Source organism: Vanessa atalanta, chromosome 16 (assembly GCF_905147765.1).
Source record: "Vanessa atalanta chromosome 16, ilVanAtal1.2, whole genome shotgun sequence".
Taxonomy (NCBI): domain Eukaryota; kingdom Metazoa; phylum Arthropoda; class Insecta; order Lepidoptera; family Nymphalidae; genus Vanessa; species Vanessa atalanta.
Genome location: NC_061886.1, coordinates 2851744 through 2995922, shown reverse-complemented (window position 1 = coordinate 2995922; position 144179 = coordinate 2851744). Strand labels below are relative to the sequence as shown.

The window sequence follows — 144179 nt, the reverse complement described above, 5'->3', positions numbered from 1 at the left end:
GTTCATTGTTAAGTAATTATCTTACGTATAACCTTCTAGACGCGATCGGAGTAAGAGCTTTGACTCACGGATGTTATAATTTAATATTTAATGCAATCGAAGAACAAATCGATCGTCATATCATTCTTAGAATCATGTAACGTACTGAAATGTGATTGGTTGGAATAATATATTCCCATCAACAGAAATTCAATTTAATAAATTTAAATCCGTGTTCCGCACTAAGCTATCGATGGTATGACTTATCGGTTTTTATAGAACACAGTTACATTTTAGATCCGTATTTTCGACCGAAGTGCCCACTGTCGTATTTTTTGTGGATGAAATTATGTCATCGTTCGGAATATTTGGTATTGTTTATGAGAAATACGATAACTTATATTGAATTTAAAGTTTCCTTCATTTAGCTCCGGTCTTCAATACATTGACGTGAAAACTTACTGGTGAAATGTGCGCAAAAATGTTACCATCAATATTTGTGAGTTGTTTTCTTATAAATCTTGTTACGGGTATGTATTGACTTTCTTAATAACATTATTTATCTCTTTGCTTTTTGGAAATAAAATCAATGATGGCGAATGACAATTATCGTTTACAAAACGTACCTTAGGATTCAGTGTTAATGTTTTGCAAAGCGAAAACGTTTGAATTAATGTGAAGTTCCGAAGTAATCACAAATATAACGAATTTTTCATGCAATATTTTCTTTCCTTCGAGTTTTTTCGTTATCAATCAAAAGCTAGCTATTCGACTAAATTAAAATATGATATGCTTCCTACAATATTTCGGCCCTTAATTTCTCCTATAGAGATAAAAAGATTCCTCATCGTTCAATCCTGTTTATTTAATCATGGTTTTCATATTCAATAGTCACGTCATTATCTATATATTAAAATAATTATTTAATTTTTAATGCATAATATTTTATTATTATTAGTTTACGTGTATAATTATTTTCTGTAAGATAATAGTTTTATTTATTTATTTACATGAAATCAGTTTTTATCCGCTTATAATAAGAATTATGTCTATTTTAGGTACATACGTATCCAACTTGAACGATTCTTGCTTAAGATGCCTCTGTCACGTGTCCGGTTGTGATCTATCCCATGGTTGTTCAGACGGTTATTGTGGACCGTATTACATATCCAGAGTGTACTGGGTCGACGCTGGAAAACCTACTCTACCAGATGACAGCCCTGAGAGGAAAGAAGGTACAATGATTAAGTTTTCCCACTTACTTTAATACTTCGAAGATCGACTACCATAAACGACTAAGTGAAGTGCACGTGATGATGATGATGGAGTGAGAGAAGCAGTGTTGGTGAACACTTTGTAAAGCAGCCTCCAAAATAAACGACTTTTACCAAGGGATTTCGAAAACATTTGGTCGAAGATGTTGCTGTGGGCTCCCAAACATTTCGTATCTATTTAAGATTAATATACTTCGATACCGACGCCGTTTAACTGACTATCTTGATTAAGCATGGTGAATATTTTTATACTACCCAGTGTGTTGTAACTGACCGATAGATGGCGTTGTGGCTCATCAACTTCTATAGTCTATTCCAATAGAAGAAGGAATTAAGATATAAACCTTATATTTATGTATTTCATGTGATTTGTTAATAGCTCAACTACATTGTGCACTATTGACAGTTCTAGATTCATATGAATTTATATACAACCCAATTTCATCAAATTGAATATCACTATCACTTTAATTTTACTTCCAAAGTTGCGACGACTTTAAAACCAATTTTTTTTAATCTTATATATTAATAGCGTAAGCCCAAGTGATTATGGGACGATAGCTACTAAATCTAAATCTAAATCTAACTACAGCTAAATCGGTTATAATCGGTATAGCATTTTGAAGACCTCCAGCCGTAGATGTGCATAAAATTAAAATAAGTTTCTGACCGGCTAGCGAGCGGTACTACGGCTGTGTAAGAAAAAAAAATGAATACGTAAACATTCGAACTGAACTATTGTATACTATTTGATATTAAATTTTTCATTTAAATGAAGTTTCGTAATTTTGGCGCCAAATGTGACTTAGTGCAGTTACAGTGAAATTAAATCAAAACAAAACTTGTCATACAACATAACCTGGTTTCGAAATCCCAAAAAAAATATTTTAAATAAACGCGAAGTTTCGCGGGAAACCCACTAGTTTATAATGAACATTATAGATTATTCAAGCTGCAAATTTTGTCCTTTTGTTTTTGGAGTAGACTATTTAACGTATTAAATATCAATATCTTTACAATAACCATAATAATTTAAATATTAAACATATATGATGGTTTTCTTCTTTAACAGCTTATGAAGATTGCGCAAGAGACTATTACTGTTCCCAGAGAATCGTACAAGGCTACATGGCGAAGTTTGGAAAGGTATTTGTAGCATCTTTTTCTTTTCAAACAGATGATTAAGATTTAAGTTATACAAATTTAAACTGAAAAAAGGTTGTCTATATTTGTACCTATATTCAAAGTTTTTGTTTTGATGTTATAAGTATACCTGATAAAAATAAATTCCTCTTATTAAAAAAATAAGTTTTTGGCTTAGCATTAGATTGACTATGTTTTCTTTAACGATTTCGGTCACACTGACAGTGAAGACTGGCAAAATTTGCAGCATACTATAGTCCACAGTACTCAGCTTAGTCCATACCCTCACCTCCACATTCATCCAATGGGACGTGATTCAATCATGGCCGACTTTACTGTGCTTTCTGAGATTCGGAAGTGCAAATACTCACTATTACCATAATCCATGCACCTGCTGAATTAATAGAAAACTTCAATACTTTTTTGCTCCATAACCCAAATTTAATCCGCGAGATCGGAATCTACAGCCTTACAAGCTAGCCGTTAGACCAATGAGGCAGGCAACTTTTTAAGAAAGCTATTTTGGGTTGATGGTACTGTGACTACCAAAAATAATATTTTTGATTCGAAACTTGCGTGAGTCATTGCTTTGTGGTTTTGAGCACAAGGGATATAACATAGGTACCAAGGTTGAAGGTCAAAGGAATAGTTAATATGCCTTAATGCCAATGTCTCTGTCTGGTGGCGAACATTAGCCATCGGGTGCTAAATTTGTCAAAATAAAAAATAAAAAGAGTAATAACATTTATTTTAATTTTTATAAAGAAAAATATTGTGATAATTATAGATTTATTTATTAGTGTATTTTTATTTTTCAGGACTGCAATGGAGATGGTGTAACAAACTGCTTCGACTACATGATGATAAACCACCACGGACCGTCATGTTCGGCACCACTACATACCACGCAGTTGGGGCGTCGTCGACTGCAGCTCTTCAACCAGTGTCGTTTTAATCAATGACAATAATCTTTAACGCGATAATTAGTCAACTTATTAAATGATTTTTGTAACGAATGCTATTACTTATTTATTCATGGCTTAAAAACTCTCGGCAAAACATCGAGGAACCTTTGGAAAATATGTATTTTCACGCGTTCTTGTGGCTTTAAACATAGTTGAAATTTTCATATCAACTGGAAAACATCTTTGAGGAAATAAATAAGTAATATAATAATAATAATCATAATTTATATAAAATTATACGTATATTCCGAATGATAATCAATTAAAACTGTAATTATTGTTTACTATTTTATTAATACATTAAAAGTCCAAATATAACAAAGTACAATACATTTATAATACAATAATCTTTATTATTCATATAAAAGAGAAAAATTATGTGTATATGTAATGTAGCATAAAATTAATACATTCCCCATCGACGGTTCTCGTATTTTATGCAAAGATCGTCGTTTTATGCTTCATCGATAAGTAAGTTGTTTTAATGAAACCTTATTTTAGAGAGAAAGAACAGTTATTTTTTAATAATTATTTTTTTCTTAAAAGATCTTAAAATTGATTTTCAGAAATTATAGCTAATATAAATATATAGTAATATTTTTCCTTAAATATAAAAGTATTTATATATATAGTAGCCCAGCCTTCATTTTGTTTTAAAGCTATTTAACTTCGATGCTGATGTTTATAAAAAATATATAAAACCAACTTATCAATTATTATCATATCGAATAATAGTAACTAATTCTACAAATACGTTTATAAGTATACTTTTTTTTAAATATCTAAATATGTTCTTAAATAGGCTTAGGCGAAAGTCACAAGCGGAGCGGGAGAGTTCCATTGTTCGCCGTCGCTTTCTTCCTCAGATTCATCGGGAAAGTGCACCTGTCATAAATAAACTAAATCATACAAAATATTACGATACCAAGTCAAATATTATATTCCAAAAAGTTTTTACTCTGGCTGAATTCGTAATACTAACGCATGTCATGTCTAGCTTGTTCACAAGACTTTTTTAAATTAATGAAAAGGAACTTCAGTTTAGATGATAAATTTATTTTTAATTTACCCATGGAGTAACTAGTCGTTTACCACCCGATTTCAAGGAAGCAGCTTGATTTGCTTGCCATGCCTGCAAATAAAATAAGGAAACATTCAAATCAAATCAAATCAAAATATACTTTATTCAATAAAGCTTTTACAAGCACTTTTGAATCGTCATTTAAAGTAAAGCTACCACCGGTTCGGAATGTAGATTCTACCGAGAAGAACCGGCAAGAAACTCAGTAGTTACTCTTTTTTAAAATCTAAAAATACAGTCTTGTGAGTTGCTTGCCGGTACAGTTAACAATACTTGCTTATTAAAAAAAAAAAATTAAAAAATATGCGCTTTAATTGCAACTTGCGATGCATATGCACGCACATGATTATCACGTGTGATCCTTCCATTAACACGGGAAGTATATTATCCCATATAAAATTGATCACATGTTGGTTTTGATCAATCCATCAATCAACGTCATTATTTTCAGCAGCAGTTATTAAATTGAATGAATGAATGGAAGAATGAAATATACTTTATTGTACACCACAAACAAAACGAAACACACAGAAATAAAAGTAAAACAAAATTAGTAAAATAAAAAATAAAAACGTAAAAACTAAAAAGTGTTGTAAAATGGGCGGACTTATGGCTAATTAGCCATCTCTTCCAGACAACCCAATCTGAAAGAGAATTTTTAAAACCATCGTCGTAGGCGGTGCAGTCTTAATTCTATTTAAGAATATATTATATCTTTTTAAGAATATATATTTAAGAATTTTGTTATTAAACATATTAACGACACTAAAGTACAGTACAGCCTATAATTTTAGTAAACATAATTAAAAATCGTAAAAAAAAACTTAAACGTCTTCGTCGATAACTTTAAAATGAAACGATGCCAATATTTTACTTAAAATACTAATTTAAATGTCATAATTATCATCATTATTAGGGGATATTTTTTTTTATTTATTTAATTTTAATACCATACTGTTTATCAGTTTTACTAAGCGTGTGTTGATATAATGAGAGTAAAGGTTAATTAGGTAACGTTCAATTGAAAATTAAATTCAAAGTTCCTACTTTAATCGCATAAGGAAGGCAAAAAATAATATTATAATTTAATTAGTTTCATTCCAACACTAGTTTTCAATTTTTAGCTACTAAGATAAAAAAATGTAGTACCTCTAGATATATCCAAGGGAATCATCAAATTTGAATGGAAAGTTAAAATGAATAGTAAATTCTATTTGCCTTCAAAATTTTCCTTTAATTCGTTTTCCGTTCTCTTAAATTGTACGGACTGTCAAAAATATTTTTGTAAACGTCCAAGAAACGTTTTATATTAAAAGTAATGATTAATTTTACAAATTTTTTTAGAGTTTACAAAAATAAATAATCTGGACTTGCGACTCTCATAGAAAAGGTGATAATTTATTCCTAAGTCAATAAAAAGTCTAAACTTACTTAAAAAAAAACTAACATTATAGATATTTACTTTACTACTTAATGAGTGAATACAAACTTACTACTTAAATACTGAATTATTAGTAGGTAATATTGTTGTCTGATTTGTGAGAACACCATATTTAACCACAGAGACGTCACCAGCTTTTACGCAGGTCGTCAATATCTTAGAGCAATAGCCAGTAGTTACCTGGTACGCGTCGTTGAAAGCGTGCGCCAGCGACAAAGCGAGCGCCCGCGCTTGCCTGCGCCGCGCGCACACGAACACGTGCACGACGTGCGAGTCGTCGCCGCCCACGCACTTGCCTTCCACCACAGCGAACACGCGCGCGTTCGCCGCGTCCGCCGAGCAGTATGAGATCCTGAAGGTATTTACACAATGTATACACAATATATACAAAGAGCCCCTTTTTTTCTAATAAAAAGTAAATCTTACCTACAATACAATCCATTTTAGTGAATAAAATTATAATTACAAAATTTATGTAATCGAGGACCAATGCCTAACTTTCTGAAAGCTCATAGATGGTCCTATCAAAATCAAAATGTACTTTATTCAAGTAGGCTTTTATTTAACAAACTATATTAAGTAATGCTTCCATCGTTTCGGAATATAGATTCTACCGAGAAGAACCGGCAAGAAACTCTTTTTCAATATCTAAAAATACAGTCATGTTAGTTAAATACAACTATATATGTATGTACTTAATATATCCTACCTGATAGTCAACAAGCATTAACTCCACGCTTTTTTATCATCTATATAATCTTGAATCGAATTGCCTTCTTTACCAATGAATTTTGTACAAATGATTTGAATTTATGAAACGGCAAAGTAAAAAAATGTCCTATGCACTTTCCTCTAAATTAAATTAACAACTTTATAATATTCAGAACTATCCGTCGCCTAAAAACAGTTGTCCAATATCAGTAAAAAATTAAATAATCCTGCCTGTCTGTTACTTAATTTCATTCTCTCGATATTTAACAAAAGAATACAGCTATAAGAGACATTCTTAAGTAATAAGAGCAAATTTGAAATTAGCAACAGAAAAAATGTAAATTTTGCAAAGAGAGTGCTGGGTGTAAATGGTTTTAAAGAAATATCAATGAGAACAATATGGATGGAACGTACGAGGATTCAAGAAAAACAACAGAGACAACAATAAATATATACGAAAAATAAGCTGTATAATATCGAAAAAACAAGGAAATAAGATAAGGTCAAATAAATAATCATTAAAAATCTAAGTTTTAATTTGCGATAAGCACAAACCTTCCTCTAGCAACACACGTGGTCACTAACAAAACGACACCTACAATTTATACTACGCTAACTCGAATTTTAGTGATAATCGTTTTTTTTGTGCCAAGTTGCTTAACAAATGTTATTTTATATGTATTAATAAAATCGTGAAGAAATATACAAAATTAACGAAGTTACAAATTTGTACAACGCTAACTAAAGGCAATTTTTGAAATCAATCTAAACTCAACTATTAGCGGAGCGTGCGCACACTTTCGAGTTAGCGTAATATAAATTGTTGGTGTCGAAGAGATTTTGATGTCTTCAAATCCATTTATTTAGACCCAGTGTAATTTATGCAGAAAATGTAATTATGGTCCTATACGTTTTAGATATTATAAACATGTCGTAATAAAAACGCTTTGATTAATATCTTACAAAAGTAATTACTATCTGACAAACATAATATATTTAATTATATATTACTCCAAGTTATATTATTGACACATTTTTTTTTATCAAAAGTACAATGTTCTCGCGACGAGACAGGTCATACGATAAATGAGTCAATGAATTTTCTTATGTTACATAAATAATAATTAATATATATGCATGTTAATGTTCATTAATAATAAATAGATTTATATTAATTGTTAGTAACCTTTAGAACTTTAAAAACTTATCATAAAAATACCCTTAAAATGCGGAATTAGAGAGAGCTCAATGATCACGTAGGTCCTAAGTGTTATTTGAACCCTAGACCCTGACTATATTTCAGTAAGGAGGATACTTTAACTCCTTTTACTTGTCAAAACTGCTTGATACAGTAAAAACCAAAATTCCGTGAACATAATTAAATAAATAGTACTAACATCAGTAACATTAGCATTCACAACACTTATACACGATCCGCGATAAACGATCTTATTTAATAAAAACAACATACGTACATTTTGTAGTTAGACAGATTAGTGGTGTGGAAGAGATGGGGTACCTTTTATTTTTCAGAAATATTTTATCACTTAGCTGAGTAGGCATTCTGAGTTATATGGAATTCTTAAGAACGAACAACTGCTAAAGATTGTGGAATCATCTAGATCTAACGCATCCGTGTCACGTCCCTAAAGTCCGGGGACTCTTAGCAAAGGTCGACTGTATATATTGGTTGTGTTATATGCGTTTACGTATCGTAAATCGTTGAACCAGTTGAATCGAATTAAGTTTTAATTTGTTTTTATTTATAGCAGAATTGCTAGCATATATATTTTAAAACGTTATTATAGATATGCAACCTTACTTAATAATATGTTTTCACACCAATAAATTAATAAATTGTACCTGTAAATTGAGACACTGAGCACGTTTTCTTGTGAGTCTGCGTCGGTCACTAGAATGCCCTTGGAACTGATGTCCAGATTCACTCGCTGTAGCTTCTTATTTACAGCTGAAATTAAAAAAATAAAAAGCATTTTAGAAGGATCTTCTACTGATCTTTCTCCGACCGGGTCGGAGATAGCTGTTTGTCTTCCCATCAGCTGATAAGAAACTGCGCAGTTAGCTAAAGATATTCGGCTATGACTGAAAATCGGCCCAGAAGACATTATTTGAGTTCTAACATTAATTATAAGAATTTCTATTTGGCTCTTTCCTTTAATTAATTAATCATATTGTGCTTGTGTGGGAATAACAACCACATCAGCAGTAGTAGCTTATACAGTTAAATTATAGTGAATTCAGGAGGTGATTAAATTAACACAGATCATAAATAAAAATAGCTTCTAATCCAAACTATACATGTAGTAGTATGACTGTGTAGACTAATTATAGAGTTATTTCAATATGGAATATAAAACAATTTCTTATTAAAAATGACTACCCATTGTTTTTTTTTTTGCACGAGTAATAGTGCAAGGTATTAGCTATTGCGTCTTCTTACCAAATCTTTTATTCAGTAAGAAGACGCAATAAAGAAAAAATATTATAGGTAATATAAGAAAAAATAAAAAGTAATCTTAAACATTATTCTAAGTTTATTATGTTTGTTTATTCCGGTGATGATGAAAACTGTGATAATTGACATCTACAAAGGATCACCGACGTGACGCACAGAGACAAAGATAATTCAATATGCATCGTTTTAATTATAATAACAAACACTCAGACCAATAAAATATTATACCAATATTATATGTTTAAATATTTTATTTTTCAAATGGATTTCCGTGCGAGAAGAAAACACTTTACATAAGATAAACATTTGTCTTGATTAAAACGTATTTAATTTTATTAATGTGATTTGTAATTATGTATAAATAAAAAAGAACTGAGTCGAGATGGCCCAGTGGTTAGAACGCGTGCATCTTAACCGATGATTTCGGGTTCAAACCCAGGCAGGCACCACTGAAATTTCATGTGCTTAATTTGTGTTTATAATTCATCTCGTGCTCGGCGGTGAAGGAAAACATCGTGAGGAAACCTGCATGTGTCTAATTTCAACGAAATTCTGCCACATGTGTATTCCGCCAACCCGCATTGGAGCAGCGTGGTGGAATATGCTCCAAAACCTTCTCCTCAAAAGGAGAGGATGCCTCTATCCCAGCAGTGGGACATTTACGGGCTGCTAATGTAATGTAAATAAAACTACTTACTCTTGGCCGTGTGTAAGGCTGACCTTACAGCGAGGGCAGTTGCGGGTGCCGAAGCAGCCCGTTCTACCGGAGCCATACCCGCGTAGCGGACTTCGGAATTGCCTCTCCCGTCACGAGCTTCCCTCCACCAGCCCTCTCCCTCGCATTCCGCTAGGGCCCATTCCTCGCATAATTCTTTAAAAAAAATAAGAAACAATGGAATTATTTTTTTTATTCCGCCTCAAAATACCTATAAAAGTCAATTTATAAAGTCATTACCAGCATGTTCAGCAGCAGAGCCCTGCCACGCTATTCAAAAGTTTCAATTAAATATCAATTAATAGAATGGAATTATTTAAAAACAATAATAATAAATATAACTTTTGTTTTAGTTTTCGATGCTGCGGACAAAACCTAATAAACGTTAAAAATAAGTATATGAAATACTTAAAAAATAATCAAATAAAATTAAAACCAAACAACTTTTGCTAATAAAAAAAAAATACATATTTCTTTCTCAGTTGAAAAAAAGAATACCTAGACATAAAGTAGAAAGTATATAATATCATAGTGAACGACCGCGATAAGCTAATCGCGGCTACCATGATTTCCTTACTGGGCGTAATAACATCATTATTAGCTATAAATTACCATTTATATGAAACGTAATTGTGTGATCAGTCATTCTGTATTCTTTATAAAAAAAAAAAAACAATTATAATACATTATACTAACATGCCTATTATATGATTATAGACTTTTTTTAAAGCAAATTAACGACGTAATTTTGATACAAATAAAAGTAATAACGTAATTAGGGATAAAGAGATCTGAAATATTTTTCACTCGGATAAACGCAAGATTGCGATTTTATGAGAATATTTAATAGTATTCTGCCACTATTTCACGTGGTCATAGTTCTGTTCGTCCATCACTTAAGTACCTACAAAACAAGAGTGGGTGACCAGTTTCTCTTTTTATACATACATATATCGAGAATTTCATGTTAATTGTATCCTAAAGTTTAATAATGAAATATAATTAAACGCATCCCTTATCTATTACACTACACAATAATTAGTTACAAATATATTTGTGTTTTGTGTAGAAAAACTAAAAAAAAATAATAAGCTGTCAATAAAAAATCCGACGTCATAATTTGGATGAGGTTAATGACTCTTTCAACGTTACCAAAAATAAAACTAATACCCACTTAATTTTCTTTCGGAATAGGTACACTATCTGGCCCATCGGAATTACTTCAGGAAAAATTGTAATCCGACTTATCCGTTAATTTTGCTTTAGACAAGTTTAACTTGCTTATAAATCTAAAACTTCAAATTATGGATATATTAAAATTGGTATTATAAAACAGAGTCGGCAGCCGACCGGGTATTAGTTGGAAAATAATTTGCCTGCGTAACTGAATAACAATTTATTGCAAACCCAACGTAAATACAGGTTTAGCGTAAACTGTGTCTAATATTTTGTAACGGGGAACGTATCAAACGCATAAAATTAACACTAAAAACGTAGATTTTTCATTTAAGATAATTAAAGTTAGGTAAAACAAGCAATTACTGTTGTCTGTGCCGTTGTTGAAACCTATAAAATTAGTTATGTCTAATTATTATCTGTGTGATTGCTGGTACTCGTAAGTTGAAGGCTTACGTTTGAAGCATAGAATTATAAAAAAACAAAATTCATAGTTAACATAACCAATGCACCACGTTAGGTATCAGTAACTATTTAATTTAAGGTGTAATTAACGTAAAACGATTTATATATTTAGCGCCATCTCTTGACCAAAATTCTAACTAAGATATAATTTCCTTTTAAAATATATTTATAACAGAAGCGAATTCAAAAACTATTAAGCATTGAAAAGATATAAAGTAATAATTGAAACACGCGACTTCACTCGCGTTTTAGAAAAAATATATGTCCTTTCTTGGAGAGCTTGAACTGCTTCTTACCAAAATTTCATCAAATTCGGTTCAGTGGCTTCTCCGTGTAAAAGCAACAAGCAGACAGACAGAGTTACTTTCGCGTTTATAATATTAGTATAGATTATACGTCTAAAAATAGTTTCGTTTTTAAAAATATTTACTTGATATCAGACCTTGTATTTGGGTTAATATTGTTATTAACGTCTTATTTTATCTGTATATTATTATATTTAAATAAAAATACCGACTACGTATTATTCACATTGTTGTTTTGTCAACGAATAAAGATCATCTTTCTTATGAAACGACTAGATTGATATAAAAAAAAGTTTAGACAAAGTTCTTTTTTCAATTATAAATTTAGTTTAAAGTTTTTTTTTATCTTGATTACACAAAATTATATTACAAATATTCAAATTGGAATTATATAATCTGGTTCCAAAGCAAAGTCAAATTAAAAAATCTTTGTTCAACATAGAAGCATTACACTTGCTTATTTATAGTCCAAAAATCTACCACCGATTCGGAAATAAGCTTCACAGACCCGAGAAGAAGTGCCATAAGAAACTTAAATTAGGTAACGTATATTACAATCATTGTTTTCATTCTATACAAAAAAATATATATTTTCGTTATTTGAAATAGATTGGATGCGATCAGATCTAGCATATTTGAAATATTTTAAAAACAGTTAAATTACTTATATTCATTTTTATAAGCATAAAAATGTTGAAAACTACATTCCTTTTTTATATTATCAAAACACATTTAGGGTTTAATTCTAGTTAATAAATAATGTTTTGATTATAATAATATTTATCGTCACTATCTAGGCCAGACGGATGATAACGGAAATAGGCCATAGGTCAGTATATTAGGCGCAATAACACTATCGAAAGACCATAATAGCCATTCATAATCTAATCTTAATTTAATAAGCTTTGTATACTAAACACGTGGTTCCTTTTTAGTAAACACTTCAGAATATAATCAATTTTTATGTTTTTATACTTATATGTAAAGCTGATGCGAGATATGCTAGATCGATTTGAAAAAATATTTGCTGACTAATATTTTATTGATAAATGGAACAGGCTGTATTAAAAAAACATCACGATCAGACTACAGCCCACGGGCGAATGAAACTGCATTATATTATGTGTCCTGCGGGAAACTAAAGATTAATAAAATAAATTATTATCCATTATAAAATATGGATAAATGTAGATGTCAAAGACAAAACAGTTCAGTGCCTTTTTTTCTCTGTTTGTCAATTCTTCATGATACACTGACGTTCAGTATGACCACGTAAAAAAAAATAATAAAACAAAATGTTAGAATCATACAACGTATATAACGTTTTGATGAATTATACAATAATAATTATGGCCGAAATTCTTGGCAAATATGTTATATTTTATAAGGTACCAATTTACAAATATATCTTCATGAAGATAATCTTGTTTGACTAACGGCCCAATTAAAGTACTATTACAATTTGCATGTTCATGTGACTGGATGGGGGGAACGAATACTTTAAATGGAACATATGAACAGAGTCTAAGCCTAAGACCATATATTTTATTAAGAGTAATATGAATAAATGGCTCTACATTTCAGTGAACCAGAACTAAATATCGGTCGAATCATAGTAAAATTATTAAAAACAGACTTTTACATTTATTAATGTCTTATAGGATTTATTGCTCTGGTAGTGGTTGGTTTTTTTTATTGAAGTTTGAGTAAATAACTTTTTTTTTCTATATTTTAATAAAGGACTCAAAATAGCTATTAAATTTTCGCAAAAGATACCTCTGGGGTTCATATTTCTGCAATGACAATATAAAGCTCGACTGTGAGAACCCAAAGTAAATTTCTAGAATTGTACGGCTCTTGAAAATTCATAATAAAATTGCGCATACATTTTGGCACCATAATATAACATAATAATAAAAAAAAAATTATTATGTTTCAAGAAAACACAAAAACTTCAACACATAACTGTTTTGAAAGTATTAGTAGACGTAGTTGAATTTCAAAACACAAAAGTCAATAATCCACAATCACGGACACAATTATGTCAACTTTCATCCAGATGTGGTTCGACGAACTAAGAATAAATAAATGTTAACGGATGAGATGTGAGCAGTTATAATTACGGCGTTCATAAACCCTAGATAAACGGCTATTGACTCTAGAAAGTGGACATGAAGCAGGTTTTTTTCTTGTATCGTAGAAAGCTATGGATAAATATGTCAAAGCCTATATTAATTTTTTCCTCGCGTCTATTAAAGCAGGTGGACTAACGGTGGACCTTCATGGCGATAGCGGTGGACTACGTCCTATTCGAGTGGGTATTTAAACTAATAACCCACTGTTAGATGACCAGTGCAATGACAATATAAGGAAGGTAAGCTGTCGTCTCTTAAACCTAATATCTATGGTCAAAAGTAGCAACTTCCCTTTAAAAGTCAATCAAATTTTAGTATGTTACAAAAAAATTTGCGACAGGAATATTTTTGAATACCTAGGTAAATGTTGAAAACTAGCTGGTATACGAACTTTTACTCGCGTTCAACATAAACACTCGGCCCCCATTGGTCGTAGTGATCTTATGGAATACGTCTACGTCCGCGAAACAATTCCGATCTAACTTCGACTATTCCTGACAAAAATTAACCTCAGCTTAATGGTAACAGAGGACCAAATTTACTATATTATATCGTTCAACTGAGATCGAACCGCAACTCGATCGTTGCTTTTATAGAATAGGTACATGGCTGAACGGTAACAGTTACGTTTTGATTCGATTACAATAAACTGTCAATTTATTAGTACAACTGATTAAGCGTGTTCAAGCCTCTCCTAAAAAAAAACCTAATAAATCAGAATTTTCTATATTTTTTTCGACGTAAAGACTGGACAACACATCTATAGGCATTGAAATACGTATGTCAAATATAACATGCATATATGTTTATAAGTAAAGAAAAAACAGAACAGAAAATTAATTATTCGAATAAGTGAAATAATTAATAATTTTGCTAGTTTCAAGAAAGTCACCTTCGAATTGATTAGGTTTTATGTAATACTGTACAATTATTTCTTCATGTAGCGTATGTATTTATCTCAACATTCACCGACAAGTATTCTATTCATATTGTATATATTTGAATATAATGTATAAACTCACTTCAATTCACATCCGTTTTGAAGTTCAATGGTGATTCCCTATTTGGATACGTTTAATATTTGACGTTATGACAATTTCACGATGATTTAAATATGGTGAATTTTGAGTTAGTTCTTACATAATAATTCTACGATTCACAATCGCAAAGTGGTGCGCATTTTATAACTTAGAATATACACATATAGGCTACTACGTACGGATGTTCGTCATCAATTAATTAGATTTATAACAGCTGTTCTTTTAAAGATTTGTGAAAGTGTGTCAAATGTTTTTTATAACAAAATAAATCTCTCTCTCAACCCTATCGCAACCCTTCAATCTTTAACTTCGCTAAATGATTCGATATTTTTATTTTAAGCACAACAAGAAAAATAAATAAAGTCAAACTTATTAAAAAAAATTATGTCAGAAGCATTCCAAAGCATGCTCTTTATCTAGTGTTTAAAAAAAAGTTTTTTTTTTTAATCTGTCATGTTAATGTCTGTTTAAAATGTTTACAAACAAAACTGAATGAATGCTATTACGCAATTCACAAGTGTTATCAATGTAGGACTCTCTAGCCTTGGAAAGGATGTTGTATCGTCAGTTTGAACTGGAATTCTGCGAAAATACAATTTCGCCTCATTCACGATATACATATACACGTGATGAATAATTACGCAGTTATTCGAACGTGTAATCAGTCAAAATAAAAAAAAATACATAATTGAAAAGATAGGTACGTTCTATTTTCAAAATAGTTAAAAAAATATATTTCTTAAAGAATACCTTTTCGTTATCTATATTATGTCAAACGGTTTTAAACAAAATACAAATCATTTTATATCAATACCAGCAAATATTATTTTACAGCAATTGAGCTCTCTGGTCCAAATTAGCAGTACGAACGAGTTTTTGTTCAAAAATACTTAATTTATTACGTTGTAAGTACATCAAAAACTGCTAAGAGACCGCGCATGATTTACAGTTAAACGATTTTTTTGTTGTTTAACAACTTTGTATGAAATTCTTATAAGAATAAAATATCTTATCAATATTACGGCGGGAATCTAAATATTACTATTATTATTATATTAACTAATCGTATTTAGATATTAATGTTTAAAAAAGGCCTCTTCATTCTAAATTAAAATTTGCTATACGCTATTCCAACCATAAGAGGAGAAAAGTCAATTAAACAATATTTGGCAGCAACTTGACGCGATATCATTGGTCGAGAACTTGATTAATCTATGATATTCACTATGGATTTGCGAAAAAATGGTGTTTTGAACGTCAACGAAATAGTTATCGGAATTTTGGAAGTAAAATTAAATTAGATAAAAATAGTTATGTGTAATAGTGTTGTATTAATAATCATGAACTCTTAGTAATGCACGATATAACTGAGTTATTAACAAATCGGATGAAATACGTAAATCAGAGGTGATTTTATCTTTTTTCCTACTTCTATTGGAATAGGCTATACGTCTTCATAATTTATAATAATAAAAATATGAAAAGCGTCAAAAGACCAAATGCGTACAAAGATTTAAGTTTAAATAAAATACATCTTTAGATAATAATAATAATAAAAAAACAATACATATAAAAATCAAACAGATATGAAAATGTGTTAAGGACACAATTATCATTCGCTTCTTTTAATTTTTTTTCAAGATAGATCTTAACAAAAAATCATGTAAAATAAATATAAAAAAAAAAATATATATATGAACGTATGTTTTTAACTAACTTTGTTATTTCCATATAATTGTGCATGTATGGCCTTAACCGAAGAGTACCTTAGGACATGAATATTAAATCACAGCTTTACACGCATTACCCTTAGAAGGCAGCATGGGCTAACTTGCTTCCGACGACCACAAAAACTGGCTCATACTTAGGTGTGGTCAATCTAAAGACACTCTTTCATAAACCGAAATATCTATAATAATTCCTAACCAATTTGTCTTCTGTTCATTTGTAATAACCTACTAATTTCAGGAGCTACCAGCTGGATATGAAAAAATATTTTATGTTTAGATAGTAATGTAATAAAATTTATACACTATTATATAACATCACACTAGGGGACCGAAGAAGTAGTATTTGACGCTGATGAAACCGCGTGGAACAGCCAGTAATATACTATAAATATTGACTCAAAATATATGAATGAATCAACATCCATGCCTAGTTTCATTAATCGAGTATTATTTACATCGATGGATGCTTAGGAAAACCTTATCAATGCATATAAGTTGCATCGTAATACATAAAAATTGAAAATTTTACATTTCTAAAATAAGTAAATAATAATAATAAGTAACAACAATACCAAGTGTATTAAACACTTGGTATTGTTGTTATGAACTCGTTATTACAAATATTATTTCTAAATTGGCATTGGCTGAATTATTTTAGGCTAAAACCATAGTACCAATAAATAGCCACCAAGAAAAAAAAAACAACGTCAATGAAAGATTAATTAAGTATTATAAGTTACCTAGTTTCACTTGAACTTTCAACTGTTATTTTTTATAAGGAAATTACGAAAAAATATCATATGAGTTTTACAAACATGATATTTAAATAAATTCAATTATTTTGATTGAACTTAATTAATTTACTAATAATTATTTATTTTATATAATACCTACTTACGAATCTAAAATGCAAGGAACGCAAATGAAATGCAAAGGGCATTATTTTTCACTTCAAATACTGAGTAATGCCTATCATAATGTCCCCACTACACTAGTATCTAGATGGGTGACAACTGATTTTTTTACTGACTATCCAATGTACAATTCAACAGGGAAATGACGCTAAGATGTAAATAAAACATTTCAATCACAATATCTAAGTCGTAGTTACATTAAACTTTTAACGTAGTCACATCTTTAGGCTTGCTTAACTTAGAGCTTGTTTATAGTAGCTTAAGATTAATAAAAGAAAAATAGGAGACTTTCAGATTTATTTTTACTATTTATTTGTGTTGATTTCTGTTTTTTTAACATTGAATATTATTATAACCTTTAATAAGCTGAATTCGCGTTTTACTATATTACAAAATATATACGTATTGTATTTTAAAAGAATACCTTTATTGGCTTCTGAGAAAGCTGACTAAACTAATTTTCCTATTTTTTTATATACTTTCTTATATTGCTCTTATAAATCCCTAAAGACTAATGTTCCATATGGTTCATATAAAGAGTTTGCTGATTTACTTAACTCTTGTAGAAAACTAACACGACAAGTTTTTTTAGTCCCTTTAAGCATCCAGTAAGGCGCATGTTACGAGTTCTAATTCTTCAGCAATTAGAGAGAGAAACTAAACGCATGTAGACCAAGCTTAAGTTGGAGTTAATATATAAACTCACACAGAGACCAAATTATAAAATAGTAAATTTTATATTTATTCTTATATTCGGATTTAATTTTATTCTTATAGTCAATTTTTCAAACCCAATTCACTTAATGATAAAAAACTGGGAGTAACTCACGAAATAAAACTATTTTTATGAATAATAATCATTGGTAAAAATTATAATTATATTAAAATAAATATAAAATGAAAATGTTCACGTTATAATAAAATAATTAAACTTACTTTTGTGCTTCGAATGGTTCCTCCACATTTTTCTTAAAAGCGTCGTCATGTTATTTTCTTTATTATACCCGCTTAAGGCAAATTAAAAAATAGTCTGTATATAGTTCGAATTTTAAAAAACTATGGTACGCAACTTTTCCCGCGCGTGGTCTACAGATAACTGCAACTGAGCTGCGACCAACCCTTTGATATGGGCATACGAGATTCAGGATCGCTACAGAAGCGAGTAGCATAAAAATTAAATCATTTACGCGGTATCTTATGCGTAATAAATTATTTTATCTTAATTTGTAATAAAAATAAATATAAATATGAAATTCGTATTTTAATGTAGCTTACTGTTGGTAGATATTTCATAGGCTTACCTACGTTAAGTACTTATTTAATTATTATACTGTTATAAATATAGATTATAAAGAATTATTAATTTAAATTAAATTTATCGTTATTAAAAACGAATGTGTTTTTATTTTTTAAACAAAATTACAATTGAATTACATTTCGAAATTACGCCTGTTGATTAGTATTTATTAATAGCAATCTCTCTAATCACAGTACTAAAAATGATGAGACGTAAGGCGTGCAATGATTATTAATTATTAAACACTAGTTTCCGCTCTTGGCTTCGCTTCCTATAGCCAGGTTTTTAATTTGTTCCCTTTTTTACCCCTGAATTGTTACCCTTGCATGCATGCATACATTGCATTGTAGTTAAGACATGATACGTAACAAACAAATAAACAAACTGGTGCATTTATAACGTATAATTAAAATTTAAAAGCCGTGAAGAGATAATAAGAAGAAAATCAATAATATAAATATAAAATCAATAATATATTAAGTTAATTTAGCAATTTTTTATGGTCTGCATTCGCCAAAACGATACAAATGTCCATAATAATGACAGTTAAAATTCGAGCATAATTTAAATGTACCCATTCAAACGAGCCTACCGTAGGAGCTCTGGTTATGGCATATTTAAAATAAGAATAGAAATATATAAAAACTTAAAATATAATTTATAATATAAGTCAAACCAACTCAAACTTTATAAACATCATCAAGATTTATTCGTGTCATGCCATCACATAGGTAACGTTCATAATAGCACTATTTTTTTTATTAAGAAATACATAAAAATCAAGTTTCATTATTTTTGTTCGCAAATCAAAATTCATAAAATTACCTCAATAATAAGATTGTTTCGAATGAGTACAATTTAAATCATTCGAATTTTGTATTGAAACGGAAATTTAAGTATAAAATTGCAGTGTTATTAGCGGTTGCGTTTGCGAACTCGAGTCGTGCATTAAATTGTAATTATTTGGTAGCAAAAAAAGTGGTGGGGTCGAGTTAAAACCCGATCTGAGAGCAAAAGCTCCGTTGTTGCATCAGGCGTGATCGCTCAACGAAGGCACTTGCATCAGCCGCCGTTCGCTTAGTGAACTCACACTACCTGTATGAAAAACATTTTCTTAATCAAGACATTTAATAGTAATATATTTCGTTTACATATACTGTATAAAAATTAAAATTAAAAGAGCTTAAATTAAAAAATATATAAAGTAACCTGCGTAACTTCCAGGAAAATCACTTGTAATTCTTTATTCATTTAAAAAATGTATTGCTCTATTTATATAAAAGAAAAAAATAACTGTTTTTCATTAACGTTGCCAACGTTTAATTTTTTATATCTTAATAATAATTAAGCTAATTTCCTAATTAATATAGGTAAATTTTTGATTTGATTTTAATGGTGAACCAACAGAGAATAGATAAAAATGTCCAAAGGAGTATGTTATTGTTATAGAGTCCTACGGCATATCCTTTTTTCACGCAGTGGAAACCTTCGGACAGGTAAATTTAGCCTCTGAGGGGAACCGGATTATGTGGGATTCTTACCCACTAACTACTACTTCCACTAAAACCAATGCTATAGCCATCTTAGGTACAGATCGCGTTTATGTAACTCATCCACGGCCGATCCTATGCCGATCCTTGCTCATGGTTCGGCGGAGCTCTCCTCAGGGGATGAAGGTAATCTCACCCTCCTTACACAGTAATGCTAGCGAGGATATAAGTTCGTACGGCCGTGCAAGGACATCCTAGCTGCCTTCCTACTCAGGGCTATCTTAAAGACACGCGAGACCCCACCTCACACATCCAGGGCCCCAGGGTCGCGCCACGTCGCTTGAGCTCTCCAGTCCGGCAAAGATCCTACTCTAACATTCTTCTAATCAAAATCAAATTAAAACTACTACTAATTCGTGCTAAGTGGTTTTAAGAGATCAGAAAAATATTTTTAGGAAAATATACACAATTATACTGTAGGCAAAAAAAGCATAATAGGAGTTTTTTCACGTTGAATCGTAGCCACAGTTTACTTACATCCGAAAACGGAATACAATATTTTTCTCACAGATTACAGAAACTACCATAGACTTTGTAAATTTTTTTATATAGCAATACGTATTGTGACGTTTGATTAAATCCATTTTACGCACGTTGTTCCGATACTAATAAAGATAGGGACAGAAAATTGACTACAAGCTATAAACAAAAAAATAGGGTTCACATTTTATTTTAAACCATTTACTGTTTTGAATAATTTAAACTTAAAGTATACCTAAATAACTGAAATGCACTTTAAGCTTAATGCATGAAATGAAACGGACGCGTTTGCTGATTATTTAAATTCTCAATGATTCAACTGATCAAAAGAACATTTTCTTTAAATAATAAATTCTTATCTGCTTACATTGACAACTTTATAAAAATATACAATGTACACCTACTTATAATACAATACAATTACAAGTACATTTAATTTCTTGGGTTTGTGTAAGCTCTTCTGGATTCGCCAAACACAGTAATATATATATATAACAAGTATTGTTGTGTTCCGGTTTGAAGAGTGAGTGAACCAATGTAGCTGCCGGCACAAGATCCTAGCTACCATAGTCGGTGGCGTATTGGTGTAAAGTAAAGGATGATTAATTTATCTTACAGCGCCAATGTGTATGGGCAGTGGTACCTATTAACCATAAGGTGTTTAGGGGGGCCTAGGCTAATACTATACAGGGGCCCACTTAAGACACACCTGAACGTATTCTTGAATTAAATTAATTAAATAGGTTTGATCAATTGCAGGATTTGCAAGGCTGCACACCATACGATCTGTTTAATTTAATAAAATAATGGATTCTTTTGCATTATCGTCTATTTTTGACTTTGACTTGACTTAGCTGGGGGAGCCTTGAATCCACGGGGCCCTGGGCTGAAGCCCAAAAAGCCATACGGTAGATCCGGCTCTGACAATTAGCCCATCCGCCTACCTATTAAATTAAAATAAATACTGTATAACCGAGTGGATCGTGGCATGAATACTAGCAGCATTTTTCCATGAATAGTAATTTTGATTCCTCTGATTGAAATGAACTAGCCTTCCTGTCACCAGTAGAGGCAATAAACACCCATCTCTCCGAGTTAATAAGACACTTGCAGCGTTTCAACTGGGTTTAACTTTTTGTACCACTATCCGCTCTTTATCTTAGACTCAAATTGAGCAACTAGAGGGTAACCCGTATCATCTAATCCCTAATAATTTAACTGTTGATTTCGATGATCTTGCAAACATGATGTTGCAGTAATTTTGAAAATGGTGGTCGCTCATTTTTTAAATAATGCAGGCTGTTTGTTCTTCATGGGCTTTTTCCATAAATAATTTAAATTTCTTTGACGTACAACATTGCCTGCAGTCTAATATCCAAACTGGGAGTCGTTCTTCAATCGATTCACAAACATGCCAACTGTAAATAATTGTTTTACCAGGGCTGAATAGGTACTATACATCACCAATGCGCCACCAAACTTGGGACCTAAGATATTATGTCCCTTGCGCCTGAATTTACACTGGCTCACACATCCTTCGAACAGGTGCTGTTTAGCGGTAGAATATCTTATAAGTGGGTATTACCTACCCAGACGGGTTTGCACAAAGCCCTACCATCAAGTAAAATGATTTCAAAATGATATACATGATTACCATGTTCCCGTGTCGCCCTCCGAGAAGACGGAGAGGATATCGCTGGTTTTTTAGAGGGTACTCCGGGCGCAGTAGGCGTCCTGGGCACTAGCGAGTTTTACATTTGTGGAATCTATCCTGGCAGCATCATTGAATTTTTATATAAATATTATTTATTTATTAAGGTATATGCTTTTAGATTAATTTAAAACTTGATGCTACGATAGTCATGGGTTGCGTTATTTAATATAATTAATGATTTATTCATGGTTATAATTCATCTCGTGCTTAACCGTGACGGTGAAACCTGCTTACGTCGGATGAAAATTGACATGTGTATCCACCAAACCACTTCCAAATCTTTTTCTGTAATACTTACATTTTATTTTCTTCTTTTTGACTCCTTGATTCCTTTTACTCTGTTTGCCAGCACTATATCAGTGGTATCACCGCTCCTTGTCAGTAAGCTGAATGTATAACAGTATAATTTGCATTGTTACCCACCAAGAACCTTGTCGAAATCCCCTTCACTATGACATGATCACATTTCAGATCACAAAAAGGGACACACTAAGCACTAGATTTGAGAAGGCCTTTATAGCAAATGCGAATTTAACGCAAAAAGGATAAAATTATAGATACTAAAAAACAATTAAATATTGGTGAAAATATGAATGATTTATATTCCCTTATTAAATTGAGTTTTTAAGCATTTCATGAATGAACATTGTGTAATAATTAGAATTCACTCAAAATGTTATATGCTTAAATAAAATTATATTGTTTTTATCTATATGCCATCACTGAGACACTGGCACTGCAAGAAATATAAAACACTACTTACACCATCAACTATGGGATTTAAGCATAATCCCTTCCATGTTATTAAACTAGCTTGCTCACCTTTCACCTGAAGAAAGGAACACGGAGTAATAATTTTCGTTATTATAATAATTTATATGTTAGTGATACCCACTCAAACAGACCTGCACAAAGACCTATCATGATCACTATGCTTTTATAAATTTTAATTCTTGTACTTAAAAACTGTGCAACACAGTTAAATCCATGTTCAATGCAATTTTATCATCTTGTAAATATATGGTGTAGAGTAGACCTTGACACTAAAATTAAAACACAAAACTAATTCAATACATATTAAAAAAAGGCTATATTTTTTACATGTACTGTTAATTTATATTTAATAAATGATTCGGTGGTAAGTGGTGATCAAGGAAGAAAAACAAAAAAAAATCATTATATGTAATAAAAATAACTTTAATAATATAGAAATCAGTATTGTATAACTTTTAATGTTATAACAATAATTGGTACCTAATAGATATATCCCTATTGTGAGTAAAGTGCAAAATATCTATCACAAGCTACTTAATCTGCGGTTGTAGCAACTTAGCATGATACAGTTCATATAAAAATGTAAACATGATACTTTTTAATATTTAGAATTACCGAACTTTATTAATTTGACACTTTATAGTGATATAACTCTGAACCTTTGATATCCTAAAATATGATGTATCACTAAAGCTGCGTTTCTAATAAAAGGATCATTGGCAACTCTGTCATCGAACTTTGGTAACAAAAGTTTTTAATAATAACCATAAAGTTATTAGCAAATTTTTGGTGACTTTTTGAGGAATCACAAACAGTTGCAAGCAAAAAATTGCCAATAATTTCAGTAGAAACACACCCTAATATATAAATACAATTTAAATCGAACAAAAATGTTATATTTTAATTTATTGCTATTTGACAATTTTAATTTTTCTATTAAATGCACATTTCAGTTAGTTCCCACATCTGTATAATCTACTGACATAAACTTGGCCAGTTACTTTTCTCGTGTTATTGTCATATAAAGGTGGTGCAAAAGATTTTTTATCAAGTCATTTGTCTGGAAAGGTTACTTTTAGTGATGCACTTAAAATAACATAGAAATCAAATAAGACCAAAATAGCATATTTTCAAATTAAACATACATCGATGCAGTAGGTATGTCATAATTAAATAATAAAAATAAATATTGTGTCAGAAAATGTTAAATATCATATTGTCGTTGGAAAGGAAGAAACGCTAAATCACTAAAATGGTATTTAATTAATTGAAGTTTAAAGTGTTCTTATTCAGAAAAAATATAACTCAGTTATTTTAATGCAATTTAGTTCAAAGGAAAGTAGTATTTATATTTATTTTTTATCTTTTGCTTCTAAATTTGTACAAGCTGCAGTATTTATCTGAAAAAAAAAAAGGAAAACTCGTTTCTTAAAAATACCATTTTGGCGCTTTAGCTTTTGTTCCTTTTACAAAGTCAATATAGTTCAGTAAGTATTGATTAGTATTGATCAAACTATTCACAAAGATAAAACCTTATGTAAAAGAGTTTCGTTTTAAAACATCATTTGTAACAGTTATTAAATAACAATCGGAGTATTCCCAATGTAACATACAGATCAACTTGATTTTTATTAAACAAAACCAAAACTATTGTTATTTGCCTGTTCATTCTTGTTATACAGTAACATTCTCGAATTCATTTTATCAGATCAAATTTATCTACTATTGCTTAATAACTTTTTTTATATATACATCTTTTACCTAATTTAGCCATATTATGTTAAATTGGCAGTAATTTTAGCCTCAAATAAAAATATATGATAAGGTTAAATGGATATAGTATTGTTTAACATATTTTCTTGTCTTTCTATTAATATGTAACAATGAGAAATACATAATTTAAATGGCAGTAAACAACATTATTTCTCACTTTTAATTTCCTTAAAACAAGATCATTAAAATTTGATTTTCTAAGTTGATAAGTAATTGAATAAAAATTTGGTTTTATTTATTTTTCAAATGGTCAATTTGTGAACTCACAAATTCGCTGGCTCATTTGTGGTGAAATACTGTAAATGAAACAAATAATTGATAATATTAACCATATTAAATCAACAACTATTGATTTAGAATTTACGAACTTCAGTCTTTGTGTAACTTATAAGTACTTTCATCGTTCAACTATAAGTTCTGACTAAAATTGTTACGAAATATTATTACATAAAAGTTAGGGTCTAATGAAATTGCTATGGAAGCACTAAAATCCAGTGTTAATATATGTAAGATATTTAGTTAAATTGAAACATTAATATAACAATTGAAATATTTTTGCCTTCACTAGTTGATAATATTACTTAGATCAAAAGAAATCATATTAGACGGAATAAAATATTCATTTTCACTATAACACATTTTGGATTTAATTTATTATAAGCTATATCAGCATTAAAATGACTTTTCCTATATTATTCTTAAACTTACATTAATTTCATCAATTTACACTAAAAATAAATTAATTCTATATTAATCCATATATATTTTAATAGAAAACAATATGTTATATTAGATACTATGCCTATAGACTAATATAATCACTTTGTTTCTTTTTTAACAGTGACAGTCTTTTCTGCTTGTTTAACAGGTGGTTTAACTGTGGATCATTTCTTTTTTCTGTCTTGAGTACACTTCGGACAATACCACTTGCCTTTTGGCTTAATTTTAAGATCTACACATGCAAAGTGAAACCACTCAATAGGGCAGTCGGGATTATCACACCCTATCATTTCTCCGTAGGACACTTGGTGACAAAGGCAGTATGTAGGTTCATTTGGATCAACAGGCATATCTAGCACGTCACTGGGATGCGCCATTCCCGCAACAGAATCCAGGTCCGCATTTTCTTCCTGCTCTTTAACAGCTGTGGTTGTAGTTGTAGTACCTTTTCGTTGAGCTTTTTTCTTAGCCGCCGACCGTCCACTAGCGACTGCGTCCTCCTCGCTCGATGCGCCCGTGCGCTTTTTCTTACCTGTTGTCGCTGCGGCTTTCTCACTTCCCTTGTGCTTTTTCCTTCCTTTTTTAACAGTAGCAGGATTAGACTCCTGATCCGTGGCAGCCTGTTGAGCTGCGCGAGAGCTCATTACTTTCTCTTGTATTTCGGACTCGAAACGTGCGAGGTCAGAATCAAGGCGACGTATGTGTTTATCAACTAATTCGTAGGTCTGAATGGCGAGCTGCACTTTATCATCTCCATACTCTTTAGCTTTATTAAATAAACCCTGAATTGTATTCACCTTTTCTTTTTTAGTTTCTTCGTCCATTTTCGGAATATTAGGAAGCAATTCATCGGCCATAAGATCAATTGTCCTCATTAGGCCGTGAGCTCTGTCGTCGAGATCCCTCATTAATTTAAAATTTCTTTGTAATTCTATAGGTAAATGCTGCAAACTGTCCAGGTAATGTTCCAAATATAAAGCTGAAGTCATTTTGCAATATTTTGTAACAACTCCACTCTATATTGTACTGCAAAGGCGCCAAAATAAAAGAAGACACTAATTAAATTTACACTAACTTAATTTTGATTATCCGTTCAATATAATCCACTATAGAAACTTTATATAAATCATTGAATAACCGAAGAAATAAAATGAAAAAATATGCTTGTATTCTTTTAGATTACATTACAACAAGCAATTTCCACTGTCTTCTAACCACCAATCAAACGAATGAAACTGAACAAATTAGTGCTGGGAGTTTTTTTCAGAAACGGTTTTAAGAACTAGTTACTTGAAAAAGAACGAACGAACTGTTTCTGGATTTAAAACGAACGAGACGACACTCGCCACCGGCAGCCTTCGTTTTGGTACTGCTTCGCGAACCGGTTCCTTTCACGTGTAACTGACTAAGCACTCTATTTTAATCGACGTAAGGACTATTATTGTATGAATATTAAACCAGTTATAAAGAACTACTTTGGATTTGAAGTAACGAATATGCTACAATGAATCTTATTTCTATAGAAATACAATACAAATTTGGTTGTAGAAGAATAGACTAAAATGAATAACCTGTTTCTTGGTACCGCTGCGCGAACCGGCTCCTTTCACGTGTAACTAACTAAGCACTCTATTTTGATCGACGTAAGGACTAGTATTGTATGAATATTAAACCAGTTATAAAGAACTACTTTGGATTTGAATCTTATTCCTACAGAAATACAAATTCAAATTTGGTTGTAGAAGAATTAAAAAATTACGAAACAAAAAAAAAAGTTTTCGTAGGCTCCTTATACGCTTATTATTTTTTTATTACAGATTTAGTATTAACTGCTTATTAAATTACAAATAATTTAAAAATATTTCTTAATTTTCTGTTTTTTTAAATGCAAATAAGTGCGTGACGTAGAATTAATCCAAATAAATTATAAAGTATTATAAGTATTATAAGTCTATTTTCAAAATTATATAATATGACTCCAGTGTTGAATATACATTATTTCAGTAAAGTATCGTAAATATAAGTATATACGTAAGTTCTCGAACCTATGAAAACAAACCGGTTTTTTTTATAACCATTTCGAAGAACTGTTTTGTAAGTGTAAAAAACCGGTTCGTTTCGTTTTACATAAAATCTGAAATGACCCAGCACTAGAACAAATAACGTTCCTTTATTGCATTTTTAAATCTTTGAAAATAATCTATTGTCCTTGTATAAGTAATTATGATTTTCGAGAAATGGAATAAAAAATAGTATTTTATTATTTATCAATTTTTAATGTATAATATGTATCTTAACTATCATGTTTACAATTAAAGTTATAAATATAAGCGTACAATGGAATTACTAAATTGATACACTCCGCTGTGCACGTATTAGAGAACACTTACAAGTTACAGAGTATATAATTCCACTATCCATAATAAATTTGATTGAATTCAACAATTGGTTATCTTCATATTTTTTGGCAAATGTATTTTCGAATATTTGCTAAAACTCTCGCATACTTTTCAAGTTTTTGTTAAACGATTATTCATTTTGTGATTGTTGCATCGACAAAAACCGTTAAGCAATTATAAATTAGATATTCAAAAATTAACATAATAATAATCTTCAATATTGTATATAATTGTATTATACGTGTAAAATGTATGTATATGTTTCAGATATTGTATGCTGTAGTATCATCACAATTTTCAGCATCAATGCTTGCCTTATTTGTATTCAAAAAAAAAGAGGTCAAAATATTTGAAGAAGTCACTGAAATAGCGTTTTTGATAATTCAAGTATTCTGTATCTCCTTGTTTAATAATTTTAATTGAACATATGTCTAAAGACATTCTTAATTGTACTAAAAATTATAATTCTTTTTTCATTGGTTTTATGAATGATTTAACACAAATTTTATACTAGAAAATCGAACAATGTTTTAAATGAAAATTTATTTTTTATAATAAAATACAAAATCATTACTTTACTTTTATAGTAACTATGCATAAAATTTTACGACTACTTTTGTAAGTTTAACTATTATTTCTTTGGGATAACGAATTGCCTGCGGCGTACCAAATAATTTATTATTAAAACCGTAACAAATGATTTATTATTAAAACACAGATATTTTTTAATATTTTATTGTATTAGCAAATAAACAAGTTATAAAATATTTTCTTAATAGAAATGACACTAGTCCGGGATACGCAGCATATCAGCTTAGTTTACATAAATTGTAATATCGGTTATTTTATAATGACACCTGATAACTGTTACATTTTTTTTGTAATGTAATATATATTATACATTTTAGCGTTACGAAATTATTTTTCACGTTGAAAATAACCTATAAAACAATTAATGTCATAATTTTATATGGACTATTCAATTACAGCGAATATAACAACTTGCTTGATATTTAACATTTAAAATTATAAACTTTAAAGGTAAAAAATGCAAATAAATAATTAGCGTTCGCCAAATTACGGCAAAATAAAGTAGCGTTTACATAATCTACAAAATATAAAACATGCTTTAATTATTTCTTATATCTATAATTTACATTTCCTTAAGCTTATCGTGATCATACATGTAAGTTATACTACTATACTACAACATTGTTCAATGACATACTGACAAAGTAAATATTGATGAGAGTAGATACTTTTTTGGGAGGTTACATTCATAGAGATGCTAGTTAGTAATTTCGTTTTTTATCACTCTTAATTACTAATGGAACACACTGAATATAAAAATAGAAAAACAGAATATACATTGGAGATGAGGACACTTACGGATTACTTGTAAGTATGCAAGAGGTTGTTACATCTATATTTCTAGAAGATTGTATATTATCTCCAGTTGCTATCTAAGAGAAATCATAAGGTACTTAAATGAAGTGTCAACTTAAGCCTAGCTACATACAACTCTACATATTAAGAAAATTTGGTACACATTCGTTGCTCATATTTCCATTATAGTATCATTACAGCTGCGGCACAGTGAGCAACTGAACATTGTGGAATGCATATTACATAAATCAGATGATCTTAATGTATAAAAAGTAAAAAGAAATAAAAAAACCTCTGTAATATCCTCTTATATAAAACTATTATCCCAAACACTAAGGTGATTATAATTTCTTATAAAATGGAAGTTATTGATTTAAATGATAAACACATTTTTCTTATAAATTGGCACTACATATGCAGGTCACAATATAATAATATGGTTATTAGAAAATCGTACTATCAGTGAATTTGTATAGGCATCTAAATATTACAAATATTCACCATCTAATAAACATGTCAATATAAAACATTCATTACTAAAATTGCAAGACAATACTTCATCGGCAGAGTACTATTAGTATATCATTCCTTACTTTGATCTTCAAACTTGAAACACAGACTAGCTAAGTCATCATATTCAACATACTTTAAAGCATTTTAAGATAAATTAAAATATATTTAAATCTCAAACATGTTTTCACAACCGCTAAAGAATATTTTTAGAGAAACAGATTTAATTTTAACAAGCAAAAGCACCATTTAAAAAGATTGTGCTAAGGTGGGCCAAGATGCGATTTGAACTTGTGTTCAATATTCTTAGAAAGTAAATGTACTTACAGGTAAGAAACAACACAAGCGCCACATAAAATCTGCCAACTATTAAACATTATATTTAAGGGGCGTAATAGACATCCTTATTACCACTACATACTAACCTTTTTGTAACTAATTCAATATTCATATATTTGGTTTATAATAAAAGGTTTAATATTTGACGCTCCAACAGCTATCCCACTTCGTATAACTATTTATGCCTAGCGAAAACTCTTCAATGTAAAATACAACGTATTGACACTCCAAACCGATTACGTGAATATCTTATTAAAAATACAAACGATACTCCATGCACTAAGCGCACCAAGTTACTCTTACAAAACGAACTCGCATCCCTATATACTGATCATATACGGGATACGACAGCCTTACACGATTTACTTTACGAGCGACTATCACAATATAATAATTCATGCATGGAATAGGGCGGTTAATGCACTATACTAATGTTTCATACTTGTCTAGGACGTGAGCTTGATTATTTTCGTCTCCGTGCGAACGAGAGCGCGGGCGAGGCGTGGTGTCGGCTCCAGAGGTTTTCGCTCGAGTTTTTTTATCGTGTCCACAGGTACATGCGACCGAAGACTGGCGCTTTAATGTCTGAGCGCGCGCTCCGGCCCATTGCGGATCTAAAGACTCGCTTCTAGCGTACATTTGCCGCTTTGTGCGTCCCATAGTCGCATGTGTGAAAGCAGTACTCTGCCCGCTATCAGATGAAGGTCGCATTGACTCGCTACGCATGCAGAGGTTGCCACCCGCTCGCCGAAACGAATCTAAGACACGCTCCTCGATTTCTTCAATGTCTTTTTTCTTCACGAGCCAAATTTCCTCTGATCCCCTAGTAAAGTAACTGGATCCCTTGCTCACAGAGTACTTCTCTTTAGGTTTAACTTTACATGTCTTAAAATTATTTTGAGTATTTACATCTTCGTTGAATTTATGCAAGTTTGAACGGGCAGTATCGGGGGAAGCCACGTTGCGAAAAGCTGTACCGTGTGATGGAAATTGATCAGGTAGTTTTGTACCAAGACTAGGCGATCGTATGGTGACATCGACGGGCGATGGCATCGGTTTAAATTCTGGTTTGATTATTTTCTGTGGCTCAGGCTTTTGTATCTTTTCATCAAAGGAAGCACTATCGTTGCGCTGCCATTTTGCGGTTGCGGAATTCACCAAACCTTTTGTCAAACTCTGCTGCCTTTCAAATGCTTTTTCATGAATTTCTGTATTATTAGTGACGTGTGATTCTGTGCCATTTTTGTCAGTACTTCCTAAATCAAAAAAGACATGATCCTTAAATGGCGTGGCTGGGGGTGGTAAATCTTCTTTATTATCAGATCCAAGTCTTTCCGTGCGCGAGCGTCCACGCACTGATCCTGGTCGGGATAATCTTCCTGCATTAACGCTAGCATCTTCTGCTGCCTTCTCAAACTTTCTTATTTTGTCTCCTACACCATTAGATTCCCCAGTTTTATCATTGTTTTTTATGGTTTTATTGTTGTCTGCATCATCATTTTTGTTCGTATTAAGTGTATCATTATTAATAATTTTGTCCGAAATATCATTACTCAATGTTAAAGAAAGCTTTTCAGTTTTAATAGGTGCTTCCTTGGCTAGCACAGTTTCTTTTTTTATCTTTGCTAATGAATTTTCTTCAGGTTTTGCTTCGACTTTACTTGATTTAAAAGCATTTATAGGAGGAGATGACACTGGTTTTATTGGTGGCGGTGAAGCAATGTCGTTTTTGGCTTGACTAATTTCTCTGTTTAACGGTGGAGAGACAATTTTTTTAAGTGTTACAGACGTAACTTCCTTTTTGCTGGGTGGAGAAGTAACCTCATTTTTTTGTGGTTGTTTAGTCAAATCATTTTTAAAAGAAGGAATTGTATTTACTTTGTTTATTATAGAAGATACGTTAGTGTTAGACTGAGCTGAAAGTGTCTGCGTTAGAGGTGGCGATAAGACTTTCTTTGGCGGCGAGGTTGAATTCTTCGGCGGTGAAGCGTCTTTAGGCGGTGAGGTCGTCTCCTTAATGAGACTACTTTTCCTCGGTGGCGCCGAGACATTTCTGGGCGGACTACTTTTAGGCGGCGACTCCGATTTAGCTAAAGCCTCGACCTTTGCCTTTTGGGCTTCAATGTCACGGCTGAGAAAGGAAGAGTTTCTGACATAGCATTCATCTTTATCAGAAGAATGCGTGATGTCGTTTTGAGTCGTTGGTGGGTGTTTTATTTCAATATTGATGTGGATTGGGCCGGGTTGCGTTTGTTCTTCATTTTTTTCGACGACAGGTTGCGGTTCGGCCGGAAGGGTAGGATTGTGCTTGGTGTCGATATCGGCATGAGTGTGGTCGCGCGAGTGTCTGCGCGGCGAGGCGCGACGTCACGCGCGGGAGTCGGTCCACTGGTCGGAGTCGTCCGAGTCGGTGTCGTTGCCGGAGCTGGTGTCGCTCTGTTCCACGGCAACGCGCCTTGCGAGAATGGACGCTACATCGTGTAGCGCTGGCACCCCGCGAAGCGTATCGTATTTGCCAGTGTTCTCCTCACATCGCTTCTCCACTTTACGCAGTTTGATACCTGTAATTTGTAATTTTTATATAGTTACCAAATACAACTAATCGAGATTGATTTGATAGATAGTTGAATGTTTTATTCAAATTTTAATAGAATCTAATAATGAGCTGAGCAGTAATAGCAGTATTTGATAATTTTGGGAATCTAAATGTTTACCTTCACGTATTGCTTTGAGTAAATCTGAACGTGGATCAGGCGCAGGGTCGGCAGCAGGACGCGGCGGCTTAAGGGCAGAGGCACCCCGTAGCAGTGAGGCCGGCGAGGGAGGCCGAGGTCGGTGCTCATCTTCTGGCGGTGGAGGAGCTGGAGGTGCAGGTGGAGGCGTAGGTGCGCGAGGCGGCAGATCCTCGGATGACATCATGCCTAGAACAAAGTTTTTTTTTTAAATTAGGATCCACACATTATGTTATAGAACTATACTAAGTAATGAAGTAGGTTAAACGAACATTTTTGATTTTTAGTTGTATATATGGCACGTTCAAATTACTGTATATTTTGTTTATATCTTGTAATATAATTTACAACCATGTGAACCAACTATTTCTTATTAAAAAAAAAAATCGAATCCGTTTATTACTGTTGTTAGATATCTAACTAGATATATTATAATCAAAATAGGGAATGTACTAAAATAAAACTTACCAATGACGGCATGCATCTGATCGAGATGTGCATCCAGCGCCGTGCGATGCGGAGGCGAAGCGCCGTTGAGTACGGGTGGAGGAGAAGTACCTTCAGGCGGCGGTGGCGGCGGTGGCAACGCAGATCTAAGGATAAGCATTATTAATATAATATACAAGCATAAGTATAGACATAATCTTATACTGTGTTAATAAATTGTAAATTATGGTCTAAAAAATACATTTCTGCTTTTATTCACAAAGTTTCAAGAACAAAATTGTTACCTTGTAGGTGTATGGTGTGGTGGCGTGTCTGGCTGCAGTGGTGCCGGGGGCGCAGGCGGAGGAATGGAAGGTCTAGCTCTGCGCGGAGTTCCCGCGATACTACCTCCGTATATTGGCTCGATAGGTCCATATGGACTTTCCTCTCCCATTACTGTAATAATTAGATTTCAATAAATAAATTATAGATTGCTTGATTAGACTTGCAAACATTTATGGCGTAACATTTCATTCTTGTAGAAATTTCTTTGCAATAACTACAAACAAATTATCATTGAATATGAAAATATAAAAATAATAGGCAAAAGTGGAAACATCGGGAATAGATAAGTAAGTCAAAAAAAATTTCCATTGTTACCGTGTCCATTTCCAGTGAGCCTAGGAGTCCTGTTTTGCTGGTTCTCGATTTCGATGGAGTTTGGTCGCGCGGGCTGTGATGACGCAGGTCGGCTTTGAGGCGCTCTATATCCACCATCCGTCATTGTAGTTGCTGAGAAATACATTACTTCATTAAAATAAATTCAGAGGATATCTTGTTCAATAGTTCACCGATTATTTTTACATCAAAGAAGAAACTCATGTGATATTTGAACATCAAATTGTAAAAACTCCTTATTAAATACAAGAAAACATTCTAAAGAAAGCGATTTGCAATTTATCAATTCGTATTCATATGTTACTGGTATTTGAATCGTCGTACTTTCTAAATATGTATTTTTTATTTATTTAAAATACGTATTGTACTTTGAATATGTACATTGGCAACAATATATTGTAGTCTGGATACCTTTTATTTTGGATTAGCCCGTTTCCGTTCCTGGCTATGTAAACAATGAACAGTGTAGTGTATTTTCCAATATACATACTCTGATAGAGCGGGTCGGGTCGGTACTGCTCGATGTTGTACCGCCGCAGCTGGTTGGGCGCCATGATGTGTTCCCCGCGCGTCACCACCTCCGCCTTCTGCCGGTCGCGCGTCGAATGCGGGACGCGAACGCGCCTCGTGCCGCGACCGTCCGCTCCACCGCTGCGTGGTTGACGGACCTGCCACACACCACACACACGTGTAGGTTTCATTTCGTGTTCACGCCTTACATAATTAGTTTCATTTAATTAGTTCATTTCAATTTTATTTTGAGAGAGGTTAGTTAAACTGAAATAAAATTTTATATGAAATAAAGTCTGGGCTGGGTGACATTTTTTATACTATCTGAATTTAAATTTAAATTACTTCCAGAAACTTAATAATTTTGCTAAGGTATTTAATTACATCATTAAATGAGGATTTAGGAGTTCCTAGGAATCTAGGAACCCTAGTTTTTATTTACAATGAATGTTCATTGTATATAATCAATTAGTTCATATATTAGGTTTATAAGTGCAATGATATAGTTTAGTATATTAATAATATTTAATACACGATCACGTTTACATTACATTATCCTATATATCAATATAGGATAATGTAACAAATATCACACAAGTATTTACCTTCTTCCCTCGATCGTGCTGGATCCTCTCGGTGTCTTGCAGCATCTCCCTACGCCAGAGCTCGAAGAAGTAATCCGGATCTGTATAGAACTTCCTAGCGTCTCGACCGTCATCTCGGAACTCGTTGAGTCGCTCGAGAGGCGGCGGGCGGTCGCAGCGAGCGTACGTCGCGAGCATCGCAGACGGCATCGTGGTTCGAGAGAACAGCTGTTGCTGGAAGGTTCGAGACGAACGGAACGCCTTCCGCATTTGGATGTCTTGAAGGGACACTGCAAATAATTATAACTTTATATATATTTTGCAATACTTATAATTTTGATGACATACAAGACTCATTGTATAATATATTAAAAGATCAGTGTTGCCAAATCAGATGTATCTGGGCAATTATCACCAGGTGTATTGGCTGCTTATTAGATTATAAAAAGAAGAAAAGACCAGTACTTTATAATTTTCTCATTTGGCACATTAATGATTTGATTTGTTCGTTTAACTTTTTTTTTTAAATAATGAATAAATTAATACCTTCTTCTACGCCAGAGTCCAACTGTGTGACCTTTATAGCAAGCCTATCAATTCTTGCTTGCAGTACATTTGTCCTTTCCGCCAGGCTCGTTGCCTCCCGCGTCAACTCGCCGAACATATCCTCCGCATGTTTGGACAGAGACGAAAGCTGTCTGTAATACATAATATTTCAGAGATTTTTATCAGTTAATGCAATAGGGAGCAGAATTTCTAAATTAATTGGCTAGACTAAACCTTTCCGGTTTATTAGTTAAGTTTAATAAAATTTGTTTACTATAGATAACTAAGGCTCAAAGTGTTTTTTAAAAAAGCATAAATTATTAAAACTTATTTCAAATTATTAACTTTATACAAAAAAAAAGCAATTGTAAAATTCATTGTGTGTAATTGTGTATGTGTGATACGATACGATGGTGGTATATGACTTTTATCGATGTTGCCATAGTTACCTGACAGTGTTGGCAAGTGTTCCGTTCGTGACTGCCTCTAGCTCGGACGGCACGTCGAGGCGCTCGGGCACGGTCCCGCGCGACACGTGCACCGGCTCCACGCAGCGCTTCGGCAGCGGCATGGCTGCGCGCTTCGGTGCCGGCTACCTCGTGTGCATCACTGACGAAGAATAAACATTATTAAAACTTCGATAAAATAAATTTAGTCTTATTTTAAACACGTATACAAAATAATGGTGGCATTTAAATATTAATAAACAAAGGTAACCTTATAATCATATAAAAATTATTTTACAAATGGACACCAACTTTCTAAAACGATTTTGACAAAATGTATATAAAAAATATCGGATATTGTAAATTAGTAAAAACGTAATAAAAAAAATACTACGGGTAAATTATCGCTCATATCCAAACGCCCATTCGCTTTAGATATGCAATTTTTATCGATAAACTTCCGTTATCAGCTGAGATACACAATACTAATATCTAATTTGACCATTAGCTGCGTGCAGTGAACCTTACGAGAATAGCAATCATAATATAATGTTACAAACAGTTATAATCGACATACGCAAAGTATAAGTTAAGTGCAAATACCTGGAATATCTAAGGACAGTGTTATACAATGTGTCGTTATCGTTAAGATCATCATTGCCACATTTAACGGAAAAAAGAGCGTACATTGTAAGCGAGTCCCGCTAATCCAAGCCCCAGTTGTCTAGTATAAAAAATATAGTAAAAATTTTCAGTTATGATTTTTTTTCTCTTTTATATAAATAGGCACCCTTAGACCATGGTATTGTAAAAAATATTACGCCGCCAACCTTGGGAACTAAGATGTTATGTTCCCCCGGTTGAGTCAAACAGAAACCTACCACCACAATACCTTGTACAATTTGAATACATCGATGGAAAACTTAGATTATAGAATACATTCATGTTATATACATATTTATATATACTAGTGGGTCGCACGCGAAACTACTCGTTTATTCAACAGATTTTTACAATATTCGAAGCCTATGACAGGTTTTTTAAATTTCATTTCACTGTAAACTGACTACGCCTGTTCGCACGATTTTCATTTGTTTTTTTTTTTATACAGCTATTGCGCCGCTCTCCACGTGACCAGTAAGATTTTGCAGCTCTCTAAAATTAATTCATAACAATTTAATAAATTGCAATCAAGAATCATCTTTATTTTTCTGCACGTCTACGGCTGGAACTCTTCAAAATGTTAATAAAATATTAATAAATTTAAACTGAAGGAAAATATGGTTTATTTGACTGATAGTGAGAATTCATCTGTATTTTCGGAATACTGGTCGGTGTACTAAGCCAGAAATCAAAAATTGCTTGACAAACAAAAACACCGAATATGAACCCTAAGAAAATGTTATTATGAAACCGTAAACATATATTACTTTAATGAACATCAAGCGCTGTCCAAATAGATCTTAAGGAGTTAGGTGCAATCCAGGTATCGTTTAATTACAGTAGCGGTCTTGCCGGAACTATCGTGCATAGCGGAGGCGAATTAGCATAAGATACTCGTAAACACAAATCCGTTAATTGCTCTGTACTTCCTGCATCTTTGATTCGGTTCATATTATATTGGACAGATTATATTATATAGCGGTGTTAATGTATTCTTTCGATTTTTACAAGGATTTGATGAATCGTCGTATAAAACAAATTAATAAATTTGAAGATAAGTTTGGAATGTAGTTACCATCGAGAAAAACCGACAAGAGCGTAATTAGTTACATTTACATTAAATTTTACTAATTGAATATACATGATATTGATTTTATATATAATTAAATGAATAAATGATTCACCAAGATAATTTTGAGTTCGGAGCAGCGTAGCTAAGCCATCACAAAAAGCAAAGGTAACCTAGCACTGGGACAATTACAGGCTGTTGCTTGATTAAGTTAGTTTTATGAAGATCGTTACTGATAAGTCGATTGCTTCCTGCGTTAACTAAATTCAATAATTTACGCTTGACAATTTCCCGGCTCGGCCATTACCGTCACCAGTTAGTTCCTAGCAATTTAGCAATTTAGTCAGACTAAACCACGATGTTCAGTGCGCGTGAAATGTTCATGCCGAGTGGAAGTGAAAATTAGCATTTAAATTATTTAGTTTCACTATTCCTGCGACGGATATAATTATTGTTTTTACTATTTAAATACCAATTATCGTCGCGCTACGGACATACGTTTTTCATTATTTACATTATGGAATATCTCGAAACGGAAACCTCAAAACATTTGCAACATATATGATTGTGTTTATTAATCCTGCAATATTGACTACACTTAAATTTGAAACATAATCAATAGATAGTGTAGCTGATGTCCAATGTTATATATTATTGATAACCAGGCGGCAGAAGCGCTGGAACACTCACAAAGTTACATTAGGTATTCATTGAGCGTCGACCTTAGTCCCCCCGGCGTCCGAGACGACATATTTTTCAGTGTCCTCTATTTTCTGTTATAAACATATAACAGCATACTATCTTCTCTCATCTCTGCATACTCGTATGTAAAATTAGTGGGAATTACCAAAAAGAAATACTTATTATATAGTTAGGATAACCATATTATTTCATTTAAATGCGAAAGTTTGAGGACCGGGTCAGAAAACAGGCTACTTTTATTTTTTAATTAACCTCTCCAGGTTGTTAAATATGTGAAGGTGTGTTAGGTATAGTTTTATAAATTTCGCGCAGGTAAACCTACAGGTTCAGCTAGTAATAAATATTCGCCACGGGTATGAAATATAGATTCTACCCAGGTTCATCAATGGAACAAAAAAAGGCTTTATAGTAAATTATTATTCGAGATATTAATTTGACATGTCCAACAGTAACTATTGCAGTCAGTTTAAAAAAGGCAAAATTGTCAAAGAGGCAATCTTTGAGTAAAATAAGAAATATTTTCAGTATTTCAAGCGCGATGATTGTCCATTTGCGCCTAAACGTATTGCTTTCAGTTCTCAAAGAAAGGCGGACGCAAAAAGGATCGTTAGCGAAAAAAAAAAAATGAAGCGTGTTCCACTTTAGAAGTAGTAACCTAGTTTATGTATTCAAGAGGAAAGGCAGGAAATTTTCTTTTCAGGAATTTATGTATACAAAATTTGCTCGATATTACTTTTCTTCTATTTTACTACAAGTAGTTTCTTAAGTAAACAACTAACGATATTAGGTAAAGGTTATTAAAGTTCACGTTGATACATAATTCATGACATAATATAATATTCGGAAGTAAGATAGTGACAAACTTGAATTATAAACGAAAGGCAGAGAAACATCGAATAAATCAGAAAGCAATAGCGATCTAATCGTTTGAATATTTATTAAGAATAAGAAAGTCTATTAAATAATAGTAAAATCGTAATAAAACATTGAATTTGAAACTTTTATATCAATAAATTAGAATCGCATGTCTGTATACTATACACAATTTTTTGGTTGATTGGTTAGTATAAATAGTATTTATAGTATAGTATTTAGTAGTAGTAGTAATAGTGATAGTAGTAGTAATTTAGTAGTATAGTGTTATTAGTAAAATCCGCAACCCTTATCCTGTTCCTTTACTTTCCTGTTGTTTACTCCATTTTGTTCTTTTTTATGTAGGTAAATATATATTAAATGTAATCAAATTAACTTGCGAATAGTCTAATTGAGTGTTATATTTATTATATATAGTTTAGAGTACTAACAATTATTTTTTATTTACCTTATTATTTACCCTTAATGTTAATGTTGATCTAGATTAAGGAAATTGTTACTACTGTTCCAATCTTTAAAATTTAATTGAGTTTGTTACTTCAACCGTACCGATCAATCCCTTTCGTGTCTTCTCCATCCTACGTGACGTTAGCGAAATAATCTGTGCCCTGTCGGCACAACTAAAAGCCATTAAACTAAGAATTGAAATATAATAATCAGTATATTGTGTAAATAGTATCCAAACAAGTCTAAGAACTCAAAAGTGATTAAACAGATAAAATTGTACAGATTATAAAGATTTTTTTTATTTTTGGCAGAATGCAAGAAGGAATATCCATAAAAAGAAATCGAATAAGCTTATCCATTTTTATGATTTATCTTTCGGCTCATTCCAGTCAACATATTTTTCAGCTGGTTTCCGCTCGAATGCTAATATCTCGATCTTTTTTCTGTATAATTTTAAATCTCACTCTTTATTGGCCAAGCATCAATGAATTTTCTTTGTGCTTAATTTGTGTTTGTAATTAGTCTTAAGCCTGATGGGTTGATAAACATTGCGAAGTCAGAATTTTCTCTGCGAGGGAAATAAACAAAACAACACTATATTTAGTATATAATTGAGTATGATTATTATTACAATATTAAGAGAATAAGGAAAATATTGTCTCCAGCATAATTATATCATATAATAAGTATAATAGAAACTGACTTTGTGCCTTTTCAAGGTTTCATATGGTAACCCAGCTATAGTTATTCACTAATGATAAGATTTCGGAGCAGTTCTCGGCGGTCACATAGTGACTGCTGTTTGCTAGTTTAATGCGAATAAATTAACATAAATTATGTAGCCTAAATATTTAAATAAATTATTGCGATTTCGCCATGTACACTCTTACCGGTTTTTTTTTCCTTATAATCAGTTAATTAAAAAAAACATTAAACGTATTCAAACAAATTGATAAGAAAATTTAACTTGGAGTTGTTTGTTGAAGTCGCAGGTTCGATCTTGAAACAATGAGCTATAGTCGTACTCGTAACCTAAGCTTTACGTTTAATTGGAGGAGAAAATAGGTACATTATATAATATAGGTACACTAATTCTATGAAAACAGACGATGCAAAGTAATACTATTCTATAAAAACTGGAAAAGGTATCCTATAATAAGTGGAAAGCTTATATTATATGTTTTTTTTTAATGTTCATATATAAATAGACAAATGCATGCACTCGTCTGCCTAATAATGACTAATATGATATCTATTCCTTACATCGTCAATGACGCCTTCGTTCTGTTATGACACCTGCTTACTCACTTTTCGAGCTGAATATGCTACACGTAGTATTGATGTTTGACTGTGATATTTTGATATTGGAATACAAATTTTTCACATCCATGATATACAAGAAGTCTAGAAACCAACATGTTTATAAAGAGGTTAAGATTTTAAGTTTACGTGGAGAAGGTAACTCCGAAACTACCAATTCAAAAAATCTTTCACCAATATTTTGAATAAACCTTCATAATATACATAATATACTATATATTATAAAAAATAAAAGAGTATTTTGAAGAGAACAATCATTGTGCAACGAAAGTCAACTACTAAACGAGCAAATAGGTTTCTTGCGAACTATGGTTTGACGGTAAGAAATATGGATACATTTAAATAGAACATAATTTCTATATGTTATAGTTAATTCAAAAATGTTTATACATGTTTGCCGGCAGGACCTTATGCTGTCTCGTACCGCTAGTTATTCACAAGTTGGTACACCATACTCGCTAGACTTGCATATATTAGACAACACTGTAGGCGTCTTAAATGCTTTCATTAGTTCAGTGATTACTGTAAACTATTTCTCAACTATATTCGGTAAGTCGTTTCAGTATGAGCAGCACATCTTTGATCATGAAGGTGTCTAGTGTATTGTTTATTGAAGAAAGTGAAAGTGCTCTAACTGGCTTAAGGACAATAAAGCATTATTTATGTATGAGGATTCTAAAAAAACAAAAAGCATGAAACACTTACGAAAGAAACATTAGGCTTATACTGCAATACTAGGGGAGGGCGGGGCTGGTACTAACAAATTTTGTATTATGGTTTATATTTTCATTGATAATCAACTATTTCGTTTTATTTTTTATTGAAAACGTGCTTGGGTTATTCAGCTATGATATTAGTAACAAAAAGCATCAGGTTAGTAAGTGGTTTCAGAAAGAGAGCCATAAAAACCAAAAACGTCATTTGTTAATACACACCCCGCATCTGGGGCAAATATTAACAGAGCTGGGGTAAGTATTAACGTAAGGGGCAATTATTAACAGAGATTAAAATTTTATCTAATACTTAAATAAAATGTCACTCACAATTCATAATGAAAATGTTTTATTATCTTATATGTTTTAATGTTTTATATGTTTAACAAATCAGTACGTTTTATGATAGGAACTGAAAGAATATAGTAAATTTTTTTAAATCAACACTTAGTAACAATTATTGGTACATATTAAATGTATTTAAGCCTAAAAAAAATTAATACACTATTTAAACTTAATGTTTTAAAGTAACATAAACTTTTTAGGTTCAACAGTCTTTAAGTTTCTTAACGAGATAGAAAAAATAGTATTGTTATAAATCTGCACTAATCAACAATCATTAGAGTGTTTTTTAGCCTACAAACATTTGCTTAAATAGTTTGAACTTAATAATTAAGATTACTTAGATTTAAATCACATAAACTTATAGTATCAACAGTCTTAAAAAATCTCAATGAGTTACATATATAAAAAAAATAATAATTAAACAATACAGTATTAAATCTCCTTTGTATTTATAAACAATTATCACAGTGCTAGTACTTCTTAGTATCAGACAGTCTTTAGATTTATTAAAAAGGTAACTAGTTCAATCAATCTTAATGTAATTTGTACTTAAAACTAGACAGGAGATAGGTACTCCATATCAGGCAATAATTAATCAGAATATGATTTCTCATCATCTGAGTAACAGTTGAGGCATATGTATTTTCTGGTATCACCTCTAATACAGGTGACATGAGCCCATCCTTTGCATAAAATACATTGTATCCAGTCAAGTCCAGATGTGTCTTCATTGTAAGACTCGGCGCAAACTAAACAGAAGCAGTTATCTTCTTCACTAACATCCTGTAGAATATGCTTCTTAACCTTTTCTACTTCTACTCTCCGGGTTACTTTACCTTTACCTTTCCCCTTTCCTTTGCCTTTACCCTTATTTTTAGTTTCAGACAGACTAGTTTTTATCTTTTTTGATGATTTTAATTCTGCTTCCTCCTCTAAGGCCAATTTTTCGGGAGTATCAGTGAGTATCGTTGATTTCCTTGAACGCTTGCGTTTGGATTCGACACGTGGAGGTGCTTTTGGAAATGGTCTTATTGTTTCTACGTTAAATTTTTCTGTTTGCTTTTTATTTGACGGTCCTGGTTCATTTGATGATCCTGGCTCATTTGTTGGAACGTGTGATATTTGATTAATAACCTCTGAAATACTTAGGTCAATATCAGGCATGTTATTCATAATTTCATTTTGGATTGAAAATTCTAAATTAAGTGATACTTCTTCCGGATTGACAGAACTATTTCGAGGCTGAAGTGATCCCTGGTTTTCCATCGAAGCAATATTTGGATCGGGACGATCAGTAACAAATGATGGTTGAAAGTCACAGTCTTGAAAGACATCTTCATTGCACGGCCAAATGCCAGCTTTTTTAAATGAGTTGATGATATTGTTTTGAGTGAATGCCAGAGGAAATGCTTCTTTCACAATTCCAGGGAGATCATAGATCGTCATGGTCTTCCCAGAATGATTAATCATCCAGTTTGTTTGCTGCCGGCTAATATAATTTTTAAATGGTCCATACACACCAACATCTAGCGGTTGAAGGTTATGGGAACAATGTGGAGGGAAAGACAAAAGAATGATGTGGTTGTTTTTTGCTTTGGTGACGACCTCCACATTAACATGAGAATGATGATTATCTAACAGCAATAAAACTGGCTCATGCTCTGATGTTTTAACATGTTTTAGAAAGTGGTCAATAAATATAGAGAATTCTTTTTCAGTCATCCAACCGGAACTATTTCCTACACCCACAGACCCGGGTGGCCCATTTTGGACGAATAAATCACTATATCTGATCCGCGGAAAAATGAACATACATGGTAGGAAATTACCAATAGCATTTGCCGCTGCCGCAACTGTCACTAGAGTACCCCGTTCTGCAGATGTGACTGCCCCTACCTGCTTGGAACCTCGTTGAGCTACCACTTTCTTGGGTTTTTGTACCGTCGTGACTCCAGTCTCGTCTACATTCCAAATTCTATTCGGAGGAAAATTGTATCTTTGAAGCACTTCTTGATATTTTTCGAAAAATGAATGAACATTGGTACGGTTAAAGGATGTTGCTCTGCTTAAGCTGGTCGCCTCAGGACTTCGAATAGACAAGGATGGGTTGCGCTTCATAAAACCAGTAAACCAATCTTTGCCAGCCTTTCCGTCTCTTTTCCAAGATGCTGGAATATTGTCTATCTTGTATCGAATGGCAAGCTCGTAAGCTAATTTTTTGACATCGTCTGGTAGCAATCCAAAATAGATATTAGAACACTTTATTAAATAATCTGCTATCATTGTTTCTTGCTCAGAATTGAAAACTAGACGATTTTTTTTATAACCCACTTCAACAGAAATTCCCTCTCTTTTTTTCTTTACATATTTAAACAGCGTTACATGACAAATATTGTATTCGTTAGCAACATCTCTATATTTCCTGTTCTTTTTCAGAACTTCTTCCGCTGCCATCTCAAATACTTCTTGCGACGTAGACCCCCTTGTGCTTTTCCTTTTGTAATGCCTCATTCTATAAAAAAAACACACTTATTGCAAAAAAACACTCGTTTAATATCACATACCTACATGTGGGGTAAGTATTAACATGTTAATACTTACCCCACTCAATTTGTTAATTTTAGCCCCGAGGGCACTTTTTATACTTTATCAATTATAGAAAATTATCTATTCAAAATAATTACAAACAAGTATAATAGTTTTAAAGTCAATAAAATAGAATTTCACTGAGGATAAACTTTGACTTAATTTAACCAAAAAATAAATCTTAAATCAAATTATCACGAAGTACAAAAAGTTTAATTACCTGTCAATCTGAGGTCACTGCGCACAACTATCACTAGCGACGGCCGGTCGACTACTGACAGGTCAGGACATGTTCGGCTTTGTATATAGTTATACTAAACGGAGTCTCATATTTTAAACACTTCACGTTCGGCAGGAATAAGTTTGTTAATTCTTACCTCCGTTAAAACCAGCCCCGCTCTCCCCTACTACTAAACAATACCTTCAAAAATATGTTCATAAAATTGTTTAAAATCTATTTTATTAGTCTCATATAAGATTTATTTATTATTTACGTATGACACCCTATAAAAACAAAAAAACACGAAACACTTACGAAAGAAACATTAGGCTTACAGAACAATACTACTACTAAACAATATCTTCAAAGATATGTTCATAAACTTGTTTAAAATCTATTTTATTAGTCTCCTATAAGATTTATTTATGTCATTTATAACTCTAATCTACTATACCTCGCAGCTTATTTACATGTGTCTATAATTGTTCCTATATAGAGTAAAGTATCTCCTAGTTCCAATGCTGGGCAAATGTCATGCTGTTCTAATGTGGATTAATGGTATACGTTAAAGTAAAATACATTTATTTTGATACCCGAAGTACTAATCGTACTTGAACTATTTGATATTCAATAAGCTGGACTACCTCCTTATACAGATTAATATAATCATAGAGCTTTCGATATGTGTTTACTAATAAGGTCTTGGAATTCGTAAGCCATGTATTACTAAGCTTTATCAATAAATCAATCAATATTAGTAAGGAGTGTAAAAACCAAAGTTAAACATTTTTTTTTTAATTAAAAATGTTAACTTAACGAATATTATGGTGACAAAATTAATTTCCAAACGAAAACAGGAATTAGCGTTACGATTGTAAATGTCAAAAGCAATGGTCTAGGTAGAGAATTATATTAGTGTGAAGGCGATTCATTGCACGTTTTATGAAGACTTTTGGAAAATATATGTCAGCTAGGTAAAGACAAAGACTAGAAAAGACATTGAATAGTTAAGTTATAAATTAATGTATACATGTAACATGACAAGCTATGTGCTTTCCACAGCGCTGTTTTGCTTGATTACTAAATAAGAAATTTATATTATGATAAAAAAATAATTTCTTGTGACGTTAATTTAATAACATTAACGTACAAATTAATTACAGGTAACTTCATACTAATATGAAAAAGAAGTAAGTTTTCTTTGTTTTTTTTTTCGACTTCATGCAAAATGTACTTACCAGCTTTATATGAAACTTTCAACATTTTAGTTTATTGTGTTGGATATACTAATGGCCATATACTAATTAATATATGGCATTTAGATACAGCTTAATACAATATTATACCATTAATTCGAACTATAACTTTTAGAAATACTACAAATAGCACGAAATAAAATCCTTATGTTACGAAAGCCAGAAGACTCGTCATTTAATACTGTATAGATATGATCTTCTGTATACATCTATTATCTTCATTTCTTGTGTGGTACCGACTAAAGTTAACCGCAGATTGATAGTTTAAATCCCTGCAAATAACACAGTTTTACGGCATGCTCTAGTCGACTTTACGAGGAAAATATCGCAAGGAAATCCACTTACACCGGAAGAAATTGTCTAACAATCCACAATAAGCAGTGTGGTGGACTTAAGCTCCGTATTATTTTCCTTAACAAGTTCCAATAGCGAATCAATTGCTTGAAGTAACCGGACCTTTTTTAATAAATACCACCCAAGTAACCACACCCTTAGGCATTGACACTGTAAGAAGTACTAACTACGAATACACCAATAATACGCTACTAAATATGACATCTAGGATGTTTTGTCTCTTACGCATGTGAAAAGTAGTCCACTAACCCCCCATGACAAAATACAAGCAGTACAGATGCCTGCTGGACCTGACAAAAAAGCTTTACTACCAACAAAAAACTCTCGCATTTTTAATATGCCGCTAATCTAACACAGTACAGGATTTAGATACAAAGCTTTATTACTGTTAAGAAAGGTTTTTTTTTATTAATCGCCTTGTTCATGTTGCGGATTTTTTCAGAATTTTTTTTGAAACACGTCAGTTAACTTAAAATATTTTCGTTCAGCGCAACAAATGAAACTAGTTGATTAAAAAGAAAATATCGGAGAAGACGTTTCCTCGGATAAGAAGTGAAACTGGTATAACATCCACGTACCATATAGTATCTATTTTAATTCATTCCACTTGTATTTTCACAACGATATAAACTACAACTAACTTAAAAAAAAATTACTGTACATAGTTATTCCTCAACACAAATTAAGAGAATACAGAAAATCTTATATTTTTCATTTAATAATATAGGTAGCCAGGGAAATGGGCCACCTTTTAGCATTGTTAGAAACATTAACCATTCCTTACATCGCCAACGAGCCGCCAACCTTGGAAACTAAGAAGTTATGTCCCTTGTGCCTGTAGTTACACTGGAAACATTATTACTCTTCGTATATTGGCAAGTTTTTAATAGTACACAGACAAAACGTATGAGAAAAAATATATACAACTATGTTTCACAACAATTATTTTTGTGCAACACAAACCGTTCTCATCCTGTACTCGATAAGATTATCCTGTTTTGTAACTATGCGTTCATAAACTATTAAATAACGTACAATATAAATGCTGTTTTTTGTATAAAAGATTCAGTTCTCCTGATACGGTATTTTGGTCATACCTATTTGTATTACTTTGAAGATATTCTCATCTTCAGCAGATTTCAAATAACAATGGCCACAAAACACCAACCTTTGAATATGAATGGACATATGCGCAATGGTTATTGACAATCGATTTATTTAAGATTATCTTTGGCAACCATAGTTTTTTTAATTTATTCTAAACGAAATCTTTATATGAGGATATTTAGAAAGTTCGTCTTTAATGCTTGAATGGGCGAATTTATAATTCCGTTATTAACACAAATTTGTTTACTCGGTAGTAAGGCTTTTTGCAAGCCTGTCTGGATGGGTACCACCAACTAATCAGATATTCTACCACCCAACAGTAATACTTATACTAAGTATTGTGTTCCGGTTTGAAGGGTGAGCGAGCCAGTGTAACTACAGGCACAAGGGACATATTAGCTCCCAAGGTTCGTGACGCGCTGAGATGATGTAAGTATATTTTGTTAGTATTTATTACAGCGTCCATGTCTATATATGATAAACACTTAGCCTAGGTGGCGTATTAGCCTATCCGCAGAAATATTACATAAAAACTTTATTTTAGTATTGGTTTAATATGGAATTGTCAGCATCCTTATCGATTCCAACAATCAAACATTTATAGAAAACTTAAAAATTTGTTAAAACTCCAGAAGGTATTTAAAATTTTCACTTCTAGAAATTTAAGGTTCATGAATAGAATTAACATTTCGACATTTACGGTTCGGTTATTTCTAATTAATAATAAAGCATTACTATGATATCATCCATATAACGCGTGGGTGCCGTAATAGTGTTAAAGTAATGTTCTCACAATTAGGGTCAATGACATTTGTTTACATAATATAAGTACTGAATGTATCGTATAGAAACATTGTTATATCCATCGCATTGACAACTAGATTGAAAGAAATACGGTGTAATGCAGAGACACCCTCATTCACCCTAAGGTAATAATTACTAGACATATAATTTGCATGGATTACGCCTCTGGCAGACACCATAATACTTCTAAATGTTGCTGAACACTGAACTGTTTTTTACTATAGGTATATAAAGCAAACTAGAGGGAGAAGCATTGTCTTTTTTTAAACAGTTCATCAACTGAAATTTGTGAAAATATTTAACACTTTTTTAATATATTTTTGAAGTCATTGGGTGCAATAAGGGAAAAATTTCAAGGTTAAATCAGACTGCCATATTTCTGTCTCTTTAACAGACGTTCAGATATAACTCAATAAATACGATCTATTTTATAGTCTTAATATCTATATCTACAATTGAGACAAATTCTATCTGTAAAATATTACTAATTTAGCCATAACAATAAAAAGTACCGTTACAATAAGTGTATAGTTAGGGGATTCCCGGTGATTAGTCAACTAACTGGATCACCATTTTTATCCACGCAAACATTTAGTTTGCGTTGACATATACAATAAATAAATATACAAGCCGACGTCAATCGTGAGTTACCCAAAGCCAGTACGGTTTAATATGATATGTCAAGGTTTTACAAACAGTTACTTTCGATAATAGTTTGTCGTTATATCTATTCGTACTCAAACAACCGTTGTAAAGTAAAATAGACCCTATACAGTAAATATGTATGCAAGCATATTTGAGACGAAAAGAATTTACACAATTTACAAATATTATAGTCAAAATGAATACTTAACTTTATATACTAAAATAATATTATATACTAAAACCATGCCAGAAACGCGGTGCGAAAAAACTAGTTACCAGAAGATGGCTGGTAACTAGTTTTTTTTTCAGTTAGGCATTACAAAAACAAAACTTTTTTTAATTTCTTAATATAGATAGATATTCTTAATTGGGCAGTAGTTAAATCGTATCTTTATAAGAATAAACATACTTAGTATTCAAGGAATTTTTGATTTTGATAACGAAGAATATAGACAGACCAAATCGCTTAGACATTTGTTTTCGATTATATTAGCTTTTAAGACAGCAAATACTTATCTACAAGTGTAATACGTGATCACATTAAAGGCTTTCGGTCAAGGTTAGACAACTTTAGCATTTTATTAAATGCCAAATAACAAACGCCAATTAGATTTATATCACGCTCTAGTAAACGTGTATTTAGTAGCTGTAGGTTTTTTAGCTAATAAAATCATAGCTTTATGTTGAACAAGTATCAGCCCGGGCTTTCATCAGCGTGAAGACGAAGGGGGGGGGGGCGGTTGTGAGGTGTGCAAACTTTCATAATGATCGGATCAGTAGTTGAAAAGTCAAAGCGTAACAAACCGACCATTTTCCGCATTTATAGTATTAGTTACAATAATCCGTTCTTACGTAATGATTATGAATAAAATGAAACGTTTATTGTAACATTTAAAATTCATAATAACGCGTATTAACGATCTAACACTTGTAATTCCACGAGTAATACTGGTAAACACTTTCACTTCATAAATATTTATCGATACGAAAAATATGTTTAAAAAAAAACTATCAAATTAACAACGCCGATTGCATTTTGTTTAGAGAAACGTGAAACTTACGTCACGTTTATATGAACTTGGTGATGACATAATTATAAAATGTCAGGCGGTTAATATTGTAAGCCATACTGAACCACGCAGCTTACTTATAGTTAGTATGTAACTGAGATACCGTAATGAGAATCTTTAAATAGACTTCACGTCATAGAAAGGTACGACATATTCGCCAAAACACCGTTCGACAATGATGAGCCGCGAGTACTGATCGAAGTAACCTACCTAATCATTATTGTGACCTACAATTGCCTTAACCACAATATATGTACATTAGTGTCAATGTATACAAATAAGATGTTTCATATATAATAATCTATACTAATATTATAAATGCGAAAGTAACTGTATGCCTGTCTGTTGCTCTTTCACTGCCATACCACTGAACCAAATTTGATCTTAACTACTTTACTTTTTATGCTTAACACCTGACGACAAACCCCTAAAACGCGAGCGTTGTCGCGGGTGACAGCTAGTATTCTAGAAGAGTATCGCATTTAATTAAGCACTAGCTACCCTTCCCTCAGCTTCACACGTATACAAGGGTTTATATAAAACTTTTAGATTGAAGAAACGAACATAAAAAGGAAGCGTAGGAAACTTGAAATTCTCGGCTTTTATCTACTATAATATGCCTGTATTAAACATTTAAACCTTCTTCTTGAAGAATGATTCAATAGAGTGCTATTTAATTATTGAAATCCGTAGCGTTATTCAAAAGATCTGAGCGTAGAAGGTACGTAGTGATTAACGAATTGCTTCAAATTACACTTTTTTATTATAGATAACCATTCATCTTATTAAATATGCCTACATATCATATGTGTAATATAACTTAAAATCTGTGCGTAAATTTTGGTTATATTATACATCTGTAATACTCACGCTTGCAGCCAATAACAGCGATGGTACCTACGTGTGGGTTGAATAAATTTGACGCATCCGTTGTTGGCTCTGGTTCAATGTTCAATTATAAAAAAAGTGCATTATATTTAAAAAAAAAAGAATACTATATATTTTAAAAAAGGAACAGCATATACCGGTCAGTTCAAATATGAATAAAACCTAACCACAATGTGGGTCGATTTATACGTTTTGCGCTATCTTTTTCAACGTTATGTAGACTAACCATTGAGAACGGCATTAGAGATTACAACTTTCGTTGCTTTCATTCGATAATCGAATCGCCATGTCTCTCTGAGCTACTGCAATATACATGTGAAGACAATTTATATGCAATTCAGACGAGAGATGACCGCGTTAGCTCGATACATACAAATAATTATTTACTTATTAAGCGAACGCAAACGTAAATGTTAAAATTACTTACGATTATAATATTTTATTCAGTCCATTACGTTAAACGTCTTCATCCTTGTAAGAATTGATTTAAATTAAAATGTTTCGACACTGCGTCAAATATTGCGAACTCTACCTGCATTTTTATATCAGCCATTCGCAAGCTCGGAAATACATGTTTTTCTCTCTCATTAAAGACTGAATAAAAAAGTTTTGCAAGCGAATATATTCTCTTCACCGCCGTAATAAAATCTTTTATTAACAATAACAAGTTTTAATTGTTTTATGGAAGTGATGAACTAGTCCGTATCACATATTTGGAAATGCATCCGTTACACAGGTCTATCGGACACCTAATCAAATCGTTCGTAGTTTTTTGTTAAGTCAGATAAGATTTGAATTCAAATTTGGAACTCATATGATTTTTTTTTTTTAATGAACTGCATAAAAGCAAAAGTGCAAAGGCAACCCTTATGTCATTCACTAGAGTATACATTTCCTGTTAAGCAGAAGGTTAGATAATACATAGGATACAGGTTAGCATAGATGTGACAGATGATACTCGTGTCTGGCTTCCATAATTGTGAGATATTAGTCGAGAAAAGGCTACGAGTATATTTTGTTATTTTAATTAAACTACATTATCTTATTGTGGAACCACTTTTATATACAGCGAAACAGGGTCGCCATCAGCCTTATTAAATTATCCTCCTGCATGATTGATAGAAATTTTAATGTACAAATAGTCATATGACACGCAAACCGATTCAAACGGGCGCATTTTGTAACCGTAATGTCTCGTATTTTTTAATTGGCGAACTAATTTTATTCGACATGTTTTCTCTCGCATGCACGATATCTCTAGTTACTCCATATAACAGCGAATATTTGGGTTCTGTATACTATATATACATCGATATTTTTTGTACAAAAAAAAAGTAAAGGTCGCGATAACAAATAAATTATTGAAATTTATAATGCAATTATTTAAAAAGAAAGATATATATATATATTTTTTTTTTTTTTTAATGGGAGATATGTTGCTTTTTCCCTTTTAACAATAAATGTAAATAATTTAGAAGAAAATCACAGATAATAGAACAACACGCTTCACATTCATTCTCAGAAAAATATAAACAAAATAAAATAAAGATCAAAATAAAATATTTACATATACATAAACAATTTCATACTTAATTTTACTTTCATAATCAGTGCACTCAACATTGAACACACAATTACACAAACAAAAAAAAAGAACTGAACTACAATAAAAGCAAAAGACATTCATTGAAATGGGGGAAAAGAACCGGTAATGTTGGTTACTTTATAATGAAAATAGCCTTTAAAATGAAAGCTGTTAAAATCAAATCTCTTTACACCCCTTGGGGTAATTTATTGGACTGATGATTCATGATAAAAAACACACCCTATAGTAATGTGAAGTTAATTATTTATTTTAAATAAAGAATAATAGGTAAGTAGACATTTTTGAGGCATTATTTTAGTCTTTATTTCAAACTATACCTTAAGGAGTGCGAAGGAATTATTGGAAAGTGTATTATACATTCAAAGTGAGCATTCATCTTTAAATAAAGCAATGTCGGGAATCAATGTTAATGTAACATTATTGTCTATACATAAATATAATAAAATTGGAATGTCTGTTTGTAATATTGAAATAGCCGCTTTTTATTAAATGCTTATGTATATACACGGCACATTTACCAAAATAGCATTTTTTACAGTATTTGTCTGTCTATCTGTTTGTTCCAGCTCTCTGAAGTAATAAGGAGTAACTTAGGTTACTTTTATTTTAGAATTATATATAAAATAAAAATAAAGTCACACTGCAAAGTCCGAATAACTTAAATTCAAATGCACGCAAAGCCTAGTGTACAATAATTATATAAACATTTTTAAATATAAATTATAAAGAAAGATATATTTTTTAATAGCTTTTGATATGCGAAAGTTATGTTTATGTATTTTATTGAGATACAGTTAAACTTTATTGCTCTTTCACTTTCATCTTCATGTAAGAAAACTTATTTGAATATATATGGATTTATTTTAATTAGAATATAAATTATAATTTTTTTAGTTTGTTAGTGAGCAAACAACTACTAGTCGGCAACAATGGCTAGTCAACTGATAGTAAGTTCCTAACTCTGCCCACAAATATGGCATGGCATGGGCACCACTATTAACCATTTATAACATAGTCTCTCCACATATTGTGATATCTGCATAATGTCCCTTGTACTTGTAAATACTACTAATAAGACTAAAATCTAATATAAAAATATAGATAACAAGAAATAGGTACATGGCAATCTAATTACAAGATCTATCTCTTCAAAAAACCTTAGAATGGAAAACTAATAAAATTAATAATTACACACTAATTATAGATATCAAAACAATTGTATAATTCCATGACATCATACAAAGTTAATGAATTCATTGTAGTCCTTTGTATAAGTTTTCATGAAATGTCAGAAGTAGCATAAAATGATTTTGTCACTATTAAATAACGTTAAATTGGTTATGATTATGTGAATTTTTATTGAGTTGTGAGAGATGATCTCTAGCTTTTACAAATAGTTTTTTCTTGTTAGACTTTGATAAAAATAGCAAAATTTATTTATCTTATCTATATAATTAATAATTTGTAAACAAAATGATTAATTTTTAGAGTTGTAGCATTTGAGCAGTAGTAATTTAAGCTAAAAATTTGAAATTATATATGAATTTTGACAGAAGTGCATTTAGAAAATTTATTTACGTCACATAAAGCACTTTAAATTCCAATTAGATAAATAGGAAAGTAAAAGAAATCTAAACATTAATGACTTATTGAAACAATATAGACTCTTAACAGTTGAGATTTTGTTAAGAACTTTGATGATCATATAATTTAACGATTAAGATTTCTATTCAAAATATAGTTGCATTAAAAGCCTAATGTTTTAAATTTCTTAATAATAGATAATCCCTGCATGCAAATTAAAAAATAATTAGAACAGTTATAAAAATATATTTATATTAAATTTAAAAAATATTGACAATATATAATTTTATCACAAAATAACATCATTAAAACTATTACGATGTGTGTGACGATATTATGAACCCTTCGAATCACAACGCCCATTTCTTTAGAACATTGCTCAAACTAATATCTTCACTGACTTACTCAATATATGAATTACAGAACATGTGGTAGGAGAAATTTCAATTTCGAGGAATTAATTAGATTTTAAATAGGATAATTTTTATGGAAAATAAAGGAAATATTGATGCAAGATGTACTCACCCGATCCACCCAAGGAAGTCAACAATTACTCGATTTAATATTCACTCTAAAAACGTCCTAAATAATTTTCACTTGCATAAGCACACAATATTTATAACTTCCTGCACTGATTCTACAAATAAATAAATGATATTTTCAATATATTTCAATAAGTCTGCCGCTATAACCGTGCCACAAAACGAAAATGGCAGCGTTGATGTTTCACACTGAAAAAAATGCTTGGTATTACCTGACAACACTGTCTATATTCCCCTCTCTTGTTACTACAACAACTATCTTATTATAATTTCTTTCTATAGATTTCTATAAAAAATAATCAGATTCATGCTACTTTAAAATATATTAGAAATTTAAAAAATATCAAAAATAAAACTTGACTTGTTAAAAAGTACATATCGAATATAATATATAAATAAATTATAAAATTTTTGATACTATGTACTTATACAGATAATGCCAGTCTCGAAAATAGCCCTCTTAGAGCTTATAGCTCTATAGATAGATATTTAAACCTACTTATTTAATTCACAATAGGATATTTATTCCATATTTCTGTCAAAATATAATTTTAATATCATACTGAAATTTAATTAACTTGTAAATTATAATAAAACATTTTTATACCGATTACATTAGGATTCTTGTGTAAAAATATATAATATCTATAATTATATACAGTATAAATGTATGTTTTTTTAATGTTGGTTTATGAGAATTTCATTCAGCCATAAAACTTTATCCATTATAATAAAAAGCTTAATACATCACACAATAAGTATCTAACAATAAGTATTTAACTATCACAGCTACTCACAACTATCACAAGAAATCACCGAGGTTAATTTTATCTAAAGCAAAACTACATTTTCTCTAAATTATTGATTTATATTTCGATTTAAGTTTGTGTTTTTTTACATTACTTTAGCGAAAAAAAAATTTTAGTAAATGGCAGCACTATGTGTCATTAATTTGACATTGTCAGTCCGATTCAATCTACAAACATTCAGAATCTGATTTCGGAAGTACAGTAGAATTACATTTTGTCCATTGCAGTCAAACTTTGTGGTATCTGCGTAGTCTGCGTTATCAGTAGTGGCGCGGTAATTATTATCATTTGAAAAGTTTTGATTTTTTTTTTCACTTAAAATGAGTGATATAATTACAGCTATAGCTCCAGTTAACATAGCAATGATAAAATATTGGGGAAAGCGTGATGAGAAGTTAATATTACCGTTAAACGATTCCGTTAGTGCTACTTTAGATACAAGTGTTATGTGCGCTAAAACTTCTGTATGCGCTCGTCCAGATATCTTAGAAAATGAAATATGGCTAAATGGAATTCAGACTTCGTTTTCCAACCAACGATTACAAAATTGCCTCAATTCAATAAAAGCAATAGCACGCGAGCAACAAAGTGTAAATGAAGAATTTTTATCATGGAATGTTCGTATTTGCTCCGTGAACAATTTCCCAACTGCTGCCGGTTTAGCGTCTTCAGCTGCAGGGTATGCTTGTTTAGTAACGGCATTAGCAAGATTATATAAAGTAAAAACTGATGTCAGCAAAATTGCCCGAGTGGGATCTGGCAGTGCCTGCAGAAGTGTGTATGGTGGATTCGTGAGGTGGCATGCAGGTGTTCAAGCCGACGGAAGTGATTCGATAGCGACTCAAATTGCTGATTCCTCACATTGGCAAGAAATGAGAGTTATAATACTTGTAGTAGCCGATACAAAGAAGCATATAAGTTCAGTAAAAGGAATGAGTTGTGCCGTGGAGACATCAGAACTGCTTAAATACAGGGTTCAAGTGTGTGCACCTACACGGGTTAAACAAATATGTGAAGCTATTAAAGACAAAGATTTCTCCACATTCGCAGAAATAACTATGAAAGACAGTAATCAATTTCATGCTGTGTGCCTTGATTCATACCCACCTTGTGTTTACATGACTGATGTTTCCCATAAAATAGTTGAAGTAATACATAAATATAATGAAATTTGTGGAGCAGTCAAAGTTGCTTACACTTTTGATGCAGGGCCAAATGCATGTTTATATCTTTTAGAGAAGGATGTTCCCGAAGTCCTTTCTTTGATAAAGCATATATTTCCTACTACTTCTGATGATTTTATCAAAGGTTTAGATGCTCCTACAACACATATAGATTTGGTTAAGGAATTTCCAATGAACCCTCTTGAACCAAATTTACTGAAATACTTAATTTATACAAAACTTGGTGATGGTCCTCAGGTTATAACTGATGAGTCTCATCTTTTAAATGCCCAAGGAAATCTACTTTAAGACAATGAACCACCACTCCAAACAATTTTTTAAGTGATTAGATATCAAGACCATTTTTAAATTTGACAGGCTTCATTAAGAATATAATATGAATGTTAAACTATGATTTACTATACTTTAAGTTATTTGTAGCAAATTTTACTTTTCACTTAGACTAAGTTTAATCTATATGTATTATAAATTGTAATGCAATATATATATTGTTTCTATATATAGGAACAATATTGAATTTACATGATTTTGATACTTTTTACACAGTAGTTCAAATTTATTTAAAATAATAAGACCTTAAAATATATTTATAATGTTTTTTAAGTTGCTTAAAAGTGATGTCAAGTATTAATATTTTTTTGTATACAATTTAAGAGGCAATATTGTCACAAGAGTCCAATCTGTATTCTTCAATTGATTAAAATCTAAGAATTATTTAATACTAAGTTTGCAAAACACCAGTACCAGGAACTGGTCTTTTTGAATGGGTAAGATCTGATTTGTTTTTATATATTGGTGATGGAATTTGACTTATATATGTCATGACAATAACTATTAGAATTTGAATTGTATCAGTATTATTCATATTTAAATCAAGGTGTAGGTTGAATTTGCATTAAGTTAACTCGATCCCACTTAACATATCTAAAGGATGGAGTGTGAAATAAAGATTTATTAATAAAATAACACAAAGTTTATTTACATAATAAAGGTCAAATATACATAGATTGCAGATACATATTTCTGCATTAAAAAGTACCTTATCAGTAGCTATACATGGAGATCATAATTAAAACACTAGTGTCAGTCAATTCCATTTATTTTTATACTTTTAATGGAGGACAAAAATAAATGAAACCATTCTTATTTAACATCTTATCTCGCAGAGACTGAAACCTGCCAGACTCTTATGATGTTGTCGGAGTAGCCAGCGAAGAGGGTTTGACCATCAGTAGACCATGCCAAGGAAAGACACTGGGGTGGATCCGTCTTGGAGGTCTGTGTCTGGTTAATAATCTCGGGCTTCAACTCCTCAACCATTTCCTTGCTTTCCAGATCCTATAAATAAAAAAAGGGTTATTATATGTAAAGTAAAAAAAAATACAACTTTAACAATAAAGTTTATAGCTTACCCAGATCTTAATAGAAGGCCCAAAGGCAGCACAAAGCCAATATCTATTCGGTGAGAAGCACAGTGCTGTGATGATGTCATTGTGGTCTAAGGTGTGAAGGTGTTTGCCATCATTCAGATCCCAGAGCATAGCCTTCATGTCCTTGCCACCAGATGCACAGAGTGAACCATCAGGAGATACAGTCACTGTGTTCAAATATCCAGAGTGACCCAAGTGGTTGATCTTCAACTTGCAGTTGGTCAAGTGCCATACCTAGAAATTTAAAATGTTATTAAATGTTTACACTTTTTGTTTATTAGAATTGCTGATATATTTAATAAAAATAAGTAAGATGACATTTTACCTTCACGGTACGGTCCCAACCAGCGGAAACAATGATAGGGTTAGCATGGTTCGGTGAGAAACGCACACATGAAACCCAGTCAGTGTGGCCATCATCTTGAATAGTATACTTGCACTCTGCAAGGGTGTTCCACAGCTTGATGGTCTTGTCACGTGAGCCAGATACAATCTGGCGGTTGTCAACCGAGAATGCCACAGACAGGACATCCTGTATAACATAAGAAAAATTAAATTAGTTTACTATAATATATTAAAACGAAAAAGTTAGTACTATACTCCTTAAACTTGGGTTAGACTATGTGTGTATGGTAAAAAGGATTTTAACAAAAAGTATAAGTGCAAAAAAATAAAACTATGAATGATATTGAAGTGCTACAAACTAGATGATTTTCATTTTTTAAACAACAATTGTATTAATTAACTAAACAGGTATAAGCCAAAATACACATGAAATATATTCTTTTGGATAGTGCATTTCTATTCATACCATGTTACCCATAATCAGTTTCAGAGTTACTTACTGAAACCAATGTCTCATGAAGATCCACCTAAGTCTTCTGCCTCGCAAAGGCACATACACACAATTCAACCTCGCACAGGCACTGTCTTCTGCCTCGCAAAGGCGCTTAAAACTATTATCTTCTGCCGCGCATCGGCACTAATCCTACCAAATTAAGAGTTCTGTCACACCTTAGTATGGTCTTCAAAACGCCTAGTAGTTTTGCCGGCTGCGAGATCCCAGAGACGAAGAGTTTTGTCCCAGGAACCTGACAGAGCGTAGTTGCCGTCACTGGACAGTACCACATCAGAAATGAAGTGGGAGTGTCCATACAGACGCTTCTGCGGTACACCGTAGTTAGTTTCGTCACGAGTCAACTTCCATACAATTAATGTTTTGTCTGAAAACAATAAATTAAGCTATGACTTTGTTTAGAGAAATAACATATAATGAAATTTATAATATTGATCAGCCCCATATCCGCTTGCCGCTCAGGTATCGCGTGGCAAAGTTTATATCATCATATTTTTAAAAATATACATAGTCATTCAATAATATAATCTTAAATTACAAAAAAAACGTAACATTCTCTCAATTACCAATGTTATTTATTGGATGATAGACGATTAAGATTTTAAGGTTACAAGTAGCACGCACATATTATACATTAAAAATCCTTACCTCGAGAAGATGACAATATCATGTCCGGATATTTAGGATTGGTGGCAATTTGGGTAACCCACCCATTGTGACCACAAAGAGTCCCTCTAAGTTTTAAGGTCTCAGTCATTTTTAATTTGAGAGTATCAAAGACCCCCTTCGCGACGCACCAAGCTGATGATAAAAGAAGGAAATAGACTCGTTGTTGAACGATATAACATATGAATGAATGAGTGAATGACAAAGATAACTAAATGGAACAGATAAGAAAAAATGATTGAGAATGACTTGACATCAATCACCTCAAAGCTGAATAATTTTTAATAAAAAATTTGTACCTATTACACATTATTTTAATTTTTAATTCCTATTTATATAAATATAAAATTATAAATCTCCGGCAACATATACAGTCTGAAAACAATTTAAAATAATATAATTATAACATTTGATCAAGAACACAAGTATATAGGACATTGTTCATTGATAGTGGTTAAATTTTATCATGGGTTTAAATCTTTTGTTAGGGATTCATAAAGTTAAAAAAAGGTCTGAATGTGAAAATTATTACATTTACACTTGACATAATACATCAAAACTTGAAAGTAGTCTATCAATCTTAAAGAAAGGGGATGTCATTTTATTCCAAAATTAGAATTTTTGAAAAGCTCACATCAAATTAAAATTACAGCCTTTTTGTACAAGTTCTGTATTAAATGGATTTTATTATAGATAAATCGCAATCACAACAGATGACGAAACCTGTACAGTTTACTGCGATAAACGTGAGTATAATAAATTAATGTTTTTTAATAGTTTCCAGTAATATATTGTTTTATTTAAGCTCATTAATTAAGTCACTGTAATCTTAAAATTTTAAAAATAATCGTGTATAATTGTATATTTCTAATATAAAAATGTGATCGATGATCGTGTTGTTGTTAGTAGAATTGATAGCTTGTAAGGTAGCAAATCTTTATGTTCTTGATTCAACCCACACTGGGATAAAATTATTTTTCTGCCAATAAATTATCAGAAGCACCGCGTAGTGTCCTCAACTATGTTGCCTCGATAACGTTGATTTGCGCGGTCGTATGGAATTGCCGTCTTATGAGATTATGAGTATGAAGGAATAGCGTGCTATTATGTTCTCTGCAGTTTGTTAGTCTTCCTTAAGAAAAGACGATTTGATCGAAAATTGCAATCATAAAAATATTATGTAATAAATCTAAACGTAACTATGCAAGCAAGCTCTTAAATAATTTTTGAATTGTCATTTTACAAGATAAAGAATAACATATTACCATTTTTATTGTTTGTGAATACAGACTGCCGAGAAGAATGGTAAAGAAAAATAATAGTTTCTCTTTCCTGACCATTACATTTCATAATTTATAATATAATAATATATAATATTTTTTTTTTTAATCTTATTTGTTTGTATTTTTTAAAACAGGCTTCAATGAAAGCTATTACGCAATATTTTTAAACAAAACCGTTCAAATTTTAGATTTTGAATGAAAATGTTGCTAACTATTATAACTGGGTTGCTATCATATTAAGGTACATTAATAATAATTCTTTTTTAGAGGATAATATTCTTGATATATCATATTGGCTAGGTATAGAAAATTAAATTTAACTTATTTAACGATAAGTTTCAAAAATATATAAAGTTTTGATATAATTTACTTTTATTAAAAACACTATGTTTGTGAATGCATCGATATTTGGCATCATGTTGTAATGCCATTGTATTCCGCTTGGGGGACACCGTCGTTCTTTTGAACCAAATTGACGTCACGCAAGTGGTACCTACGCCATTTTGTAAGTGTCTGCCATAGTCAGTATTTCTGGGCACAGTGTAAAATACAAAATTCGCATGGTTTTGTGTACATTTAATAGATAAAAATATCTCAAAACTAAGTTAACGTCTAGTGCGTTAATTCACAGACACAAAGTATGGAGGACAAGGCGTCATTAAAAGAACTGGATCAATGGATAGAACAGCTAAATGAATGCAAGCAATTGACAGAAAACCAAGTGAAAACGTTATGCGATAAGGTAATAATGCTTTATATTTACTAATTAATTTGTATATTTGTACCTTGAATCATTTGTTTATGTGGTTACTCAAAAGTTAGGTTGGTATCCACTTATACTTATATCGAATGATTCACGTACATACATAGGCAAGAACGAGATCGCGTATGTAATGTATGGAAACTGACTTTGTCCAACTATTCACTAGCAGGTAGGTAATCGGTTTCTTATTGAGATGGTATAATCAAACATTTTTGATAGGTCCGAAAGTGTTTGTTTGTATCACCACACCCAGGTAGCTACAGTTTTTATTTCATGTCAGTCAAATAGCCTAATTGAATAGGATATTTATAGACGAGGTACGGAAATGATGGTTATAGTTATTATTTCTATGTTGTCTCATTTTATTTTGTAGTTTTTAATTTTAATGTAACTGGTATAATGGTTGAGATCTACATGAACTTAAATTTTGGTGGTAACCTTTTGCCAACAAGCTTTGAAATAAAGAAAAAGATATATTTTTAACTATTAATATATTTACATTAATCTATTTTATTATTTATATTGAAAACAATGTTAATAGTCTTATGTGAATTGTAAGTAGTAGCACATACATACAAAGTACATTAGAAACAATTTCAAAACATAAAATTTTTGTACTTGTGTTTTTGTAAAATTAGATGTTTTTTTACTATTAAGAAAATACACTGAAACTATATAAAAGATTAAATAAAACCATTATAATATTAAGAGTCCAAAAATGACTAGGGAGTCCTGTTTTTTGTTCATTAATGAACCAAGTTTTATATAGAATATATCATTAAATATTATATTTGCATTAGTTCCATTTTCATAGAACTTGGCATTATATTTAAATTATGATTTTCTTTTAATGATTCCTTAATTTGATAAAATTGTAAATTAATTAATGTAATTTGTTTAGAGGAGAATTACTTGCTTATGTTATGTGGTAACTTTATCTTGTTAATATTTTACCTTGTATATGGACATTACACCTTATTATATTGGTAAAATATTTGTGTTTTTACTATTTCCTTGCTCTCTAGGACAAATCTTATGTACATAACATTTTGTTGTGTATTAAGGTTGATGTAAATCTAGGAAATTTTTATTGAGGTTATTTTTTGTAGTTGCAATAATAATTACTTAATATTTCTTGTATACAAATCTGTCAACTTGCAAGATGATGTCATTTTAAAACATATAAAACTTTTGCTTCAGTTGAGACCATGATATTTGTGTTGGTGTCTCTCCTTGTTGGCTAAAAGTTATTTGATTAAAAACTAAAATATTAAAACAGAGGAAACACAAGCCTTGATTGATTTAAAATAGATATTGAATGAAATATAATGAATTTGACAGGTAACAGTTTCACATAAATTTAACAAAAATGACTCTGATGTTTTTATTTTGTTTTCTGTTATAATAAATACAGAAAATCTTTAATAAAAATTGTGGAAAAGACAAAATTAAAAGAGTTTATTTTGAACATCTAATTACAATTGATGTTTTGTATTTATGCATCTAATTCATATTTGTTTATCAATTTTATCAATTCTATTATCTTATTAGAATAGAGTTTAGTTATCTGAAGATATAAACATGGAATTCTTTTTCGTTCTTCTTTTTATATGTAAATATATTTTGGTACTTTCCAGTTATATATACTACACTTTTTAGATGTAAAACTATATATATATTTAAATATTTCAAAATAAATATGCTTTATATCCAAATGAATATGTATTCAAAAGTAGCTTGCTGCAATGAATTTTTGATCAAAGGATTATATAGATTATGAATAAAAAAATAATGTTTATTCATATGTTGGTCCTCTTTGTGTTCTTAAATTGTTCATATAGTTGTTAATTAATTTTGGTGAGTTGTTTTGCATATGTTGTATGCCCGTGAAGCTTCTTACTCAAAAAATAACTACAGTGTTAGTTCTATATGTTTGTCATTCAAATATTCTTTTATGTAGACCATCATTCTACTTTTGTAAAGTCAGGAAGTGGGGGATAGCAATTACATTAAAAATCATTTTGCTAAGACATGTAGTGATTACATACAATACAAAAGATATCAGGATTTTTTAAATATACTGAACAGAAGTTTCTTATTAACATCCAAGTGTCAAAATTTATGTTATTGGTAAATTTTGGCTAATATTTTCAAAATACATAAAAGGCAAATTGGAGTAGGATTATTTGTTTTTAAATGACCCACTGGATTAACTTTTCCGTTGTTAGATTTTATTGTGAGTAATTGATGTAACCTTTTTAATTCATCGAATTGTAATTACATCATCCTTTGGCTCTGTTTATATTTATAATTGAAAAATATATATATAATAAACAGTTTTACCTATAAATGTTATGTAAGGGGTGATTAGTTTAACAAAGCTGCTTCTTATTCTTTTAATGTCAAATCAATTGTGACAGAAAGAGAAAAAGTTTAACTAAACTCCAAAACAACGCAAGGCTGCAATGTAATTAGTAAAAATATTTTTGCATTAAATTTCAAATAGTGTATTAATTATATCTTGAATATGCTTATTACCTCCAAATTTTAAATATATTTTTCATAATTAGCTGTCAGGATACTTGCTTATTGCTTTGCATTAAAAGGAAAAATAAAAAAACCAAAAGAAGTTGTGTGGAATATAGTTTATAAATACAAATACCTCAAATATCAATCTATATGGGTTTTTCACGAATAGAGGATTTAGTTTTTAATTATGGAATGTTTGTATCTTTTTAAATTCCATGTTTATAATATTAATAACTAGCTTTGTATTATATACACATGGAATAAATCTTAGTATGTTATAAGTTTAAATAGACTCAATGTACTTAGGAGAAATAAACATTTAGATAAATTGGTATACATAATCATGCAAATTTTTCTATGTTTGTAACTATTATGTGTTTTTAAGATAATTCGGACAAACAGATAGACAAAATAAGAATAATTATTATATTGGTAGCTTGCAAATTTTCTTAAATATATTTAGGCAGTTATTTTAAATTACCAAAATTAACTCCAACTTTTATATATTTATGTAATTGTATGTTACTTCTATTCATACAATTTTCAGGTGTTTTATTATAAGCCTGCCAATTACATAAATAATTTTAACGAATAATCGACTTCCCATAAAAAATTGTTTCAATCCATCCTTTTGTTTGTGTCTAAGTAACAAATTAAGAATGTTTACATACATAGTAATATTTTTAAAGCGACGTTTAGAAACAGAGGACCTGGTTAGGAACGTACGAGTTTTTTTTTTTGCTGACATAGCTTCGGGGCATGCTCGTTTATTGTATTAGTTAGTAAGATCGGGCATGTAATATGCTTATTGTAATTAAATGTTTAGGTAAATATGATGTTATTACTATTTTTATTACCTGTAATACTATTTCGAGTCACAAAAATCAATACTCTAATAACCGTTTAGCTTTTGACATCGGTGCGGTTTGACGACGATTTAGTCCACTTTTAAATATAATTATGCATCCGCAATGCCTCGTGTTTTCTTATATACACATATATAAATCAATTACCGTTTTATAATAGGTTTTTTACAAGATGACGTATTTTGTATACTACTAGTATATATACTGTTTGAGGCGCTGCGGTTTATTTTTGGAAAGAATTTTCAAGTAATTGTTTTTTTCTTTTTAATGAACTATTATTTGTACAGCACCTTATATTTGTAATTTATCTATTGTTAATTTTTGATATATTATAACTCTTTGTATAATTAAATACTTGTCTATAGGTAAGTCGCAGAGTATTAAAAAAAAAAAAAATTAAAAAAGTATATTAATAAAAAAGTACCCACATAATATTTAATTAAATTGAAAAACATAATGAATGAAATACAACTAATTAATAAAATTGTTAAGTTGCTTATTTCTTGAAATACGTACGTACGTACTAACTGAAAAAATAAATTGAAAAGTTGTTTATAATTGAAGTTTCGTATAAACTTACGCTTAACATAATCGCTGCACAATGCTTAACGACAATAGTCAATATGTTACTTAAACAGTTATCAAGAATTATTATTTCATTCTTTGCACAATTTCTTTCTTATGTATTCCTATTAGAAAGTTGGAGATATAGAACTATTTTGGTTAGATAGTTTATTGAGGAAACCATATAATTTTATTCTACGACCCTAAGCTGAGAACCGTAAACGTAAACGTCAGTCAAACGGTATGAAACTGGCATCTATGATTGTATAATCCAAATTTACATCTGATGAAACCGAGGGATACTTTTAGCAAAATATTAAAGTTATTAAACCGGAACCATTGACGTGTTACAAATAAAGCGCACATTCGATCGAGTTTACCTCTAATTTCTAAAAATAATCTTCAATCAAAATATTTTCTAAAGGCATCTAATAAACTTGCTGTGTATGTTTGAGTATACGATGGTATAAATAGAAAGAAATATTTTTATTTTTTAAAAGTACAATTTTTCGGAAACGAAAATCCTTAACAAATGTTTCAACACTCAATTAATTAACTTAAACCTGTATTATTTTAATTTTGGCAATGAAGCCGTATCTTTGATCGGTGTTATATTTAAACTGTTATAATGATATAATTATGCGTATGGTTGTTTTTTTTTTACTATATTTTAAACGAAATGTATGATGTTGGACACTTTTTTACAACTTAAAAAAGTATTCATTCAAATAAAATAAATATTATGCAAGGATTTTCTCTCAAGGTTTTCGAGGTAATTAAGTAAAAAATATTAAAATAAACTGCTGTACAAAAGGTGGTTTTGATATTGAAAGTTATGTTAAAGAAGTATTTTTTTTTATTAGTACATGTAATCATTTTAAATATTGATATTAATAATACACAAACAAATATACGCACAAACTCAACATAAGATTAACAATCTCTAAATTTCCCTCTGCTGGGCCGCCTCTCGCTTTGAGGAGACACATGCAGGTTTCCTCACGATATTTTCCTTCACTGCCGAGCACGAGATGAATTGTAAAAACAAATTTACCACATGAAAATTCAGTGGTGCTTGTCTGGGTTTTAACCCGCAATCATAGGTTAGTAGGCGCACGCGTTCTAACCACTGGGCCATCTCGGCTCGTAAATACACGCACGCTGTAACACAATTTTCTAAATCTAAGCAATACAATTGTTATCGCTCCTTAGATTTTAAGATACCATAACATGAGACTAAGTACACTATTATTATCATTGTACAGTACTTTCTTACTAAGTGGACTAATTTAATAACAATAATTCAATATATCACAATGCAATAATTCTGTTTGTTAAAATGAGTATTGATTGAAAAAAAAATATGAAAAGCTCGAATATGACTTCAACTAACCTCTATCCACCCTCGGGATATCTCTCCCAAGTCAAATAAGATGTCCACGATGTTTCACGCAAAGATGTCCAGACATCTTTGCCTCCTAACTTAACGCATAATAATACGTAGATAGTATTAATAATATCTCGCCTTTTGACTGGCCTTCCCATATTTGCATTCCGTTTTCCTAATGTTTCGTAAACACTCGAATTCTCATGGTCGTACGCGTGTTAAGCCTTTTCTTTTCAATGTAATGCACTGCTTGTTTACGACGTGTTGTGCTTTGAATCATCGTACTTTATTATTTTTCAATTAATTTTTTTGAAATATAGCCTCCATTGAATATAAATATATTTTACATAAATTCATTGCAAATATAATATCGAAATCGATAAAATCGTAAACCTGAACGTTGTTGGTACTAATCCATTTTAACTAGGTACTTCTAAATACAAATATCTAAAATCAAACATTTATATAATAACTGTTCATAGAATTATGACGTTGTTTACTGCAATCAAATCAATATTTAACGCTAAAACTAACATATACCAGTCGATATTTGCAATCAACGGCATCACACTGCATACATCCTTTAAACCTCGCGCAGACCCACCTCATCCCCACTCGCCGCCCACAGGCAGCGAGCTTCCCCGTTGAGTGCACTCCCCAGGTTAAGGATCAGCCTGAAAATATACATCTAGGTCATTCTCCACGACCACAGACATAATATATATGTTGTCTTTCAAATGAATAAATCTAAAACCTTATTTAGTCTGAAATATTTGTGTTCTTTAGAATTATTTATAACGATTTTTATAAATTCAACAAGACGCTAATTAGTTAAGATATTTCGTCGAAGATAACGTTTTCTCTTCTCGTCTTAAGTCTCGTAATTATTAATTACGCGAGTAAAAAAGTTCAATTCGACTTAATTTTTTTTATAACGTTGATGTTAAATTGTATTAATCTTTAAGATACACGTCTCATTTTTAAAATAACAAATTTTTAAATTACGCTTTTATTATTTTATGGCATCTGTATCAGGGAGGATGTTGCGCGATGCTCCGAGAGCGATAGCAATGCTATTGCCCTTATTATGGTGACTCGTGTTATTAAACCAAATTCATCTTTTCATAAAATAGTATCTGTTTGTTTTGAATTACAATAAAAATATAGTATTCTATTTTTGAAATATTTCTGTCATTGTGTTTGTTTTCTCACGTCCGAGAAATCTACGTAACTATAACATAAACATAACCGATTAATATAAACATAAACTAGGTGTTCTAGAGGTCATATATTTAAATGGAATTCGTTTCTCCTTTTATTGTAGTTGTCACCTTGTTCGTCTGATTGTGGTTGTTGTAAAACTAAAAGAAAGATTTATACCTTTTTGTCACGAAGAGTCTAAAATTACATTACTTGCAGTTTGTATTGTTTTTTTTTATATATTATTAACTCCAAATCTTTACAAATTTTCAGTTGCGTCTTTTATCAACGATTTGATTTCCGTTCTTGCCACAGATTAAGAAATTTGACCTTTTAAGTTTGAAGCCGCAGGATATTAATTCTTATATTGTTCGCTTTTATCTAATTTATGTTGTTTATTTTTGTTATGAATTGAACAATAATATTTGCTATATCATCCATATTCATTATCTAGGAATCGGGGATTTTTTTTATCACATCTTATCTAATAGACTTGCGTAATGTTTATGTCGTTCAGGAAAATATATCACGAAGACTACCTTAATGAGCGAGCTGGAAGCAAAACCAGTTGCATCTTGATTAGTGCCCTTACACGAGCTCTGGTACCGAACATTGCCTTATTGCGAACGAGAGAGTTGATTTCGGTTTTGATAGGAATAAAAATGCCCCGATCATTTTTACCGCATTATGTCAAAGTAAAGGCCGACGTTTCTAGAAAAGGTGATTTCGTCGTTGATATATTTTAGCTTTGCATTTTAATAATGTTTCTAATGGCGAAACCATACAATGTATTTAAATCGCAGTAATATTAATATTGATTATACGTATACAAGAATAAAGAGTAGTGTCAACCTAGAGTAGAATTTTATGTTTAATCGCATGTGTTGTTGATATAGCTTTGAATTTTAATAAAAATCTAAAATCAAACAAAGTTTATTTAAACGACTTGTACAATGTTATTAATATTAAATAAACATCTGCAAGAGTACAGAGTAGTGTCAACCTAGAATAGAATTGTATGTTTAAATGCCTTGTCATGTGTACGTGCTTCAACTCTCGCTGTAAAATAACAGCCTCTTGGAAGACAGCATTGTTTTTATACAGTTTTAGCGAAATCTTTAGTGGATTCCTTTATTCTCGAGCTATTATTACGTAACACAAGATTATAATTATTTTAACAGGTTACGTCGTGGTATGAATTTCCTTTTTAGAAACGGATATACGTTTACGTATATTGGACGGATTGATGCGAATACGAATGTGTGGGCGTCTACTTGTAATCACCGATAGTTGCCAATGTTCGCTAGTTTCGTGCAAGTTTTCGTTTTTTTTTTAAACGCGAATCAATAGTGTTCTTAATGTTTGCGTCGCAGTGGCCACCTAGACAGCGTTTAACCGCAGCACCGAGTGATTGAGCTTGACAATGCATTTCGTTGCAATACATTTTAGAATGATGACTACATGCACTGATCAAATACGGTGCATTTGATTGCGTCCATTGTGAACGGTCGAAAATACGTAACGGAATTAAGCTATTTTGGAAGGCTCCAAGGTATTGCAAGCAAATATCAAGTAGTGCGCATTCGGCGAATACAGGCGAACGTCAGACAGTCGCTTAAGTAATATGTTTTGGTGATATCATTTATGTACATACTTGTGATGTTTTTGAATGGGAGAGTCGTGTCTGTTTGCGGAGAAATAATAAACAATTTCCTATCCCTAACATCTGGCCGCCGGATTGAATACAATTTCTCGTGTAACTGTGCTTACGATTATATGACCGGAATTGTTTTATTTAAAAAAATACATTATTTTTTGTTATTCAAACGCTTCGGTTAAGTTTTGATGACGTTCAATCGGGAAATTAATCATACGCTTTAGCTATTTCTTAGTTTATCAATGTTCGTAATAAACATTAATATCCGTCGATGGCAATCATTTCAATAATGTTTCATGTTAGTTTCATAGCAGTCAATAAAATGATATAATATATTATGTAATGCTATAATGCTCCAACTGTTCTCTCTTGAGTTTTGTGTATAGCTTCAAAATTAAATTAAACCTACTTACTTTATCGCAGTCGATAGATGAATTATGATCTAACTGACATTTATATTTTCTTTATTTAAATAATAGTATTTATAATTTAAATATATTTATCCTACTATTCGTCAACGTAGCCGTTTGATTCGTAAGTAGCAAGTAAATCTTTTATTGAATATTATTTTAATTCGTTTATATTAATTTTGTACAGATATTAGCCGACATTTCACGTGTAACGTCTTATGTCCATAATCATTCTTGATTATTCTGCGCTCGACCCATCACTAATCCTTAATCCTGAATTCTAAGCTGAAACTACTAACTAAGCTACGGTATTTCGTCTTCTCTGCACATAAATATGCTTGGAATTTCAATGAGTCCTGTTTCAAATTATTGTAATACACTATCCGTTAAAGAGTAGTTGTCTATTTTAAAAATAATTTCATATTCTCTTATTGAATAGATTATTTATTTATTTGACAATAATAGGCAGATTTTCACCTTATATATGCATTTTTCCTTACGATATTATTTTCACTGCCGTTAACGAGAATTGTAAATAAAATTTCGCAATCTTGAACTCGCAATTTTCGATTAAGATTCACGTTTATATATATATATATATATATATCATAAGATTGCGATAGTTATATATTTAGTAGAAAATTAATAATTGTTGATAAGAATCGGTTACGTTCAATATCTTCCTAAAGTTTAAGTTGAAAACATCTACTAATTAAGCGAAGCAAATTATTTGTCATTTTTTTTTTCATATACCAGTCTAAGTCGCTAGCATTGATCACTGTTACAAGTTGCAAGGTGAGCGTGAACGATACTTGCTATTGGTAAAGATTTCTTAAACTATGCAAATAATCTATTCAAAAAAAAAATCAAATGTATTACATAGCTATATACTCTTCATGATATTTATTGAATTGTAATTCATTTCGATATACGGCTGTCTATAAACCTGAGATTTGAGATCGCGGTTATTAGTTTCGTCGAAGTTCAAAACGCCATTTTTACGCAAATCCATAGTGAATATCATAGATTAATCAAGCTCTCGACCAATGATATCGCGTCAATTTGCTGTCAAATGTTGTTTATTTGGCTTTTCTCCTCGTATGGTTGAAATAGAGTATGGTTAACCAAAAGCAAAAATAAATATAATATGCGATAACTATTCTTTTTTATTTGATCACTTATATATATAATAGCTAGTACGTATTTAAGTATATTATATTTATTTGTCAATAGTTTGTTAGTCTGCTTGTTCCAAACCGCTGCTAGTACTTGTAACTCTACGCCCAAAGGTCTCCGAGACCTGGAGATCGTTTTCTCAGCAAAGAACGCCTTTGTAAACCTTAACTTGCTGTCTTGTGTATAATCGTTTTTAAAGTTACATATGATAAAATGTATTGGTTGATCGATGATTACACATAGCACATACATTATTTTTTAAACCCGAAATATGTAACTTGCACCTGCACCCCCATACGTGGGTAAAACCGCGGGTAGAAACTTGTTATTAATAAACGTTCGATGCGCTGAAATATAAAGTCACGTAAATAAGTATTGTGAAAATTAATTAATCTTTACAGGCAAAGGAGATTCTAACTAAAGAGTCTAACGTGCAAGAAGTGAAATGTCCGGTCACCGTTTGCGGCGACGTCCACGGTCAGTTCCACGACCTGATGGAGCTGTTCCGCATCGGAGGCCGCTCGCCCGACACCAACTACCTGTTCATGGGCGACTATGTGGACCGCGGTTACTACAGCGTGGAGACGGTCACATTGCTTGTTGCACTTAAGGTAACTTTCAATATTTATTACCTTTTTAATTTAAAAAAATTAAAACGTTTCTAAAACATACTTTAGTTATGAAACTTTGGTTAGTTGTTCAATGAACGTTCCAATGTTTATAGCCAAACACAAGAATATTTTTCTTTGTGTGTTTGTCCTTCAATATAAATTTTCTATAACACTTATTTACGCTTGGAAAGCCAGGGCGGGTAGCTATATAATTTTTAGTTGTGACCCCGGCTTTGCTCCAGATGCATTTGCAGTAATAATATTGATTAATTTTTTTGCTAGCCGCGTGTGTTTTTTATATTAATCCAGTAATCAAACGGTATCAATTGTCATCGAACGAATAGTATGGAATTTGTTAAAGTTTAAAATTTTAAACGATTATCATGTTTTCAACTTGTATATTATATTTATGTTATAAAGTTTATGCGATTATTATTACGAGTATGTTTGTCAGTTAACACGTAACTGTCATTCGAACTAAATGTCATTGCTATATTTCATATAACCGTTCGTTTATAAACTTAGTTACGGCTATATCATTGAGCGTATGATACAAAAAACCGTACTCCGTACGATATTGGACGGGCTCTGTTAGACGACGAAAGACGAACTATTGATCCGGGAGACTCATTTTTTATTTTGTATTTTGAAACTACTAACGCCATCTATTAACAACAAAACAAAGTTACTATTTTATTAACATAAACATAAATAGTTTCAATACTTGTTTAGATCCTATCGCGTTCAATCCAACTGAATCCTTTGTATAATATGTATGCGAACATCAGATGCTATTCGTGTTATTGCATTCAATGATATAACGTTATATAATCGACTAAGGGGAGAATCACAGTGAAGAAAACGTAAAACGATGTCGGAGCGTTTTTTTTTTTTTTATATCGATTTTATTTAGAGCGGTAAATTGTTTAGCAAAGATTCAAATCAAATGAAATTCCGCTGAACTATACAATTTAATACGTATTTCTTAGAAGTCGACCCGATTTTAAGCGTTCTGTTTATTTCACTTGATCCAATAATGCCCAGATCGTTAGATGTGTTGTGAGTGAGAACGTTTTTTATTCGTTTTCAATTATCGAATATGTATGAAAGAAAAAAAAAACAGTTTACTTTGTACTTGACAAAGGTTAAATATATATTATGCTTATTGCGATAGTATTAGTAGTTTTAATTATAATATTATTGATAAATTATTCTTGTATGTGATAAAAGCAAGTGCATTAGATATCGGGAACTATTTGCTAGACCGATATAGATTATGAATAAGTTTTTTTTTTTAATTTCATATTTGGAAGGCGAGACACCCAGCTATTTGGGTCTCATTTTTAGATATAAATTTATATTTTGGCACGTCTTTGAGTTTTGTTTCCCGGTGTTTATTTCTAAATTCGTAGAATGTAGTGTGTATATATGTATGTATTATTGTGACTTTTTTTGGCATCACAGTTTACGAGGAAAATTAATGATTGCATTATATGTTGGAGTTTTTATTACATTCGATTCAGAAGTGGTTTTTTTTGTACTTTAATGTGATGAAATTTATCACATTTCACACAATAGCCGATTTAATTGGCTGAGTAGTTAGTAGGTTCGATTCCAGACTCGACAGATTCTCGAGGCGGCAGATTTTAAATATTATCAATAAATTATTCAACTAGAACATGAATCTAGAATTTTGTACGACAGTTCTCTATCTGTAAATCAGTTTTCTTAAGATTTCCCATTCTGTTTCATTGATTCGTATTGAATTAATTATAAAAATAAGATATATCAATAATGAGTCATGACGTTGCGTGATAATCTTCGAAGTTTTTCTTGGAAAATGTGTAAATAAGAAATGAATTATATACGACACATTATTGAATACCACCAGGATTTAAGTTTTCTTTGAATTTGATTTCAGTTTTTATCGCTAGAAACGATTCTATTAAATGTCACGTAAATAAACGTACCACTGCAATTCGACTTTCGATACTTACTTTAAGCGTGCCCAAATATTATAAACTTTTAAACTAAATAAAAAGGACTCGTTACCTTTTTATTTAGTTTATACAATATTATACAATACTAAGGGTTCAGCCCTCAGTATCAATAGAACATATTCCACTTGAGCTGTCTACTGTGTTTGAACACAGTATTGGATACGTTGTTTATATCGAACACTTACCCCCAATTTCTGAAATGTCGAACAAAGTATTAACAAATTTGATTTCACTCCGAACGGTCATTGGTTGGCCTATCCTATGACGTAATAGGCAACCAATGAGCGTTCAGCCTAAAACAAAACACAAACATTTCAGAAACTGGTGGTTAGTTTGTTTGAAATAAATGAAAACATCTTTTGAGAAATGTTTTATGAACAATTTCATTGTTTCTAATATTACATAGACTACGTGAGAGCAAGCTCGCTTTATCAGTTGGTATCTCTGATAAAGTCGGGTCACTGTTTGTATTACATTTATCACGCAGATTATCAACGAGTTGACTTTCACAAATGAACTGAATCACGAATAATATTATTTCTAATTCATATTCATCGGGAACATAACAAAAGTTAGTTATTTACATTAATGATTTTTTTTTTTTGTTAATGTTAATTTTTGGATTTACAAAATTGTGCCGAAGTGTTGTCACTATATTATTAATCTGAATCGATAAGAACTAATATAGTTTATGAGGCCACTAATGTTTATTTATATTTAATTAATTGGAAGTAAATTTATATTACTAATAATTTCACTGTTTGTCTATGGAAATTCATGATTCCAAAGACAATTTCCGACGAACAAATTTCATCAGGTCTATTTTTAATTGATTTTTTCTATACTCAATCGAATGTTTTGGTTTTTTTTTTGGTAGGTAATTTATAAAAAGAATTCTATATGAATTCTATTTTTAAATTCAATCACGGTTCAATGATCCTTTGTGTATTGCATTCAGAGATTGAGACAGTCAGTACATCCGTTTTAATTTTTGGATTTTGAATGAGTTTGTATTCAAGGTCGTACGTGTGTTGCTAGTGCTAATTCTTGGCGTCGCATATAACTTTGTCAATGCCTCGTTAATATGTACATACGACACGATTAAGATTTTAGTACTAAAATAAAATTTTACGATCTCAAAACGTACTTAAGACGTAAGATATACACTAATTGTATTTACATTTTTTTTTATTAATATTCATTAAAGAATTAAAATTCATTATTCAGTCATGTAATTAAGAAACAATAAAAGGTGAATTTTGATTGTAAGCGTGATGTCTCGTTTCAGTAATTATTGAAACACGAATCACACATAATTTAGATTTTTTAAATTCCATTAACAAACTTGACGTCTAGTTTCGAATGTATTCTTACGGAACACTTAAAAAATAATGATTTCATAGTTTTAACCGTAACGAATCTCTTGTTCGTATTCCATTGCAATGGATTGTATTTATAGTGATACAAAGGAATGACCACTAATAACATTACAATACAATTCCAGGTTAGATATCGTGAGAGAATAACAATCCTCCGCGGTAATCACGAATCACGTCAAATCACCCAAGTCTACGGCTTCTACGACGAATGCCTCCGTAAATACGGCAACGCGTCCGTGTGGAAGCACTTCACGGACCTGTTCGACTTCCTGCCCCTCACCGCGCTGGTCGACGGGCAGATATTCTGCCTGCACGGCGGCCTCAGCCCGTCCATAGACACGCTGGATCACATCCGCGCCCTGGACCGCGTGCAGGAGGTGCCGCACGAGGGGCCCATGTGCGACCTGCTCTGGAGTGATCCCGATGACAGGTAGGAGTGCCTTGCTAACTCTAACAGTCCCACTGTTGAAAAAATATCTCTCTTCCATGATGGAAAATTTTCTGCCTTAGTGTGGTTTGGTGGATATTTTAAAGAAACACGTAATGAATACCCAGGATATTTGTATTTCAGAGACAAACTCTTAATTGATTACAACAATAAAACTTGCGTTTTGTCTTCTCTGACCTCTAAGTTTTTTGTTCTCGTTCGTATTCATCAACAAGTTTTTAAAGTTACATCTTAATGATTATCTATGTACATATATCCGTCTTTTAAAATGTCAGGAAAATATAGTACGTATTTATTTTAGTATATCTTTTAAGAGATCGACTTATAAATAATATATGTATAAATAAATCATAATTCCTAAGTCACCTACTGATGATTATTTATTTAGAATTTTAAAGAACTCCTGTAATTAATGTCTATTGCACTCGGGTTATCATCATATAAATTCAGTTAAATTGCTTACACGACTATAGAGGCATTGTTCTTTGTAATCGACTCGCGATAAAACGAAGACAAAACAATATTGACCATGAGCTATTGAAACTAAATAAAGGAAATATATCTAGGTCACTGTTACAAAGATCAATACGAAAGTAGAATCTTATAAACTTAATTAGTACACGAATAATACGAAGTCTATATTTCAAAGGCTAATGTGAAGTAGTTAAACTAAAATGTCCCCAAAAATGCTAAATTTAAAATATACTTAATAAGTTTTATCTCAATATATGAACTTATTTAATCGGAATTGCGATTCAATGGCACAATGTTGGTATCTCTGCTATAATATGTCAGACAGTCATGATTTATGTTTAAAAGTAAATCAGTATATGTCCCTCGCTTGGGCATATGCTAGGCAACCTTCTTTTCTTGAGGTGCGATAGCGATTTGTATTTTAAATATTGTATATTATGTTTAGTTAGATCCTCAAATGAAATCTGCCAAGGACCTGTTTTGTTCTTATTTAATTGGAAAATTTGCCACCAATAATATAATTTTTTGTAACATTTAATATTATTTAAATTTATAATTATGAATTAATAATGGAGAAAGTGAACTAGTTTATCCAGAATCTCAGAAGCAATTTATGTTTTTAGTTTTTTATTTGGTTATCATTATTCAACAGATTGATATTTGAGAATATATTGAAATTTAAACAAAATCAAGGCAGATTAGTTATTATCTTTGGAGAGGGTAATGATTCATTTCTAATATTATGACAAGGGCATTTAATGGCAGACTCGTGGCTAATTATCGAGCGAGCGATAATTTGCGGAGGCGCTAGACATCCGCTATTTTCTATACATAATATGTATGTACACGATGGCTTAATCTCAAAGTTTTAATCCAATCGATCCGAGTTACGCGATGAAAGTATATTGTTGCTAATATTGGATTAGCAGTGGGTATTAGAAAGTTTGCAACAAATAGAATTTTCGACTTAGCTTATCTAACAAATCTGTTTAATTTGCCTAATTAACCTACGGAATTTATTTGTATTAAATATTTAATAAACATAAGATTAAAACGTTCATTATATTCTAAACCAAGAAAATATATTTTTTCACTGACAATATCAAAGTATATCTAATAATACTAAAAAACCAAGCCTGAGAAAAATCAGAGAAAAATTAATATATACATATTTTTAAATATTTTGTATGTCTTAGTCTTACAATTTTTTAATCCATAATATATCTTAAAACGATGACATCCTCAGTATATTATATATCACATTGTGGTTCCACCATTGTGGTGTTCAAAATATCCACTCAAGCCAGATAGATGAATATTTACATTATAATTTTATTAAACTCGAGGATATATCTAATTAAGTAATTATTTATATTGTTAGGTGAAAAAAAAGACGTAGGAATCACATAATATAAATGAAAAATCTTCGATAACGAACCCATCCAATATTAAAGCTATATTTTAATAAGACTGGGTTATACATATAAAAGTATAATTTTCAAATATGTACTTGATAAGTAGTTACTATGAATTTTATAAAATTTTTAATAACTTGTACAGAGGCGGATGGGGTATATCGCCCCGCGGTGCCGGCTACACGTTCGGTCAGGACATATCGGAGACGTTCAACCACAGCAACGGCCTGACGCTCGTGTCGCGCGCGCACCAGCTGGTCATGGAGGGCTACAACTGGTGCCACGACCGCAACGTCGTCACCATATTCTCAGCGCCCAACTACTGCTACAGGTGAACTTTAACGTCTTAACAAGCGTACGAGCATAACACTACATATTAAGGAACTTCACTTTTAAAAATAAGGCGGTAGCTCTACTTTTAATGCACTGTTCAATATTAAGGTTCAAAAGTGCTTGAATAAATAAAGAATATTTTGACTTTGATATGGCCAAATGCTTATTATATTATTAATATATATTTTAGTAAATTTATTTTAGAATATAAATATATCTTGTGCAATAAAATAATTAATTATTTTTACAGATGTGGTAACCAAGCCGCCATAATGGAATTGGATGATGCGCTTAAGTACTCATTGTAAGTATTTTAAACACATATTTAATTAACATATACTCACCTACACTGCAAGTCGGCCCTAATTGTCAGAATAAGTATTTTTGTCGGATAATTACGAATAAAAACGTACAAAATAGTTACGAAATTTTATTCTGTACGAATTTTGTAAATAAATAATATTTTTTCTTTATATTTATTATGTTGTAAGTGTTGTAGTTTTTATTTAAAGTTTTGTTTTGTTTTATGTAATCTTTGACTCTTCCTCCTCCTATCAAATGATTAATAGCGCAAAGTGATGACATATTGTATTTGTTTAAACAAATCAATATGGACTATAAGTCCCCATACTGTGGATATTGAAAGTTTATGATTTTGTCTTTAATGATTGTATACTATATTTGTAAGTACCAACAAGCTTAACGTATGTTTGTCCGTCAGCCTGCAGTTCGACCCGGCTCCACGGCGCGGTGAACCGCACGTGACGCGACGGACGCCGGATTACTTCATGTAGGCTGCACGTAAGTATCACATCACATTATTTTATATTTTTACATCGGACTTACGATGTTATCTTAGTAGAATTATGTCAATCGTTGACCAATATTTTAACATACTTAAAAATCCTGTTTGTATTGTAATCAATAAAATTAATGTTTAAATAATGACAAATAATTTATATCTATCTACTTACTTACTTAACATATATAATGTTGCATTTTAGGAATGTTAATGTATATAAAATTTGATTGCATATAAGCAATCATGACATAGATTCCTACTTTTTTAGCTTAAATTATGAATTGATATTGATGTAGAAATAGTCACATTATCCTATCTAATTCAATTTCAAAAATGTTGTACTCGATCTTGACTCATACTATAATCGAGTTGGCACGCAATCCGCAGCGCTGGCGCCCCCGGAGCAGGAGCGTCGAGCGCGCCGGCGGCCGGCCGCGCCGCGCGCCGCCCCCGCCCCCCGCCGCCCGGGCCCGGCCCCGCCCCCCGCCCGCCGCCCGTCGCGCGCCGTCCGCGCCGCCCGCCGCAGCCTGCTGCGCGTCGCGCACTGGCTCGCCGCGATCTGATCCCCCGAGCCGACCCGCGAGCGCGTATGCGTGTGTTCTTTTCCAACGTGACTATGCAATTGTGCGTGTGGCGTAATCGAGCTCGACACGCGAACGATGCACATTGATTTCGAATCGTTGCTATTGCTGACGTTGCGCAAACGCATCATATTGCAGGCCTGATTTTGGAAACTGACGCATAATCGTATCGCTCGTGCTGTGGGTTTTGTGTTCTTGACATAATCTACTCGTTTTGTGGTCGCCGCCGACTGATATATCGACTGAGTCAGGAGATTGAATGTAATCAGTTTTTTTATTCCGTTCAAAATGTCGTTTCAGTATTGAAATGGCAGACGTTTTAGGTTATGTCGAAACCTACAGCATGGTCGATTGTATGAAATGTTTCTGGTATACGTCATTGAATGTTTCTCGATAATTTAACCTAATGCCATGTGAAGTTTGGATGTTGTATAGAATTTTGTTAAGAGCACAATAATAAAACAAATAGATATTTATGTATTTGGTTTGTAAATCCAAATTTGTTGAGTAAATATCTCGTTCATGAGAATCTTATCTGTTCATTACGATGTACTTTAGAGTGTCGGTGTATGTAAAAATAAACATGTAGCGTTTACAGTGCGCTTAATATTATCTTTTTGTATAGTAGTCTAGTTTACTATATAAATCATTTTAAGGACCCTACTCTAATGTCGAGCGGTTAAATGGCGGGAACGTGGGCTGTGGCGTGCATTATATATACAAAATTAAAATTATTATGTGATGTTTTTAAAAGTGACGGCGGGCGCCGGGCGCGGATGAATTATAAGTCACCGCAATTTTAGGTTCTTGCCCCTTCGACATCGCACAAATTCTCAGCTAACCGATTTCGAACCTTATTGCAACGGACATAACGTTCGACATCGCTGAGCTGCGAGCTTGTCCGATGGTCTCGCCCGCGCTATTTATGCTGGTATGTTCATTATGCGCGGCCGGACGGCGCGACCGGTTCACTGTTGTATGTAACTTACGATGTATCAAAGACACTTAGACCTCATTAAACAGCGTACATTTGCTATACGGTAGTTTTATTTCAACAGAAAGTCACCATCGATTGGCGGGAACGATGAATGGACATACCACCATAAGAACTTTGGTGATCGAACAAATCGAGTGTAGCCGTCTTGGGGTGATCCTCGTATAATTTCTTTTTTTTTATCTATTACATAAAAAAATTGCCTAGTGAAAGATTTTTTTTATTTTCGTAGATCAACATCTATAAAGTTCCATTTTATTGTTTTAAAACGTAATTTTTAAACTAATTATTCTGTTTTTACTTACTTGGACTTGCTTTCCATGAGCAAATAAAATATAGCACAACATACACACTGACGGGCGTACTCGTTGCTATGTATCTTGTGTGGAACAATAGTAAGCATTTAGTTTTATGACAGAACGGTAGAAAATATTTACACAAATTTATAATATATACGCATGACTAAGTCACATAAAAAAGTATTAGAATCTTATAAGACGCGTTAAGAATGCTCTGTGCGTCCGCTCTGTCATAAAATGTTTTGAGATGTGCATTTCGGGGTTGATTTATCGAAATTCTCCTGTTCTTGTGCCACAGTACCTGTATAACATGGAATAAAGTGTTTCACAAGTGTGGAGCTTTAATAGTTTCTTTTTATTATTTTTTCACTTTACTTGTTTTAGGTAGACATGTATATACCTAAAGATCAAGGCATTACATAAATTGTTATTATTTAATAAGCATTAATTTGTTTCACTTCTTCTTTAATGTATTCAATTACACAAACAAGGAAATACTTTGTAGATAATTAAATTTACAATCTTGTATAAATATCTGTAATGCTATACGAGAGATCTAGAAATTTTACTGATATTTTGAAAAAAAAAAACTTTTTAACATTGGCTGAATTGATCACATGACTTGCTGAAATTTAATACTTAGTTAAATTTAGGCGCATTTTTAATTCAAATAATTAAAATAGGAACAGACAAATATAATTCCATGTATGATTAAGATTTGGGCGATGTTTAAAGCCCCAAGCTTGCAGAGCATGAGATGATTACATTTCCAAATCAGCACTACGATTTTACTGAACGCGTGTGTACTATTAATACAAAGAATTACCCACCAATGACATCGGAAGCCACACGTTTCGTTAAGTATTAAGTATGTAAGTTAGGTTAACAAATAAATCCTAAAAACCACAAAAAAATGTATGTACTCGAGCTCCCTTTGTGTGAAATATAATAAAAATTTGAACTTAATGGTACAAGACATAAGGTTGATTTTATACTTTCGTTATTTCACACAATTGAAGCTCGTTTATTTAATTAAGGCTTTCCTGGCAATCCGCATAGATATAATGCAATATTCGAGAATAATACAGGCGAGTATAAGAACTTTTATACGGAGCGAGTGTCGTGCGAGAGATTATCTTGACAGCAAATATAAATTGCGTCAGATATATTAATATACATTACATTATATGGTTATATCCGAAGTTAAAATCGAGAAAGTATGCAATAATGAAAGTGAAAACAAAAGTAAAAGCAGTTTATTCTTTCAACTCTGTACTATGCCCGTTGATAGGAATTAGATAATAAATAAAATTCATTATATGAAAATCTTTTATTCACCGATTAAGTTTCCCTTCACATTACTAAGACTACGTACAAGCGCAATAATTATTAACCCTTTTGGGTCTAATTCGTTACACTCAAAAGTTTCTTAAGGTTGTATGTTTGCAGAATGTCAACTAAAATGTGTCTCCTCTTATACTATCAATTAAAAATTGCTATAGAGTTAATTGATTACTTAGTATTTTCTACTACGTTAAATACACCTTTCAGATTTTATTTGCAATCGTTTTTTAGAGGGAGCACAAAACTGACAAATTGATGCTAGATATTCCACAAAATCTATATTAAAACAACTTCTTTGTTAAAAAACGATTTAGAAAGTGATTAGATTACCATTGCTGTCTTGTCAGTTGTCACTGTGTTCTTTCGAATGTCAAAAAAATGATGTCAGAAGGAGAGAAATCAGTGTATAAATAAACATCCTAAAACAATGATTATAAATACGACTTAGTATTAAAATCAATGTTAAAGCATTAAGGAAACCAAATATATGCGACTCTGATCTTTTACTTATTGCTACGGAGTACGCACACAAAACTTAAATAATGGTATTATTGACAGGTTTCGTGTAAAAATAAGAAAATAATGTCTAAAGGTAGGAGAAAATAAACAAGTGTGTAATAGAGAAATATTTTTATTTAGAAAATAAATACAACTCTACCTACTTATTATAATTTACAAGGCATTCTGTGCTGTTTATTACGATTAATACTTTTTTAACAGTTTTAATTACGTTTGACATGATAGGTTATCAGTAAGCCTCAGAGACTTGAATGAAGTTTTAACAAAGTCACTTTGATATGGAAATTACAAATGAGGCTTTACCTATAAATGAGTTATGGAAGATTAGTTAAACAATGCTATATAGCGTAAACCTTCCAAAACACGATAAACACTCAATGATAGACGTTTAACTAAACGCCCGCGAAACGGTTAAACGACAAGCTGTTAAATTTAAAATTCAATAATATATCACAGATAAAATCTGTTTCTGTCATAAAAGTTAGAGGATACAAAAACATTAATTTAAGTGATTTCTTAATACTTTTTGATAACATTTTCAAAAAATACGGTAAATAGAGAGCACAATAATGTATCTTCCTTATGTCATTAATTTTTAACGTTCACTTCACTTTATGTGTTTTCTTTTTATGTCCTACCCTGCCCTTAACGATTAATATAAATTTTAAGTATACATTTATCCGTGTACTAACCATTAAACACCAAATTTAATATGATTTTTAAATATATCTATAAAATGTAATTTGTATTTTTACTATACAAATATAATTTTGACTAAGTGGTTAAAAATAAAGTAACAATATAATTATTTCAAATAAATTTTAACAACTAAAACAGTACAATTAAATTAAAACATTCTTGGATTACCTATGTTTAAACTTTTAACTTTGCTTGTCTGTAATACTGGGATGTATTTTATCTGGATATGTTTTATCTGAGATGGACCATTGTTTATTGTTATTCATATATAATAACAAGTATATATATGTACTTTAAATACGTACAGGACATTAAAAAATTCAAGCTTTTTATTAGATTATCTTGTTAATACGCAAGGGGTAAATACTGTATTAGTAATTTTTAGAGGTCATATAATAATTGTGTCAAATAATTATAATTATTTCATGTCAAGAGCCGTGAAGCCGCAGGTTCAGTTAGTATAATACACATACAAAAGTATGAAAAAGTTCTTTAACAAATTCAAGTTTTACCTACTTATATATATTGTAGCCTGACTGGTTTTAGCTTCTCTGTTTATATTTATTATAAGAAAGGGACAGGTAGTTGACTATCCTAAAAATTAACAAAAACTCCTTAGAATGTTAGCAGTCATAATAATAAAATCAATATGTGATCTACACATTGATTATTATTATTAAATATTATGTATAATAGTATACACGGATTTATTTATTTGTATTTATTGTCAGTTTGTAAAAATTACACAAATTTGTTTTTAATATAAATGGCCGAAAAAAGGCAATCGCTATCAATTAGGGAATTAAATTCTTATCGTAATTTTAATAAATAATTATTTTATTTAATACAAATTATAGCATTTTGTGAAGAGATTATAAGTAAACTTGCTGTCTATGGTCAATTTAAATAAAATGTCCACTTTTTTAATTAAAAAAAGTTTGAAGCGAGTTTCTTACTTTGTTAAGTCCGTAGTCTATTAAAAAATATTATACACTGCATATGAATACTATATACACGAAGCCTCACAAAAAAATATCGAAATAACCTAACTTTTGGACATAAATTGGTACGGTACTGTACTGTAAATTTAAAGTTTCGTTATTACTTTACTTACATTTAATCAAAGTATATTAAATTATTATCGACATAAACTCTACATTAAATAACAAAAACACAAAGCAAAATTACTCAAAAAATAATAACATATTTTTTCACTATTTAAAATTTAATTTACACCTCTTTAAACTTCATTTATGTCTCAAAATATTCTCAATATTCTAACAATAGTTCTTTGTATATATACTGTGTTAGGTTTTTATCGACGTTAGAAGTAGCTGGTTCGTCTATGACAGTTTCATCCCAGTGTCGAGGTGAAGGAGTTGCTTCATGAGCTCGTAGGTGGAGAAGGAGGTCGCCACCATGGGGATGGCGCGGATGTAGTTGATGGTCATGCCTCGATACAGGCCCTTCACTATACCATTATCTTGGTATATCAGCGTCAGAGTTTTCACCATGCCCGTGCTTTAAATATTATAATGATTAGTAAAAAATTAATGCAATAAAAATCGTAAATATAAAAAAAATAATGAGTTTAAAATAATATCCAAATATGACCTGCGATAATGATACTGTAATCTGAGTTTTTTATACATTTATACTTTTAATTTATTGAGATAAGTCATGTCTCAATATGATAATTTAACAACGAGAAGTGAGGTTTTGATACATTTTTTTTAAAAAGAATATAGTAGTAGAAATGCCCTAAACTAATTTTAATTACTATTCCCTGAACAAGGTAGCTTGATCTTTTTGACAGATGTAATTTTTTTGATCGACATAACTTTGCAATGACGAACATATTATTTTCTTAATTTAATGATTTTGAAAATTGTAAAAATATTTTAAAAAATACATATAATACAAAAGTTCGTTATCCGAAAATTTTAAGACTTTTTCTATATATTATTGCTTCAAAGTATAATTTAAATAGAAACACTGAAAATAATAGACGCTTGGACGCGAATAACAGGCAGTAACTGCTACAAATATCGATTACAAAACTCCTTTAAAAATTCTAATTTGAATTACGCATTCCATCGTTCCACCGACTGTTATATATGTTATATTATCTGTTTCTCATCACTAGCCCGTCTGTCAAAAAAATCAAGCTAACTTGAACAGGGTATAATATTCCTATTTACCCCACCTTTTAAGCTTATAGCTTTTGTTAGGAGTGTGTACGACAATAATCCATGGGATCAGAATCGATCATAAAACTTTTTACATCGCTGGGCGGCCATTAAACCATTGCGCTATTGATGTTTATTTTATTGATATATTGTAAAGTCTGGATACTCTGTTATGTTTACATAGTTCATAGGTATTACATTAGCAAACGTTCTCATACGTAAATGTCATTTATAATAATTATGTAACATAAACCTATCTTACATATAATTTGTTTAGAAAGTTGTACTATACATTCATGGCAAACCAGCAAATTGTGAACTTGATACCTACTATCGACGTTGGAATCGCAAGAAGTGTATGGCAGATTTATTTTTTAAGGTGGATGGTGTCCATAGAGCCACCAGGGACATTACATACGTGAAAATTAGCGAGATTATATATTTTTTAACAGTTGATATTACGATTTATATATTTGACACTTTATTTTAAACTTCACACAGCTTAATTCTCATCTAAATAATCACTATTTTAGTCATACCCTTGAAACAAAAAAAAAAAACTTAATATATTTTTTTTATTTAAAATAATAAAATAATATTTGATAATTTTGGAATATTTTCTGGTACTTTGTGTAGTCGGGTATCAGAGGTAGGAAGTTTATACATGTATCTTGTGCTGATAGTACGGAAGTCAAAATGGACGACCTACTTGGAGTTTGTTAACAATAAGAATACAAGAAATTACATAGAAGAGGAATATATAATGTAAATTAATTTTAATTCATTATAAACTGTCACTTTTCAAGTTTGCGATTAGTAGCTGGCCGAATATAGTTATATATTTTATTGAGATATATAATATCTGTTAAAAACAATATTATTATTATTACGTCAATGAGTTCCTATATCTACGTAAAACATAGCGAATATATTTAATAGACATTACTAATAAATAACAACAAAAATAATGTTCATTACACCACTATCATTTGTATAAAGAATAATACCAACCTTCTATTAATGTTGCCAACACCAGTGCAAGAAATATGCAATAAAAAATAAGGTTATTATTACATCTACATAAATAAATAAGTTAGTGCAAGTTGTAGTTAGTTAAAAAGATATTATTATTACATAAATATAATTACATAAGACACGTAGACATACTGTTTATTTACATGAAATATACAAATGATGATTTTATCCACTAAAGCATAATATGCAGAAATATTTGACATCATTCAATGTTAGCTAGAAAATATTCATAAATTAAAAATAATCATACTTAATACAAGAAGACTTGATAAATATAATACAAATATACCATCGGATCTATTGTAAATAGCTTTTGACATATGTGTAAGTATTCATACTGTGTAGGAGAGCCTCGATGCAACATTGCAAATAGTCTGAATAGGTATTTTTTTTAAAATGAATTAATTATCTATAATTTTTTGTCAGCTCAGGCTGTCTCTTAAGGTCTCGAGATCTGATTAGAGCTTTAGTGCTTAGGTTAATTGACGCCTCTGAGTAAAGCTGAAATACCGTTAACGTAAAGATCATTAATGTTAATCAAACGCCTATTTTTAGCACATACCCAGATTATTCTATCCCATTTAGTAAAACATGAATTCATGAACCAATGAAATCAAAGACTTTCCTTTCTACACTAAAATATTTAGTGTATGTATTAGTCTATAGTTAGCCACAATAGTGTAGGCCGGTCACAAAATACAATAATATTCCGTAATTGCTCTCACAAATCATATATGTATTTGCCTAAGTATAAGTATGTTAAAGCTTTACTATGCATACTTGGTGATGGGGTTTGAAGGGTAAGTGAGCTAGTGTAAGTACAGGTACAAGGGACATAAAATATTAATTTCCAAGGTTTGGGCGCCTTGGTAATGGACAGGTTAATTTTTTTACGGTTCCAATGTTTTTTGTCAGTGGTGACCGATTACCATCAGGTAGCCCATTTGCCCAGCCACCAAATGAGATATGAGAAAGAACTTTTATATGTGAATGCTTGAATTTCAATAAACACCACAATTTTTAAAATATCCAGTATATAAAATAGAAAAAAAAAATTAATAAGTTTATATAAATGTATGTATATGAATTTATTATTGTTATAAAAAAATATAGTTTACAACATACATGACGGATATGATTTACGTAAGTGTGCACTTTGCGTGTGTGAGAAACATCTAACGTGGCTTGTTTAGATTGCGTGCAATGCGAATCGTGTGGAAGTGTATACGATGATTACCATATATATGTGCATTTGTGTGCGTGTATAATATAGATATGCAGAGTACATGAACACAAGAGTGCTTTCGTGTTTGCATGTGTGCCTCACCCGAACTTGGCGGTACTTGGATGCATGCAGGCGAGCTGCATACGTCGCCGTGTGACGTCTAGCGGGTAGGACACGGATTGCGCGACTGCACCCGCCAGCCCGCCACATACTAGCTTGCCGGGAACTGTTAACACCAGTCCACCTGTAAAAAATATCCATAAGTGTGAATCTATACTTACATTATAAATACGAATGTAACTCTGTCTGTTTCGCTTTCACGGCCTACCACTGAACCGAATTTGATGAAATTTGGATGAAACTTGAACCTCAAGGACAGGCGACAGGGTTTTTCCTAAAACTTGACGACCAATCCCTAAAACGCGAGAGAATCCGCAGGCGACAACGAGTAAAATATAATTACTCAAACATAGTACACTATTGTTCAAACAATAACATTTTAATACTGCTATCTATTTAATAGTAACTTAAGGGTGTTATCATAATAAATATTATATTACATATTAATAATAGATAAGATTTAAAGAGTATAGATACAAGATTTCTAAGTGTCATGTATTGGTTGATATTAAATATATGCGTAACTTTAAATCTCAAGTAATACAAAAACGAAAATAAAAACGACATGCCCCAGTGATTAGAGCTTGAACCTTAACCGAAGATGCGGGTTGAAACCCAGGCAAGCATCTCCGACTTTTATGTTAATTTGTGTCTATTATTCATCTTGTGCTCGATAAAGGGAAACATCGTGAGCGCCATACATATGTGTATACGTCAACCCACATTAGAGCAGGGCGGTGAAATTATCTCCTAAAAAGAAATGGCGGTTTTTGCCTAGCGAGTCATTTACGGGCCGATTCTTTACTGATCCAAAATCTATTAAATCTGTTACCAATTTTATTAAGATATTACATAATTTTACCGTTTAAAATTACTTACCTGTATTCCTTTCGCATTTGCGACACAGCGTGCTAGGCAGATATTTCATACAGAAGAATTTGAGCGACTCGAAGCAGTAGAAACTGAAGCCAGCGTACGGCACCATACCCACCATCGTGGGCACGAAGCCACGGTATAGTGCGCGAATACCGCCTTCCTGGAACACGATCATATAATTTTAACATCATTGTACATAGTACGATTCCTGTACTGTACAAGGCTTTCAGTCAAGCACAAGGGATATACCATCTTAGTTTTTAATGTTTTGTGGCATATTGGCGATGTAAGGAATGGTTAATATTTTACAGCGCCATTGTCTACGGGCAGTGATGATCTCTTACCATCAGGTGACCCATTTGTCCGCCTACCTATATTCACCATTACACAAAACCAATGTGCTAATAACCTTAGGAACTAAGATATTATGTCCAATGTAATTATAGTTATACTGGCTCACTCACCCTCAAAACGGAACACAACAATAACATATTGCTATTTGGGCGGAAATTATCTTTATTTATCAAATAGCGAACCTTGCATTTTGCTATAAGTGGATATGCATCGTTGACCTTGCTCGGTCGTTACCACGCGTATTTCACGTATATACACCCCCCCCCCTTAAGCAATATATGCAAACAATTGCAATTGCAAACAACAACATATTATAATGACCTGTAACTTTTTACCATAAGACTTATGCATGGTATAAATGGCAAGTATATAGAAAATGTGGATTGTGAACCATAACAGACGTATGGAGTGTGTATCTTGTAAAATATATGTACATTTAATAATACGACTTATTGAATTTTTCACTTTAGTCTAATAATATTAGGCTTGAAAGGTAAGTTTAGCTCGCATATGTACGTACAGATGGCGAAGGGCCCTTAGTGCATAATACTCACAGTTTTAAATATCGTTGTGGCAGCATGCACTATCCCGGTATATCGATGTTCGCCTGTCACTTGGAAAGCGAGTCTCGCCCGAATTGTGTCCAGTGGATACGTGAGCGTGACCGCCGTCACGCCGGCGCCCGCGCCCGCTACGAACTTGTCACCGTGCTGAACTAGCGGTATACTCAGACCGCTCAGATACTGCAACAAGTTTAGACAAGCGATTAATTAATATTATTTTGTATTTAGATTTATATGTATATTTAGATTATATACTTTTATTTTATATGTATTGATAATATAATTTATTAATTTATATATCATTTGTGTATTCTATATTCACGTTTATTTCATAGTTTTAATAATAAACTCATTTATTTGTTATTACAGCACCACCCACCTCATATTCTATGACCTATCCTATACCGTTGGTTGCCTGGAAGAGATCGCTATATAACAATAAGGTCGCCAAAATTGTACGACGGTTCTATTAAGGCCAAATCTGTTATATTTATTTTTATTTCTCTGTGAGTGTATATTAAGAGTTATAGTACTTATTCGAATCCATTTTTATTCCTTTAACAAATAGTATTCTTACTTGATAATCTTTACGATTTACAATAAGGCCTACTAATAGGTCAGGACAAGAAGGTCGTAAGACAAAGTTTATCTTTGAAAACATTCGCAAAAAGTTCTAAATAACTTCTATTCAAGAAATATAAAACGCCACTTCAGAAAGAATGTGAACACTATTAGTGCGCAGCCAAAGCCGAAGATATTAGCTATTAAAAAAATAAAACACGTAAAGCAACAGAATTTAAATGAGAAGTAACTTAGTTTTAAATCATAGCGTACGAGTTCATTTTAAATTTGTAATGCTGTTTGTACAATTCACAAAGAGCAACCTTTTAAATTAATGTATAGGAATTTATTCTTTATTTTAAAGAGTTACGGACTATTATTGTATTCTTATTTAAAAAGAATGTGTTGTACCTAGATACAAATTATATTCCAGTCTCGTAATCGTTCAACAAAGACTGACTTCGACGAAGTGTCAGCGATCAATTCATATGATATTGATGACTATTGTCGAAAACAGTACTTTATGGGTCATCAGCCTCATCAATCATTTGATGGACATTTACGTGAAATTGTAACGTCAATAGATTATTTTTTATTTATTAGCAAGGCAGGCGGAAATCTTTACTAATATTACAAGTGCGAAAGTAACTCTGACTGTTACTTTTTCACGCTTAAACCGATGGACCGGTTGAGATTACATTTGGTAAATATTGGACAACATCACATACATTACTCTGATCCCAATGCAAGTAGCTAAAGCACTTGTGTTATGGAAATCAGAAGTAACGACGGTACCACAAACAACCAGACCCAAGATCACGTAGAAAACTATTTAACTTTTTCAACATCTACTCGACCGGGGATCGAAACCGGGACCTTAAGTGGCATACCCATGAAAACCGGTGTACACACTACTCGACCACGGAGGTCATCTTCTTTAGTATGAAGACGGTTTGAGTGCTGAGAAAGGACTTTTTTTTTAATCACTACTCGAGGGGGTTTAATGTGTGAACATAGGTAAAATTTTATAAATTTCGCGCGGGTTACGTTCAGCTAGTACTGAATAAATTAGGATACATTTTTTTATAAAATTGTGTCCCATACTAAGGTTATATATGTAGTATGTCATGTTTTTCATGGCGTTTGTATACATTACAACCATACAATATGCCTGTGTAAATAATGACTAGGTAACCTTCAAACCGGCGCAATACTGAGTAAACTGATGATTTACACACATGCTTGGTCTTCATAGTATATAATGCATAGTAATGGTGGTAGCTTTTTGTGCAAGCCCGGCTTAGTAGGTACCACACACTAATTATATGTTCTACCACCAAATAGCAATACTTAGTATTGTGGTGTTCCTGTTTGAATGATGAGTTATCCAGTGTAACTACAGGCACAAGGGACATGACATCTTAGCTCCCAAGGTTGGTGGCGTATTGGCGATATAAGGAATGGTTAATATTTATTGCAGCGCTAATCGGCCTATTGTGACCTCTTACCAACAGTTGTCTGCACTTTTGATGTATTGTCTTTTTTTTTTTTTTATGTCATAAGGTGGCAAACGAGCAGGAGGCTCACCTGATGGAAAGTGACTACCACCGCCCATGGACATCTGCAACACCGGGGGGCTTGCAGGTGCGTTGCCGAACCCATGCGCCACCAACCTTGGGAACTAAGATGTTATGTCCCCTGTGCCTGTGATTACACTGGCTCACTCACCCTTCCAACCGGAACACAACAATACAGAGTACTGTTATTTGGCGGTAGAATATCTGATGAGTGGGTGGTACCTACCCAGACGGGCTTGCACAAAGCCCTACCACCGAGTCTACAATTTGGATTTCCAATATTGTCTATCATTTTTTAATTACCATACACGCCAATAAAGTGAAAATATTTAAAGTCATCGACAATCTAAATATCAGTATTTTTGATCATTTACATATTTTCTCTACGATGATGACTTGTTCATCGTGTCGGAATGTTGTGTGCCAGTTGTCTTCCTTTTAGAATATTTAGTTATAATAAATAAATATTGGACAACATCACATACATTACTCTGATGCCAATGAAAGTAACTCAAGCACTTTTGTTATGGAAAATCAGAAGTAACGATGGTACCACAAACACCTAGACACAAGACAACATAGAAATCAAATGAACTTTCTACATCGACTCGGCCGGGAATCGAACCCGGGACCTCGGAGTGGCGTACCCATGAAAACCGGTGTTCACACTAACCGACCACGGAGGTCGTCACGTCCGTCAGTTATATTCAATAACTTCTTTACACTAATTTGTGTGGTCGCTTTAGTTTAATTAAATTAATAACTATAGCACATTCCAATCACAAGAGGAATAAGCAAAATTAACAACATTTGACATCGAATTCACACGATATCATTGGTCTAGAGTTTGATAATCTATGACATTCACTATGGATTTTCGAAATAATGGCATTCTGGATCTGGACGTCATCGAAACTGTTATCGTAACTTCGAAAGAAAAAAAAATGGATATAAGGGGAATAATGTTGTATTATAAATAAAGACATAATAACCAAGCTATTAGCAAATCTCAAGCAATACGTAAATCTAAGGTTTGATTATCTTTATTCCGTCTGCTATTGGAATAGGCTTTAGATTAAATCATTTATATACGTGTAATGCATACAGGTTGACGTTTATACGTTTATTTGCAGCAATCATTTGTTTAACATTCGTGTAACTATTCAACCGACTACTCTACACGAGTAGTTGGTTAAACAGATGTTTATTTTTAGATTACTATACATAAAAAAATAGTTCATGTTTATTATTCGATCAGATAAAATAGTGTCTTCACTTATTTCGGCTTACGTTCGTCCTCCAAGTATAGTAGAGATTACGAGACGCTTTTGAAAATTGTCGTATCATAGCAAACGTGCATAAAGCATTAGTTTGTTATTTTATTTTTAAATCTTCGGTGTACAGGGGGTAATTCTATGAATTATATAACGGTTATGATAAGTTCCATTCTATTTCGATCTAACTTCGACTATTTACGAAAATTATACTTATTTATATCGATTATGATACAATTCCGACTCAACTTCGACCGAACTGCAACTGGATTCGATTGGGAAAAAGTATAAATTTGTTTGTAAAATTGGCGCCCAAGCGTCGCAATGACTATTAAATTATTTTCCTTGCTTAGTTGTTTAAAGTATTAATAGATCGATTTACTTGTAGAGTTCTGTCTCTTTCGCTCTCTGGTTGAATTTGAAATGAGATTATAATATTTATACTTGCGTGTCCAACTTTATATTTTAGCGTCTCATTCGCTTCGTTTGACTGCGTAGATGTTGATGAATGAGCGCAAAATCGGAAAGTAGCACGTTTAGAATCGAGAGTAGAATAATTAATATCGATTTTTAAACCAGGTAAATTATTTACAGATTATAGGTTCAAATTTCTTCTTTATTATAATTTTTTAATAATCATGTGATGATAACTTTTATTTTGTATTTTATTGATACGATCAACGAATAACTTTTTATACGTTTCATATTAATATTAGGAAGCTGAATAGTTTAGTTTGGTATGATAATATCTTTTTGACATACATAGTCCAATGAGAAAGATTATAGACTATATAATATCACGCTAGCGACTATTCACGGGGACGGAGCCTCCGGACCGGATTTAAACGTCTTGAGGCCCTGGGGCTAGAAAGAAGTTGTGGCCCGGCAGCAACATCTATTGCTCAGATAATCACCAGATCAGGCCCCTAATTATTATTTTACAAATAAAATGGAAGAGTAAAAATATTACAATCTCCTCATCATCGAAGACAAAGCGATATTCTTTATCAGAAAATTAACAGCTGAACTACAGTCTCCTCGGCTTGAAAAGGTTTGGCCTTTGGAGCCACTTCTGATATTAATGAGGTTTATTCACATAACGCAGATTTTCGTCCAACACATGCAGATTTCCTTACGATGTTTTCTCAACTAACAAGCATGAAATGAAGTGAGTGTGAATAAGTTTGCCCGGATTTGAACCTTCAATATTTGGCTAAAACTCACATTGGCTATCTTTGATTTCCTATTATAGATATTTAATATGCATAACAAATACAATCTTGAAAGTTATTTGGTAAACATACAATTATATGTGTGTGAATCGATGACGTAAATTCTTTTGTACACAACACAGTTAATGCGTATAAATATTGGACAAGAGGGGGTGGGGTTGATTGTGTGTTGATTTATTGTATGTACATATTATATATTCATACAATTCTTCATTTTTAATTTATAATTTGTATTATAAGCAACGCTGAGGCACCTCGTTTCGATTTGTTTCGAGTTGTACGAAGCCTAACCACCAAGTGTGTTTATAAATTCAATGACCGGTGAACAATGTTTAGCAAAAAACGTGTATAAATATTTCATAAATAAAATGAAAGAAATCGATCATTACCGTTTTATTCGAGTTTCCATTTCGATTTCCGGACTAAAACCGGCTTAGCGATGACGACGCCATGTATCGCGTTAAAAACCGTGTTAGTGTGCCACAAGCAAAATCATGCAATTCGTACACATTCATGACATTCCAATATGGCGACTGATTTAGAAATTCTCAGGCAACATTAAAATTTATATATATTCCTTCCAATCTTCGTACAGGTAAAGTGGAAGAATTTTGTGCCTTAACTAGCTGTGCCCGCGACTTCGTTCCAATTTTATTATATGTGTAGATATAAGTAGAAGATATTATTTATAAGAAATGTCACAAATTTTATTAAGATCTGAACAACACAAAAAATTATTCCTATTTGTTGAGAGGCCGAAAATTAAGAATTATAATTATGTATATTTCTTATTAACTTGATATGTTCCAAAAAAAATATTAAAATGTCCCCATTTTTTGTAAAAGCGTCATGTCTTGGAGTTAGTCAATATATTTTCTCATCAGAAATTTTGCATCTATTTTATCCAACAGACGACAAAGATTTGATAGAGGCGTAGAGGTGAATAGCAATCGCGCTGGCGAATCTAACATTTATCGCGATTCGATTTCAACAAACATTTGTTAAGCGATAAAGGTGTCTGATTAAACTGGTCGTCGCCAGCCTTAATAATCGTCACACTGATGCATCTGTTACCAAAAACTTTACCTGTGTATACTTACGAGAAAAATATTTAAACTAATTCATTTATAATATCGTTTCGTTTAAAACAAGACACCAATCAATTCATTCATTACAATATATTGTTTGCTGTAAGAATCTAAAATGGTCACGTGATCTAAAATGGTATATTCCTTGCTCCTCCTAAATTACTCACCCTCCAATTCGTTGCATAACAATAGCAATATTGAAGCAAATATTATTCATCAAATTTACGTTCTGTTAATAGTAAATTATTTAAGGTAATATATTAAATTAAATAACCAAATAAATGTAACATTAATTTAAGCAATCGGTATAATTGTTATCAAATCTGTGTCTTGTAATGTATTAAATCTATTGATTCATTGTCAAATGTCAACATAGTTCTACTTTAAGAATATATAATAACGTTTATAGGTACTTCGTGGCCGAGCCTTGTGCAAACCCGTCTTGGTATGTAACATCCACGCATCACATTTTTTTCCGCCAATGGCAAAACTTAGTACAGTTGTGTTCAGGTTTGAAGGGTTAGCCAGTGTAACTAAAGGCACATGGGATATATCGTCTTTAAGTTCACAAGGTTGGTAGTACATTGGTGATGGTATGGTTAATATTTCTCAGGGCATCAATGCCTATGGCAGTGAGAATTTATAACCAGGCGGTCCAATTGCACGTTCGCCTATCTATACCATAAAAAAAAAGTTTATTTCATGTCCAGCATGTGTAGACGTAACTGTTATACGCAGAACCGTGACGGTAACGAAAGGTAAGTTAGGTTACATTCACTCCTGATGAATGTATCCACTAAGATCCGTAAAATGATACCGTAAGTAATCAATGCTGTCTGAATATAATGTTTACATTGACTTATAATAAAACAAATTAAAAAAAAAATGCTTTTTCAGCATATTTTTTGCTTTTATATTAAATATATATATATATTTTCGAATAAATTGCATGTATTATTGGACTTAACATACGCAAATAAACATTAAATATCAATGTATAATACAATCTTTGATATAAAATACTAAGTTTGAAATAATCGAACTACGAAATTGAAGAAGATATGCCTTTACAATTAAAATTTAGAAAACCAATTACATCATACAAAGTACATTGAACGACACGCGAATACATTATATGTATATATATACCTAATATGTAGATATCGGATGCTATTCAATACTAACGGTACAAAGCTTTAAGTCAATCGGATAAACGATAGTGACCGCATCTAAAATAAGCATTACTGTTTAAATAAAAGTAACGTTTACTCTATTCCAACCATAACAGGAGAAAAGCCAAAAAAACAACATTTCACAGAAAATTGATGCGATGTCAGTCGAGAGCTTGATTTGCGAAAAAATAGCGTTTTGAACGTGGACGAAATTGATATCGGAATTTTGGAAGTAAAATTTAAGTGGATATAAGTAGTTAAGTATAATAGTATTGTATTATAAATAAAGGTGTACTAATCATTCTTAGTACGCTTAATAGTGCACAATATAGCTGGGTTAATAGCAAATTATATGAAATACGTAAATCTAAGGTTTGTTTATCTTTATTCCTACTTCGATTGGAATAGGCTGTATATTCTCTATTAATTTTTTTATCACTTACAAAAGTTTTACGAAAACTTAACGTTGGCGCATCATGCTCCTCACGATCGTTAAATTTTGAAAACCGGCTTAAAAGGGTACGCTACATAATACGTGCATCCTTTAAATATTGTACTTATTGTAGACGAAGCTTATCACTTTTTTTTTACATTCCACGATCGATTTCTTATTTACGTTTCGAGTTTGTTATTATAAAATAGTCTTACTGAATCGTAATGTGGAGGTAAGGCAGTAGTTTAATCATTTTGTTCCTTTCAAATTTTTTAATAATATTCGTAATAAAGAGAGTCCGAGACTTGTCAGCCAGTCAATTTAAAAAACTAACGTGTTCTAATCTCGGTTATACATATTTGCGAAAAGTGATATCTTCTTGATAAGCGCCTCACGATTTAAAATTATTTACTAATAATATTAAAAGATTATCACCTACAATAGTTTATTTTCGTTTTTATATATCTGTTTAGTTTGGCAACAGTTTTAAATTTAGGTTATTTTAGTGAAACTAATCCTTGTACGTTATTACTTGCCAGATGCGAAAAAATATAAACAAGTATTAAGTAAGGAAATTATGTATTACAATCTTAAATTTATCAAGATTTAATAGTTAAAAGTAACATAAAATTTCGATTCATGATTAATAGTCAATAAATTTTACTCCTAGTATATGTGTATAATAATACATTGTAAGATTGAGATTTTGAGAGATGAGTGTTGCCACTAGTAGTCTCGTTACGATCGGTTGTATTTTTTTCCAAAAAAAAAAAATGTATATCAACTGCACTTCAATCATTATCTTTGTACCTGAAAGAGCAAGTTTACTACTGATAAAGGAGTACTAAATTGGCTTTTTAATTTTAGAGACGTTTCCAATAATGTATTAATAAATAAAATGATTACATTTTGTTTACGCACTCTACCAGATGGTCTGACTTTAGTTATTTAATGAGTTGGTTATTAATTTAATTTTGCCTTAATTTTGTATTGATTTTTGGTGCAAAGCCAAAGCTAGCAATAGTTGGCAGGCAGGCCGATATCGTTAGAAACACTTATTCGACGTGAGTAATCTTCCATGCGCTTTTTTTTTCAGAAATAAAATGGCATCATACAAATATATTTTACTATTTTAGTAAACGTTTTTTTTTAGTATTACCTTATTGTTAGAACTACTAAAACATTTTATATGAAACTAAGATGCGATGTCGGAGGTTGTAGTGTATAATATAAGGCAGAAGACGTTTACTGACAATCTTTGCTTGTAGACTAAATTAGGCAACGCAGGTACTTTTGGTAGGGGAGTCATAATATAATGGGTGACAATTGCACTCAAATAAACATCAGGATATCCGTTTTACGTATCTAAATTCGCTAGCGCTATTAGAATATTCTCTTTTACACGTGTTGAATAAGCTTTATATTTATGAACATAGGATTTTTTATCAATTCGGTTTTTCGATAAAAACGGGTTGACATTCGAGTTCGAGGTATAATGGATGTACAGAATTATTCACAAAATAACTTATGTTTCATCTTCACTGAAAGTCTCAAGACTAAAAAGGATGTAAGAGTATAATACAGCCTATTCCATTCGAAGTACGAGTACTTAGTCAGATAAACATACCTCAGATTTTCATATTTCACGCGATTTGATAATAATTTAGCTATATTATGCTATATTTAATACAAAACTATTTCATTTAACTACTTACATACACTAAAATTTTATTTCCATAGTAAGAAAAAAGAAAAATTTCGTCGCCAATCAAAATGCCACTATAATACAAATCTATAATAGAATATCATAGAATCTTCAAGATATTGACCAACAATATTATGTCAATCTGACGTCAAAGTTGTTTATTTGTCTTTATTTTCCTTGTGGTTCGAAATAGCCTTTAGTTTGTTGGATATACAGTTTAAGTTAGCATTTTAGCATTAGCAGCCTGTAAATTTTCCCACTGCTGGGCTAAAGGCCTCCTCTCCCTTTGAGGAGAAGGTTTGGAGCATATTCCACCACGCTGCTCCAATGCGGGTTGGCGGAATACACATGTGGCAGAATTTCGTTTAATATTAGACACATGCAGGTTTCCTCACGATGTTTTCCTTCACCGCTGAGCACGAGATGAATTATAAACACAAATTAAGCATATGAAAATTCAGTGGTGTCTGCCTGAGTTTGAACCTGAAGTCATCGGTTAAGATGCACGCGTTCTAACCACTGGGCCATCTATTAAGTCTTAAATATTTGATTTATATAGTTTGTAAAATATTGTCACTCATGTTTGCAAGACTTATCATTCCCTTTATTCAACGAAGCCTACACTAGGCCGGCTCCTTGACAAAACATCTCAACCATAATACACCCTACATTCACATTACAGGGAAGTATCTATTAAATGCGGCAACAATCACATAAACTGAGTTTGGCTGATTTAACTTTAGATTTACGGTATTTCAATATGGGGCTTCACCACCAAGAGCAACAGAATGTTCCTACTATACCGCACTAGTTTGAACAAAATAACATCCTGTGAACTATTGCCAATGTTTCGTGGCTTAAGAAAGAAATGCAGAGTGTATCACTTCACACCAATATTAGTACATAAGAACAAAAATGTATTGTGTATTTAAAAGTCAGAATAGCCTCACCTTCAAGTCACTATCGTTCTACACATCTTAATATAAACACGACTGATCACTGATAAAAAATAAAAAAATGATTTCATTGGTGAAAATGCAACAATTTTTAATATTATTGTGGTTGTTTATATTTACATAAACTGTATTATATTTGGAACAAGTATTCATTATTTAATAATGAATACTTGTTCCTGTTGTTGTAAATAATTATTAGTCTTGTCAGAATACCCGTTAGGATAAAATGCTAGCCTGTTGAAATCAATCTTGAAAACTTATGAGTATTTAAGTAGACTCTTACAGTAAGAGCCTACTTAACAACTAAATAAATAGCATATTTAAAAACAAACATAATTTAAATAAAGAATAAATAGTAATTCAGAATTTTCTTACCCTTTTGTAAATTTCAAAGCTAGTAAACTGGGTCGCAGCATATGGGAAAATCCGAACCATCTGAGCACCATTTCCTTTATATAATGCAATTAATGATTCTTGTTTAACAATAGCCATAAGTCCTCCAAACACACCATGCTGTTTGTAGTGTACTGACTGCGCTTGTAACAGTATCTTGATACGGTCTAATGGAGCAACTGTAGTTTTTGCACACATACCTGCTACACCTGGTTTATAGATGAAATACATGAGAACATTAATAAAATTTACTGTATTATATAAAGAATATTTTTTTTATATATGTAATAATACTTGAAGATAATTGTGAAGCATATTTTTATTATTCAATCAAATTTCATTTCCATTACAAAAGCTAATTTTTGAAATAAAATAAAAAAGAGGAATATACTCACCACCAGCTAGTAAATTTTTGAGTATAAATTCTAGGTCACTTTTGGGTTCCATCGTGAGACTCATCTTTGAATTTATGTTAGAAACACAAGGAAAATGACAAAATTCTTACACTTGACCTGCCCACCTTAATTGGAGGTACCTGATTAATTAACACTATATGGACGATAGACGAGGAACATGTCTTCACGATTTGGAACGCAACATATTAAACACACTTTCACCTCAGACTTGCAAACAAAACTTTCTTTGTTTGATTATCAACGATGTCACCAAATTTAAATTTATTTATGAATATAAATAAAAATTAAACATAACAACCAATAAATTACACTTATTAACATATACTTAGATCGATTTTCTTATAGAGAAAATTGTGGCTAAATAGTTTTCGTTTACATTATTAAGATTATCTTCAATCGTACCATCAACTTGCAACGCTGACGTTCGTCTGACACTGACTAACTGATACTGACAATACTTGTCATTTTTATAATTGACATGAGACACCGGTAATTTTTATTGGACAGAGTAGTTAAGCAAAGTTGCTTCGATTTAAGCAGATTTCTATTAAAATAGACAACAAAAATATAAAACGTCACTATTTTTTTTTAATTTATAAAATAAGGGCGAATTAAAAATTATAATTGAACAAGAAGTTTTTATTACTTTGTGATTTTTGTTCTTTTTGTCACGCCGTGAGCGATAAAATATAAAATAAAAACAATTATTTATATTTATAATTTGTTCATTGTGTCTTACTAAATTTAATAGCATAACATACATTATAATTATTATTTTAAGGAGTTTTAATGAATTTTGAGAAAAAAATACTGTTTTATTAAAACAATACGTTATCGACATTTTAGCGCCACCTCTTGGTGTAAGTCTGAACTACTATAACTATCCATTATTAATAGTCTGAAGGGAGAAAGTTCTCTAGGCGTTGTCTAGCGACAAGGGTTTCAAGGAAAACTGACAACGATAGTCAAAAGATGGCTTAGTAGATTATTACTAAATTAATAATCTCTTTACTATAGTATCAATATCAAATATGCTTTTAATATATCTTATTTTCGATTCAATTAAGTGACGATGTTAATATATTACGCTTCTGTAAAAATAATTGAATTAATGACGGAAAGGATCTTTCACAATAAACATCATCGATCCTGTCAGCTTTGAAGGTCACCTTGAAAGAGCGCGAAAGCTCAAACGGGGGCAACGAATCACATGAACATCATAAAATAATTTGGGTGCATGCTTGTCCGCACGTTCCACCGGTCACGCTTATAGTATAAAAGTAAATAGAGTAGAGTGGAAAAAGAATTTCATAACGTTGCGTGGTACTTGTACGGGATAATTCTTTAACGTCACAGTTCACAGTCATACTTCATACGCGAAACTTACTCCATCCGTGTGTTACGCGTGTTTTATTTCAGTCGATTTAGTTAATTTTGTTAAGTAAACTATAGTTTTAATTACAAAAAATGGATGTGCCGGCAAAGGGGAATATTTTAGGACGTAAGTAATTAGGGTGTTACTTTTTTTTTTAAATTATATTGTTGTTAAATCAAATAGGTAAGTTGATTTATAAATTTAATTTAAACTTATTTCTACTTTACTTAATGTCTTAATGCAAACTCTTAGTCTCAAAGATAAAATAAAAAATATAAGTATTTGTACTAAGTTGATAAAAAATGGTTTATATTTTTGTTGCGTGTTGTTTATGACACAAGTTTGTTTTTATCGGCTTGCTTTTATTATTTATAAAAATAATTCATAATAATCAGTAACACATTAAGAATCACTTAGTATTGTATGAGTATTTATTTACGTAACTTCGATTTTAAAAAAAAGGTTACAGTAAATAATTATAAACTTTTAAAATACTAGTAGATAATTATAAATGTAAACAATTTTTTTTATTTTGTTTTCTTTATTATGTATATTCTTCTATGATTAATTTTATTTTTTTTACGTAGGTAATTCTTTATTATTAAATATAATAATATTTTTTTAAAAAAAGACTTTCATCATAAAATTATATCATATGAACTAATTATTTCTAGTTTGTATGAAATAATCATTTATATATATGCAACATGCAATTGAAACGATTATTACGCTACAGGTACATCTCTTATGTAAATCAGAGGGCTCAAGCGTTTTTTATTAGAATTTATTTAGATGACGCATTTCATCATACAAGATGTGTAAAACAATTCGTATTGAGATGTGTAAAACGATACGCATTGTTAAGTGTGTGTTCACATATATGTTTTTCTATACATATATAGTTCATTAATTTATTAATCTTAATAAAAATAAATAAGTGATCAAAGATAATTGTTTAATGTAATTATTATTTTCTAATAAATATCGCACATTTATATGCACTTCTCCATTAGTCAAACAGGGCGATTTTAAAGTATAAATAATATAATGTTGTCAATATTCATTATATAATGATATCTGAAACAAAGAAAACAGTTATCGAAATTCAAATACTCAAGATATATTCTTTTTTTCCTCAGTTACAACGCACAAGTCATAATTTATAAAGCCATTATACATATATGATGACATGTCTACACATAATTATTTACTATCCATACAAATATGTACAAACTTGTTAAAAACCATGTTATACTTTTATCAAAAAAATGTTCCTTTGAATTTTTTTCTTGAAGAGCAATGAGAGAAAAATTTTAAGTTCAATGTTTCGAAATTTTTGACGCAAAAAGTACAGATAATGACGCGCTTTGACGAGATAAGGGAGAAAAAAAGTTAGAACTATGTACATGTAAGACATTGGCTCTTTTGTACTGATATTAACAGCGCCAAAAATAAAATAGTTTATAATCCATATTTTTTTTTAAATTATGATTGGCTTAGTATTATGTATGTATGTAGGTAATCTCCGTAATGTAAATGTATGTAGGTAATCTACGTAAGCGTATCTGAATTAGCATTCAATTTTAGCAATTCAGGTTTAGGGTAGTTTTTTACTATTGCAAAAAATTAGAATTAGATCATTAGTTACGCTTACGGAGATTACCTACATACAAACAAACGAATTTTATTTCTTTATAGTATTAGTATAAACTATATTCACAATAAATCTAAATAATTATATAAGTATATGAGAATAAACGATCTGAGTGTTTTGTTAAGAGGTAAATGAAACGTTTGCTCTGCAATATAATTGTACATAAATATCGATCAGTTGCTTAGTAAATAAGGAAAATAGATAGAAAATGGTCATTTCTACGATCGTATTATAAATAAGCCATAACTATTACATTACTACACGATTTAAAATACATACGTAAACATACGTGTGATATAATTCAATTCAAATTAATGACAGAAGTTACCTTTTTTTGTTTTAATTTTTAGAAAAATAGAGGTAGGCAACGATCGTTGACCATAAAGTATTTTCTTTTATTTTCTTGGTCGGAGTAATTGAGTTCTTCACGAGTGTGTTTCATTGTAATCGTAAAATTAATAAAGCAAGATAAGATATTTCAATTTATTTTCTAAGATCAATACAATAAAATAGACGACACATATATTTGTAAAAATGTTAAAGGAGAGAATTTTAAAGATTGCGTGTTAAAACAGGTTTTTCGTTAATCTCTAAATTAAACAACATTCCACTCATCTTTCTAGCCCTTTGATTTTGTAACAAATTATCTTATACTTTTTTAATGACCATTGTAGAAAAACCAGTTCTATTCATACGTAGTCATCCAGTTGGGCCGTTTGGATAGAGCCCAATTTAATATGAATAGATCAGTCTTATAAAATTTACAACTTTTCACTCAAGAGACAAAGTGTACGGTACACTTATTCGCTTCCTAGAAATCTGTAATTTTATATCTACAATTGTTATGGAGTAAACTATCTTGTTATTCCAGTCGAGACGAAGTATTTGAGTATTGTAGTACTGAATATGAGTGTTTTAGTAAGAGATAGCAACAAACCGTGCCAGTAGCTTTGTCTCACTCTCCATTCCCACTTTTAAATCCAATATGCCTTGATATCCATTCGGTGACTTCTTCATTCGTCTGCCTTTTTAATAATACAATAATTTTGTTATGAAATACTAAATGATGTCGATAAGCTGTTAAAACAGAACGATGATATGTAGAGGGGAGAGAAATCTCGTTTTACTATTTGAGTTACAGCACAAATATTAAAAGCATAACAATATCATGATAATTGTCTCGTTCTTGACGTAAATACTATTTTTCTCTAAAACATGTAGAAAGGCAGCTAATAATACTTACTATTCTGGTTTCGTACAGCTGAAATAATTTCATTTTATTGAGTAAAAATAATTCTGATAACCGATCGCAACGGCACCGAGTTCAATGTTCGGAGTGCACAGATGTTCGGAAGAATTAGAAGTTACCGAAGTACAAACATTTTTAATTCAATCGTACCAAAACCGTTAAAATGATTCGAATAGAACTTGGTATGTAGATACAGTAGTACCCCTAACATAGGATACAGAGAATATTATTAGATAAGTTATAATGTTGTAAAACTTTTTTTTACTGCATTCATAAACATTGTATTTATAATCTGCACAGATTTTTATCTCAATGAAAATTTTTGTATTATTTCCAGGAATGGTACCGGCGCGGTATGTCCTAGCGATCCTCGGTTCTATCGGCATGGCGATAGTCTACGGGCTGAAGGTTAACTTGTCAGTCGCCATGGTGGGCATGCTGAATCACACCGCGATAGAGGCATCAGTACACGATGTGCAGGACGATGATAACTTTACCGCGCCAGCAGAAGATATGCAGTGTGACGCTACGGGTAATTCGACTAGTGCGAAGGTAAGCCATATATAGCCTTTTCCAATGGAAGTAGGAAAAAGATAAACAAACCTTACATTTACATATAACATGCGATTTGCTAATAATTCAGCTAACATAAACTCTCTCGACTCTTACTTCTCGACTCTTCTCAGATCCGAATTACGATTCAGTAAGGTTATTCTGTAATAACAAACTCGAAACGTAAATAATAATTCGATCGTGGAATGTAAAAAAAAAGTGATAAGCCGCTTCGTCTACAATAACTACAATATTTAAAGGATGCACGTGTCATGTAGCGTACCCATTTAAGCCGGTTTTCAAAATTTAATGATCGTGATGAGCATGATGCGCCAACGTCAAGTTTTTGTAAAAGATAAACTTTGTAAGTGATAAAAAAGTAATAGACAATGCACAGCCTATTCCAAACGAAGTAGGAATAAAGATAAACAAACCTTAGATTTACGTATTCCATATAATTTGCTAATAACTCAGCTGTGTTGTGCACTACTAAGCGTACTAAGAATGATTAATATTATATAATATAATATTATTTCTACTTTAAATTTAGTTCCAAAATTCAGATAGCAGTTTCGTCGTCGTTCAATACCAATTTTTCGCAAATCCACAGTGAATATCATAGATTAAACAAGCTCTCGACCAATGATATCGCGTCAATTTGCTGTCAAATGTTGTTTATTTGGCTTTTTTCCTGTTATCGTTGGAATAGAGTATATGTATTGTGGTGATGTTATATCTCTTTACAAATCGTCAATGGATCGTAAGCCGAGATGGAAAGGACTGAATTCTTAATTTCACGCTTGACTGTAATAGAAGAATGTAAGAATACCATTGGGAGGAAACATGCCGGTTTCAGAAGTGATTTTAACCCGTATAGATAAGATAGGGGTATTGGAGAGAGCTCGGAATCACTTAAACAAGAGATATTAGTCTAAAAGTGGACTGTTTACAGTTATTCAGAGAAACATATGTCATGAAAAATTAGCTTCTAAAATAAGAGAGAACAGCTATAAAAACGGTGGGAAATATTTTGGCATTCGTTTTTTTAAACTTTATAGTTACAAAAAAAAACAAAAACTAAATAAACAGTCTTAAAGTACGGAATTTTAATATACTATCAACAAATGAAGAGTGGTTGCTTTAAACGTAAATCTTAATAAAATATCTAAATTTACGTTCATTTGTTGTCCTGGAATTGAGAGACAGACATACCGTTTGTGTATATTTCTGGCCACATAATAATAAAAGTGTGGATATAAATGCTTTAATACATATACGAGTGTCTTACGTTACCGTACGTTATTATAGCTGTTTAGTTTTACACTTTTAAAAATGGAGCAACATTTTATAAACTAGCCACTCGTCCCGACTTCTTACTGGTGGCAATTTTTTTTTTTTTTTTACTTTTACAATTTTTCTATCTGTGAGAATCTTTTACTAGATATTAGTAAATAAAATTTATGATTCATTCATTCAGGATATAGAATAGGAAACCAAACATAAACCAAGTAACGGGCAAACATCTGTGGAGAATTTTTTTTTTTTAAAGGATATTAAGCAAGTATAAATAAATAAATATAAATATTGGACAACATCACATACATTACTCTGATCCCAATGTAAGTAGCTAAAGCACTTGTGTTATGGAAATCAGAAGTAACGACGGTACCACAAACACCCAGACCCAAGACAACATAGAAAACTAATGCTTTTTTCTACATCGACTCGGCCGGGAATCGAACCTCGGAATGGCGTACCCATGAAAACCGGTGTACACACTACTCGACCACGGAGGTCGTCAGAAGTAATGATAATAAAAAACTTGTAAATAAATGTAATATTTATTTTAATATAATAAAGCTGGTGAGTTTAAAAATAAAAGAAAAGTTTAATAATAAGCCGTAATAACAACATAATACTACTAATTTTGAAAAACTGTGGCCGATAATAAATCCATCCATACTTTAATCTACATCTATACATATAATAAAATTGGAGTGTATGTTTGTAATATTAAAATAACCCATTTTTACTAAATGCATATGTATGTCTACACGGTACATGTACCAAAATAATTTTTTTTACAATTTTTGTCTGTCTGTCTGTTTGTTCCGGTTAATCTCTGGAACGGCTGAACCGATTTCGACGGGACTTTCACTGGCAGATAGCGGATGTAATAAGGATTAACTACTTTTATTTTAGAATTACATATAGAATAAAAATAAAATCACGCTACAATATCCAAGTAACTTAAATTCAAACAACGCGCACGAAGTCGCGGGCACAGCTAGTCAGAATATAAAATTGACACTCTGACAATTTTTCGATACCCAAATTATCTAAAGGTGGAATTTAGACGATACTTTTTTATTTTGGTCTTTCACTCGAAGTGAAACACGTTCACGTCCAAACAAAAATTTGAAATCAAAATGAATAATAATGATTAAATTAGTTAACCGCTCCAATGCAATCATTATCCAATATTGGCATTTAGTATAGAAATGAACATTTCCCCGTGAACCTTCTAGTTTATTATCCGATATCAAGTTCGAAATCGACTCTAAACATAGAGCTTTACATAGAGAATTATAAACTTCTAGTAATTATTAATAGATTGATATCGAAGGCGTTTTGTTGATTTATTGGAACGATTCCAGACATTCAAATCAAACATCGTTCTTATTGCGAGGAATAATGTTATGAAGAGAGAACCAATTTGTTAAAAAAATCAATAACATAAAAATAATTTGATCTTTCTTCTCTTACTAAACTTTTTTTTAGGTCTAAATTTTGTAAATTAATTAGTCTGATGTCCAGTTACGATATTTAAAAGATAAATCGTTTTTCTTACGGAAACTACCATTCCATCCTACTTAGGGATTAGAAGGTTACAAATTATAAATAGTTAGTTAAATGTATAAAAACTAGTGTTTCAATAAACCGTTTGCCTTGAGCAAAACGTATCATTTTTTAAATTAAGAATAATTAACTTTATTTTAATTAAAAATTTAAATACACTTGATCTATTATTCTCAATTTGAAAAATGACTTGACCCGTTTCAATCAAAGCCGATTCATTCGGTTGGGTCACAACTCGTACCTATAGTCATGTTTATGTCGAATACTTTTCAATAGTATTCAGTGAAAGCGGATGGTTTTATAATTGGCTTAAAGAATTTGGAAGTGTTTACTTTGCCTTGTCACGGACAGCACTTACAACCGTTGTTGACATATCTGAAGTATTTCCGGTTGTATCGGATTTACTATCCATCAGATTATAAGGCTAGACACTATGCATTATAATTTATTTCCCGCGCATTTGGTTAGTATCCTTTAAATTCTGAAGGCCTCTTTGGCGGTAATCGCTAAAGAGGTCATTATTCACCACACTTGTTCTTGTGATTACAATGGCTCATATTTTCTACAAGCCAGAACTAGTCAATAACGGGAATTGTCGTTTGGTGATTTATTTATTTAGCTTGTACGCATAATGCTATTTTGTTGTTTACTAAGAATTATATTTTGTTCACGTGCAACAAAAAATGTTTTCATTTGTAAAATATATCTAAATAACTGTAATGTTTAAAATATTAATATTGATTCTAGGAGGCAGACGGACCTTTTCTGTGGTCATCTGAAATCCAGGGTATCGTTCTCAGCTGCTATTTCTGGGGATACTTCGTTTCACAAATTCCTGGTGAGTTACAATTAAAAATGGACATATGTAAATAGTTTTACTAAATATAATTTAATTTGTAAAAAAAAAACAAAAACGTTTTGCAAATCGAAAATGAGGTACTTACTTTATTTGAACCGACAACGTTAAAAAACAGCAGCACAGTACTTACAATTAGAATTGCTGTAGTGAATATTGGTTCTCAGTTTGTGACATACCGTCATATATGAGGTTTATTGTAAACACAGAAATGCTTTTAACAGGTGGTCGCATAGCGGAATTGTTCTCTGCGAAATGGGTGATGTTCTTCAGTGTGACCATCAATGTTGTATGCACGCTGCTCACACCTGTCATGGCCGAAGCGCACTACGTCGCAGTGGTCATCATGAGAGTGGGCGAGGGGATCGGTGGGGTAAGTTAACTCTGAGGATGATTGTTTGTTAATACTAATAGGACCTCTCCTGACACATTTACCTCGGACATTATGACTTATATGCTAAAATGTTTTTTTTTCATGATCATAAGTAGTAATATGATCTCATATACAATTATCACGTTAATTAGCTATTTGGGTGTATTCCTAATCATTTTTAGTCATCTAACTATCCTGTTCTTGACATCTTCAAAAATTCAACGAAGCTTGGACTTGGTTGATTTCACAAAAATCTTATTTTTCGCACACTTGTTGTTGCTTAGACCGTAAACATTCCAAAATCCAGTGTCACAACGACTCGACAATTGTTGAATCGTATTCGAGCTTGGGCTTTCTTTTAGCATACATAGATGTAAATATCCCGTGTTCCGATAGGTATTGTGCATTTTAGGGAAATATTTTAGTTTTCCTAATGTGTTACTTAACGTACATTTGAGAATAAATGTCTTGCAATAAATGTGGTCGAAAACAAAGTTCGCAGTTGACAAGAGCAAGATTCTTCGCGGATGTTTCTTCTCCCTCCCTTTCCCCTCTGTCTCTTGTAAGACTCTAATAAGTATCATATATTAAAAGCGTAAGCCAATTTTTGTCCCAGTGATTATGGCGGTAGCTGCACAAAAAAAAACTCGATTATGGTTTTATAATGAAGAGCTCTAGTCGTAGATGTGCAGAAAATTAAAGATTGCTATTTACTAAATTGTTACAATTTAACAAAGAATTAATTTAGAGAGCGGAAAAAACTTACTGGCCGGTTAGAGAGCGGTGCTACGGCTGTATAAGACAAAAAGATCATTGAAATAAGTTTTCATAATTTTGGCGCCAAATGTAGATGAATGACTTGCAGTTTACAATGAAATGAAATCAAAACAAAACCGGACATAGTAATAATTCAAAGTTGTAATGTCATTCCCACAGTCCATTTATCTCTTTCTTTCTTATCATATTTTTGTTTTTTAATTTATAATTCGATATCTTTAACAATAACATTGCATATTCTAAAAAACCGAATTATCATTTTATTGGCACCAAATTATTCTATGTAATTATATATAAAGTATATTTCCAGGCATCACGTTCGGAGCACGTGCTCGCCTTGTTTATTTTCGTAATCGTAAAGATTTCATTATCCCGAAAATATCTTTTAGTGTCATTATTCGCTGGCGTATTTTATGAAATAAAATTTGTACTCGAAGATTTTATATTTGTTATTCATATTGTTGTTGTTTATTAGTTATATTAACGATCAAACTGTACTTAATCAAATAAGACTCATGTCATCAGGGCCGGATCTACCAAATTGCATTTTGCACTTAAGCCTAGGGCCCCGTGGATTCAAAGGGTCCCCGGCTAAGTCAAGTCCGTCAAAAATAAACGATAATGCGAAAGGATCCATAACTTTATTAAATTAAACAGATCGTATGGTATGCAGCCCTGTGAGTCTTGCAATTAATCAAACTCATTCAAATAATTTAATGCAAGTCTACGTTCAGATATGTCTTAGGTTGTGTTACCCCTAAGTAGTGTTACCCCAGGGCCCCCTAAACTTACGGTCCGGCCCTGCATATCATGCCGATATTTTACGCAGTAATTAGGAAGTAACGAGTGATAATTATTCAATTGCTTGTTTGCCTGACGATTGTCTTTAAGGTCGTTAAAATGATAATGTAGTCAGGCCTGAGCAAGTCCCTATTCAATAGAATGTTTGCATAGGGCGTGACATTCCCCGCGATGCACGTGCTGCTGTCCAAGTGGGCGCCGCCCGCCGAGCGCAGTGTGATGGCCGCGTTGGTGTATGCCGGCACATCGCTCGGCACCGTCATCTCTATGCTGATGGCTGGAGTTCTGACTGCGACACTTGGTAATTGTAACTTTGTATTTAAACTTAAAAAGGCAATGGTGTCGATTCTGAAAATCCTTCTGAGGTCACTTGCCGGTTCTTTTGCGGATTGGGTGTTGTTTTTTCCGAAATAGTTGGTATGGTAGTTTCTATTTGACTAATAAGTAGTATGTAGTAGTAACAACTTGTAAATGTCTCACTGCTGGGCTAAGGCCCTTAGAGGAGAATATTTGGAGATTATTCCACCTCGCTGCTACGGCTCGAATTTCATTGACATTAGAAACAAGCAGGTTTCCTTACGATGTTCTCGTATACCGCTGAGCACGAGATAAATTATCAGTACCTACAATTATGGAAAGTTCAGTGGTGCTAGTCCGGGTTTTAACGCGAAATCGTCGGCTAGGATACACGCTTCCTAATCACTGGGCCATCTAGAATCTAAAAAAAATATTGTAGGAAGTTAGTCTTTATCTTGTTTTCGGTTCTCGTTGTGTAGGCTGGGAGAGCGTGTTCTATGTGATGGGCGGGCTGTCCTGTGCGTGGTGCGTGTTGTGGGTGTGGCTGGTGCAGGACTCGCCGCAGTCGCAGCCGCTCATCAGTGTGGAGGAGAGGGAGATGATCGTCACCTCACTGGGCGGGAAGGCCAATGATCACGAGCATAAAGTAAGTTCCAAAGTAGTCACTTTATAAACTACAAGCGTAGGTATATAGATATTGTTCATGTACAAAAAATAATAATTTAAGAAAAGGCTTACAGAGCCAATGTCTACGATTACTAGAATCAACCATCATGGCGAATTTGCTTGTCAGTCCAATTATTTAAATAATATGAAAAATATATATTTGTGTATTTTGTTAGTATTCATTGTATAAAACAAAGCTTAACTAATGCTGATGTGTCTTGCCAGTTCTTCTCGGCAATATCTGCCCGAACCAACCCCGTAAAAAGCGCTGGTGTGCAAGCAGTATTTTGGCTTGTCTTTGCCTCAAAAATATTCGAAGGGGTCCGGGTTTCTTAAACCCTCGATAAAAAACGATTATTCTCTTTCAGCAGAAGCTAGCCGTGCCGTGGAAGGCAGTGTTCACGTCAGGACCTTTCCTGGCTATCTTGGTGGCGCACGCTTGTTCGAACTGGGGCTGGTACATGCTGCTCATCGAATTGCCCTTTTACATGAAGCAAGTACTCAAGTTCAACATGACTGAGGTATTGTGTCGAATTTATATAAAGATATTTATTTTTATTGCATCAATTCAGAACTTTGCGCTGTCATTCTGATGTCAATCAAGAGATCTTAAATATTATTTACGGGTTTTTCTTTATTCACTCAAGGCATAAGTCTGTAACATTGTTGAGGATTTTCCTGATTTTTTCTCTTATTGCATAAAATAAAAAAAATCTGATGAAATTTCGGTCATGTGACTTCGGCCAATACAGTTGCATCGAGCTTCTTGGAGATCTATTACATTTAGAAGATGAGATGGTAGAAAGGAAACAATTTTATATGTTATACTTTCAGCATCGAGCGATTACTAAGGTAAAGCTTTCTATAATGTAAAATAAAACTACATGGAAGTGCTCGTGTCTGATGGCGGAGTAGATTAATCTGCCGGTAAGCATCTAAAATAAATAAAAAAATTACGAATTGCAGAATGCGGTAACAACAGCTCTGCCTTTCCTTTCGCTCTGGTTCTTCAGTATCGGACTAAGTCGAGGTCTGGACTGGCTACGCAGTAGGGGAGTCATCACTACCACCACCGCTAGGAAGATAGGCACATTGTTCGGTAAGAACGTAGTTTGAAATAGAAATCTACTTAGAAACTTACTAACGTATTTATGTGTTCTTTCGGATGTAATATGTTACCAATTGAAGTAATATATAAGCTCTGCTATATAGCTACCTATAATAGCAAAAATATTAAGGGCGATATATAATATTAAGATCTCAGTGGATATCAGTGGAAACTGTTGCCATCAATGCTATAGTGTCTTCTGGATTTACACTACGAATGGGTGTTCCACAAGGTATAATTTTAGGATCTTTTTTATTTTAGCGATATATAAATGATTTTTTTTTTTTGATTGATGTAGTCCAAATAAAGAGATCATAATCATCAGAAAGACACAAAATGTCCAATACATAGCTTTTAAGCTAGCATTAGTGGTCCTAATATAATGGGAGCCGACTTTAACGTCGAAGTGTAAGTGGGGGCTAGCCCTGGGCAGGCTGTCGGCCCCACGGTAGCGTGTGTGCGCAGCGTCGCTGGTGCCGGCGGCGTGCCTGCTGGGCCTGGCCTTCGTGCGCTGCGAGCGCGCGGCGGCCGTGGCGCTGACGGCGCTCGGCGTCACGGCCATCGGCGGCATGTTCTGCGGGTTCCTCTCCAACCACATCGACATCGCGCCGAACTTCGCCGGTACCTTATTACGTACATAAGTATCTATCGACGAATCAATTTGTATATGTTACTGTAAAAGCTCGAACTAAGATCAAACTTAAGTTAGTTCAGTAAAACCTAAGATTTATCGACATGAGTTGGTAAATGTAGGTATTTATTATAAAGGGATGACTTTTACCATTCCAACCTAACCTAACCTAACATGTTGATCCTAAGATTTACCAAGTGAATGATGGTAAAAGTTCTAATCCCAAAGTTTTATGGATATTTACCATTCATAATCGGTAAATCTTAGGTTTTACTGGAAAATCTTAAGATTTACCGTAGTTCGCGCTTTTACAGTACACATATAAAGGTATAAGAGAGGAGCAATAGTGATCGACTTTGTATCGTTGTTTGGTACTATAGGATAGGAGCTTGCTCTTATCCCGGTAGTATTATATTACAAATTTTTATGTATACACTTTATTGTTGGAAGGATAAAGTCGTTCTTATATTTTTTCTACACGGACGAAATCACATCAAATAAAATTCATCCGGTCGATATTGTACGAACGTCAATTTAAATTCACAATATACAAAGCAACAAAGTATTATTTTGATCTGTGTTCTCATTTTAGGCACACTAATGGCTATAACCAACACTGTTGCGACGATCCCTGGAATCGTCGTACCAATTTTCGTGGGAATCTTAACTCATGGCAATGTAAGTTATTTTTACAATAAATTCTATTTGGTCCTTCGAGCCGGATTATGAAACTTAAATTCATAAGGATGATCTTTTTTAACTTTTTTTGTTTGTTTTATTATTTAATTATTAAAATATTATTAAATTGCGCCAGTAATATATATATATAATTTAGTTTTTTCTTAAATTGCAGCAAACCATTTCGGCTTGGCGTATCATCTTCTTCGTTACGATAGCTTTGTATGTAGTGGAAATTGTTGTCTACACAATTTTCGGTTCAGGTGAAGAACAGTCATGGAATAAAGTACCGGAAGTTGATGAAAAATCGGAGGGCAAACCGTTGAAAAACGAAGAAAGTGTTTGAGATGAATGCAAAACTATATAAACCAATTTACAGGAAGCATTTCACATAAAAAAAAAAAACAAAATGGTATTCTGTAAAACATAATAATATTATTATGAGTAAAACACTTTTATAAAGTTGTTTTTAAATGGACATATAGTTAATTTAATTCCTAATACTATACTGAGTTAAAATTAATTATAAATTCTAATACCCGTAACGTCTTTACAATTATGTTTATACAATGGTACTTAAATTCATTGTTCTTAAATGCAATTATCAATGATCATAATTATTATGATTATAAGTATAATACTTATTATATAATTCCAACGCACTGTGAACTCAGTTTGTAAGACTGGAATAATTTAACTGATAATTATTTTCTTAGTCAATTTATTTAACAGATAAATTATAAAAAAAATATTATTGTAATTTATATTATTCGAAGTTAGTTCCATTATATATTGTCGAATGTTACTCTAAGATTGCCAAAAGGGAATTTAATCTACATCAACTTTGGTCTATGTACTTATGTATTTTTTTTAAGAAATGTCATATCAAATAGCTTGGTCATAGACAATCATAGTTTTGTCTATAGATTTACAAATGACTAGCTTAAGTACTTTGTATTGAATCTTTATCTCATTTACTTAATATTTCTTTGCAATATAAGTTTCACTAAAATCGAAGTCAAATCGAGTAATAAGTCATGAATAATATATATTTAAAGATATTTTTTAAGACCTGGATAAATGACCATATTACAAAGAGTGTTAATGAGTATATTATTTATATTTTTTAATATATTAATAGTTAGCTATAGTTTTTTTTTTAATAAGAAAATGAGCCAAGATTTTAATCTCTATTACCTAAATATTATTTAAGAAAAAAAAAACTTAATAAATAATATATTTTTGTATAATTGCATTTTTATAAAATAAAAAAAATTGTGTAGCTTTTTTAAAATGTATGATGTATAATGTTGTCTTAGATTTTCGCGATTATTACACATTGAAATAAAACTAGTTTTTTAACGGATTTAATCGCGTATATTAATTATTTTAACATCCCGGGCAGACTGCCCGTGACCACGAACACTGCAAAGTGCTCGAAACGTCGGGATGTTAAAATAATTAATATACGCGATTAAATCCGTTAAAAAACTAGTTTTATTTCAATGTATGATGTATGCTTAATAATGATTTTGTTTTGTATTTAAAATTATTTTGTGCTTGCCAAAGACATTGTACTTAGCTAATAAATGTGATCATTAATTTTATTATATTTTATTTCAATAAGCATGAGATTAAATATATATGCTAAATTAAAATAAGTCTGTGAATAACAACGTTTAAAATTTGTCCGTATGACAATTAAACAAAATAATTTGCAAATGCATCCATTTTTAAATTAAAAAATTGAATTACAAATTAATTTTGGAACAGATGTTTATAAAAAAATGCAATAACTATTCAAATCTTTATTTATAAAGTAACTAATTTGGTGATCACTTTAATCTAACAAGCCGCGATATGTAGGCGGGGCCGAAGTTGGCGGCGATGTCGGGAACCACAAGTTGCCCGTATTTGGGTCGCGCTGCTCCTGTGGCCAGGCACAGAGTACTGCTCAGGGCACTGAATGGTTTTGTTAAGTCTCTGAAACATCGTATAAAATAATCATATTATTTTCAATTTAATGTATAAGTCAGAGGATTATTTGAAAAATTGTTTTCTTGCGAGAATTTGCAAAAGTGATTCTATTTAATATTTGGGTTATTCATTATGTTTTTGCTAATAACAAAATTTATTGATTGTTAGAGATAGAGATGACTTGATGGTCTAATCATGAGTTTTAAAACGGATTTTTTATCAAAATCCTTCTCGCAGTTTAACGTGATAAAGTAAACAAACATACAATAATATTTTTATAATAATATAGATTAAAATTTTAATCATCACTGCGGTATACCATAAACTTACTTTACTTTCAATACCACTACATTAAAAACTACGTTGCACCCCGTTGCATTACAAACTGACACACGTGGAGCTTAACAACCTCAAGCTTCGGGATGTGTTTTATTGTGATTCAAAGCGGAGTATTGTATTAGTGTTGTACATGTGTACATGTGTACTGCGAGCGCACCTGACGGCGGCCACGAGCGCGTGTTCGCGGAAGGCGCGCTGCAGCGCGGCGTGCACGACGCCGTCGTTCTGCGCCGGGCTCAGCGCGCACGTGCAGTACACCACCGCGCCGCCCACGCGCGACAGCCGCAGCGCGTTGCTGCGGGGAGACCGATGTGTTCGTATCATTATTACTATTCGTCGAGGCAGGGCCTGCCTCGTTGGTGTAGTGGCTGGATAGAAGCCCTATATCCCGAGGTTCTCGTTTCAAACCCAGGTCGGACCGATAGAAAGTTATTTTGTTTTTCTGTAGAAAAATTCTCAGCAACAGCCCCGAGCCTTGAAGATGGAAACGAGGAGTATCACGTGCCTCGGAAACCTGGTAAGGCTGTTGGTCCTGCGCCTGAACTCTTTTGGGTCATATCGGATCTGCCATCCCATTGGATTATGACAGTGACGGAATAGAGAGTACACCTGTACTTACGCACACACTTGTGCGCACACACAATATAATATGTGTGGCTCTATCCCAATCATCTCATTTGGCTGTGCAGCCACGAGCTTAAAAGTTGACACTGTTTAAAATCCCCTTTTTTTCGCATCGGTCGTGTCCTCCTATCGGATTATGAGAAAATTGAGAAACTTACACCAATAGCTGTGTTTGGACCTCCGGAATGTTCAGCCTCTCCTTAACACGATCCGGTCGAAATATATTGTTCTCGTCCTCCGTGACTGAATGTCTGTCTGTTGTGCAAGGCACATCTACTAAAACCTGCAACCAAAAATTATTAAAGCAAGAAAAAATAAATGGATGTCAGGTTAAATATGTAAAGATGAATGAGTGAGCCAGTGAACTACAGGCACTTAACATCTTAGTGTCGCATTGGCAATTTACGGGATTATTAGTATTTCTTGCAGTGCCGATATCCATGAACGATGGTGTTAATGATGGCCATCTTTATTCTGATACAGATAAATAGATGGGACCACTCAATGAAAATACTCGTAAGATATGCATTTAAATATTTTATGGATAAATTGTATGTATGTCAAGCAGTGAAATATTTATAGGATTTCGATCAATTTTCGATCGATTTTATTTTGTATGACTGCATATATAATTTCCGTTTTCTGTTGTAGAGTCTATTCTAAACGAAAAAGTAGTAGATTTTTAAATTGATGAGATTTACAAATAGCTCTATTATGCACTACAAACAGATCTTGATTACTTATATCTATCTTAATTTTACTTCCAAAGTTAAGATAACTGTAACAACATTCAAAACAGTTTTTGGCGAATCCACAATGAATACCAGCAAATATTCAAGTTATCAGCTAACTATATCGTATCAATTAAATGTCGAAGCTTTTATTAATCTCTTCATGCTGTCGGAATAGGTAAATGCTAACCTTATCAAAGCCAAAATCGTCGGTGAGGAACCGTCCGTCAACTCGTGATATCAAAACCCGTTCCTGCCATTTGTTGCCATTCTCGTAGTCTAAAAGGTAGTCCCGGAATATTCGAGTTATTCTGCAACAAAATAGATGATTTTGTTGTAACTTAATGTATTAAGACTTGAACAATTATTATATAAACTAAATTAAACTTATTCAAGTGCGATCTAAGTTACGGGTTACTCTTCGTTATTTTTCTGATATTAAATGTTTACCCCCGGTTCGGAATGTAGATTGTTGTGCATAAATATTATATTGTTGTACACATAACGCGTCTGCAGCGCCGCGAGCGCCTTGCCGCCGGCGACACTAGGTAGAGCGAGTAGAGCGAGTAGAGCGAGTAGAGCGCACCTGTTGGAGCGCGACACGGACGCGTCGTTGCAGAGCAGCATGTCGGGCAGCAGCGTCTGCAGCGCCGCGAGCGCCTTGCCGCCGGCGACACTAGGTAGAGCGAGTAGAGCGAGTAGAGCGAGTAGAGCGCACCTGTTGGAGCGCGACACGGACGCGTCGTTGCAGAGCAGCACGTCGGGCAGCAGCGTCTGCAGCGCCGCGAGCGCCTTGCCGCCGGCGACACTAGGTAGAGCGAGTAGAGCGAGTAGAGCGAGTAGAGCGCACCTGTTGGAGCGCGACACGGACGCGTCGTTGCAGAGCAGCACGTCGGGCAGCAGCGTCTGCAGCGCCGCGAGCGCCTTGCCGCCGGCGACACTAGGTAGAGCGAGTAGAGCGAGTAGAGCGCACCTGTTGGAGCGAGACACGGACGCGTCGTTGCAGAGCAGCACGTCGGGCAGCAGCGTCTGCAGCGCCGCGAGCGCCTTGCCGCCGGCGACACTAGGTAGAGCGAGTAGAGCGAGTAGAGCGAGTAGAGCGCACCTGTTGGAGCGCGACACGGACGCGTCGTTGCAGAGCAGCACGTCGGGCAGCAGCGTCTGCAGCGCCGCGAGCGCCTTGCCGCCGGCGACACTAGGTAGAGCGAGTAGAGCGCACCTGTTGGAGCGCGACACGGACGCGTCGTTGCAGAGCAGCACGTCGGGCAGCAGCGTCTGCAGCGCCGCGAGCGCCTTGCCGCCGGCGACACTAGGTAGAGCGAGTAGAGCGAGTAGAGCGAGTAGAGCGAGTAGAGCGCACCTGTTGGAGCGCGACACGGACGCGTCGTTGCAGAGCAGCACGTCGGGCAGCAGCGTCTGCAGCGCCGCGAGCGCCTTGCCGCCGGCGACACTAGGTAGAGCGAGTAGAGCGAGTAGAGCGAGTAGAGCGCACCTGTTGGAGCGCGACACGGACGCGTCGTTGCAGAGCAGCACGTCGGGCAGCAGCGTCTGCAGCGCCGCGAGCGCCTTGCCGCCGGCGACACTAGGTAGAGCGAGTAGAGCGAGTAGAGCGCACCTGTTGGAGCGAGACACGGACGCGTCGTTGCAGAGCAGCACGTCGGGCAGCAGCGTCTGCAGCGCCGCGAGCGCCTTGCCGCCGGCGACACTAGGTAGAGCGAGTAGAGCGAGTAGAGCGAGTAGAGCGCACCTGTTGGAGCGCGACACGGACGCGTCGTTGCAGAGCAGCACGTCGGGCAGCAGCGTCTGCAGCGCCGCGAGCGCCTTGCCGCCGGCGACACTAGGTAGAGCGAGTAGAGCGCACCTGTTGGAGCGCGACACGGACGCGTCGTTGCAGAGCAGCACGTCGGGCAGCAGCGTCTGCAGCGCCGCGAGCGCCTTGCCGCCGGCGACACTAGGTAGAGCGAGTAGAGCGAGTAGAGCGAGTAGAGCGCACCTGTTGGAGCGCGACACGGACGCGTCGTTGCAGAGCAGCACGTCGGGCAGCAGCGTCTGCAGCGCCGCGAGCGCCTTGCCGCCGGCGACACTAGGTAGAGCGAGTAGAGCGAGTAGAGCGAGTAGAGCGAGTAGAGCGCACCTGTTGGAGCGCGACACGGACGCGTCGTTGCAGAGCAGCACGTCGGGCAGCAGCGTCTGCAGCGCCGCGAGCGCCTTGCCGCCGGCGACACTAGGTAGAGCGAGTAGAGCGAGTAGAGCGAGTAGAGCGAGTAGAGCGCACCTGTTGGAGCGCGACACGGACGCGTCGTTGCAGAGCAGCACGTCGGGCAGCAGCGTCTGCAGCGCCGCGAGCGCCTTGCCGCCGGCGACACTAGGTAGAGCGAGTAGAGCGAGTAGAGCGAGTAGAGCGAGTAGAGCGCACCTGTTGGAGCGCGACACGGACGCGTCGTTGCAGAGCAGCACGTCGGGCAGCAGCGTCTGCAGCGCCGCGAGCGCCTTGCCGCCGGCGACACTAGGTAGAGCGAGTAGAGCGAGTAGAGCGAGTAGAGCGCACCTGTTGGAGCGCGACACGGACGCGTCGTTGCAGAGCAGCACGTCGGGCAGCAGCGTCTGCAGCGCCGCGAGCGCCTTGCCGCCGGCGACACTAGGTAGAGCGAGTAGAGCGCACCTGTTGGAGCGCGACACGGACGCGTCGTTGCAGAGCAGCACGTCGGGCAGCAGCGTCTGCAGCGCCGCGAGCGCCTTGCCGCCGGCGACACTAGGTAGAGCGAGTAGAGCGAGTAGAGCGAGTAGAGCGCACCTGTTGGAGCGCGACACGGACGCGTCGTTGCAGAGCAGCACGTCGGGCAGCAGCGTCTGCAGCGCCGCGAGCGCCTTGCCGCCGGCGACACTAGGTAGAGCGAGTAGAGCGCACCTGTTGGAGCGCGACACGGACGCGTCGTTGCAGAGCAGCACGTCGGGCAGCAGCGTCTGCAGCGCCGCGAGCGCCTTGCCGCCGGCGACACTAGGTAGAGCGAGTAGAGCGAGTAGAGCGAGTAGAGCGCACCTGTTGGAGCGCGACACGGACGCGTCGTTGCAGAGCAGCACGTCGGGCAGCAGCGTCTGCAGCGCCGCGAGCGCCTTGCCGCCGGCGACACTAGGTAGAGCGAGTAGAGCGAGTAGAGCGAGTAGAGCGAGTAGAGCGCACCTGTTGGAGCGCGACACGGACGCGTCGTTGCAGAGCAGCACGTCGGGCAGCAGCGTCTGCAGCGCCGCGAGCGCCTTGCCGCCGGCGACACTAGGTAGAGCGAGTAGAGCGAGTAGAGCGAGTAGAGCGAGTAGAGCGCACCTGTTGGAGCGCGACACGGACGCGTCGTTGCAGAGCAGCACGTCGGGCAGCAGCGTCTGCAGCGCCGCGAGCGCCTTGCCGCCGGCGACACTAGGTAGAGCGAGTAGAGCGAGTAGAGCGAGTAGAGCGAGTAGAGCGCACCTGTTGGAGCGCGACACGGACGCGTCGTTGCAGAGCAGCACGTCGGGCAGCAGCGTCTGCAGCGCCGCGAGCGCCTTGCCGCCGGCGACACTAGGTAGAGCGAGTAGAGCGAGTAGAGCGAGTAGAGCGAGTAGAGCGCACCTGTTGGAGCGCGACACGGACGCGTCGTTGCAGAGCAGCACGTCGGGCAGCAGCGTCTGCAGCGCCGCGAGCGCCTTGCCGCCGGCGACACTAGGTAGAGCGAGTAGAGCGAGTAGAGCGCACCTGTTGGAGCGCGACACGGACGCGTCGTTGCAGAGCAGCACGTCGGGCAGCAGCGTCTGCAGCGCCGTGAGCGCCTTGCCACCGGGCGCGGCGCAGAGGTCGAGCGCGCGCTCGCCGCCGCGCAGACACAGCGCCAGCACGCCCAGCACGCTGGCACCGTCCATGGGGTAGTAGTTGAACACTCCTACAAAAACCCAGAACATGAAGCAGTCCAGCTCATTTGAACTTTGCATTTGAGCTAAATTTGAGTTTAAATTGTTTAATTGTATGGTTTAATCGTAAACAAATCTTACCTGTTTTACATCTCTTTGGCTCAGGAAATTTTTCATATTCACTATTCTTTTCGAATGTCATCACTTTTAAATGTTTGGGATATTCAAATTCTGTCTCTGGTTCAATGATAAGTGGAAAATCTGTATCTCCTACAAAATTATTAATTATATTATAAATTTAGATTGTAAATAAATATATTTCTACTTTTCAAATACAGGATGTTTAAATTTACCATAACATGTAATAATATATTTAAATTAACATATTTTTTAAACTAAGTGTTATATTTAGTACATGATTATTGAGGATAATTAAGCAATGAGATGAGAAGCATGGAATTATCTCCAAAACTCTCCTCAAAGAGTAAGGAGGATGAAGCACAATAGTGGGACCTTCATAGGCTGCTACTAAAGCAATGATAATGACAGAATGACAGATAGAAATCCTTCAATAACACCTACTATTAGCATAAAGTGAATAGTGCATAGACTCTGGTACCCAATCATCAAGTCCTTTAATCTTTGTTGCGGGCACATACTGGTACAAAGCTTCTGAAGACAAACCCATTGATGGCTGAATAATACGAGAATGGTCTATCTGCGCTTCCTCCAATGCTTTGTTCAGGGTGTATGCTGATTTTGAACTAAATGGAAAATATACAATTCTATATAAACATATACAATTGATTTAAAATTGATAATATTTGTTGTGAACCTTAGAGTTTGCTTTTATTTATATATAAAAACAATAATATGAGTACTTACACTTCTTCTTTTTCCTCTTCTTTTTTGTCTGTCCGTAGTATCCTGTTATCACTTAATTCTAATTTGTCTGGTACATTTTCACCTTGTGGATAAACTTTTGCTATTTCCTCACTTTGTAATTTAGCTAAATAGTTGTCTAAATTATTATTTTGGCTGTTAACTGCTTCGGTTGATTCTTGTGGTGTATATTGATCATGAAACGTCTTTTGCACAGACATCAAATTTTTGAGGCAATGAGCACCTTAAATTGACATACATATAGCTAATTTACATAGGCATATATTATATAAATAATAATATAATATAGGGAAAAAGGTAAAAATAAGAAGGCTGTAATTTTGGAATGTATTTACCAAAAAGTTAAACAGTAATGTTGTATTGAAGTTTGAAGGGTGAGTAAGCCAGTGTAACTACAGGCATAAGGAACGGTGGGTGAATGCATGGGTGAATATTTCTTACAACATCAATATCTATGGGTGATGGTGGCTTACCACCAGATGTCCTATTTGCCAGTCCACTTATTTTATAAAATAATTATTAATTTAGATGATGAGAGTGAGATTCTCAACATTGACTAAATACATTTTAAATCCACCTCATGCACAATTTGATGTTTATTAAATTATCCATGAAAATGGTATATTTTATAGAATAACAAAACAGGAATGACTACTTAATAAATCAAGATGGTTCTCAATAGATACCTCGGTGCGATAGATATTCCATAGTTTCTTCGGAATCGCCATAATTGTTAATAACCGCTACATACTTAGACTTTCGCAATAGCGCTTCTCGCATCGGCTCCCATTTACTACCGAAGACTGATCCGTAAAACTCATCGAAGTGGTGTAAAGCTTTGTATTTTGGACCACTCTTCTTTTTTAATTTTGACTGTAAATAATGTTAAGGTATTTATTTGTATTTTTTTTTGTTATGAACTGTGGTAATATAGGTTTTATTAGAGATAACTTTACCCAGTGAGTTTTTGATTTAAGCCTAACTTGCAAAACCGAGTACGTATTTATTCGGGCATTTTTAAATATATTTTGAACACTAAACATATTTATTTATAAATAATTTACTCTATCCTCTGTTTTTAGAGATATTTACTTTTAGGTTATTTTTTGACATTGACATTTCTATGAATTAATTTTCTAAGTCTCAACATATGTATTTACATCGATATAATATAAATGAATAAAAAAATATATATTTATAATGAAATCAAAAATTAATATTTTTATATTTAAAAGAAAAAAAAATGCAACCAAAAGTTTTTCTACAATTCTGGACGAAACGAATAATTGTCACCATGACAATGAAAGACAAGGACAATCATATCTCTCTTATTTATTTACCCTCACGCCCGCGAATACCAAATTGAGGAGTATTGATTTGTTTACAAGGAGCGAATTGGGAGACTTTGAGTATACTTCGGTATAGGTAGGTCTCTCAACCTTGTCAAAACGATCGAGATAATATTTCGACTTAATTACTTCTTTACGTGCTGAGGTGTTTATCAACGAATCGTGCCAGTTTAAATACGACCCGGGCGAAGTTTTGAGGGCCTTAAAAGCTTAATTACTTGCGAGGCGAACTGCTTTATCGATTGCACATCCCTTTCGTATCCTTTCGCGTTAAGTGTACGAGCTAGTAATTCGATAAGGATCGAAAAATGCGCGGAGATTTTACTATGAGTTTTTGTGACAATGAAACGAGCGTTCGGTAAGAATTGCATTGTATTGTATTGCTTTTTTATTAGTCTTTTGTTTAAATAAATAATCAAATAGTTTTCTTTTAAGGTATGTGAATGCTTTTTCGCAATGGAAAAAGGAGTGATTGTATATTGAAGTGTATTTAAAATAGCAACAGTCATGTATGGGATGTTGAATATTGGATGGAATGAAGGTAATAAGGTGGAATGGACAACGGTAGGCTGGAAACGGTCCCTCCAGGGACTCTACACTTGGACACTGTAAGGTCACTTCATCAAACTGTGGTGTCTCTAAGAACCGCTCTCGAAATATCTAAGAACGAACTTAAAGAATTGAAAGAAAAGTATCAGGAACATTCACGTTGTATAGAATATGCTGACGTTATAGAAAAACTAACTTTAGAGAATCACATATTACGACGTAGAATTATTGACTCTGATGATATAGGAAGTAAATCTCACAAGAACACAAATTTAGAGGTTTCTTACAGCCCCAAAGGAGACAAAATTAACGACAGTTATAGGAGTGAAGTTTTTATTAAAACACAATCGACCGATGAAATTGTTGAGGATACAAATTATAAAACAATTGAACTAAAAAGTTTTGAGAAATTAGATGAGATAATTGAAGAGTCCAAATCTGCATCAATAGCTTCGGATAATACTAATTTTCCTGTTGCTACTAGCAGTCCTATTGATAATAATTCTGATAGTCAAATCTTTGTTCCTAAAGAAGAATCTGATGTAAATACACCTAGTTTTAAAACGAAATTGGAATTGTTGTCGAAATTTGATGTTAGGATTACAGTAAAGACTTTGAAAGAGAGTAGTGCAAAATCAAGTACTACGTCTGACAGTGATTCTACGACTACGACTGAAGAAAGAAAAGAAAAATCAACTGGAAAAGCTGCTGACTCAAAAAAGTACCATTTCGAAGAGCAACGAGAACACTTCGAAAACTTAAGAAATCATAAAGGTGATAAGATTAATTTTAAATCCGTTTCTACGGAGAATATAAAAATGGCCGTGCCAAATGAAGCAGAAGTAAAATCTAAAACTGATAAGTTTGATGTTCAAGTGCGCATCACATCCGAGGATAATCTCGTCGTTAAAGAAACTATTGAGAGGTCGAGGAGAAAAGATACGTTAAACTTGGATGTGGACAATTTAAGTCTTCGGTAAATAAACGTTCCAAAGTTTAGTTATAAAAATGTATACAGTATGTTATAATATTATTTATTTTATATCAATTAATCATGCTATTTGCTCCAGATCAATGTCGGAAGGCGATAATTCAGTTTTCTCTGAAGGCGGAACAACTCCGATGGAACAGAATACTGAACCCGATGATAAACAAGATCAGGAAAACGGGAGCGGCAACGAGTCTGAGGAAGTCGACGATATAGAACTTATATTTACGACGGATGAGTCGAAGGATATGAGCAATTTGCAGGCAAGTTCTAGTGCTAGAAATACCGTGTATCTTTTTCAGATGTTTTTATTTTTAAGTTATAGACAGAATTATATCTTTAAGTTGTTTGTGGGATTATTATTTTATGTACATTTCAATTTTATATATATTTTGTGTTAATCTAAAATAAATAATGCAAAGCCGTTTCTTCAAATAAAAGTTTTGTAATATCATTAACAGAAAACTTCAACTAGCCATAATTCGAAAGTCCAGGCCTCGAACCTAATCCCCTATAAGCAATAAACATTAAAATAATAATACAATTTAAAAAATAAAACTGTTCTTCAAAATGAATATAAAAACAGAATACTTTAGAAAATAGGTTTGTGAAGGTGGAGTTGATAAAATTATTATCAAAAGGAGCAATTCAAAAACACGATGTAATAGATTTTGCTGTTCAAGTTGATTGCGTGTGAACGTCACATTAGTTTTAAATTCGAGTACCTATGTATCGCCCCCATTTATTCACGTCGTAAATTTGCAACTCGGATACCAGAAATGTTTCGACGACTGAGGTTTATGGTTTTGCGTGTGAAATAGTAAACGTGTTAAGCAGAATTAGAGTCGATAATTCGTTCGGCTGTATATGATTAGAACATTAAATTTTAGAATATATCTGAACTTAAATGAAATAATTTGTTTATGATAAATACAAAACAAAATTAAATACTTAAAACCATTATCACAAAATGAATTGAAAATTATTCGCAGGAAGATCTCGTTTCAATACGAGAGACTGATCAATGGGTTCCCGCCTCTGATTCTACGACTCATTCGACGCCTGTTCTGATCAAATTTCATACCCTGGATCCAGACTTTCAACCAGGAAGTGATATCAGTAATATAAGAAAAGAGAATCAAGAAAACAGTCCATGTTATGCAGCAGAACCATCGCTAAGAATGAAAAGGGTATCTTTGCCTAACGATAAAGAGATAAAACATGTTGGATTTAACGAGAAAGGAACTCTCGAACTGCCCGGTCGTGGAATTCTAAAGAGTTATGATAATAAGTCTGATAATATGTTATACAGACGTAGTCCAAATACAAGTTCCAGGAGACTTGACAGTATTGATAGCCTAACTTGCGAATATAATCGTGGACTCAGTTTTGATAACACAAAGTCTTCGAGCTACGAATTAGGGTCTAGTCTAGATGTCTTACATAGAGAGGAGAGTGTGGATAGCTTTTATAAGCCAAGAATGGGACATCGGTTTTCCGTGTTTGCAGAAACTGATATATCGAAATGTGGCATTTCGGAGGATGATCTTGCAAGCAATCTCAATACGAGGCGTAATACATGCCCCAACCCTTTCCAATATAGGTGAGAATTCAATTAAATGTTTTTGTAATGTTCAGAAAATGTGTATAAATAATTCTTTAGCTTGCTGTTAAAAGGACCTACCTAAACTTTTGAGTAAAATACAAGTAAACCACATAGAAATTTGCTAAATATTTTATCAAATAATAACAGGTTAAATATCATCTAAAATAACCAAACAACTTGGGGCATCATTTATACGGGTAACTTTAAAACTCAAAAAGGCGCAGCCCTAATCTTTGAAGATACAAATGACTAATAAAAGAAAAAAAAAACTTCAGTTGCTCTTTACTGAAAGAGCAAGTATTCTAAACTTTAAAGAAATTTAGATTTTCATTGCTCATGGTTATTATTGTTAATAATTTAGAAAGTAAATGCTTACTGACATTTTTAGACCCTTGATGTCTCGCGCTGGAGCCCGCACGGGTTACAAAGCTGTCGGTCGTCCTCGACCAGTTGTGTACCAGGGATTCGCCCCTCGACGCGAGAACGCTGCACAGACTGATGTGTCCGCTCTCCCACCGAGGTGGACTTCGGATGGCTATTTAGCCTATAAGGTATGTTATGAGGAACATTTTTGGCTATAGCCAAAACTAGATACAGTATACATACTTTTATTTATTGTCATCGCATTCGTTAGGTTCTTAGGAATATTATGCACGTACTTACTTGAAAATGTAAAATATTAATATCATTATTAATAAGTTGCTTACTAACAGATGAACTCAACTCACCCGACGGTGGCGCCTACGCTACCACAGCGCACAAGCACCACTCGTCGGCTTACCATTCCTGATGCGCGGCCACCACCACCACAACGACGCACTGATGAAGCTCGTCGAGTCCTTCTCAGTGACATCGGTAAGATATTAAGTTCATTACTGATATATTCGGCATATTTGACTGCCTCGATGATCTAGTGACTAGCTTGTAAAAATGTAGAACTTGAGGCAAACGACTTTGTAGATCCTGCAGCTAAACTGGCATCGAAGTTCATTGGAATGGCATTGCACTATATTGAACTTGGAGATTATTTTGCCCTTTCCCAGAAAGTGGCATCTGTCTCGCCATGAGGGCTTTAAGAATTGCCCTCAGACGTACTTCAAATATGGGTTACAAGGAGGTTACAAGGAAATGTCTTATACAAATGTATATATTATATAAATGCGAAATACCTCTCACTGATTAATAACGAAATCTCAGAAACTACAAAATTGAAATTTGGTAGGTTAGGCCTCCGCTAAGAACGGATTTTACGAAACTCCACACCTAAGGGAGTAAAACGAAGGTTGGAAATTTGTGTTTTATAAATTTCACGCGCTTAAAGCCTCAGGTTCAGCTAGTAATCTATATATTAGGATAGGGACCCCAATCTAAGTCGGATCCTATGATTAAGGTACCAGCTTAATCACTCATAATACTTAATCACCCGTAATAATAAAGAGATTGGTAGATTAGATTAAGAGTAAAAGCTATGTTGCTAGTAACATTATTTTACAGGATTTACGTCCATGGTTCCTGAGTTGTCACGCTCAGCCGAGCCGCTGTGGACACGACGAGCGGCCGGCGTTCATGATCCTTCTCAATCACCCTCCAAGTAAATATACAATATATAATAGGCGTTTCTTGCGACTTTTATGAAGAATTGTTTATATCCTACAAAAAGTCTAGTCTATCGTAATGTTATATATAATCTATAATTCTTTACACCTAAAAAAGCCATAAAATTGCCATTGGTTTCGACTAATTGATGTTTGGCCATCAGGCTAAGCCCTTGTGCTTTATGTACGAATCGGGCAGATTTTATGTCATTTGCAATAAAGTCTTAATTGTAATAGCAAATGTGATTAGATATATTAAAATAAAAAATAAATAATAATACTTCTAAAACGGTTTGCTGACATTCAAGAGTATCATAGCATCGTGATAGCATCAGTTCAATTCCATAATGTATGAAGTTGTACATTTGTTCAATTTATTGCAGATATCGCTACCGTTCTCCGTGTCTGAGCGTAGATCGAAGCAATGATTGGACTCAAACAGCAAACATCGCTTCCGTTAAAGGTAACGAATTATCTTCATTATCTTAAAAATAAATCTTTAATGTTTTTACTAATGAATATTCCTTTTATAATATTTCGAATTTCAGGAAAAATAAATAAAAGGAACATAAAATGATCTAGAATAGAGTCCTGTAAAATCTCCCTTTTAATATTTTTTATTTTATCATCTACACTAGAAGACTATCACGACTGGAATTAGTTTTGTACCTTTTTGTCTCAAAATTAATCAAAATTCATGAATATCTTCAATCATATAAAGAAAATTGATTTTTGACTTTGCTTTGTAATCGAAAGCTTGACTTTAGTCCATAAATAGGTTTTGTGAATCAACGTAATGCCGTATTAATTGGACTGAACTGGACAATTTAGTTGTTTTTTTTTTTATGAAGATATAGAGAAGTTGTCACTAAACTAAAACAATGTCTTAGGTGTAGCTTGGCGCGGATCGTTACCAGACGTTCGTCGGGATGACACTGATGAACTTTTACAGGAGACCGAAGCTTTCCTTCGTCGCTCTATAGATAATTTGCGCTCCACTTCGCTTGAAAGTTAGTATTTCGATTGGAATTTTCTAAGATTATTTTAAACAAAATTCTTAATAACCAAGGGATGAAACTACATACCTTTCAATATGTTACGTAATCACCAGTTAACTTATACTAATGTATTTTTTACTGAAGTTTTAATATGATTATTTAAAGGAGTCTTTGATATTGTTTAATATTGTTTGAAAATTAGTATCTTTTGAGTAATTTTTTAAAGAAATTCTTGGTAATTAACTACCTTATAATGCTAAAAATCGCTAAGTAAATTAAACTAATTTTAAAATCGATTATAATTATATCGAAATTGACTAAGTCGTAGATAACTTCTGTCATATTTATAACAGAACCATTTTTACTCATTATGCGTGAAGAATACATACAATCAATTACAGTAATACATAAAAATGAGATTTTTTCAATAATTGGACCTGCACTATCGCTCGAAAGATCCATATCAAAATACTTAAGTCCAACGTTAGACAAACTCTGATGTATTGTCAAATATTTTATCAACTTTAAGATATAATAAATAAGATGACCAGAGGATCAGAGTTGCGATTCATGAGGAAATGCTGCTAGCATTCCTGCCACCATTGCGTAGACTTGGTCATGATTTGTACTGTTACTATTGTATATATATATATATACAATTAAGGCCTTAATGTATATAATTCTTATGTAAATAAAATAATAACAGATAGATAATGCTAAAGGCAATTACTAATTTTATTGACTCGTCATACGAATAAATAGCGATCATTAAAATCTTCTTGGTTTTACAGTGGATAGTTCCAGTGAACGATCAGGTCACCCATACATCCCAGCTGAGGCAAGGCAGTTGCGTCTCGGACACGCTGTAAAACTTATAACCCCACAGGGAAGACTTGCAGTAGGACGTGTCAGGTATGGAAGAAAAAATTTAAAAAAAAAACCGTAAACCAGTTCTTTCATGTCTTATTTTTTTTTAACGTTTATCCCTAAATTGGGCATAAAAATAATTCATGAGTTATTTGAGGGGATCCCTATACAAACCGTTTGGAGTTCGGTTTTTTTTCAGTAAAACAAATCTCAGTATAGCCCGAAGTTAAAAGTGTGTACAGCAGTGGGGATTGTGATCTCGCTTAGATGAATATTAGAGTCATGAAATATTTATAGAAAATTTTAGTAATGCAAAAAAAATTGTTAAATTTGCTTCTTTTCATTGTTATAAAATTTATGAGTTTTTTATAGATACGTCGGCCTCGCAGGCGGTACCGCTGCAAATAGCGGTATAGTTGTCGGTGCGGAGTTTTCAATGTCTCAGTACCCAGGAATGCCTCGTAATGATGGTACCTATAATGGAAGGCGGTATTTCCTCACTCCGCCACAATACACTGCTCTGTTTGTACCCTTCTCGAAGATAGTTATGGCGTGGGCCAACTAGACTCATGAAGGGTGATGGAAATCAGGCACGAAGGACCATTTTTAGACTTTTCAAATAAATGTGAAGTTCATGTTAATTTATATAAATGTGTTGTCTTTATACTCATCTATGTAGAAAGGCCTAATTAACGCATATTATGTAACAACACGACGGGAGAATACCTGCTGGAATTGATGAAGGAATGTGAATAGATATATTAAAAACGTGATGCTTTTGAAGTAATTTAAAAGTAATATCATTATGGTGTTATTAAGGTTTATTTTTGATATCAGTAATATGTAGTAGCCGCTCGTTTGCTTTTGGAATAGATTGAAAAAAAATATAGTAAATGACCGGATAAAAATTGGTGGATTGCATAATTCACTTAAATTGAGGAAACATGGAAATAACTTTACTCAGAAACCAAAAGATTCACTATAAAAGGATTAACATTTTACTTATGGGCTAGCTACCTATAGGCTAGTTAGGGCCTAGTTAGTCAACTTTCAATTGACTACAGCACATTGTACTGTCGGTTTGTTTGTACTACAGTTTCACGATAGCAAATAACGTGTTTTGGTTTTAAAAAACACATTTGCCTAACGCAAGAGGCGATTGATTGAACTTTGTGGGGAAACTCTGCTTCTATATAACTAATGAATAAAATATATGAAGTGCTAATAAAAAGTTCAAATAACATAAAAACTTTTTACGAATATGAAGTTTTATGCAGATAGCTCGTTAGAGTTGAATTCGTTACAAACTTTATTTTAAAGTTTAGTAGATTAAATTTCAACTTTGTCTATAAATAATTAAGATTGAAAATTAACTAATCGATATTGGTGTATAGGCTAGTTATATGCATGGTATGTGTGTAATGTAAGCCTAAGGGGTATATAGAAATGGGGGTAGATTTGTCTTGTGATTGACTGTTCGTAACTTCATTGGTAATATTGTCCCAACTTAACCTTGTGGACAAACTTATGTGAACACTTATTACCTTCATTCTACAGCAAATATTGATAGTGATTACTGATTACGGAATCGAGAGGCGTGATAATAAATGTGGTACACGAATAAGGCATTGTTAATCTCAATCAATAGCTCGTTAACGTGGATTACAACAGCGGGAAAAGTGTGAAAATCAGTACCTAGCAAATCTACCTCAAAATCTTCTTTATCTTACCTTCATATTATTAAATATAAAGGTTTTAAGAGTATAAAAGAGATAAATGTATTTTATGTCAATCGTCACTAATGTTTAGTCCGTAAGTATTTTTTTAAATTCCTGCTCACTTTTCTAAATTATGGTGCTCTGTCTCTTTCTTGTTTTGGAGGTTATTTTTATATCTTTCGCTGTTTTTGTTATAGTTATCTTGTTGTCAAGAAAAAAATGTTTGATATGGACATTTTTATTCGTTTTTTAATGGAATATTATTATCATACTTTATTATCTGTGTGTAGACAAATGTATTTTCAGATACTGTATTATAAATGAATAAGAATTAGAATAACAATGTTGATGTTAGACAATACTCCTAAGTTAAATATCAAGATTGTTTGACATTGTATCTAATATCTATGGTTTGTAATGTGTCAGTTATAGAAATATAGATAATTTTCGCGTCTGAAACGTTAAATATAAAACGATGCACTCAGTTTTACCTTTAAAGCTTATCATATTGCGCACAATGAAGTTTCTCTTCAAAACTAAGTGTATAAATGTTATTAAAGACTAAATACTTATTGTCTATAAGTGTGAAAATAGTAATAGTAGGAATTTTATTTCTCCACAATGACTGTCTTTCTACATAAGTCGTACAATTAAGAACACGTTAGCATCCTGGACTGGATTGAAATCGGGATTACGAACACAATAATAAACAATACTTATAATTCGTGATTTGCTTTAAGAAAATAGTGGCAAAAGAAGTAACTACAACTATTTGTATGTCGACTTATTTAGTAACTTAAGTAAATGTTTAATGTTATAAATCTTGATCATACGACCTTGAATAGCTAATTCTGATTGGTCGGCGATTTAAATGATCCGTTACAAACGTGCTTCGATTGGCCGACACACGAATATCGCGGTCGAAAAATTTTACTCGAATTCAAATTGTTGTTTGTAATCTTCTAATATAATTAGTATTATATTAATATGTGTAGTATTTTCGATGTAAAGTGTATTATAATTATACAGTAATTGCTTTACTTACTAGCTGGCTAGGCTACTCTTAAATTTATCAATGACTGTCTGACATGGGCTGTCTCTTTTTATATCATAATTCATAAATTGAAGTTCCAAATTCAAAAATTTCGAATCTGTCGACTCTTGATTAGAAACTTAAATTACGGATAATTTTTTAAACAGCCCTAATTATACCGATGAAATTGTCGAGTATTATTAACTTGTAATTCTTAATAGATGGCGCTTTACAAACGTCACTTTTGACGTTTTCGGTAACTTTTGGAGTATAGAAAATATTACGTACTCTTTTTTTTAATATGTCTATAGCCTATATAGATAATTAAATTAATTAGATGAGAAGATATAGAATTCTTTTAATTTTTCATAGATGTAGCTTGGGAATTGAATGAATCGAAAGTGTCTTATTAGTATATTCTTGGCTTTCATAAGAAACGGATAGTTGAATGCAAGTATCTACCGAATTTATAACTATCAATTTAAAAACTCAAAATCTTTCAAACTATATACTGGTTAGAGTTTAGTCACTTACTCTAAAAATAGGAAATTTTGATCTAGCATAAAAAGTGCTTAAAATTTTCGCGGTACTTGCATCTAATTAGGTATCGGTAAGACATAGAATACTTATGAGATGATTAAGAGGGTCGAAAGTATTTCCGTTATTATTTTTGGAAGCTTTTTACTTTGTACTTGTGATTTTTCTTAATAACCGAGTGATCCTTGGCATTACATTATATTTTTTAAATATTTACAACAAGTATCAAGTAACTATGTTTTTTACAATTCTGTATTATGGACCATTTTTTGTTTTAAGTTGTTCCTATGGGTTTATTTGTAATTTTATACAAATAAAGGCACACTAAGCGCTGTACGTGAAATTCGAGATTAATGAAAGTCTAGAGTTTTAATTGGTTGGGAGTTGTATTGATCTCGATTAAAAAAAAAAAAACTGAAGTTGAAAGATAAAAACATATATCATAATAAGTTCAAACCTTAAAAACATCTTGTATTTAAAATATTTGGAAAAAATTAAAATATTTTTTTTGTAAAGGTTCTTAGAATGAACTTTAGATTTGCTGAAACTAAAAAAATTATTAGATTTGTTACTAGTCCGACTTATTAGTTATTAAAACGTTATGTCAAACCCCTTTTTTGTTTTGCACAATATTATTTTTAATCGATAGATCCAAATTGTGTACGTAGACTTAGTGTGTAGTACAAAATTAACAAAAAAATAATTTTTGTCTTCGATATTTAAAATAAAGAATGTAAATCACTAATGATAGATGTTTATAGAAATAAAGATCGAAAACACTGCATGACCAAAGGGAAGCGACGCACAACATGTAGAATTTCCACATATCAATTCGGTCTTGTGGAAGCGTTTGATTTATGAAGCGAATTCTTTGTTGAAAACACTTTTGTTTGTCATACAACCTTAACTCTGGTTAAACGAGACAAGTCAGATACTTCACAGTCATATCAAATATATTTTTCGCTTTGCTTATTGGTCGTGTACGTGTTCGATCCCATATAATAATTGCTATTAATCAGAAACCGTGTTCAGATCAGGTGCCAAAACAATTGGCTAAATGTCGTTATTGTGTGTTATATGTGCTACTAACTATGTCTTTAAAATTTCATGTGCTTTAAAAAGTTTAATATATAATTAAGTCGAATTATGTAACTGCCTAACGCCCTGACTTTGTCTATCGTACGTGTACGTGTTCATCATATTCAACAGTTTGCATTTGGACATGTTCATTATGCACACGTTTCTGTGGCCTGGTTAGGTAATGAGGGCCAAAATCTATAACCCTTAATTTTGGTTAGTCAGAACAGAGTCAAAGTTGTATCGGAATATAATTGGAATCGTATCGATATAAAAGTTGGAATTTGTCCTCAGTTACGATTAAGCCGAGGAATTAAAATTTGGGAGGATTAGTCGTATATGGATCGGAATTGATTTGGAACGTATCATTGCCGTTACAAGTTAGTAGAATTGGCCCCCAGATGCTGGTATTGAGAATGTTAAGCTGCCATCAAATATGCCGTTATATCAAAAAATATATATATTTGGTATGTAGTAAAATGATATGTACTGTGACCCATTTAGGACCAGGCCATAAATTTCAGCACCTCAAGTGTATTTACTTTATTTTCTGTCAAATGTTTATATATCATTATTAAATTTAAAACGACTAGTTGTCATCTTAATAGCTTATCAGCCCTGACTCTTTAAATCATTAGCATAATACTTAGTTTCATAGTCTTGCATATTCATCAACTCTGTTATCGATATAAAGAAATATATTTTAAATATTACTGTATAAGAATATATGTTAAATGTATGATAATAAAATGTAAAATTTATATCAATGGCTTTTCATAACCTTCACAATACAAATTAAAAATAGATTATTGACCAGAAGTGAAATAGGCTTTAAAAAAAACAACACGAATTTAAATTACTTAAAAAATAGCTCTAACTTTAAATTTATCTTAATATAAATAAATCACCAAATCATACTTTTTGAAGACAACTACTTACTTAAGCTTAAAAAAAAAAACAAATAAAACAACGAACACTTTTAACAAATTACAAGTCGCGCTAAAATCTGTCCGATGCCAATAAGAAAAAAATGGCGGTATAATACAGAATAGCGCGTTTTTTTTTTAAATTAGTGTTGCCAGTTGTATTGATAGAGGAATCTACTAAATATTTTAGGTTATTTAAATTATGGGAAAGTTGGAAATAGGTTTGCATAATAAAATTACATCGTTTATATTACTGTTATTCCTGAGAACAACATTCGTTTAATAACAATAACATGTAACAACATTTTGTGCGTTATTCTAATTTGTTCTAAATCACCAGGTAGTTCCTAATAAGAGCATAAAACAGATGTAGTGAGAAAAAAGATGAGCAGTGCGATTCTGTAAGAATTTATGTCACACACGTGAAATGTTGACAAACGACGTTTAGTACGTGTATCTTATTAATTTAATAATTATTATAGTTAATGTACATATGTAATGAAATGTATCACATTATGATATTTCACGCTTGTTTTCTGAGTTGTGTTTCGAGTTTCTTCTTACAGAATATCTCTACTAAAAAGAATATATATAAAAACATAAAGAAGAAGCGAAGCAAATAAAGAAAGAATTGCTTAATACTTATTACGACAAAAGCAAACAGATAGTATGAAGTAGAAGAAATAAAGAATTGTAAAAAGATAAAACAGTACAAGTGTAAGTGACGGAAAAAAGAAATGAAGTAACAGAATCAGAAGTTATAGTAAATCAAAGAATATATATCAGTATTATGCATTGTTTAATAGTAAATATGGAAAAATAGAGAAGAGAAGAGAGGTAAGAAAGTTACAGAAAAGAATAGAACATAAGTACTTATATAAAAAGATGATATAGTAAATGAATAAAGTGAAATATATAATATATATAAGAATATAGAGGAGAATAGGTAAGAATACGAGTCAGCACAGAAACGGTAAATGAAATTTTAAATATCAACAAATCAATGTAGCTATTTTATTATAGCATGACTCTTGTGAAGTAAGAGAAAATATTCCCTAAGATATATCGTAAAAGCAATAGATGATAGAGATGACAGAGTAAAAAGATAAGTAGCTCAAGTATTTTGATAGATTAGAAATAAATATGCTGTGAATAAGAAGATAAATAATAATCGGTACTATATCGAAGTCATAGGATAGTAAATATATACCAATGAAAAATAAGAAGCAGAATTAGAGTCAAAAAGATGAAAAACGAAAAAGAAATAATAGTGTTTTTAAAAAGTCACAAAGAAAAAGTAAATAAATATAACATGGATACAACCTAAATAAAAGAGGCGTACAATTTTGGCGACCTTATATATCGCTACGTAGCGATCTCTTCCAGGCAGCTAACGGTGTAGTTTAGAATAGCTCATAGAATATGAGGTGGGTGGTACTGTAATAATAGATAAAAAAATAAACAAACAAATATTTTGCTCTAGATATTATAGATATTTAAAAGTAAAAACTATTAAAGATCGTGAAAAGAAAACAAGAGATAGGAGGTATTTGCGAAGAAAGAAATTAAACAGATAGAGTAAACAATGCAAGATATTTAAGACATTAAAAGAGAAAAGTAAAAAGAATTATTTCATAAGAATGATTTGTATTAATATGAAATTATGAGGAATAAGTTATTGATAAGTTTTGACATTATATCAATAATGGTATTAATATGATAACATCAAGGAAGTGATGACGTGGCATAAAATGATTTCTACGTAATATTAATGAGATGTAAATGTAATAGAAAGATCAATTGTGATAATGATTAATCTTTTTCAAGAATTTCAATTGTAATTGGTGACATAAGGAACAGAATAAAAAAGAAACAGATGTGATATGATGTGACTTTATAGGAATGATGTGAAGAAATTTAGTAAGTAAGTATAAAAATTGTATTTTAATAAAATAAGTATAATGTTAAATGATTGAGTGATAGTCAGAGAAAGTCATATGAAAATGTATCAAGATTAAAAAAAGTATATCAAACGTAGAAAGAGTTGCTTAAAGAAAAATCAAGGTAAGTAAAAAGTAACAGTAATGAGAGAGAAAATGAGTATGAAAAAATTATAATTGAACACATAGAACGATGTAATGTAGTAGAATTATGAAATGAAATTAAGAAAGAGATTGTTTAAAGATCAAAAGTATGAGACTTTACGAAAAAAGTAAAGTAAAAGTGAAGACAGAACATAAATAATTATTATAAATAATAAAAATTGTAAAGTAGAAATAGCACGTCAATAGATAGAGCAAGAATAGAACAAAATAAAATTAAAAAAAGAAACAAGTAAACAACAAATTAGCTTTATCATTGAAATATAATAGAAATAATAATAGAGCAAGAGAATTTAGAGAAATGATTTATGGCTGAATTAAGTGAGAATTAGGTAGAACGAAAAAGAGAAGATTAAAACGTAGGTGAGTAGAGAACAATTAAAGAATGAAAAATATGAATGTTTGATAAAATCTGAATTTAAGTGTAAAGTTAAGGTAAAAGTAAATGAACGAAATTCAAGATGAAAAATGTGATAAAGAAGTTAAAAGAAATAAAAAAGATTAAATGAAAAAATATGAAACATAGTAAAAAATAAATGTAAAGAGAAAATGGGACGATGAACTTTATTGTGCCTTTGTTATAAAGACAAAGTTAAAGATGAATTGAATGAAGTCAAGTGTGAAGAGTAAAATTAAAGATTTGAAATGAACAATAGAAAAAGAACAATAAGAAGTGAAGTTTCAAGTGAAGTAAAATAGGTAAAGAATAAGAAATGAAAATAGAACATATATTTAAACGATCATTAAAAAAAGTAATACGGAAAATGAAGAAAGATTTAGAAGAGCAAACTAAATTAAAATTAATTATAGAAGAATTGACAGCGTTTAAAAGTGAATAGTTTAAGAACATTAGAATAAATCATATTACATGTAGTGTGATTTTATATGTATCAAAGTTGAAATAGGAGCAACTATTGAATACATCGGTTGTTCTTTATTATATAAGATAAAAAAAGTTAAAAGTAGAGCAGAATGTAAAAGCAAAAAGCATAGTATAGAGCGTGAAGTGAAGCGTGAAGTAGCGGAAAGGGTATAGATGAAAGAAGAAAAGAAATAATAGATAAAAACAGAGCGTTTATATATAAAGAGGAAATAGATAAAGAAAAAAAGATAGAGTTAATAGAGTGAAATATGCAAAAGAAAAAGATAAAGCAGTGAGAAGTCAAGATGTAGAAAAGATTTATAAAAAGGTGTTATATAAATTTGAACTACCCTGGTGGCATATCACAGTGTACTTTGTCAACCTAAATCTAATGTAGAGGAACATTATTGAAAAAGTGCTTAGCGGAATTCACCGTTTGAAACAAATGTGCGGTAATTCGGCTTACAATTAAAATAATTATATCACTTGAAAATACTGTCTTTGGTAATTCGAGTTTTGATGCCATATCCAAAATTATTGGCAAGAATTTTTCTCATCTACTATTTCTAAGTCTTAATAGATTTTAAAAAAGATATTCTATAAAATACTGAAGTTTTGTACCCAATTCGCTCAACAGATATTGCGATGGGTGCATTCATTTTATATCCTACTTCCTATATCCCGATGTATCCTGGTTATTAACGGGATAATCGGCATACCAGCCGAAAGCACCGTTGTCCCCGGTGTGAGCACCGAAGTCAACGTATTCCCCGAAGTCTGGTGGTCTTTCGGCGTATTGGGAGACTGCGCCTATGTTGGTTTCACTAGAAGCCCCATCTTGCGCTTGTACTCTTGGGGCTTCTGGCGCAGGAGGTGGGGCGAGCGCTACAGCTGAAAATAATCACATATTTTACTTACCGGTGAAATTGTTTAAAATTAAAGGAATATTAGTGGTAATCAATTTGTTAATGATGCAATATTTACTTTGTCTTACATATTATAGACAGATAATACCTTCATCCATTTCTTTCTGTTTTTATATTTGTAGATAATAAGAAAAATAATCATACTTCGTGTTATACGAACACCAATTATTAAAAATAAAATTGTCTAAATAATTCAGATTATTATCCTGAATGAAACGAGTAATTTCATTCAGTTGTTAATTTAGTAGCGGAAGGCAATCTGGTACTATAATTACGACGACTATGGATCGAAAGTGGCTTGCTATCGTAGTTACATTGCAACAAGGCTCGGTTTGCATAACCCCACTTAAAATTCTAGGGGGGAACTCCTTGTTGCGTCCAAGTTGTATAATCTATTGCTTATTAAATTGAAAATAAGTAAATAAAATCGTATACCGAAGGTATCTTTATTCGTTTTTTTATACCGAGAATATTAATTTTGTTTTGTGATTTTAAGTAGTTTTTGGATACATTTATTGTTACAGTATTTAAAATTATCAAGTACCAGTAATATATTAAAAGAACAAACGATAACAATTATTATAGATAAATATTTTATAAAACAATTGAAATAATATAACGAACATTTATTATTTACAAATAGTGTACCAAATGTAAAACGAGTTTGCTCCGTGTACTAGAAAGTCGGTAATCCTTTGTGACGGTGAAAGTGACGATGATTGATAACCGTATGACTCGCTTATTACGCTCTCTTTGACATTTACTAAACTAAACTTTGTACTTAGGAAGTCACGGCTTCAACCTTCGACCTTTCCAGTTGTGTATTGTCATTCAGTTATATTGTGTATCGAGCTTTATTTTATATGGAAATTTATTTGCTCTAATTCCAGCGGAACGCAAAAAACTACATTACGCTGTTTAATGTTATTTTTTGTATAAAAATAATTGCAAAATGAAAGCTACGTTTAAATCGTGACTCCGCAATTGAGTTTAAAATACTGACAATCAAATGATTTAACCGTGTAGAGTTGTTATCGATAAAATTTATCAATAAAGCCGTTCGTATATTAAGCAAGTCAGATAGGTTTTATATTTAAATTAATTCTTCTAGTTATAAGATAAAGAATTTCACTTACTTCCTTGCTGGTAGTTCTGTAGTGGTATCGGTTGATAATTGTCTTCATACAAAGCTTCTGGCAGTTGCGGTGGTGGCGGAGCCAGTGTTTGCCTCGGAACCCGTCGAGCTCTCAACGCTGTGAGGTCCACGAAGGCTATCTGGTCCGCGGGCACCGCTATGTATGAAGGGAGGGCGCATGCTACGGCTATGCAAGCCGCGAAAATAAGAGAAAGCTGTAAAAAGAAAAATATAATTTAATATAATAGTTGCAATAAACTTGTGTTAATATCTAAATCCGATAGGTAATATCCGTTTATATAACATTTTCAGATTTTATCGTTTTAAATACTTTTTGAATTTCGAAAGCGTAGTTAATATGCAACATTATTTAAAAATGTATTGTACCTACTGATATTAGGTAACAGCGTATTGTAGTCTGTAGTTTGTATGTTTAAAAATTTCTGAATAGAATAGAAGTTTAAAACCCATTATGACCCGTGAGTAACGTTAGAGTCAACTAATGGATTTTTTCTACAAGCAAGTTCCAACATCATACAAAAGGGGGTTAAGGTTGTCCTTCGGTGATGATTAATGATGAAGACTCAAATATGATAGCTTTATGACATATCTTATCACCCGTTAAGCTATGTTGTGTTACGCATACAGAAAGCACGGAGAGTAATTGAAGTATGTCAGAGCAATAACGAGATGTGGTAAGGCTGGTCACGGACCGATGCGCTTGCGCAACCTACGTAATTGGAGCTTACGCTCGCACGGTTACTATCAAACACTATTGTTGTTTATTGTTCTTCATATATTTTTCTTTTAGATAAATGATAATTTGAATTTCAAGGTATAAAATTTCATAAGAGTTCGAGCGATTTGAAAGTGTGATAATAAAAATAGCAAGCGATTGCAAGTATTATCGCTCACGGACGTACGAAGTGTTTTCACTTTCCGGTTACGTTAAATGAATACATAATAGACATTTTAATTACTCGAAGAGTGTAGTTATGATACCATCGTTATTTCTATTTTCAAAATCATTAAACTTTTTTTTTTTTATTAGATAATGAAATAATAATAGTCATACTGTGTTAACTGTCGTCGTTTAAATTATTTACATGTATAAACATCGTTTTTCATTTCATGTGGGCAGCGTTTCCGACACACCTATAAACAAGAAGGTTGTATAGGCATCCCACGCGGCCCTTCTAATATGAATTTAAGTCTATTGCATAATCCTAAAATAAATAAACCTACACTATACAAAACATCATTAAAAATAACAAATAAAATTATTTTATTAATAATACCTTATTTACCTAAAAAATGCCAATTACCTAAGTTATATATATATACCTAAGTTTTGATTGTGAATGCAACATAATGGCAACATAAGTATCTCGTAAGTGTAATGTGGATATGACGAGATATCGTTCATTAAAAAAAATATTAGACGAATACAACAGAAAGTATATAAAACTATGTAAACGTGTAAACTTGTTAATATTATTTCTACTTCCGAATTATCAAGTAATATCGAAAAGCGAAATTGTTTTACGTAACATCTGTCCCACGAACGTTCGGCGCTGTCAGCGTAGTTCAGAAAATCGGAGATTGCGATACATGCACTCATTATTTTAGAAAGTAAAAAGTTCTGCTAATACTGGCAACTTGATACAGTTCAAATTTAAACATCGATTTTGGAATTAAATCGACTTTTTTCAATTAATTGTGTTGATATTTTATTGGTTTTGTTTTAAAAATTAAATAAAGTTTTTATCTACTAATATTATAAAGAGGAAATATCGTTTTCTTTGCAATCGATAAACTATGAAACCACTGAACCGATTTTACCAATTTAATCATTCTTTCACGATTAGAAAGCTACTTTATTCAGAAGTAACGTTATTATTATTTCAGAAATAATAAGTTGCAACATTTTTTATTTGTATGCCAAAGTCACGGGACAACGATCGATCATATTCTTGTAACCCGATATTAAATAATTTAATCTTAGTAATATTCGTCACACAGATAATTAACGACATTTATAATAATTTAAGACTGGCTCGCCCACTCCTGTCAACCTTCAATAGGTTCCGTATCAGTGAAAGGCTTCAATGCCAGTCGCGGTGACCATTGTGGGCAAAACTACAAAGAGTTAATATCTGTAAGTAACAAAATCAAGGTCTAGTTGCTAAAGCACTTTTACTTTTCTGGTTTAATGGAGTACGGAATATGGCAACGAGTATAATGAGTTAATGAAATTTTAATTACGCGCATGCTAACCGTAATAAAATATTTACAGTATAAAATACAACACAACAAGGAATTTATTGTACACAATCTCTTACTTTAATTTACTATCTCTTGCGTGGGGCTAAAAAGGATAGCTAGAAGTCCTGTCAAATTTGACATGTTTGGTTTAGAAATTGACACAATTCTATTTGAGAGAATTCTAGTAAATTTGTGCAGATTTCAGAATGATTTGATCGTCAAAATTGCTATAGCGCAACCTCAATTTAAATCAAAACCACTT

The 144179-nt window shown here is 32.6% G+C and overlaps 12 protein-coding genes across 15 annotated transcripts in view; 5 read left to right on the top strand and 7 right to left on the bottom strand.

The window, feature by feature from the left end:
• Positions 1-132: 132 nt before the first annotated feature.
• Positions 133-3412, top strand: LOC125069966 (lysozyme 2-like). The gene is made up of 4 exons (XM_047679601.1): positions 133-509; positions 1038-1214; positions 2326-2399; positions 3215-3412. The coding sequence occupies exons 1-4, from the start codon at positions 449-451 to the stop codon at positions 3356-3358; spliced, it is 456 nt and encodes a 151-aa protein (XP_047535557.1). The 5' UTR covers positions 133-448; the 3' UTR covers positions 3359-3412.
• A 146-nt stretch (positions 3413-3558) lies between these two features.
• LOC125069965 (low density lipoprotein receptor adapter protein 1-like) lies at positions 3559-18656 on the bottom strand. Of its 2 annotated transcripts, none has more exons than XM_047679599.1 (6): positions 18487-18656; positions 9768-9941; positions 8458-8563; positions 6064-6235; positions 4431-4493; positions 3559-4246 (listed from the first exon to the last, which is right to left on the bottom strand). In XM_047679599.1, the coding sequence occupies exons 1-6, from the start codon at positions 18533-18535 to the stop codon at positions 4166-4168; spliced, it is 645 nt and encodes a 214-aa protein (XP_047535555.1). In that variant the 5' UTR covers positions 18536-18656; the 3' UTR covers positions 3559-4165. The 2 variants fall into 2 exon arrangements, with proteins under 2 accessions (XP_047535555.1, XP_047535556.1); XM_047679600.1 differs by lacking the exon at positions 18487-18656 and adding an exon at positions 14258-14284.
• Positions 18657-23845: 5189 nt separating this feature from the next.
• Positions 23846-27063, bottom strand: LOC125069891 (inhibitor of growth protein 5). The gene has a single exon (XM_047679495.1). The coding sequence runs from the start codon at positions 26845-26847 to the stop codon at positions 26023-26025; it is 825 nt and encodes a 274-aa protein (XP_047535451.1). The 5' UTR covers positions 26848-27063; the 3' UTR covers positions 23846-26022.
• A 5794-nt stretch (positions 27064-32857) lies between these two features.
• LOC125069888 (wiskott-Aldrich syndrome protein family member 3) lies at positions 32858-55398 on the bottom strand. Its single transcript, XM_047679491.1, has 10 exons — positions 55192-55398; positions 36418-36577; positions 35969-36120; positions 35444-35712; positions 34819-34996; positions 34311-34442; positions 33956-34106; positions 33693-33817; positions 33207-33413; positions 32858-33053 (listed from the first exon to the last, which is right to left on the bottom strand). Exons 2-10 carry the CDS (start codon positions 36537-36539, stop codon positions 32860-32862), a joined length of 1530 nt encoding a protein of 509 aa, XP_047535447.1. The 5' UTR covers positions 36540-36577; positions 55192-55398; the 3' UTR covers positions 32858-32859.
• A 794-nt stretch (positions 55399-56192) lies between these two features.
• On the top strand, positions 56193-58158 carry LOC125069889 (diphosphomevalonate decarboxylase). The gene has a single exon (XM_047679493.1). The coding sequence runs from the start codon at positions 56338-56340 to the stop codon at positions 57487-57489; it is 1152 nt and encodes a 383-aa protein (XP_047535449.1). The 5' UTR covers positions 56193-56337; the 3' UTR covers positions 57490-58158.
• Positions 58159-58284: 126 nt separating this feature from the next.
• LOC125069890 (guanine nucleotide-binding protein subunit beta-like protein) lies at positions 58285-60306 on the bottom strand. Its single transcript, XM_047679494.1, has 5 exons — positions 60136-60306; positions 59646-59854; positions 58957-59163; positions 58614-58865; positions 58285-58539 (listed from the first exon to the last, which is right to left on the bottom strand). The coding sequence occupies exons 1-5, from the start codon at positions 60242-60244 to the stop codon at positions 58357-58359; spliced, it is 960 nt and encodes a 319-aa protein (XP_047535450.1). The 5' UTR covers positions 60245-60306; the 3' UTR covers positions 58285-58356.
• Positions 60307-61884: 1578 nt separating this feature from the next.
• On the top strand, positions 61885-79930 carry LOC125069680 (serine/threonine-protein phosphatase 2A catalytic subunit beta isoform). Its single transcript, XM_047679206.1, has 8 exons — positions 61885-61941; positions 62068-62178; positions 72390-72599; positions 76104-76408; positions 78461-78646; positions 78899-78952; positions 79370-79449; positions 79838-79930. Exons 2-7 carry the CDS (start codon positions 62077-62079, stop codon positions 79440-79442), a joined length of 930 nt encoding a protein of 309 aa, XP_047535162.1. The 5' UTR covers positions 61885-61941; positions 62068-62076; the 3' UTR covers positions 79443-79449; positions 79838-79930.
• A 3391-nt stretch (positions 79931-83321) lies between these two features.
• LOC125069993 (graves disease carrier protein-like) lies at positions 83322-101478 on the bottom strand. Of its 2 annotated transcripts, none has more exons than XM_047679650.1 (6): positions 101035-101478; positions 100622-100848; positions 90240-90428; positions 89335-89491; positions 88438-88579; positions 83322-85410 (listed from the first exon to the last, which is right to left on the bottom strand). In XM_047679650.1, the coding sequence occupies exons 1-6, from the start codon at positions 101096-101098 to the stop codon at positions 85230-85232; spliced, it is 960 nt and encodes a 319-aa protein (XP_047535606.1). In that variant the 5' UTR covers positions 101099-101478; the 3' UTR covers positions 83322-85229. The 2 variants fall into 2 exon arrangements, with proteins under 2 accessions (XP_047535606.1, XP_047535608.1); XM_047679652.1 differs by having other exon boundaries at positions 83322-85407.
• A 699-nt stretch (positions 101479-102177) lies between these two features.
• Positions 102178-115282, top strand: LOC125069739 (sialin). 2 transcript variants are annotated; one of them, XM_047679305.1, is made up of 11 exons: positions 102178-102556; positions 105671-105885; positions 109492-109582; positions 109825-109973; positions 111705-111852; positions 112328-112494; positions 112886-113035; positions 113481-113613; positions 114088-114243; positions 114846-114931; positions 115107-115282. In XM_047679305.1, exons 1-11 carry the CDS (start codon positions 102523-102525, stop codon positions 115275-115277), a joined length of 1500 nt encoding a protein of 499 aa, XP_047535261.1. In that variant the 5' UTR covers positions 102178-102522; the 3' UTR covers positions 115278-115282. The 2 variants fall into 2 exon arrangements, with proteins under 2 accessions (XP_047535261.1, XP_047535260.1); XM_047679304.1 differs by having other exon boundaries at positions 102271-102556; positions 112883-113035.
• A 1431-nt stretch (positions 115283-116713) lies between these two features.
• On the bottom strand, positions 116714-124482 carry LOC125070047 (5-methylcytosine rRNA methyltransferase nsun-4). Its single transcript, XM_047679719.1, has 10 exons — positions 124341-124482; positions 124071-124257; positions 123367-123607; positions 123064-123245; positions 122623-122751; positions 122330-122513; positions 118793-118913; positions 118030-118154; positions 117405-117542; positions 116714-116914 (listed from the first exon to the last, which is right to left on the bottom strand). The coding sequence occupies exons 1-10, from the start codon at positions 124425-124427 to the stop codon at positions 116767-116769; spliced, it is 1542 nt and encodes a 513-aa protein (XP_047535675.1). The 5' UTR covers positions 124428-124482; the 3' UTR covers positions 116714-116766.
• Positions 124483-124832: 350 nt separating this feature from the next.
• LOC125069880 lies at positions 124833-132113 on the top strand. The gene is made up of 11 exons (XM_047679481.1): positions 124833-125091; positions 125169-126258; positions 126353-126533; positions 127263-127873; positions 128265-128427; positions 128590-128731; positions 129371-129467; positions 129855-129934; positions 130362-130481; positions 131261-131381; positions 131709-132113. Exons 2-11 carry the CDS (start codon positions 125288-125290, stop codon positions 131899-131901), a joined length of 2679 nt encoding a protein of 892 aa, XP_047535437.1. The 5' UTR covers positions 124833-125091; positions 125169-125287; the 3' UTR covers positions 131902-132113.
• A 4764-nt stretch (positions 132114-136877) lies between these two features.
• Positions 136878-144179, bottom strand: part of LOC125070055 (ribonucleoside-diphosphate reductase large chain-like) — a 9041-nt gene continuing 1739 nt past the window's right edge. Inside the window, exons 2-3 of the mRNA XM_047679731.1 lie at positions 141654-141867; positions 136878-140482 (exon numbers count right to left, since the gene is read on the bottom strand). Coding sequence (XP_047535687.1) covers positions 140259-140482; positions 141654-141867 — 438 coding nt within the window. The 3' untranslated portion in view covers positions 136878-140258. The remainder of the gene's footprint in view (positions 140483-141653; positions 141868-144179) is intronic.

What these genes read in the sequence shown, in the direction of transcription:
- LOC125070047 (XM_047679719.1), bottom strand. Translation starts at nt 124,427, where the DNA reads ATGTTTAGTGTTCAAAATATATTTAAAAATGCCCGAATAAATACGTAC. An exon ending in TTAAATCAAAAACTCACTGG is followed by an intron (nt 124,258 to 124,340) that starts GTAAAGTTATCT and finishes CATTATTTACAG; the next exon opens with TCAAAATTAAAAAAGAAGAG. An exon ending in GCCAAAGAGATGTAAAACAG is followed by an intron (nt 122,514 to 122,622) that starts GTAAGATTTGTT and finishes GGGTTTTTGTAG; the next exon opens with GAGTGTTCAACTACTACCCC.
- LOC125069739 (XM_047679304.1), top strand. Translation starts at nt 102,523, where the DNA reads ATGGATGTGCCGGCAAAGGGGAATATTTTAGGAC. An exon ending in AGTTCTGACTGCGACACTTG is followed by an intron (nt 111,853 to 112,327) that starts GTAATTGTAACT and finishes CTCGTTGTGTAG; the next exon opens with GCTGGGAGAGCGTGTTCTAT. An exon ending in GAAGATAGGCACATTGTTCG is followed by an intron (nt 113,614 to 114,087) that starts GTAAGAACGTAG and finishes GTGTGTGCGCAG; the next exon opens with CGTCGCTGGTGCCGGCGGCG.
- LOC125069890 (XM_047679494.1), bottom strand. Translation starts at nt 60,244, where the DNA reads ATGACTGAGACCTTAAAACTTAGAGGGACTCTTTGTGGTCACAATGGG. An exon ending in GATATTGTCATCTTCTCGAG is followed by an intron (nt 59,855 to 60,135) that starts GTAAGGATTTTT and finishes TATTGTTTTCAG; the next exon opens with ACAAAACATTAATTGTATGG. An exon ending in GGCCTTCTATTAAGATCTGG is followed by an intron (nt 58,540 to 58,613) that starts GTAAGCTATAAA and finishes TTTTATTTATAG; the next exon opens with GATCTGGAAAGCAAGGAAAT.
- LOC125069889 (XM_047679493.1), top strand. Translation starts at nt 56,338, where the DNA reads ATGAGTGATATAATTACAGCTATAGCTCCAGTTAACATAGCAATGATA.
- LOC125069680 (XM_047679206.1), top strand. Translation starts at nt 62,077, where the DNA reads ATGGAGGACAAGGCGTCATTAAAAGAACTGGATCAATGGATAGAACAG. An exon ending in TGAAAACGTTATGCGATAAG is followed by an intron (nt 62,179 to 72,389) that starts GTAATAATGCTT and finishes TAATCTTTACAG; the next exon opens with GCAAAGGAGATTCTAACTAA. An exon ending in TGGAGTGATCCCGATGACAG is followed by an intron (nt 76,409 to 78,460) that starts GTAGGAGTGCCT and finishes TAACTTGTACAG; the next exon opens with AGGCGGATGGGGTATATCGC.
- LOC125069993 (XM_047679650.1), bottom strand. Translation starts at nt 101,098, where the DNA reads ATGAGTCTCACGATGGAACCCAAAAGTGACCTAGAATTTATACTCAAA. An exon ending in GCTTTGAAATTTACAAAAGG is followed by an intron (nt 90,429 to 100,621) that starts GTAAGAAAATTC and finishes AACTTGTTGCAG; the next exon opens with TATCTGAGCGGTCTGAGTAT. An exon ending in CAAATGCGAAAGGAATACAG is followed by an intron (nt 88,580 to 89,334) that starts GTAAGTAATTTT and finishes TATTTTTTACAG; the next exon opens with GTGGACTGGTGTTAACAGTT.
- LOC125069891 (XM_047679495.1), bottom strand. Translation starts at nt 26,847, where the DNA reads ATGACTTCAGCTTTATATTTGGAACATTACCTGGACAGTTTGCAGCAT.
- LOC125069888 (XM_047679491.1), bottom strand. Translation starts at nt 36,539, where the DNA reads ATGCCGCTGCCGAAGCGCTGCGTGGAGCCGGTGCACGTGTCGCGCGGG. An exon ending in TCAGATGCATGCCGTCATTG is followed by an intron (nt 33,414 to 33,692) that starts GTAAGTTTTATT and finishes ACTTTGTTCTAG; the next exon opens with GCATGATGTCATCCGAGGAT. An exon ending in ACTCAAAGCAATACGTGAAG is followed by an intron (nt 33,054 to 33,206) that starts GTAAACATTTAG and finishes TACAAATTACAG; the next exon opens with GTATCAAACTGCGTAAAGTG.
- LOC125069966 (XM_047679601.1), top strand. Translation starts at nt 449, where the DNA reads ATGTGCGCAAAAATGTTACCATCAATATTTGTGAGTTGTTTTCTTATA. An exon ending in TCTTATAAATCTTGTTACGG is followed by an intron (nt 510 to 1,037) that starts GTATGTATTGAC and finishes TGTCTATTTTAG; the next exon opens with GTACATACGTATCCAACTTG. An exon ending in ACATGGCGAAGTTTGGAAAG is followed by an intron (nt 2,400 to 3,214) that starts GTATTTGTAGCA and finishes TTTATTTTTCAG; the next exon opens with GACTGCAATGGAGATGGTGT.
- LOC125069880 (XM_047679481.1), top strand. Translation starts at nt 125,288, where the DNA reads ATGGACAACGGTAGGCTGGAAACGGTCCCTCCAGGGACTCTACACTTG. An exon ending in GTGGACAATTTAAGTCTTCG is followed by an intron (nt 126,259 to 126,352) that starts GTAAATAAACGT and finishes TATTTGCTCCAG; the next exon opens with ATCAATGTCGGAAGGCGATA. An exon ending in GCGCTCCACTTCGCTTGAAA is followed by an intron (nt 130,482 to 131,260) that starts GTTAGTATTTCG and finishes TTGGTTTTACAG; the next exon opens with TGGATAGTTCCAGTGAACGA.
- LOC125069965 (XM_047679599.1), bottom strand. Translation starts at nt 18,535, where the DNA reads ATGACGACGCTTTTAAGAAAAATGTGGAGGAACCATTCGAAGCACAAA. An exon ending in GAACCATTCGAAGCACAAAA is followed by an intron (nt 9,942 to 18,486) that starts GTAAGTTTAATT and finishes TTTTTTTTAAAG; the next exon opens with AATTATGCGAGGAATGGGCC. An exon ending in CTTTCAACGACGCGTACCAG is followed by an intron (nt 4,494 to 6,063) that starts GTAACTACTGGC and finishes TTTTATTTGCAG; the next exon opens with GCATGGCAAGCAAATCAAGC.